Below are 143,845 nucleotides of genomic sequence, written 5' to 3'. Positions count from 1 at the left end.
TGTCTTTACCAAGCTGTGATCCTGTGTATTTCTCTGATTGATGTTCTGGTTTCTGATCCTTGCTCTGTGTTTTTGATCCTCCTGCCTGTTTGGCCCTTTTGTTACCTTTGTCTGCTGCTCTTAGTCTTCTCTGGTTTTTGACTCTCCCGTTTTTGTCTTGCCCTTTTGTGCTGCTGCCTGTCTACCCTTTGGGGTCGTCCCCTTTTGGGACTTCAGTTCATTGTTTTTCTATATTAAAATTCAACATCTTTACACCTGCTAATGGATCCTTCTCTACCCTCGGGTTCACCACCATTACAGCTAGTACCAGGTTGGACCCCATTTTGCATTCAGAACTGCCTTAATCCTTTGTGGCATAGATTCAACAAGGTACTGGAAACATTCCTCAGAGAGTCTGGTCCATGTTGACATGATAGCATCATGTGATTGCTACGCAGTTGCTGCAGATTTGTCGGCTGCACATCAATGATGCGAATCTCCCGTTCCACCACATCCCAAAGGTGCTCTATTGGATTGAGATCTGACTATGTAGGCCACTGGAGTACAGGGAACTCATTGTTGTGTTCAATAAATCTGTCTGAGATGAATCATGAATTATAACATGGCGAGTTATCCTGCTGGAAGTAGCCATCAGAAGAAGGGTACACTGTGATCATAAAGTCAAAGTCAAATTTATTTATATAGCACTTTTTACAACACATGTTGTCACAAAGCAGCTTTACAATCGTATGGCTCCAGATCCATAATGAGCAAGCCAAAGGCAACAGTGGCGAGGAAAAACCCACGATGATGGTGGGGATTAGGAAGTGAGGGAGAGACAGCCTCCCTCACATGCACCTGTTTTAATTAACTTTGTAATTTTATTTGTTGGCTGTAACTGTATTGCTGTTGTTGCATCTTGGCCAGGGCTCCCTTGAAAAAGAGGTTCTTAATGGGATTTTTCCCTGGTAAAATAAAGTTTAAATAAATAAATAAAAAATTAGGAAGAAAACCTTGGGAGGACCAAGACTGAAAAGGGAACCCATCCTCCATTGGGCAGCCTGTTGGCACAAGTCCGTATTTGTGGACAAAAGGTGGTTCTACATTTATGGTTCTAGTTCCCACAGTCCCTTCGGTGTAGATGTTGGGCCTCAGGTAGGAGCATCAGCACGTCCTTTTGTGGCAATGGCACATCCAACCCCGGCATCAGTACATCCACTGGCAAGTCAGACCATCTCCCAGGTGCTTGTAGGTGCTTGCATGCAATCGTCTTGGGTAGAAGCCTGCAAAAAGATAGACAATACAGACTGAATGTGTGGACATCAATTTAAACCACTATTGATTTAAACATACATAGCTCAAGTGTTGTAACGTGTGAGGAGGACTGGGTATGGATTTTGGTAGGTGAGTGTAGCAGTTGCGTGGCAGTGTTTTCCAAAAGAAACACATGATTTTCAGTTTTGAATGTTTGAATGTCTTATGTGAACAACTGTGTTTAATGTTTTGCAAAAAGTGTGTTTTAGAATTTCTAAATGAGTGTAAGGTAGAGAATGTGCTTAAGGTTTAGCACACCAGGTCAACAGATAGGCTACATGGGTTACATGCACAGGGTAACATAAGAGTGGTGGAAGATGCACACAGGTCGACTATATCCTCTATAGGAGACGAAACCTGAAAGAGGTTAGTGATTGCAAGGTGTTACCCGGGGAGAGCGTAGCTAAACAGCATAGGATGGTGATATGTAGGATGATGTTGGAGGTGAAGAAGAGGAAGAGAGTGAGAGCGGAACCTAAGATCAGGTGGTGGAAGTTAAAGGATGAGGACTGTGGTGTAAAATTCAGGGATGAGGTGAGGCAGGTACTGGGTAATGGTGGTGGTGTTCTGGATACCTGGGACGAAACTTCAAATGCAGTGAGGGATGTGGCTAGGAAGGTACTTGACCTCAGGACAGAGGAAGATAGACAAGGAGTCGTGGTGGTGGAATGAGGAAGTTCAGGAAAGTTTGAGAGGAAAGCGGTTGGCTAAAAAGAATTGGGATTTTCAGCGAGATGAAGAAAGTAGACAGAGGTACAAGGAGATGTGTCGCAAGGCAAAGAGAGCAGTGGCAGAAGCTAAAGAGAAGGCATATAGCAAGCTGTATGAGAAGTTGGACACTAAGGAAGGGGAAAAGGATCTGTACAGATTGGCCAGACAGAGAAACTGTGATGGGCAGGATGTGCAGCAGGTTAGGATGATAAAGGATAAAGATGGAAATGTGTTGTCTGGTGAGGAGAGTGTCTTGGGAAGGTGAAAGGAGTATTTTGAGGAGCTGATGAATCAAGAGAATGAAAGGGAAAGAAGGTTAGAAGAGGTAGAGGTTGTGAATCAGGAAGTGCCTCAGGTGAGCAAGGAGGAAGTAAGGGCTGCAATTCAGAGAATGAAGTGTGGTAAGGCAGTTGGACCTGATGATATTCCAGTGGAGGCATGGAAATGTTTGGGAGAGACAGCAGTGGAGTTCTTGACCTAAGAGGAGGTTTATGGATGCAGTGGTAGAGGATATCAGAGTGGCTGGGGTGTCAGTGGAGGACACTCAGGACAGGGCCAGATGGAGGAGTTTGATCCGCTGTGGTGACCCCTGAAAGAGAATAGCCGAAAGAAGAAGTGCATTAAATTAGATCATTCATCTAGTGTGATTATTATAAACTTACGATTGTCCAAGGTTTGTGCCAGCACTGTTCAGTTTCAGTACAGCTGTGCACAGGGGGAACAACTGGCACACTGAGCTGAGAAAAATGTGCAGTTTGAAAAAGCAAAGCCACTATACGTTTGCATAGGGCAGTGTCTGCGACATGTGAACAGCATGCGTGTCTCAGCACAACAGGAGTTGAATCAGAAAGTCCAATCTGTAAGAGGGTAAGCAAAATTAGTAATGACTTTGTTTAATTCAGGGGTTCCGTATACCAGTCCTGGGGATCCTATATCACACGTTGTGTTTTACCTTTTCTAAAACCTGATTGACCTATTTAGCAAATTAAGATCAATGTGGGTGGGGCCGAGTAAAAAAAGTGTTTTAAAATGGAGAAAAAAAATGTGCATGGCATAAGAACCCCAAGAATGGAACCTGGACCCGTTTGCTTATTTTATGACAATAGATTTTGCATACAGAACATGGATAGGCTATCACTGACATTAAAATAATGCTCAAGTTATACATAATCCTGAGACATGTATATCTGTCTAACCCAGGGATGTCAAAGTCAAATACACAGAGGGCCAAAAAACCAAATTTGCTACAAGCAGAGGGCCGGACTGGTTCAATGTTTATTAAAACATATTGAAATGATTGCACATAGCCTATTGAACCAAGACCTAACACAGTGTATATTATTTAATGCTTAAATGAATAAAGCAATATTTTCTTATGGATCTGTCAGTAATTTCAAGTGAAAACATTTTTCAGCAAGCAAACAGATAAAAACAAACTTCCTTCAAAGAAAACATGTCCTGTACATTAAATGAATAAAGTCAGGGGTGCAATTACTTACTTTCTGAGGTGTATGCAAACATACTATCGGAACGAACGAAAGTTGTTGACGGGGGGAGGGGGGGGGGGGGGGTGGCGAACGTAAGATGGACACAAATTAAGTATTATATCTCATCGATTTGGCGCCCCCTCTAGTGCAGCGCCCCTATGCGTCGCATACGCTGCATGCCCCCTTTTTGCGCCACTGAATAAAGTAATAAAGGTTTGAAAAGTGCTGGAATTTAGGCTAAGTACTTGAAAATGCTTGAAATTGTAACTACTTCGTTTCACAACAAATATCTGTCTGACTGAACAGGAGTGAGTTTCCCAAAACGTTCTTAGCACTAAGTACTTCTTAACCTCGTACATAAGAACGAGGTTACGAAGTACTTAGTGCTAAGAACGTTTTGGGAAACTCACCCCAGTTCTCTTGTATTGCGTTAACAAATACGAGCCTCTTGTAATTCCAGGACGAAACATGAGAGAACGTGAAGACGTTAAGATTGGGCGTTTTGAAAATAAACAACCATTAAATAATGTGAATAAAAAACGAATCATTTCGAATATATGTATAAATATTTAACTTAATTAAGTTTAATGTGCTGGTGCGCGCAAAGTTGCAAAATTCGAGAGGTGCACGACCTCACGAATCGACAGAGCGCACAGGTGAAGCCACTGCGATTACGTCATTTTCGCTGCGCGGACCCTCGCCGCTTGTGTGCGCTACAGTGACTTTGCGGGCTACCGTTGCATTGTGGGGAATGTAGTGTTTGTGCGTGCAAAACACCATCGGGTGGCTGTGTCTTGCGGGCCGGTTCTAATAGTAATTAAATATCATCCAGGGGGCCATAGATAATCAATTCACGGGCCGGATCTGGCCCGCGGGCCTTGACTTTGACATATGTGGTCTAACCTGTCAACAAACCCCTTAACTTTTGTTAGTCAAAAACAGTGAACATCTGAACTTAACGACAAACAGAGACTCCAACCCAGTCACTGAGACCCCATGTCATGCATATTTTAGTGCTTTTCCTCATTTATAATACCAGATTCAGCTCATTAACTAAGTAAAAAACTGTCATATTGGAGGAACACAAAAAAACTGCAAAGTATAGTGTTGACAGGACTGACTCTGGGGACTCTGTTTTGCCAATATATTCATTCCTAGAGCAGTGTCTCTTAATCCTACTTGTGGTAATTCACATAGCTCAACACACATAATCCACTTCACTAGTGACTTAATAAACCGTTTGTTTGATAAGCAGTTGGAGCTAGATCATGTACATTCAATACTTAGTGAGTTGAATCGTGGAATATTTAAAACTGTGTGGAGCAGTTAGGAACAGGACTGAGAAACACTGCCATAGAGTTTCAAGCTCAGCTCCAGGATACCAACAGCTCAATGTTATTCCAATTTTAGAACAATACAGTTGTATAAAATTAAAAATAATTTAATGCTAAACTGTGCAGTGTTGTGGACACAGGACTGAAATATGAAACCCCTGCTTTAGCCCTACACTTCCTCCTCCCTACTCGTAAACTGTGTGGTGACTCCTTCTTCATGGACCTGTAGCACAGGCTCTCACACTGACCTCCCCTGACAGACGGTGTTCTGTCGAGTTGTGCTCGTTTGCGGTTTTGCACATGCGCAGACCCACAGGCTTGTCATTTGTTTCTATTGTCATTTTGACCTATAAACATGTAAATGTTTTACATACTGGCTTTGCAAAGATGACATGAGGCAGGATTTCATGAGGCAAATTCGTGGTGGTGCCTCCACTTTTCTAGAATGTTCAGAATGGTCAGCGCAAAATTTAAGAGATTTCTTTCCATGCTCTCTACTTCACTGTAATCCATGCCTTAAAAACAAACAAAAGATAAGATATATAGCACATTATACTCAGTACTCTATATATAATAGAGATGTACTATGAAATGTACCATTTTACATCCAAATAAAATTATAAAAGTTATCCCATCTCTTCTCTCTCCCTATCCATATATAGCTATGGAGAACAGGTGGGATGAGGTATTCAACTTCCTCTCTCAGGGATCATACCCATCTGGGTATAATAACTCCCAAAAATTACATTTGAGGAGGTATGCTTCCAAATTTACTGAAAAGGGTGAGCATTTATTTGTTTAAATGTAGCCAGTGTCTTGGTAAGGTAGCTCTTTAATTATTATACGACTTTAATGAATGTTAATGAATATTCAATGCAGAAGGACAGCTTTTCTTTAAAAGTAGAAAAGCCATAAAATCCAAAGAAGAGGCAAGAAAGCTTTCAGGAATTTCACGCCTCTCCGATTGGAGGACATTCAGGCATCCTGAAAACTCGAGCTGCAGTGTGCTCCAGATTTTACTGGCTTGGCATGACCATTGATCTTGACAACTGGGTATGTGTTGAAGTGCGTTCTTGTGTGTTTTGAGCTGTTGATAAATCTGCATAAATATTAACAGTGACTTTCTTAAAGGTCTTGGAATGTGATCAGTGCCAGCGAACTGGAAAACCTTTGACTGGTGCCCAGCCATTGGAGTGTATAAAAGTAAATGTCCAGTGGTATCTCTATAATATACAACAGCTTTTAAGAAAAATGTTGAAATGTAAAATAAAACATGTATGTTTTAAATTTATAGGTATCTGCTGTCTGGGAGCTCATTGGCATTGATTGGACAGGACCGCTTCCAAAAACTGCCGATGGCTTCCAGTATATCCTGACAGCCACAGATTACTTTTCCAAATGGGTTGAAGCTTTCCCAATAAAGACAAAATCAACAGCTGAAGTGGGACGAAATATTTGCTCAATTTTATATAGACATGGTTGTCCAAATAGAATACTCTCTGATCAGGGAAGAGAATTTGTGAATGAAGTATGTCTAATTTTTTTTATAAATGAATGAATGTTTCAATTTATATAGTGCCTTTTCACGATACCCAAGGCGCTTTACAATTGTTAAGACAGCTACCTCTCAGACAACCAATCACACACCGGCGAGAAGCGGCAGCCAATTGCGCACAGCAACTTGTTTTTATTGAACAGAGAGAGACACAGACATACACTATGGGCATTTTTGCTGTTTAAGCATGGTTACATAAATGTGTCTCTAAACATACTTAATTATAGCATTTTACCCACATGTCTCATATCAAAATGTTCAGAACAATCTCAGCTCTCTTCCTAATGAGGTTACATTGACTTAGAGTATTGCATAAATAAATAATATGGTCCTAAACCTGGAAATATGAGGCATATTTTCAAAACTTTTCATATTTTATATGAAATTACACATTTACTAAAAGATCAATAATATTGTTGCTTGAAATATGTTTGCTCAAGGGTTTGCTTCACAAAAATAGTGAAACATGTAATATATATAGTAGTATACAAGTACAAAAATGTGTACACCAAACTACGAAACTCCCATCAAACTCCTGAACTACAGGCTAAATCAGCATAGCCAAAACCATATCCACTCATCTAGATTATTATATACTATACTTTCACATCTACAAAGCAAGCATATAGGCAAAAGACAAATACGAAATAATAAAAAAATAAGTAAAAATAATTTTATAAAGAATAAATTACGAATTTTGCACAGAAGCAGTTTCTAGCTAGCCAGCCAGCTAGCCAGGAGGCTAGCTAGACAGCTAGTAACACATCGCGAGCCGATCTGCGATCGTCCGCTATTATAGTGAGCAATATTGCCTTCGATCTGTTATACTTTTCATAAAACCCTTCAGGAAATCAACATAGGTTCATAACCGCTATGTAGTAGTAGTAAGGGCTAGTAGTAGTAGTAGTAAACTACTGAGCAAAACCGGTTTGTTTACCTCAGGCGTCAAAAAGCGGCCAAAACTTCCGCAAAGGGCGATATGTTTCCTGAGGTCGTAGGTCATCGGTCACGAGTCTCTCCTCAGGCCTACAATATGGGGGTCATCAGTAGACGCTAGCTAGCTAGATGCTACATAGAACTACAAACAGGACTACAGTACACCATCGCGAAATTCGCGACCCTATCTGTGATCGCCCGCTATTATAGTGATCGATATTGCATTTAGTCATCGATCGTTTATATTTTTCATAAACCCCTCAGGAAATCAACACAGGTTCATCAGTAGACGCTAGCTAGCCAGATGCTAGCTAGCTGCTAGCTAGCGAACTAACTACACGGGACCATCGCGAAATTCGCGACCCTATCTGTGATCGCCCGCTATTATAGTGATCAATATTGCAAAATAACATTCTATTAGTCATCGATCATCAACATACCTTCACCATCGCCATGTAGGTGAGTAGACGCTAGCTCGCTAGCTAGCGGCCGTCAAAGTGTATTTCCGTGTTTGTCCGAGGTGAAACGGATCTAATGCCGTCCTAAAACCCTCCTACATCCGTAAAGGGCGATGTGAGTGATGTCAGCGGTCATGTAATGACTGACACTTGAATCCGCCAGTCACAGCAGTCACAGGCAGGAGCAATACCCCCCCCCCCCCCCCCCCCCCCCCCCCCCTTGTGCAAGCCATAAAAGGATTAGCCATATACGGGCGTGCTTCAACTCGGTCATGTATTGCCATCTTGTGGCCAGTCTGCTCAAGCATGAATTAACATTTTTTTGAAAACAGTTTCCAGTTTTCAAACACGTTCTAACCGTGTGCCTGCGATGTTGTATCGCTGAGATATTAATAACATTAATGTATATACTCGCACGGTGGCCATCTTTGACGCATGGGTGCGTCAGTAGACCTGGGTGTCAACCACATCAAGCCATACAGAAGAAGCCAAAATGATGACAGGCAAGTCACCACTCAAGAATCTCACAAGATCCTCAAAGAGAATGAGACCAGCACATGTTCTGATGGCCCCAACTCTTTGACCATGGGAGGAGATTTGGAAAGACTAACTGAAGACATTTACCTGCCACAGAGACCATCAGTTATCCACTTTGCCCCTAAAAAACACACTCAAGTCTGTGATGCAACAACAGAGGTAAATTGAGGCCTACATAGGTCTTGAATATATTGTTTCTTGTTTAGTGTTTATTTGATCCATTCCTTATTATTCAATGAGTCTTTATACAGACATTTTTTTCAATTACACAATCATTAGAGTATGATGAGTTTGCCTTTCACAGCTTTCTGTATACCAGTCAACAGTGTATGTGACAATTACCACTGTTGACTGTTGAAGCATCCCCCAGGTTCATCAGCCATACAGGAAAGCATACAAGAAAGAGGTTGTTAATGAGTTCTGTGTTCAAGTTTGACCTGTTGGTCATTTGTTCAGCCTACCCTTGTTTATAGTTTGCATGAAAGGGATTTGGCCTGTTCAAACTATACATGTTGGCCCGTTGGCCATTTAGACCTGTTGGACGTTTGTCAGATGCACTATGTTGCCAAAAGTATGTGCATACCTCTTCTAATGAACTGATCTGGCCAGGCATGGTCATTGTATGGGAGGGAAATCTTAATTCTACATCATGCAATGGCATAGGGAATTGTGTATAGATGGCCCTGGGTTTGAAAGGCCCTGGCGTTAAACTAGGGCAAATGAGAATGGTGTTCATGTATTCACATGCTTTTGGCCATGTAACTGTAATAGTACAGGGATTAGAAAAAACAAATATCTATGCTTTGACATTCATGCTGTGCTTTCAGTTCGAATGTTGTGGGCTGCAGAAGACTGTGGTCGGGTGGAGGCAGTTGTTGGACCATATAAACTGTTTGATTCGTCTTTCCGTACACTGCATGGGACCGAGTGGCTGGCTGATGATGTAAGAGACCAAATCACTGTCAAAATGTATTACAAGAGGAAGTATAACAATCTTTAATGGTTGTTTATTTTACAATGCAGGTTATTGATGCGTACTTGCACACACTCATTGAAAAACAGCAGGTAAGTGGCAATTATATTTATGTAGCTGTGTTAGGTATTTCTTGCAACATAATTAAAATTTCAGTTGTTCTTAACAGAAAGCTGTTCATCAGCTCTGTGGCGTTATTGCAACATCGTTGTTTTCTGGACAATTCCAGAGGCTCAAAAAGGTACTTTCATCACTTTTACAGTCTAGCAGTAATGATTATCAGTAACAATAATGACAACTTTGTATTCAACACATTCTTTAGATGACGTTTCCACTGGAGGAAATCTGGATGTGCCCTGTAAACACTGGGGCTCACTGGGTTTTAGTGGTTTGTTTACCTTTCCTTATTTTTCAGAGCAGGTTTGTTTACACTACAAGTCAAATGTTTGGTCACACCTACTTTGTTTATTTTTATTATTTTTGACATAAAAAAACTGGAAAGATGCTAAAGCAATGAACGAATGCTGTGCTCTATTTATGCTCTAATAAACAAATATTAGATTCTTTGAAGTAACTGTCCTGTTCATGAAGCAGCACCTATGATGCTTTAACATCAGTCCTGAACACATTCTCACATGCAGAGACCTTGTAGAGAACTAAAGTTCTGAAATAAAGGGTGCATTTAAAATCAAGTATGTTGAGAATTAATTAATATATACAACAACCTTCCCAAATTGTCTTATAAACAAATTAAGGCATAATCCTTTAGATTAAAATGCCTTTTTTTGTGTTCAAACATTTGACTGGTAGTGTACATCAGTCATTATTTGCATGAATCGTACAGAGATATTCTAATTGTGCTATGATGCAGCAGAATGTTATAATATGACGAGAGAATAACATGAATGAACTCATTTCTTTTATATTGTCAACATGTCTGACAAGGTCCTTGTGTTGATCGATCCCCTGGCAAATGAAAGTGCACTCGAGCGCAAGCTGCTACGTAACTGGCGGTAATAACATTTTAACATTGCTATTTTACAGTGCTAATTTTGGAGCTTTTTTCTGAAAAGAACTGGTGTGATGTTAAACTGTGTTCTTCTATCATTTTTTTAAAACAATAATTAGGAACTTCTTAAGGATGACAGGACATGGAGACCAGGAGCCTAAATGGACAGTACAAACAATGCTGCACAACAAGCAGCAGGATTCCAGCAGTTGTGGGATTTTAGTGTTGAGGGTAAACCTTTTGAAAATAATGTGATGGGCATTTATAAGTAACTGATATTACTCTTACCATGTAAAATGCCACTTTGCAGTTTGCAGAAGATTATCTCCAGAGGAGAAACATCAGCGCTGTCCAGACATCCCCACAAGATGTTACCAAGGCACGACTTGAAGTAGCCTGTGCACTGCTGCAGTGTAAAGTTCAGTGGTATCAAACACTGCATGAAAGCAGTGCCATAAAGTTTTCTTTAGTCAAAACCCATATAAATCCATATTCCATCATCTGACTCAAAGGTAACAAAACTATCAATCTGTGTCCTGTACCATAAAGCTACTGCAGAGACTCTTTACTACATGATTATTTCTAGAGAATGAGTGCTACAGTTGTTACGGCCTGTCTAGGCGTGAGGACCGTAACAGTGGTGTATGTGAACAGCAGTGCGAATGTTAGTGATGATGGGACAACAGGAGTGGGTGGTTAAAGGTGTATTATACAGAAATTGTAATTTACAAGATATATACATACACGTAACTGGTCTCAGCTTCAGGAGTGGCCCAGGCCAACATAAACAGAACTGAACTATAAAATAAACCAAACACTAATTACTCTAACAGAAAACAAACATACAGTACTACCCTAACTCCCTAACAAAAAACCATACAAACAAACCCAAATCCCAAAACAAAATGGCAGCCACTCCCTACTTACCAGAACACCAACAACACATAGAATATTTACAAAATGTACAACCGGCAGACAATCCAACAGGGGCAAAGGCAAAAAGCATAAACAAGTTCAAAGCAGTCAAAAACCAGAGTTCTAAGATGAGGTACAAATGCAGAATACTAATAACTAACACCAACACCACCAAGGAGCAAAAATGTCTCGCTGGGAGGCACCGGGAAGGGCCTTATATAGTGCAGGGTGAAATGGAGTCTGGAGCGGAGTCTGGAGCGGAGTCTGGAGCGGAGTCTGGAGCGGAGTCTGGAGCGGAGTAGACAGCAAACACAATACAACACTATCATAGGACATAACACCCCCCCCCCCCATAAGTGTGAGACCTCCCACCAAATCACGGATAACCCAACACATTCCAATTAACACCTAGAGAGGGTATCTGCCACAACATTCTCAGAGCCCCGTTTGTGTTTAATACAAATGTTAAAACCTTGGATAATAAGGGACCAGCGCATAAGGCGTTGGTTCAGATTGGACATTCGATGCAAGAAAGTCAAAGGATTGTGATCCGTGAACACAAAAATAGGTTCAGAACTACTACCTAAGTAAACCTCAAAATGTTGTAAGGCCAAAAGGAGAGCTAATGCTTCCTTCTCTATGGTGCTATAGGCCAATTGGTGTCTAGCAAACTTCTTTGAGAAGTAACACACTGGGTGGTCTATTCCACATGAGTCCTCCTGTAGGAGCACTGCGCCGGCCCCGGTACAGCTGGCATCAACCTCTAGCTTAAATGGCTTAGCAAAATCTGGTGCAGCAAGCACAGGTGAACTACACAGTAGACTCTTTACAGACACAAAAGCAGACTGACAAGCAGAAGACCACAAAAACGGAACATTGTTACGCAAGAGAGAGGTAAGCGGCAGAACAACATCTGAAAAGTTTCTACAAAAACAACGGTAATAACCAGCCAGTCCGAGGAAACGCCTAAGCTCACGTTTAGACCGGGGAGGAGGGAAGGCGTTTATCGCTTGGACTTTGGCATCAAGGGGACGCACCTGACCACGTCCTACTAACTTGCCAAGGTAAGAAATTGTGCTTTTCCCAAAGTCGCACTTTTCCAGATTAAGCACCAATGATGCACCATGCAGTCTAGAAAACACCGTTTCTAAGGACTTCATGTGTTCCTCCCAAGTGTCAGAGTACACAACCAAATCATCCAGATAGGCCTCACAGTTCGACACACCTTTTAGCACAATGTTCATGAGCCGTTGAAATGTAGCAGGAGCATTTCGCAACCCAAAAGCCATCACTGTATATTGTAGGAAGTTGTCTGGCGTAGCGAAGGCAGAAATCTCAGCAGCACGAGCAGTCAGGGGAACTTGCCAATAACCTTTTAGAAGGTCTAGTTTGCTAACAAACTTTGCAGACCCCACACGGTCTACACAATCTTCCATTCGGGGAAGAGGAAACGAGTCTGGTATGGTGACTGCATTCACTTTTCTGTAGTCAGTACAGAAGCGATAAGTACCATCAGGCTTTGGTACTAAAAGACAGGGTGAGCACCATGAACTACTGCTAGGGATTGCAAGATTGTTATTAAGCATGTAATCCGTCTCTTTCATCAGAAGGGAGCGTTTGTGAGGGTTTACACGATAAGGATGTTGTTTAATAGGTGGGTGACCTTGGACATCAATGTCGTGTTCTAGTACGGAGGTACACGTAGGGACATCAACAAAAAGAGAAGGAAACCTAGCAATCAAAGATCTAAGATCAGACTGAGCAGCCAAAGGTAAATAAGACAGCTTCTCAGATAGGTGCTTTAATGCCTCAGAGTTAGCAAGTCTAGCACTCGGAACACAGCTCCTACCCAAGTGAAGGTCATCCTGTTCAGGGGCATACTCAAGTGATGCAGATGCTACTGGCACAGGGACTGACAACTGAGCAACAGCTGTAGCACTTACAGTTGTGGGGCGATCAACATATGGCTTGAGCATGTTAATATGACAAAGACGTGACTTACGCCGACGATCAGGGGTTGTCAACACATAGTTTGTTGAGGACAGTTTCTGCTGGACCACATAGGGTCCCGAAAAGCGAGTCTGTAGGGTAGAACCTGACATGGGTAACAGAACCAGGACCTTGTCACCAACATTAAATGAACGAGCAACAGCGTGTGTCAAATTTCTTCTTCATAGCTTGCTGAGCTACACACAAATTCTGCTTAGCTGTTTCACGAGCTACCTTAAGGTGTTCACGTAACTTACTGACATAGTGGTCTACAGTTTCAAAGGAACGAGTTGTAGGGGAAGCTAACCACTGCTCATAAAGCAATTTGAGTGGGCCACGGACTGAGCGTCCGAATACCAAGGCATTGGGACTGAAACCAGTGGACTCTTGCACTGTATCACGGATGGCAAACAACAGTAATGGGACACCTTCATCCCAATCGTTTCCTACTTCCAAGCAATATGATCGCAACATAGTCTTAAACGTCTGATGGAAGCGTTCGAGAGCTCCCTGGGACTCAGGATGATAAGCACTCGACACTTGGTGCTGTATATGCAGATCTGACATAACTTGAGCAAAGAGTTTTGACATGAAATTGGACCCTTGGTCCGATTGTACACATTTTGGCAAACCGAAGGTAGTACAAAATTTTACAAGGGCTTTTATTACAGATCTTGACTTCAACGAGCGTAATGGAATGGCCTCAGGAAACCTTGTAGCAGCACACATTATGGTCAGAAGGTAAGTATTTCCTGAACGAGACTTCGGTAAAGGTCCAACACAGTCTATCAACAACCGTTCAAATGGATCTCCTACCACAGGTATGGGACAGAGAGGAGCAGAAGGAATGGCCTGATTTGGCTTCCCAACAAGTTGACAGGTATGGCAAGACCGACAATGACTAACAACATCAGATTTCATTGCTGGCCAAAAGAAATGCTGCAATAGGCGCTGAACTGTTTTTCGAATGCCTAAATGACCCGACAAGGGGTGGTCATGGGCTAAGGACAAAACATGCGTTCTAAATGGTTGGGGAACTACTATTTGGTGCACATCATCCCACACACCACTGGCATTTGCTGGAGACCATTTTCTCATCAAGACTCCATCTGTATAAAAATATGTCACACGAGTGTCTAGTGAGAGAGGGTTTTCCGTAACTGCATTAAAGAAAGGGACCAGGCTTGGATCAGCCCTTTGTGCTCTGATTAATGCTGTTCTAGTAACAGGAGGAGGAACACTGGACTCCTCTACTTGTGATCCCAACTCACGTTTGCTAATATCCCTTGTCACATCAGGAACAGGGCTAGGGGGCACAACAGGGTTAGGATTCATAAATGTCTCTGCCAAATCTATGTCACCGAATTTACGTGCCTGTGCACGAGTCAACACACATGTAGGAAACACTGCATCAAGGTCTTTATCGAGTGAAACATCCACAGGTTCATCTACCACTTCTGGTAGAGTGAACAGTGTACCACCAGCAAGATCATTGCCCAGAATAAACGACACACCTGTGACAGGCAGTTTAGAACTGACCGCAACTTTAACATAGCCAGTAAGGGCCTCAGTACATAGATATACACGATGCAGAGGAACCCTAAGTACTCCAAGTTCTATTCCTTGGACAAGCACATCACTACCACAATAAGACTCTACAGAGAATGGCAACACACTCTCCAAAATAAATGACTGAGCAGCCCCAGTGTCCCGTAGGATGGATATGGGCTGTTTATGTGTACAATCCTCAGTTAGTGAGGTAGTCCCAGAAAACACAAATGGTTTAAACACAGGGTCTACTGTGGCTGAAACAGTGGCTCGACATCCTAGTGTCTCCTCTGTAGTGCTGGAACTAAAAGCATTGACTTTCTTCACAGTAGGGTTTTGACGATCATTTTTACGCTTCAAAGTAGGACATGCAGCAATGAGATGGCCTTGCATATGACAATAAAAACATTCCCGTTTGTCTGTGGCTGAAGTGTTTTCCCGAGACTCTGAAGAAGCAACAGGTCTGGACATAACAGGTCGACTAGGGTTTACACTTCGGGGAGTCAAATGAAATACAGTTTTGTGTGTCAGCACAAATTCGTCTGCCAATGTAGCAGCAGAAGACAAATTAACTACCTTCTGTTCATTAAGGTAGACCACCATTTTCTCAGGAAGGCAATTCTTAAACTCTTCTAGCAACACAAGCTCTTTGAGTTGATCAAGAGTTGTTACACTGCAGGCTGCACACCACTTATCAAATAGGAGAGATTTCTCTCTAGCAAACTCAACAAAGGTCTGGCTCTGGGTTTTAGCCAGACGCCGGAAGTTCTGTCGATAGGCTTCAGGTACTAACTCGTATGCTTTCAATATAGTGGATTTTACAATGTCATAATCCAAGCTCTGTTCAAGAGACAGAGAGGAACACACTTCCTGCGCTTTTCCTACAAGTTTACACTGTAGCAGCAGCGACCAAAGACTCTGTGGCCAACTAAGTGTGGTGGCTATGCGCTCAAAAATGGGGAAATAGGCATCTACCTCATTTTCCCTGAACACAGGAACTAGGCCAATATGTCTACTGACATCAAAAGCAGTACTCACGGTTGGGCTTGCTGGACTTGTAGATGTACGTGAGGAACGAGGCATAGGGACTGGTGAACTCACGTGAGAAAGGGGAGCTGGTGCTGGTGAGGTTACCTTCCGAGGATAAGGTATAGGTTTCTCCAAGCCCATACTCAACCTCTTCAGGGTAATCTCTTTGTCAGCCTCCACTTGCAACCCCCTGACTCTGAGTAGCTCTGCCTCGCGTTCCTGTATCTTAATTTCCAGCTCTAGCTCCTTCAGTTTCACTGCTAGCACAGGATCCACCTCATGAGAACGGTAAACACCAGGTTCCATGCTGGGCCTAGCCATGAAGTCGGTTACAGCCTCCGCTGCTTCCAGCCCCTGGGCCAAACTCGGTGCAACACCAGGCGATTTGTCTCGGTCTGGCAAGATCCCGTCCTTAACCAACTGTGCCTCCAAAATCCTCTTAATCTCTCTCTTGGGAGCCAAACGAGGCACATCCACACTAAAGAAATCAGCCACCAACAATAAGTCAACCTTGCAGCAATCATCAAACTGTTCAAGAGTCGGATAAACAGTGAACTGGGTAAGGTCAAAGTCCGGCATTTTACATACACACACACACCCCCACCCACAAAGAACAAAACCCACCAGCCAAAACCAAAAGAAGCAGCAAACAAAGAGCCAAAAGAAAGGAGGACGAGCCCCCAATTCTGTTACGGCCTGTCTAGGCGTGAGGACCGTAACAGTGGTGTATGTGAACAGCAGTGCGAATGTTAGTGATGATGGGACAACAGGAGTGGGTGGTTAAAGGTGTATTATACAGAAATTGTAATTTACAAGATATATACATACACGTAACTGGTCTCAGCTTCAGGAGTGGCCCAGGCCAACATAACAAACAGAACTGAACTATAAAATAAACCAAACACTAATTACTCTAACAGAAAACAAACATACAGTACTACCCTAACTCCCTAACAAAAAACCATACAAACAAACCCAAATCCCAAAACAAAATGGCAGCCACTCCCTACTTACCAGAACACCAACAACACATAGAATATTTACAAAATGTACAACCGGCAGACAATCCAACAGGGGCAAAGGCAAAAAGCATAAACAAGTTCGAAGCAGTCAAAAACCAGAGTTCTAAGATGAGGTACAAATGCAGAATACTAATAACTAACACCAACACCACCAAGGAGCAAAAATGTCTCGCTGGGAGGCACCGGGAAGGGCCTTATATAGTGCAGGGTGAAATGGAGTCTGGAGCGGAGTCTGGAGCGGAGTCTGGAGCGGAGTCTGGAGCGGAGTCTGGAGCGGAGTCTGGAGCGGAGTAGACAGCAAACACAATACAACACTATCATAGGACATAACACAGTTTAAAACCATACTAAAATCATTGTTTCTAGGGAATGCAGATGATTACTGTGTGGTGTGCTCCTTGCTGGAATCTGATGCAGACAAGAGCATGATTGAAATGGTAATGTATAACATAAGCATACTTTGTATTATTAGACAACTGGAGTAGTATTAGTACTAATATGTACCTAATGGCTTTTTTTGGGGGTAGGTGCAGTGTGATTTCTGCAGTAGGTGGGCACATGTTGAATGTGCCGAATACAACAAAGACACTAGTCTTACATATGTGTGCAAAAAATGTTACTGTTGTAAAAAGTTAGTGTTGTGCTTGGTTTATATACAAGTTCTAATAAAGAAGTTCTAATAAACTGCATATCCATGTTTCCCTTGTCCATACAGTGCACACAGAGTTAGTAGCGATGTAAAAAAAAAAACAAAGATGGGTGTGACGCTGGGCGCAGGGAGACAGACGAGGCATGAGTCCAATGGTCTTCCACAAATGTTATTTTATTTAATACAAAAATAGTCCAGACAGCGCACGTATAGCTTACACACATGAACGTATAAGACTGACATAAATGACTAACAAAGACGAGCACGGGACACTGCGCGAACGCACATTAAATAGACAAACCACATAAGCGCCGAGTGTTCACGAGATGAGCCACAGGTGAGACTGATGAACACACTCAGACACAACCACACCGACGGAGATCCTGTCTACGACTAGACGTAGACAACATAAACACACGGCTGAAAGCTGAAACACATGTACTGAAACACATGTACATAAACACATGTACTGAAAGCATGATTTGATAAGGAAAGCATTATTTGATGTAAGATATCAGCCTATCGAGATATGCTCACCATGTAAAATATTAATAAGGAAGCTAAAATAGATTTTAATCCACGCTTCCCTTGTCCATACAGTGCGCACAGAGTTAGTAGTGATGTAAAAAAAATATATGGGTCTGTACTGAAAGCATGATTTGATAAGGAAAGCATTATTTGATGTATGATATCAGCCTATCGAGATATGCTCACCATGTAAAATATTAATAAGGAAGCTATAATAGATTTTAATCCACGCTTCCCTTGTCCATACAGTGCGCACAGAGTTAGTAGTGATGTAAAAAAAAATATGGGTCTGTACTGAAAGCATGATTTGATAAGGAAAACATTATTTGATGTATGATATCAGCCTATCGAGATGTGCTCACCATGTAAAATATTAATAAGGAAGCTATAATAGATTTTAATCCACACTTCCCTTGTCCATACAGTGCGCACAGTTAGTAGTGATGTAAAAAAAAAATATGGGTCTGTACTGAAAGCATGATTTGATAAGGAAAGCATTATTTGATGTAAGATATCAGCCTATCGAGATATGCTCACCATGTAAAATATTAATAACAGGGTTCCCACACCTTGGTTAACATAAAATTCAAGGACCTTTCAATGACTTTCCAGGACCAACTTCCTCAAATTCAAGGACTGCACCTGCCAGCATTTACCTACTCTTACCCCTGAATATGTTATCAAAAAACGATGTTAATACAACGCAAATTCAAAAGACTGAATGTCATTTCAAGCCATGCATCCTGAAATTTTCTGTGCATGACTGGCAATTTAGCAATGCACATCTGAGATGACGACATTCACATAAAATGGCTATAGTTGTTGAAGGATCAACAACTACCTACAGGAAACACTTGCTTTCGGTGCTGAACAAACAAACAAATTTCTCTACAGGAGAATAACCAAACTTGGCAAGTAAAAGTCAGCATAGGCCCTGTAGAATCAATGTAATTTTAAATGAACTTGTGCTGGCAAAATAATGACACGTTGACAGTAGACAAATAATAATAATAATAACAATAATACACATATGCATATACACATACAGTACATACATAAAACAGAGGAGCAAAGCCATATAATGAGATTAGAACTATAGATTTCTAGAGAAATCTGGCGTGAGATGATTCTAGCATAGTTTTTAAATCTACTTAATAAAGAATAATATTCATTCATAAAGAGAACAGCCTTTTAACCACTCCACTTATGGTAGTGAATTTATGGAATCAGAGAAATTCGAACTGAAGTATAATGGTATCAAAAGAAAGAAGTTTGAGATTAATCCAGTTTCTAGTGTCCATGCAAAAACTTTGTAAAGATTGAGATGGAAAAACAAATGCTCCTGGGATTCATCTTCTGACTTAAAAAAGGTCCATTAATCCACATCAAGTTTAACTCTTCTTTCAAGAAACATGGCTACAGGATATATCTTATTTATTATTTTGAAATGAGTCTCTTTTACTTTAGAAGACATGAGCCATTTGACAAGCCTTTGTGGTTTTATAATTTGTATTAGGATGTTTCTTGAAAGAATATCTATTATATCTTTTGTCTCATACCATCAGTGATAATCTTGTTATTACAATTGAACTCAACAGTCATTCACTTTTAACATGGGCATCGAAACAGTCAACTCTGAATATAAAATGTTAAAGGAATCACTTTGCAGACTTTCTTTAAATCTTTATAACAACTCATATCAGATCATATTTTTTCAACAAAGGATGAGAAATTTAAAACATCATGGCAATCTTTTTCATAGCAATCTTTTGTAAATATTGACTTCCTTACCAACTGTGCCCTATTATTCTGTGACCGCGGTCTTCATCCATGTGAAATTTCAAACCCTCTAAAATATTCAAGGACCGTCAAGGACGGCTGTCTTTTATGCCTGTTTTCAAAAACTTTCCAGGGCCTTGAACTTATTTTTTCAGATTCACAAACTTTCAAGGATTTCAAGGACCCGTGGGAACCCTGTATATACTATACTTTCACATCTACAAAGCAAGCATATAGGCAAAAGACAAATACGAAATAATAAAAAAATAAATAAAAATAATTTTATAAAGAATAAATTACGAATTTTGCACAGAAGCAGTTTCTAGCTAGCCAGCCAGCTAGCCAGGAGGCTAGCTAGACAGCTAGTAACACATCGCGAGCCGATCTGCGATCGTCCGCTATTATAGTGAGCAATATTGCAAAATAACATTCATTTAGCCTTCGATCTGTTATACTTTTCATAAAACCCTTCAGGAAATCAACATAGGTTCATAACCGCTATGTAGTAGTAGTAAGGGCTAGTAGTAGTAGCAGTAAACTACTGAGCAAAACCGGTTTGTTTACCTCAGGCGTCAAAAAGCGGCCAAAACTTCCGCAAAGGGCGATATGTTTCCTGAGGTCGTAGGTCATCGGGTCATCGGTCACGAGTCTCTCCTCAGGCCTACAATATGGGGGTCATCAGTAGACGCTAGCTAGCTAGATGCTACATAGAACTACAAACAGGACTACAGTACACCATCGCGAAATTCGCGACCCTATCTGTGATCGCCCGCTAATATAGTGATCGATATTGCATTTAGTCATCGATCGTTTATATTTTTCATAAACCCCTCAGGAAATAAACACAGGTTCATCAGTAGACGCTAGCTAGCCAGATGCTAGCTAGCTGCTAGCTAGCGAACTAACTACACGGGACCATCGCGAAATTCGCGACCCTATCTGTGATCGCCCGCTATTATAGTGATCAATATTGCAAAATAACATTCTATTAGTCATCGATCATCAACATACCTTCACCATCGCCATGTAGTTAAGTAGACGCTAGCTCGCTAGCTAGCGGCCGTCAAAGTCTGTATTTCCGTGTTTGTCCGAGGTGAAACGGATCTAATGCCGTCCTAAAACCCTCCTACATCCGTAAAGGGCGATGTGAGTGATGTCAGCGGTCATGTAATGACTGACACTTGAATCCGCCAGTCACAGCAGTCACAGGCAGGAGCAATACCCCCCCCCCCCCCTTGTGCAAGCCATAAAAGGATTAGCCATATACGGGCGTGCTTCAACTCGGTCATGTATTGCCATCTTGTGGCCAGTCTGCTCAAGCATGAATTAACATTTTTTTGAAAACAGTTTCCAGTTTTCAAAAACATTCGAACCGTGTGTCTGCGATGTTGTATCGCTGAGATATTAATAACATTAATGTATATACTCGCACGGTGGCCATCTTTGACGCATGGGTGCGTCAGTAGACCTGGGTGTCAACCACATCAAGCCATACAGAAGAAGCCAAAATGATGACAGGCAAGTCACCACTCAAGAATCTCACAAGATCCTCAAAGAGAATGAGACCAGCACATGTTCTGATGGCCCCAACTCTTTGACCATGGGAGGAGATTTGGAAAGACTAACTGAAGACCTTTACCTGCCACAGAGACCATCAGTTATCCACTTTGCCCCTAAAAAACACACTCAAGTCTGTGATGCAACAACAGAGGTAAATTGAGGCCTACATACATCTTGAATATATTGTTTCTTGTTTAGTGTTTATTTGATCCATTCCTTATTATTCAATGAGTCTTTATACAGACATTTTTTCAATTACACAATCATTAGAGTATGATGAGTTTGCCTTTCACAGTTTTCTGTATACCAGTCAACAGTGTATGTGACAATTACCACTGTTGACTGTTGAAGCATCCCCCAGGTTCATCAGCCATACAGGAAAGCATACAAGAAAGAGGTTGTTAATGAGTTCTGTGTTCAAGTTTGACCTGTTGGTCATTTGTTCAGCCTACCCTTGTTTATAGTTTGCATGAAAGGGATTTGGCCTGTTCAAACTATACATGTTGGCCCGTTGGCCATTTTGACCTGTTGGACGTTTGTCAGATGCACTATGTTGCCAAAAGTATGTGCATACCTCTTCTAATGAACTGATCTGGCCAGGCATGGTCATTGTATGGGAGGGAAATCTTAATTCTACATCATGCAATGGCATAGGGAATTGTGTATAGATGGCCCTGGGTTTGAAAGGCCCTGGCGTTAAACTAGGGCAAATGAGAATGGTGTTCATGTATTCACATGCTTTTGGCCATGTAACTGTAATAGTACAGGGATTAGAAAAAACAAATATCTATGCTTTGACATTCATGCTGTGCTTTCAGTTCGAATGTTGTGGGCTGCAGAAGACTGTGGTCGGGTGGAGGCAGTTGTTGGACCATATAAACTGTTTGATTCGTCTTTCCGTACACTGCATGGGACCGAGTGGCTGGCTGATGATGTAAGAGACTAAATCACTGTCAAAATGTATTACAAGAGGAAGTATAACATTCTTTAATGGTTGTTTATTTTACAATGCAGGTTTTTGATGCGTACTTGCACACACTCATTGAAAAACATCAGGTAAGTGGCAATTATATTTATGTAGCTGTGTTAGGTATTTCTTGCAACATAATTAAAATTTCAGTTGTTCTTAACAGAAAGCTGTTCACCAGCTCTGTGCCGTTATTGCAACATCGTTGTTTTCTGGACAATTCCAGAGACTCAGAAAGGTACTTTCATCACATTTACAGTCTAGCAGTAATGATTATCAGTAACAATAATGACAACTTTGTATTCAACACATTCTTTAGATGACGTTTCCACTGGAGGAAATCTGGATGTGCCCTGTAAACACTGGGGCTCACTGGGTTTTAGTGGTTAGTTTACCTTTCCTTATTTTTCAGAGCAGGTTTGTTTACACTACAAGTCAAATGTTTGGTCAGACCTACTTTGTTTATTTTTATTATTTTTGACATAAAAAAACTGGAAAGATGCTAAAGCAATGAACGAATGCTGTGCTCTATTTATGCTCTAATAAACAAATATTAGATTCTTTGAAGTAACTGTCCTGTTCATGAAGCAGCACCTATGATGCTTTAACATCAGTCCTGAACACATTCTCACATGCAGAGACCTTGTAGAGAACTAAAGTTCTGAAATAAAGGGTGCATTTAAAATCAAGTATGTTGAGAATTAATTAATATATACAACAACCTTCCCAAATTGTCTTATAAACAAATTAAGGCATAATCCTTTAGATTAAAATGCCTTTTTTTGTGTTCAAACATTTGACTGGTAGTGTACATCAGTCATTATTTGCATGAATCGTACAGAGATATTCTAATTGTGCTATGATGCAGCAGAGTGTTATAATATGACTAGAGAATAACATGAATGAACTAATTTCTTTTAGATTGTCAACATGTCTGACAAGGTCCTTGTGTTGATCGATCCCCTGGCAAATGAAAGTGCACTCGAGCGCAAGCTGCTACGTAACTGGCGGTAATAACATTTTAACATTGCTATTTTACAGTGCTAATTTTGGAGCTTTTTTCTGAAAAGAACTGGTGTGATGTTAAACTGTGTTCTTCTATCATTTTTTAAAAACAATAATTAGGAACTTCTTAAGGATGACAGGCCATGGAGACCAGGAGCCTAAATGGACAGTACAAACAATACTGCACAACAAGCAGCAGGATTCCAGCAGTTGTGGGATTTTAGTGTTGAGGGTAAACCTTTTGAAAATAATGTGATGGGCATTTATAAGTAACTGATATTACTCTTACCATGTAAAATGCCACTTTGCAGTTTGCAGAAGATTATTTCCAGAGGAGAAACATCAGCGCTGTCCAGACATCCCCACAAGATGTTACCAAGGCACGACTTGAAGTAGCCTGTGCACTGCTGCAGTGTAAAGTTCAGTGGTATCAAACACTGCATGAAAGCAGTGCCATAAAGTTTTCTTTAGTCAAAACCCATATAAATCCATATTCCATCATCTGACTCAAAGGTAACGAAACTATCAATCTGTGTCCTGTACCATAAAGCTACTGCAGAGACTCTTTACTACATGATTATTTCTAGAGAATGAGTGCTACAGTTTAAAACCATACTAAAATCATTGTTTCTAGGGAATGCAGATGATTACTGTGTGGTGTGCTCCTTGCTGGAATCTGATGCAGACAAGAGCATGATTGAAATGGTAATGTATAACATAAGCATACTTTGTATTATTAGACAACTGGAGTAGTATTAGTACCTAATGGCTTTTTTTGGGGGGTAGGTGCAGTGTGATTTCTGCAGTAGGTGGGCACATGTTGAATGTGCCGAATACAACAAAGACACTAGTCTTACATATGTGTGCAAAAAATGTTACTGTTGTAAAAAGTTAGTGTTGTGCTTGGTTTATATACAAGTTCTAATAAAGAAGTTCTAATAAACTGCATATCCATGTTTCCCTTGTCCATACAGTGCACACAGAGTTAGTAGCGATGTAAAAAAAAACGTACGTCTAGACGTAGACAACATAAACACACGGCTGAAAGCTGAAACACATGTACTGAAACACATGTACATAAACACATGTACTGAAAGCATGATTTGATAAGGAAAGCATTATTTGATGTATGATATCAGCCTATCGAGATATGCTTACCATGTAAAATATTAATAAGGAAGCTATAATAGATTTTAATCCACGCTTCCCTTGTCCATACTGTCAGGGTTGGACCCAGGACCGTTCCTCCGGTCGCCACAAGGAGGAGCCCGCGAGCTAGACCTGGGGGCAATCAGGCACAATAGGCTGCAGGTGTTTGCAGCCTACTTACGGCGAGCAACTTCAGCAGTCCTTTGCTGAAGTTGTTAGTTGTATTCACGCTCGCAGCCTAATTAGTCCCTAAATGCACATGTAATGTAATGAAAACCAAAGGAATGATTGTTGAATGTTGGTTCAGGCCTAAAGAGCTTGTTCTTATCAAATTTAGATAACACTACACTAATCAATATTTTTTTTCCTTAGGTGACAATTCCACATCCTGTCAGTTGAGATCCAATAATTCAGAGACAGTTGACAAAATGTATTTCCCAACCTGGGAATAAGGGTAGTGCGCTGTCCACGCCAATCTGTGGTGGGGAGTTTGACATCTTCAATGGGACTGTGTGTCTACTGGAGAAGAAAAAGAAGACCAGGAGCAAGAAACGGCAGTTCTTTACCCAGATTTTCCGAGGCAGTTCGCTTAAAGCCTGGAAGAGAGAACGGACCAAGTTGTTTGCATCTGGTGATGGTCCAGATGGAGGTTTCTGTGGGTGCTGTTAAGAAGCAGAATGAGGAGGAAAGACAGGTTGCTGCTGAGCCCACAACCATCACTCTCAGTCCACTTTCAGTTACAAGCTGCACGTCAACATCCGTTACATGTGATGTGGTATCGGACCACTGCATTTGAGCCTGAAAGGCAGGATCAGCTGTTTGTACGTGTCTTTCTCCTTTGAGGGTCATGATATCAGCTACCCAGCCAAACCTTTCCTGCTGGAAAAAAATACAGGGGCCTTTTGGACAGGAACCCTAGAAAACGTTAACCGGGTGAGTGACAAGATGCTGCATATTAATAACAACCCAGATCATCAATGACCTCAAGAACAGGGTAGATAATTAATTTACATTTATGTTTTATAGTATGGTTCATTTATTTAGTATGTCAGGGTTAGTTTTTTATTTAGTAAAAAATAAATTAAATAAAAACAATACCACAACTTAGTCAAGGGATCCATTTGAGAGACCAAACTTCCCAATCAGTGTGGCCAAGGGACTCTGTAAACATTGTTCTGTAGGAGTGAATAGAGCTGGAAAAATTGCTGTATGTCTCATTATCCCATGAGCAACGCACACATGAATCATCTTACAGTTGTGATCAAATTTATTCAACCCCCAATGCTGCGAAGGGTTTTATGGAATTCAGTGCACATTTGTAATTGTGTTCATAATGAAATCTTACAAGGACTTGTTAAAGAACTAAATGCAACTAAGATAGCATCAATTTTTTTTGTCATAAAGTATTAAATGGCCTTTTTGTGATTTCTTCATTGACACAATTATTCAACCCCTTTACGACTACCACTCCTAAGAACAGAGGTTCATTCCAGTGTTTTCCATCAGGTATTGAAAACATCTGTGGATGTCAACGAGCAGCAATCAAGTATGATAAGCACCAATTAGGCAGATTTAAAAGGACTGTGATACTCAGCTCCTTCTAGACATCTACTGGTGTGTTTCCAAGCATGGTGAAGGCAAGAGAATGGTCCCAGAAGACAAGAGAAGAGGTTATTGCTCTTCACAAGAATGGCAATGGATATAAAAAGATTGCGAAGTTGTTAAATATTCCAAGAGACACTATCGGAAGTATCATTCGCAAGTTCAAGTTAAAGGGCACAGTGGAAACGTTACCTGGTCGTGGCAGAAAGAAGATCCTGACCGAGACTGCTGTGCGCTACCTGAAGCGTAATGTGGAGAAAAATCCCCGCGTGACTGCTAAGGAACTGAAAAAAGACCTGTCAGATGTGGGCACTGAAGTTTCAGCTCAGACAATAAGGCGCGCACTGCATAACGAAGACCTCCATGCCAGAACGCCCAGACGCATCCCCTTGCTGACTCCAAAGAACAAGAAAAGTCGACTGCAGTATGCCAAAAGTCATGTGGACAAGCCACAAAGGTTTTGGGACAGTGTACTGTGGTCAGATGAAACTAAATTAGAACTGTTTGGGACAATGGACCAGCGCTATGTTTGGAGAAGGAAGAACCAGGCTTATGAACAAAAGAACACCTTGCCTACTGTGAAGCATGGCGGGGGGTCAATTATGCTTTGGGGCTGTTTTGCTTCTAATGGTACAGGAAAGCTTCAACGTGTGCAGGGTACCATGAATTCCCTTCAGTACCAGGAGATCTTGGAGGAAAATGTGATGGAGTCAGTCACAAACCTGCGGCTTGGGAGACGTTGGACCTTCCAACAGGACAATGATCCGAAGCACACATCCAAGTCCACTAGAGCATGGTTGAACATGAAAGGCTGGAACATTCTAGAGTGGCCATCGCAATCACCAGACTTAAATCCAATTGAGAACCTCTGGTGGGACCTAAAGAAGGCAGTTGCAGTGCGCAAGCCTAAGAATGTGACTGAACTGGAGGCTTTTGCCCATGAAGAATGGGCTAAGATACCCATAGGTCGCTGCAAGACACTTGTGTCAAGCTATGCTTCACGCTTGAAAGCTGTCATAACTGGAAAAGGATGTTGTACTAAGTACTAAAAAATAATGTCACTAGGGGGTTGAATAAAACTGATAATGATGTGAGCACAGTAAAGACATTTGTGGTTATTCCATCATAAATATTATGTTATGTTTGTCTAATTTATAAGTGCCTCTTTGATATAATTGTAAATAAGATGACTGAAATGATCAAAATCAATGTCAAACTGGCCAAAACACTTTATTTCAGTGGGGGTTGAATAAATTTGATCACAACTGTAACTTTTATTTATATGATGCTTGCTTGTTCTAGGTATTTCCAGGTCTTAAAGGGAACGCCGGCTGATAACATATGTAAGCCTTAATATCGTGTAATTACTCTAAATTATTAAGACACGTTGTAAAAATTCACAAAAAGTAGCAGATTTATTAGATTTTCTGTAAAATCCCTCTGCACGTAGGTCTCCATTTTTATAACTGCTGACGGGCACAGCAGGTAGTGACGTCAAATGGTTGCAGTGACTGGCCGTCGCGCTTGAGCACAGCTAGCTACACCTGGCTACCCAAATTTTTCTCCTCTTTTTATCTTTGGGAAAACTGTGAAGACTAATATCAGTCTTCCACTGCCTTTCGACTGGAAATAACATCCAACGGCAACACAGTGTGGCATGGTTTTTTTTAAGGTAGCTCAGCTAACTAACATTAACTCTAGTGATGTGTCGGTCGCGAACGATCCGGCTCTAAGAGCCGGCGCTTTGAAGTGAACGATTGGAACCGGCTCCACAATGGGAGCCATTTTAGGATCCTATTTGGAAGCCGCTTTTTCCTTCAGTATTGCGCTTGTGCTCTGCAAGTGCCACAGTTTTTTTCCAACATCGTTTTTATTTGTCCTCCGGTGCCTCGCTGTCTCTCCCTCTCCTTGCACGTATTGCTCTGCTTCTGCCAGTGGTAGAGAGCGGAGAGTTTATTTCCTCAGTCGGTGCTTAAGCTAAGTTGATACCAGCGCGAGGGTCCGTGCGCCGTGCGTGAGGACCCCCGTGCGAAGTGAGGTCGTGCACCTCTTCAGCGCAATGAACAAAGTTATGTATGCCGGGTTCATACACCTTTACAAGGTGGAATTCAAGCACTTGTACGTCACTTTTCAATATTGAAAAAGGCCATTTTCAATATTTCCCAGCACCTTAAACTTAAATATTTATACATATACTCGAAATTATTCGAAATAATTTGCTTGTTTATCACATCGATTCAGTCAGACAGCTATTTGTTGTGAAACAAAATACAGTTACATTTTCAAGTACTTTAGCCTACTTTGGCACTTTTCAAACCTGGAACACAATGCAACATTAATTTTTGTCAGGTAAATGTTCCTTCCCCTGTTTTTAAAGGGTGTTTCTTTATACTACCACATATCGTTTCGGACAACACTGCAAAGAATGTCTCCACGGCCCGGATGTCAAGCGTGTGCTCCACACATCTGACCAATCACACGCAGCTTTCAGTTAATAATGTGGTGGTAAAACACTGAAAAAAAGTTAGCTCGACTTTTTTTGTGGAAACAGCAGGCAATTGGCCAAGCTGTATTGCGTTCTATTTTGGTGCTATTTTGTGATAATTTAATAATTGGTTATCATAAAAGTTTTATTTATAAAGCCTTGTTATGCAGCATTTTTACTCATCACAAGTGCTTAACAATGTCATTAATGAAACAAAATGTTATAAAATTAGGTTTAAGCTATTAATTAATAATGTAAAAAATATATATGGGGAGCCGTTTGGGAGCCGACAAGAGCCGGCTCTCCACAGTAAGAAGAACCATTAGAGCCGCATCTCAAAATAGAGCCGAAAATCCCATCACTAATTAACTCCTTCCAACCGCAGTCAAGTTTAGCGCGCTGCAACCATTTGACGTCATCTACCCAGCAGGCATTGCGCGTCAGAAAACATGGCTGCGCCCATATGTCAAATATTTCGAATAAAAGTGTTGATTTGTAAATAAATTTGCTGCTTTTGTGATTTTTTTTTTTTTTTTTTACAACATGTCTTAATAATTTAGATTAATTACATCATATTAAGGCTTACAAGTGTTACCAGCCGGGGTTCCCTTTAACATTCTTTAATGCAGTCCTGCGTTCCTTGTGCACAGCAAACAAACTGTACTGGCTCTGCTTGCTTCAGGGATGCTGTGTGGGAAGCGGCCGCATGCACCATTCTGGCCACTAGTGAGCTTCATCCCCTGAATACTGTTGGTCTCCATGGATACTCCTCTCATTCACCTGTGTTCCAACAGCCTCATCACCACACTATATAACACTTCCAGTGTCTCCCAGTACATGTGAAGTACTGCCATCACTTCCTGGTCTGCATATCAAGTCTATGTTACATTATGAAAACATTTTGTCTGACATGACATAAAAACGGAATAATATGACATTTATCAAAATGTATGATTATGTTCATTATGTTGTAGTCTCTACATGCAGACCACCTTATTATTTTGGAGACATACACCATCAGAATGGCACTTCCAGATGTGTGTACACCTGTGTGGAGAATTCCTTCATGGTGTGACGCATGTACAGAGGTGGCAGGAGGCAGAGGCTGCAAACTGAAAGCTTCATTATCCATGGTAAAAAGAAACACCAAGACTCAGGCCAAACGGCAGTAATAATGTAGATAGCAGCACTTTCATGAAAAGGAACATTTCAGACCTTAGTATTGCAAAAAGTATTTGTATTCACAATTATTGTATTAATGTTGAGGACATCTGATTAATATGAAAATATTGATTTCTTCAGAAATGCATTTTATGATCATATTCAGAGAGCTGCCACTGTGTACGTAATGGGGTTGAAGAAAAACATTGCCCAGATCTTGAAAAAATGACCAATAATTATAAAGAGCTAATGCTTGAAATGAGAAAATATGATTTTGTGATTGATAAAAATATCCTTAATGCTGTGATGTACACAGAGAAATGATACATTTAAGCAAAAAATTTGAAAATGTCAAAGTCCAATTTGAATCATTATAGTGGACCCATGTGGGTTGGAGTCCTGCCAAGCACTGAACGATTCGGTGAACAAATCTTTTGAACGAATATTTTTAGTGAACTGATTCTAATGATTCAGTTCATCTAAAAGAACTGCTGTGCCCATCACTAACAAATAATGTTACTCACGGTCAATGGACACACAATTAATTAGAAAAACAGCCACGTCGTGCCGCTGCCTCTATGTACTCCATATGTGCGAGCTATAAACTGGTGCATTACGGTTGCCACCTAACGGCAGAAATAAGAACTGCAGGCAATACGCTAATCTTCAAATAAAACGAACTTTAAGACTGACAAGTAAATAACATTCGTTTGTAGACAATTATCCGTCCAATGAGTAGAGATGTCACGTTTTGTGGTTAACTCTGACAAGCATACATTACTGCTAATTTAATTCATGTGGCAGAATATTTATTTGACAGCAGTTAAATAAAACGACAAGGTATTATGGGTCATTTAGTCCAATACTCCGCAAAAGGTAATTATTTTGCTAGCGTTTGCTTTCCCCCTTTTACGTTGCTAAGTGTTTCTGCATATCGGAGTCATGGAGAAAAACATGTTTTGATATGAAGGTAAATCGCCAAGGTGAAACTCCAAACAAAATATCTAAAATCCCTCAGTCGTTTACCGACCCCCAAAGAGACAAGACACTTTTGCATTTGCTGTGGAAAAAAATCAACAAATATCTACAAATTAATATCTTCAAACAATTAATATCTCAATTTAATATCTTCAACGTATTAATATATTGAATTAATATATTTACCGAATTAATATCTCGAATTAACATATTCAACGAGTTAATATCTCGAATTAATTTGTTTAACCTGTTTAAAATGTTGTTTTCCCTGCCTTTCACTGGGCTGCGACCAGTGCTCCTTTGTGCCACTGGAGTTTCGGCCGTTGTTTGGTCTTTTCTCGTTTACAGGCGGCGGGTCCGAGATCAACAGACGGAAGTCGAAGCTGCAGCTCATACCGACACCTGCGACGGTAAATTAGGGAGCTAGCGACGAACACACCCTTATATTCGCAAGCTGGTTTGCTACATTAAACTAGCTACTTATCACTATGTTACTTAGCCTAACTAAATTGGCTACCCTTTAACGACAAATTTAAACTAGGTTGCATCAAAGTTTTTAATATTTCAGTGTTTTTTTAAACATCTTCCTTAGGACATGATCGGGAGCCTTTTGCATTGGACGAAGGCATCTTTGAGACGCTCCATACCCCGATCCGAGAGGTAGTTGGCTATTATTGGTGAAATCTTTCTTAGCCAGCTTCATTCTGTTTAAATCAAATCAAATCAAATATATTTGTATAGCGCTTTTCACAACACGTTGTCACAACATGTACAGGATTTAGGGAAGTTTCTGTGCAGAACTGTAGCATGCATTGTTTATTTGCATGCTGGTCACAATAATTGTAAAATGCAGGTCTTGCACATACTTGTCTAGTCGCAAAGTAACACTTATTTGGTTTTCTCCATAGTTGAGGCTTATACAGACTCGCCAAGGATTGGACAGAGCACATAGGATGTTTGCCTTCACCTTCTCACGAATGGGTTCTTCAGCTACACAGGTTCCCTTAAGTTTTTAATGTGTATCACAGGCACAAAAATATTTTGTTACCTGAGGGTTTATAAGGGGTTTGTCCATTTCAGTGGTAAAGTTATTTTTCTGCTTGACTGCAGGTGGTGGAGGTGAAGCTCCAGCACAAGTCCATCTACAGTGGGCTGGAGAGTGAGCACTGGTGGGTGCTCAACAATGAATTCTACTGGATAGGTGCAGAGGTGAGTCATGGGAACAGGTTCACAATTTCAGTAAGAATGGACATGCTACTGTAAATGTCCCTTCAACCTAATCTTTTCCTTGTATTTGTAGCTTACCCTCCACCACTTTGCCAGCGCTAGTGCCGTGGCCTGCATCAAGGTAACAAAGAGTCTTGACTATAAGCATCTTTCACTAGCTTGTCCCATTCTGAATTACACTCATCAGCATGTCCTCTGTTAATTCAGCGGAGGGGATCCAGCATCACAGACGCCACCATCTACCTGCGCACCTGTTCAACAACAACGTCGGTGCAGAATATTTTTCTGGTTAGTGCTTCCTCCTTTCTGATTGCATTTAGAATTATTTGTGGTGAGGTTTTTAGAAAATGATATTTAAAGGCATTTTTATTGTGTGTTTTGTAGCAAACGGTGGTGTCCACTTGGTTTAAGGGTGTCTCCATTGGTTCGGATGACATTTTCAGGTCATCCGAATCTAGTCACACCCAGACCCTGGAGACACCGAACCCAGCTGTTTTTTCCAGCAGTCCATCCCCACCGAGAGCACCCCCTCAACGACCACCTCCAGGCTTTTAAACACCTACACATGAATTGAATTCTTATATAAATTCATAATTTCACTGTGTGGCATGCGTTTTATTTTTCTACGTAATTTAATATTTTTCCTTGCATGTGTGTTTTTCAGATGCTGAAGGTTTTCTCATAACCACATGAGGACTAGATGTTGGTCTTTTGGGACACAGAGGTAGAACATCACATGGACTGATCACCCACCTGGAGCATTTTACATCTGCCCCTTCTCTTTCCCCCAACACTCTGTTTCATCTTTTGAGGTTTGTGTAACCCTAACTCATCTTCCAGATTTCTCATGAAAACATAAAGCTGTGTGTAGTCTTTATTCTGCTTTTCTGTCTCTTTCGTTCTGTCCATCATGTGGGTCTCCTGTGCTTCTTCCTGGATTAGAGACTACCGACAGCTGTGCAACCTGAATTTCACGCAGGCTCCCAGGACAAGAGGACTACTGCAGTTTGTGGACCAGGACAGAATAATAAGCCTTGACAAGATGTGCATCAAGATAATGAGACTTTATGATCCACGCCAGAGAACAGAGACAAGACCAGAGGACTGAACGGCATCAAGAACCGATCGTCGGGATTATTAGAACAATCACCATCGTCAGTGTGCAAGGAACTGTGAGGAAAGCCCGAAAGAATCACCATTCGTGGACTATTCATCATCACCGTGGACAACCATCAGGATTACAGATTCGACCATTATGGGATTTTTGGTTATCAACAGCAGATTATCAGTGCTCCTGTCATCCTCATCAGACCTCTACAACTAACTCAGAATGCTGCAGCACGACTGGTCTTCAATCTCCCTAAGTTCTCACATGTGACTCCTCTGCTACGCTCTCTTCACTGGCTTCCAGTAGCGGCACGCATCAGATATAAAACATTGATGCTTGCTTACAAAGCCAAAAATGGACTGGCCCCTCCCTACATGATGTCCATGGTCAAAAGCCAATCCGTACAGCGAACACTCAGAAACTCAAGCTTGCCTCGACTCGAAACTCCATGCTTAAAGTCTCATGGAAGACAAAGCTCCAAACTATTCTCCGTCCTGGCTCCAAGATGGTGGAACGATCTTCCATTAGCTGCTAGGACTGCAGAGTCTATTGCTATCTTCAAGCGTAGACTGAAGACCCACCTGTTTGTTGAGTTCTTACCAGAGCACTCAGCTGATACCACTTGCCGTGGTTCTTTAAATGGTATGTCTGTCTGTGGTTATTTGTGCTTCTTGGCAAATGTCTAACTTGCAAAAACACTAGGTAATGACATTGACTCCTGTGGTTTAGTAGTAGTCTGACTCAATGGTATCTTGAATTCTGGCCTATTCGTACTATTTCCTAGGATGAATTCTGTGATTGAATGCAAAGCACTTTGTAAGTCGCTCTGGATAAGAGCGTCTGCTAAATGCCGTAAATGTAAATGATTTTGTAAATTGTTAGTGAAATATGTATTATTGTTTTATAAATATTTATCAGTAATGTGATTGTGTTTTAATTGCAAAGGAGTCATACTGTCTTGTATTTTACCTTTGGTGTTACTCATGTAATCATCAGTATGCTTAGTCTGATTGTGTGGTTTGTGTGTGACTTGTGTATTAGTCTGTATAATTCGATTTTGTGTTTTTGTGTGATTTGTGTATTTAACCAGGCCACCCGAAGGGGACTGGTCCCTGCTGGATACACGCACCTATCCGGATACAAGCACCTGCCTGTGGATGTACTGATGCCAGGGTTGGACGTGCCATTGCCACAAGAGGTCGTGCGGATGCTAGTTCCTATCAGAGGCTCACCATCTACACTGAAGGGACTGTGACTACTTGGCCGGGGAACGAGAACTGTGACTACTACTGTAGAACTGTAGAACCACCCTGCGCACCACGGACTTGTGCTAACGGGCCGCCCAATGGAGGATGGGTTCCCTTTTGAGTCTTGGTCCTCCCGAGGTTTCTTCCTATTCCCCTCCATCATAGGGAGTTTTTCCTCGCCACTGTCGCCATTGGCTTGCTCATTAGGGATTTGGACCCATAAGATTGTTAATCTTGTAAAGATTGTGAAAAGCACTATACAAATAAACTTGACTTGACTTAATCATTAGTGAGTTATAGGCTAATTATGTTTTAGGTTGAATGTATCCAGTTATGATATTTGAGTGATTCACTATTTTCCCAGCTAGCAACACTAACCATGCGATACCTGAATTTAGTAAACTATAGTGAGAGAGGAATATTACACTGGAAACACACAGCCTAAATTATTACAAATAAATAAAATGTAGCTTCAAGAGAGGGGAAACAAAAGAAAGTAGAAATTGTTTCTTATAGACAGTTTGCATTGGTGCTTACTAAAATTTCCCTGGTGGAAATTTTCATTTTTTAAAATAAACATTTTAAATGACTAGCTTTTAAATAGTACAAGTGTGCTACAAATGCACAACATAAAATAAAATATAAGTACAAATGTAACGCAGGCACCTCCTCAGCTAGGAGGCAGACAAACGCTGAGGAGAGCGAGATTTATTAGAAGGAATTCCATAATCATAGTCGTAACAACAGGCAGGGGTCGTAACAGGTGAGCCATCCAGGTTTGACAAGTTGATCGGCATAATCAGACACACAAAGAGAACGAACAGGGCAATGGGGAGAACACTAAAAGGAATGAACAATGGAACAGGAACAATACTCACGAAATCAAATAACAAGGATCGCGGAGCACATTGGCAAATACCGACGGAGCAAATGAACAGAACAACCGAAAACGGGCTAGGGAGACACAGGGATATAAATACACAGAACTAGACTAGACACAGGTGAAGACAATGACAACATGGGCATGGCAGACAGAGGGAAACTATGGTAACAGACAAGCAAGGTGGGATTAACAAGCAAGGAACAACAAAGACACGAAGAGCAGGACACCGGAGTGACAGCTAGGAGAGGGGGGAGTAGCCCTACGTGACAATAAAATGTAGCTGGGAAAATTATATTACTATATTACAAGTGTGCTGTAAATGCACATCAATGCATAATACATAAACTGTAGCTGGGTAAATTATAGTAGTGTGTCGTTAACAGTGGTGAACGGGATTCTTCAAGCCACCAGATTTAATCCGTCACCATATCCAGTCACGAAAATCCATGAGAAATTTGGTGGAGACACTACACATTACTGAATTGTTTACTAAAACTATTAAGGGAAGGAGAATTGCAGGTGTTCATACACATGTTGACTCGCTAGCCAGCAGATGTGTCAATTCCAGGTTCCGAAAGTAAAAGTCCTCACCAGGATTTTACTCAAGCTTGCTAGATTTTCTAATTAGTGCAATCCAGGTAAAATTAGTGGAATCAACACAATCCAGGAAGCCTGAGCAAAATCCTGTTGAGGACTTTTACTTTCTGAACCTGGAATTGACTCCTCTGCTAGCCAGGTAAAATGAAATGAAATGTGTGCTCATTTCACATTGCACATTTCATTTCATTTTAAAATACCTGGCTAGCTAGTCAAGGTGTGTATTGAGAACACCTGCAGTTTCCCTTCCCGCCTCCAGAACGCCACTCTGCAGTGTCTACTGAGTCTCTCCTGCTTCTGGAGCCCCATCAGAGCTCAGTGCTCCAGCTGGACAGATCCATCCAGCTGCCAGATGCTCAGGTAGCCAATCAGGAACAGAGGATTCACTTGTCTAAATGAACTGTGCAAATATGATGGCTTAGGGAGGTGTTGTGATGCTGAGAGAAATAAACCACTTTGGTCTCCCTGTTACCTTGCGTAGATGTTTTGCAGATTTGCAGCAAGGCAGGCTCACTAGTCGTAGCTCTTCACAGAAGAAGAAGCTCCTGAGAGCCCTGAATGCCTGTATTTCAGTCAGATGCCCTGCGTTTGGAGAGGACTACGAACAGGTTCAGCTAAACAACCCTCTGAGCCATTTAGAACACATCAGAACCACATGCAGTAGTCTGCAGGAACTGCACACAACCTTCTTTGTTTTCTCACTCTGTTGCTGCTGAAGTCCAGGAGTAATGCCCTTCTGATGTACTGTCTTCCACAGGATGCCTATGAGTTCCTGATGATGTGTTTGCTTCAGCTGAAGGAGGAGGGAGAGACACTCAGGGTTTCCTCCTTCTCTTACATCTGCCCTGTTGCAAATTTTGAGTTTCACCTCAAATCTGTGCGCACCTGCAGCAGGTAATTCTTTGCTATATCACCACATCTCCTTCTTGTAAATCAACTGCTCTTAACATGTGTTTCTTCAGAGTGTGCATTGTCACAAAGTATGCACACACTTGGTATGGGATAATGTGGGTTATTTCTGTGTGAATGTTGTAACCTCTCTGTTGATTTCTGTTGTTTGAAAGCTGTGGACTGCAGAGCTCCAGAGTGGAGGACTTCAACCACCTCTCTGTTAACCTGAGCTCTACCTTGACTGACAGCCTACACAATTACTTCAAGGTCTGTCACCACACACACCCCTACTGGACAACACTTTTTTGCCAGTTTGTTAAGTTAGGGAGCCATCCTAACCATTGTCACTCTCAATCAAAACTTTTTTTCAGTCAACGGTTTTGGAGTTCAAATGTGAATGTCAAGGTCAAGGTACCAAGGCATGTGAAGTGGTGGAGTTCTTCACACTCCCACGGTGAGTCTCGCATTATGTGAATTACCACAAACAATGAGTTTTAAAGCAGTCATCTCACACTCTTCCAGTTCTTACATAATTTTTCCTTTTGGAACAGAGTTCTGATCCACTCCCATCAGACCCTCCCATCAGACACTTCCATCAGACACTTCCTTACGTAACAGAAGTGGCTTTATCCAAGTTAGATGTCGTGCTGTTGACACCTGATTAAAAAATCTTCATCGTATAGAAATCTGGCAAATCTGTTTTGTGTGTGTGTGTGTGTGTGTGTGTGTGTGTGTGTGTGTGTGTGTGTGTGTGTGTGTGTGTGTGTGTGTGTTTTGTTTTTGCTTGTTTTTTGTTAATGACAATTGGATGGATTTTATTCCTCTCTCTACAGCTACAATTTGAATCTGAATTTTGTATATTTATTTAATGAAAATGCAGTTTTACTTTTTCTGTCAAGTTGTAATTTGATCAAATTAAATTTGTACTCCATGACTTGAATTTCTATGCATGTTTTGGAAACATATATCCTTTATAATGTTGTCAAACTACATTCAGTGTAAATGCAGGAAAGGCAATCTATAGATTCAGTCAGGCAATCAGCTGTGAAGAAACAATTTATAAGCAATCAGGAAATATTTTAGGACAACCTGAAATATTGTTGGACAGTTATAAATTAGAGGGGACTTTAAAATGCAAAAAGAGTAGCTGATACTGTACATGTGAAGTATAATTGAACCGCACTTTTCATAAAAGCTCAAAGCCCTGCAAGGTGCCAAAGCTGTGTGTGTAATTGTGCAGATTTCTTTCACTAATCAGTATCTTACATTCTAGTATGTGGATTTTTCTAGTATAATAATGTATAAGATGAATCACTAAACCTTAGCACTAAAGGGTGAAGGGATTTCATGATCCATGAACCATGACCATGAACTTGGTCGTCCCCTGCGGAGTATATTGCAGAGTCACTGAAAGGTTGCAAAGGAAAGATTGGGCAAACAAAAACAAAAAAACACACAAAACCCTCACAACATCGGGCATCATCATGACAGTCAAGAGATGATTTAGCCCCAAAACCTCATCTAGATGAGATTCTTAACCCAACTGTGGGCCGCGAACGCCACCTTGAGGGCCTCAAAAGAACAACAGTTTTAAACTTTGGGCCGCAGAGGGCCGCCGGACCGCATTGATTTTGAATAAAATGCAGTACACTTTCTCACCACTAGTAGCGGTAGTGCGTCACTTAGATATTTAAACAACGTATTTAATATAAGTTAAACTTATATAGCGCCTTTCTAGTACCCAAGGACACTTTACAAAAATCCTATGGGGAAAAAAAACAAATAACAATTAAATAAATAAATATAATTAATTAAACCATACTATGACTATGTGGAAGGGAGAAAATACTGAGAGAAAAGGTGAGTTTTAAGCTGAGTTTTGAAGGAGGAAAAGGATGAACAGAGGCGGAGATGTTGCGGGAGGCCATTCCACAGTTTTGGGGCCATTACACAGAATGAGCGCCCACCAGCAGTAACAAGCTTGTATTTTGGAATCACCAGAAGACCTGTGTCTGAGGACCTAAGTGTTTGGTTTTGGATTTAGGGTATAGAAGTTGTGCTAAATAGTCTGGAGCTTACAGCTTCACACTTAACGACAACAGAACGCAGCACTATTTACGTCATATAGCTACTGACGTTAACAACGAGGCCGTGACAGCGCTGCACAATAGAACCAGGTCAATATATCGCGAACATCACATTTAAAGTACCTGCAAACCCGACGCGACGACGTTTACATTAATTCTGTTAGGAAGGAGCGTATATCGGACAAATGGGTTGCATTTACTCGTGTATGAAGGTAGCTATCTAACGTTTTTATACGTTGTGGTCTAAAAAGGAGTAACCGGCATTTTTATACCGGTTATTCTCCGATTCTCCGATATTTTCTCCGATATTTTTTCGATTTAAGATGTGATGCTTTTTAGGGTGTACTGAGGTTTCCCATACCCATGATTTGACAAACCAATGCTTTCCTACAGAAAAAGAACAAAGAGGGTATGAATAGTGAAGTTAAAAAGAAGAAAAAGCAAAGATGGTGGAGACATATAGAGTCATCCTCCCTGACACAAGTAACTGACACTCAGTCCTTGAATGTCAGCTCCTCCTCCATCTCTTGCTCCTCTTCCTCTGAGGGACACTTAACCAGGTATGAAAACCGTCCCAGCCTTATGAATTGTGTAGTCACATGCACATGTGTAGTCACATGCACATTTGGTTATTATTTATTCTGTCTATGATTTTTCCCTGGAATTATTTGCCCCCAGGTCCAACAACAAACTCCCTACTGAACCCAAGAACACGGAAGGGATTGTTCCTGGTCAGAGCTCAGAATCTTTTATGATTTTGTCCCTTTGCATAGTATGTTTTAGTCAAAGACACTTACTCCAAGGTTTTGTTCTCTCCATAGGGGCTGCTGATAAAGATGTGTGCTCCGTGCCCATGGATAGGTGGGTACATTATTAAAGTCATCTTCATGGCACAGTAAAGTATGGACAATCTATAATGGTTATATATTGACATTGTGGCATAAATCAAGAGAAACTGAAAAATATTAAAAACAACATTTGTATGTATGTGAACATTTTGTGCACTACACAAACTCCATATTCATCTGTCACTTCTACTCTCTCTTTCAGATTTCCGGCTGTTGTGGTAGAGGGAGACTTTCGTGTGCAGAATTTGCAGCACCTGTTACCGCACATCGTCAGTAGTGAAAGGGTGACTGAGAGTGGCCAGGGTGAGGGCCAAGGACACGCCCCCACTGTTTCTGCTGGCAGAGACACAGAGATCCGACAGCTCGGGTAAAGACAGAACACGTTGTGTTTTAGCACACAACCATTACGTGATTTTGCAGTGTACACAGATGTAATGTACACAGTCTTTATCTCTGAACCAAAATAAAGGCACGTAGCAATTAAAGGAGCAATAAGTATTTTTGCAGTTCTTCTTCAAATTCTGAAATTACGTGACATTGACACCTAGTGGCCTGGAAGTTTTACTGATTATGTATTAAATCTATTCTAAACATTAATGTCCTGTTAGGTTTCCCAACATTGGGAATACATGTTATATGAACGCCACTCTGCAGTGTCTTCTGAGTCTCTCCTGCTTCTGGAGCCCCATCAGAGCTCAGTGCTCCAGCTGGACGGATCCATCCAGCTGCCAGATGCTCAGGTAGCCAATCAGGAACAGAGGATTCACATGTCTAAATGAACTGTTCAATTATGAGTGCTTAGAGAGGTGTTGTGATGCTGAGAGTTATAAACCACATTGGTCTCCCTGTTACTGTGCGTAGATGTTTTGCAGATCTACAGCAAGGCAGGCTCACTAGTCGTAGCTCTTCAAAGAAGAAGAAGCTCCTGAGAGCCCTGAATGCCTGTATTTCAGTCAGATGCCCTGCGTTTGGAGAGGACTACGAACAGGTTCGGCTAAACAACCCTCTGAGCCATTCAGAACACATCAGAACCACATGCAGTAGTCTGCAGGAACTGCACACAACCTTCTTTGTTTTCTCAACTCTGTTGCTGCTGAAGTCCAGGAGTAATGCCGTTCCGATGTACTGTCTTCCACAGGATGCTCATGAGTTCCTGATGATGTGTTTGCTTCAGCTGAAGGAGGAGGGAGAGACACTCAGGGTTTCCTCCTTCTCTTACATCTGCCCTGTGGCAAATTTTGAGTTTCACCTCAAATCTGTGCGCACCTGCAGCAGGTAATTCTGTGCTATATCACCACATCTCCTTCTTGTAAATCAACTGTTCTTAACATGTGTTTCTTCAGAGTGTGCATTGTCACAAAGTATGCACACACTTGGTATGGGATAATGTGGGTTATTTCTGTGTGAATGTTGTAACCTCTCAGTTGATTTCTGTTGTTTGAAAGCTGTGGACTGCAGAGCTCCAGAGTGGAGGACTTCAACCACCTCTCTGTTAACCTGAGCTCTACCTTGACTGACAGCCTACACAATTACTTCAAGGTCTGTCACCTCACACACCCCTACTAGACAACACTTTTTTGCCAGTTTGTTAAGTTAGGGAGCCATCCTAACCATTGTCACTCTCAATGAAAACTTTTTTTCAGTCAACGGTTTTGGAGTTCAAATGTGAATGTGGTCAAGGCACCGAGGCATGTGAAGTGGTGGAGTTCTTCACACTCCCACGGTGAGTCTCGTGTAACGTGTTCAACAATGGCAGTGGGGTTTCGTGCTGTATATTCTTTGGACCAGATCTAGGCTCGTGAAAGAGCTGGTAAGTCTTGGAGGATAAATTCAGTGACTCAGACCATGTAAATAAAGATTTAATTTGGGGATCTTACAAACCTGGAGATTATCAGCACATCAGGTGAATGGGTAGACAGAATAAAAAATAAATAAAAACATACATGTGTGTGTGTGTGTGTGTGTGCGTGCGTGTCTCAGTCCAGTTCCGTAGTATTCTCTTCTGCATGCAATTGCTTTATCTCTTTTTCAGGACTTGGCTCGCCACTCCTTACCGGAGAAATCAGAACTCAAGAAGGGCACCAAAGCTCGTTAAACACATGCAATGTCAAGATGGGGTTCCAGGAACTCGTCGATATGTCTCTCGTAACTTCAAATTATGTGGTAGGAGGGGCTTAAACCTGATTGGCTAGTAGCCTACTTCCTTAGTTCAAAGGAGTAAAATAAATATGCTTATATAATTTTATGTTTATTTAATTACTGCGAATAATTAATTATTTTATATTATTTTATTAAAATATAAAATACTGTATAATTATTTTATAATCAACTGAGCAATATTTATACCTGGGTTACACCCTCCCCCTCAAAATATATGCAAGTCCCATTGCATACAGGTAATTACACAACTTTAGAGTGATGCAACGATAGGTTAGGAAGAGTTTCTACAGTTTCAAAACTACTCATAGAATCAATAATGGCTGTGTTAAGACTTTGGAATAGGGAATGGACAACTGAAATAAGTGGGTTCCCTAATTGGGGATAATGGAACTTTTTAGGCTGTACAGGAATTCTATGGGAACGCCTCACAGAGGTTTCTGTGTCAACAGGTCCTGCAGGTTCGTTACTGGTGCTTGCTGTCATTTCGCTAAAATCAGGATCTTCAGACGCTCTGGGGACATCAATCATCGGACAAGGTAAGTAATTTTCTTTTGCTTCCACAGGACTTTCAGCAGATTCATCACTTGAGCTTGCTGTTACTTCGGCAGAAACTTCACATACCTTGGGAACATCGGTTGTCAGGTGAGGTAAGTCAGGTAGGTAATTTTTTTCCTTCTCAATAGGTTTTACAGCAGGTACGTCATAATCAGTTGTGGTTTCTCTAGACAATCCAAGGGGTTCATCACCAGGATCAAGAATGTAGTCAACAGGTAAGTTACTGATGGCACATTTTGCAGGCATGCTTGCATTTGATGTAGCTTGTGCTACTTCAGGTATTCTGGGAACATCCACAGCAGAAACCGCAGGTACCTTTTGATTGCTTTCTTCACTGTGCTTAGTATCACCTTTCATTTCCGCTCCCTCATTCTGAGTAGGAATGGGTTTCTTGGGATCATAGACACACAATTTGGTAAGTCTAGACTCTCCTGCCGGGAATGGTGCAGGGAGGAGGTTCAACTCATTATCCTCTGGTTCTGATTCTAGGCTATCATTCATCTCACTAACCGTTTGTCTTGATCTGGTTCTGGGTCTGCAAGTCTTAGTAGATGGCATGGTGTCTTTATTTGGTGTTGACAGAAATCCACAGGGCAACAGCAGGTCTCTGTGTAAGGTACGTTGGGGACCATCTTTATTTTCAGGTTGGACTGTGAATACAGGTAAATTTCCTGCACGACTGACAACTACATACACATCAGCCTCCCATTTGTCAGCAAGCTTGTGTTTTCCTCTAATGCGCACATTCCTAACCAGAACCTTGTCTCCAGCTTCCAATTTTGATTCAGTCACCAGTTTATCAAATCTGCTTTTATTTCTTCCAGCAGACTTCAAAGCATTTTGGGTGGCTATTCTGTAGCTCTCCTCAAGGTGAGATTTCAGAGCTTTGACGTACTGCGAATGTGATATATTTGGGGTTTCCTTGACTGGTAGGCCAAAAGCTATGTCTACTGGCAGTCTTGGTTGTCTGCCAAACATTAGTTCATATGGCGCAAAACCAGTGACCTCATTCTTCGTGCAATTATATGCATGAACCAAAGGTTTTACGAAGTCACGCCAATGAGATTTCTCTTGGGTTGTCAGAGTACCGAGCATATTAAGCAAGGTCCGGTTGAACCTTTCAACAGGATTGCTCCGGGGATGGTAAGAGCTGGTTCTTGTCTTTTGGATTCCTGCGAGATTGCAGAGTTCCTTTATGGTTTTGGACTCAAAGTCCGGGCCTTGGTCACTGTGCAAGCGCTCTGGGAAGCCGTAGTGCACAATAAAGTTTTCCCACAAACATTTAGCTACCGTGCGTGCTTTCTGATTAGGGGTTGGGACTGCAATAGCATATTTTGTGAAGTGATCTGTTATTACCAAAACATCCTTCGTACCACTTTGATCTGGCTCAATGCTCAAAAAGTCCATACAAACCAGTTCTAAAGGTCTGGAAACTGTGATATTGACTAAGGGTGCTGCCTTTTCAGGTAAAGCTTTCCGTCTCACACATCTATTGCAAGTTTTGACCTTATGCTCAACATCCAAGGCCATTCTGGGCCAGAAGAATCTGGAACGCACAAGATCTAATGTGCGTTCTATGCCCATGTGGCCCATATTATCATGTAGGTACTCTAGCACTAGGGGGCGCAGTTTATCTGGCAATACCAACTGATGCTGTGTTTGCTCTCCTTCTTGTCGCCGTCTGTACAGGATTCCATTATGTACTTCAAGACGGTTCCATTCTCTTAGTAATAATGGCAATTCAGGTAGTTCGGCTCGCACAGTTGGACATGGCCTTTCCCCCGTCTCTAACTGAAATATCACCTCACGAAGACATGAATCAGATCTTTGCTCTTCCCTCAAAGTAGTCATCGGAAAACTGAAAACAGACTCGGGTCCCTTTTCAAAAAGGTCTGGAATGGCATTTGCCTGAATGCACAGTGACTCCACAGCAGTGATGGGAGATCTGCAGTCACCATAATCACTCACAATGAAATGCTTCTCACACATGGCCATGATCACTTCCTGATTTATTTCGGATAGATCATAATCAGGTATGTGATGCTGGACAAACTGCTTCAGCCGTTCCTGTTCCTTTTGGGATAGAGAATCATTAATTAGTTCACCGTGAGGGCGTCTTGATAGGCCATCTGCATCTTGGTTTTTGTTCCCAGCACGATATTGAAGGTTGAATGTGAAGGTGGAAAGGGCTGATAGCCACCTGTAACCAGTAGCATCAAGTTTAGCAGAGGTTAATATGTACGTAAGGGGATTACTGTCAGTCACCACCGTAAATGAATTTCCATAAAGGTAATCTGAGAATTTTTCTGTTACTGCCCATTTGAGGGCGAGGAATTCGAGTTTGTGTGCTGGATACCTGGATTCGCTGCGCGAGAGCCCTCGGCTTGCAAAAGCAATTACTCTCATCTGGCCTTCTTGCTCCTGATATAAAGCAGCCCCAAGGCCGGTCGTGCTAGCATCTGTATGAAGAATGTAGGGCATTTTTGGGTCAGCAAACCCTAGAACCGGAGCAGAAGTGAGTTTCTCTATAATGGTTGTGAAGGCTTCTTCACAGTCAGGTGTCCATCTCTCAGTAAATGGCTCTTTTGGATCAAGGTATTTCCCACTTGTGTTGTGTGGCTTAGATCCTTTGCGTAATGGAGGGTAGCCGACAGTGAGATTCGTCAAAGGCTTAATGATCTTTGAATAATCTTTGATGAACCTTCTGTAATATCCAGAGAAACCAAGGAATGATCTGAGTTCTTTGAGGTTTCGAGGCTTTGGCCAGGTTTTAAGGGCTTCCAGCTTCTCAGGATCAGTTTCAACTCCATTCTGGGAGATCACATGTCCCAAGTAATGAACAGAGGACTGGAAAAACCTACATTTCTCTGGTGAGAGCTTCAATCCGTACTCTTTAAGCCGGTATAAGACTTTCAGGAGCCGTTGTTCGTGTTCCTCAAGCGTTTTTGAAAACACTATAATATCATCCAGGAAAACTAACACTTCTTTCAAATTTAGCTCTCCCATACACTTCTCCATCAACCTCTGGAATGTGCTTGGCGCATTAGTGATGCCTTGTGGCATTCTATTAAATTCCCAGAAGCCTAGCGGGCAGACAAATGCGGTCTTTTGCTTGTCACACTCCTCAACTTCAATCTGGTAATACCCAGATTTTAAATCGAGCACTGAGAACCACTTTGATCCATTCAGGGCTGAGAAGGACTCTTCCAGATTTGGTAAGGCATATGAGTCTTTGACAGTCTGTAAATTGAGCTTGCGATAGTCTATGCATAACCTCACAGTACCGTCTTTTTTTCGCACTACAACAATGGGAGAGGAAAAAGGAGACTCTGACTCTCTGATCACACCTGAATGTTGTAGGTCTTGAAGATGCTTTCTGACCGCCTCTATGTCTTGGGGGTGAATAGGTCTTGCACGCTGCTTGAAAGTAGTCTGATCATTAAGAGTAATGTGATGTTTCACATTGGATGTATGGCCGAAATCTAAGTCATGTCTGGCAAATACCTCAAGCACAGAGTTAAGCTTTTCAGAGATCCGTTCCTTCCATTCTGTAGACAGTGGTGAATTTCCAAAGTCAAAACCAATGCTGGTTTTAAGAGCTGAATCCACTGGAGTTGACCCGGAATCACCAACATTGTGCTCTTGGGTAACAATGTGCTGTACAGCATTTAACTCTGCAATGACTCTATTTGGAGGAATGATAACATCATGGTCCAATTCATTATGCAGAGTTACCTTGACTTTGTGTGTGTTTACAGATGGAAGGTGGATTAAAGAACTTGCAATGAAAATTCCACCTGGCAGTGATGTTGCTGATGGTGGTTCTAATACAGCGGACTTTTCCATGCTGAATTTGTTAATTCTCGCCTCTGCATTAACAGTGACTCTTTGCCTTGCAGGGATGAGTGTTGGTTCCCTCCCGCACAGTTTCACCAGGCCTAGGGGACCTTTTGTGCTTTGCCCATGTCTCAACTGAAGTGTTTTCAGCACAGCGCGATACCCATAGTAAGGTGAGTAGTGCTTAGGAAGTTGAGCTCCAAAGGATTCTTTGTACAGAGTATCTAATGTGTTTGTTCCTATGAGAACTTGTGATGAGCCCTCTGTGCAAAGATCTGGGACAATTAAGGCTAGTGTGGAGACTTCAAATTCAGAACCAGTGATTTCTTTTGGGAAGGTGACTGCTACTTCAACATAACCTTCATAGGGTACTAGTTGGCCATTTGCTCCCCTGACTTCAAGCAAATCAGTTAAAGGTTTAATGGGCTGTTCAGTCAGGTTAGCTTTATAGAAGGACCAAGGAATAGTTGTTACCTGGGAACCAGTGTCTAAAAGGCATTGATGTTCTTGTCCAGAAATTCTTACTTGTGCGGTACACTTGGCACCAATTAACCCTTTTGGTAGTGCGTTGGCACCACAAGTAGAATGATAATGATTTGTTGCATTGTGCTTTTGATGGTTAGTGGGACATCTTGATTCTCGTGTTCCTGTTTGTCCCTCAACAGGAACAGTTACTCGTTTAAAGTTGCAGACTGTACTTCCCATCGGTGTTGCTTTTCCCTCAGTTCTTTCTTCTTTTGCTCAACTAACTTGGCATTAGGGGCGTTGCTGCACACATTAGCAATGTGTCCATCCTGTCCACACCTAAAACAGTACCAGGCTCTGGGTTTACTCTTCTGGACACCGTCCACAGTCTCAAAATGCTCTCTACTGGCAGAAACAGGCAAAACCTTTGTAGAACTGCAGGTGCTTTGGGTTTCAGCTATGCTTTTGGGTGTTTTAACTTTTGCCCTCACCTCCTTTTTCTGCTGCATAGACACTACCTGCGCTTTTAGCTCTGCGATTTGTCTTCTCAGCTGCTCTGTTTCAGAAGGGACTTCCTTTGTGGACATGGAATAATCATACACTTGGCTCACATCTTGACCTGGGTATGCTATTTGAGCATTGACATGAGTTCTTTGCTTTGATAATCCGAGATGTTGTTTCATTCGTGTGGTTTTGACAGCATGCTTGTCTTCCTCAGTCCTAAGGGACAACAAAAGCTCTGAAAAGGTGGGTGGACTGTCTTTTCTTTGCTTTAATCGTAGCTCAGAAATCAAAACATCGTCCCAACATCCTCTACAAAATTGCTTAAGAAGGTGTTTGTTGGATTCTGACATGGGAATGCCACCTCTTCTTACAGCCATACTCAATGCCCTCTGCAGCCTATGTAAGTAACTGGATGGTCGCTCGCCTGCATTCTGAAAAGTGTTCATAAACTTCGCGAACAACTCATCTCCATCTTCCACAGTACCGAATGCAGAATCTAGAAGCTCAAGGTATGCACTTGGCGTGGCATGCGGGCCTAAATGTCTGATGATATCTGTGGCGGGTGGTGCAAGGCTCTCTATAATCTTTCTGGTTTGGTGCATCTCAGGAAGAGTAGGGTCTTCTAACATGAGTTCTACATTGTTGCGCCATGTTTCATAATCTGCTTCATTACTAGAGCATGGAATCCTTCCCGAAAATGTTCTGAGTCGGAGTGCATTATAATGCTGTGATGCAGCTCCTTCGCTCTTCACTATGTGTTCCACGATGACCCTTTGCACTTCAGTGGGGTTTAAGTCGCTAGTGCTTACCCTGTGTGATGACTTGGCAGCAAGTTTGGGTGTTGAGAGGGGTTGACTGTTACTGCTGACATGAGGTAACTGGGTTGTGCTCAGCTTACTTGGCTCAGGAGTATGGTGTGCGGGGAAGACTTCCTTCTCTTGATCAGTTTCAGAACAATCATCATCACCACTCTTTACAATTTCTTCATCAGCAAGACTGAGTGATCTGGACATGTGACACAGCTCCTCCTGTAACACAGCACTAAAAGGCTTTCCGCTACGTTTAGCAACGTCTTTTAGTATGTTCAGGTATTTTAATGTTGCACCTGCACTGTCTTCACTTGGATATACACTAGACAGGGTATTTACATGATAAATCACAGTAGGATTGACTTTGTTCTGGTGCGTGAAAGGCAGAATAGATTGCAATGACTCTACTGCTGTACTATAATTGTACTCAACTATAGCATGGTTGTGCAGTTCGGAATCTGGGTTTGTGATAGGGATTACCCTGCTAATTGACCCATAGGTCTTTAAAACATCCATTAGCTCTTCATCTGACTCAGATCCTGTGATCCCCTTTACTAACAGAGAATTATGCACTTCTATGTTCTCTGACTGGATAATCTCCATGGTTCCTTTCCAATGCAAAAAATGCAAAAACAGGGCTGAACAATGTGTTTAAACTATACGTGTAAGTTGGTCTCAGAAAAATCAGCTCTGAGTTACTTCAATTATTATTAGTTTTAACCAGCTCCTGGCTGGCTCGCCACTTTATGTAACGTGTTCAACAATGGCAGTGGGGTTTCGTGCTGTATATTCTTTGGACCAGATCTAGGCTCGTGAAAGAGCTGGTAAGTCTTGGAGGATAAATTCAGTGACTCAGACCATGTAAATAAAGATTTAATTTGGGGATCTTACAAACCTGGAGATTATCAGCACATCAGGTGAATGGGTAGACAGAATAAAAAATAAATAAAAACATACATGTGTGTGTGTGTGTGTGTGTGCGTGCGTGTCTCAGTCCAGTTCCGTAGTATTCTCTTCTGCATGCAATTGCTTTATCTCTTTTTCAGGACTTGGCTCGCCACTCCTTACCGGAGAAATCAGAACTCAAGAAGGGCACCAAAGCTCGTTAAACACATGCAATGTCAAGATGGGGTTCCAGGAACTCGTCGATATGTCTCTCGTAACTTCAAATTATGTGGTAGGAGGGGCTTAAACCTGATTGGCTAGTAGCCTACTTCCTTAGTTCAAAGGAGTAAAATAAATATGCTTATATAATTTTATGTTTATTTAATTACTGCGAATAATTAATTATTTTATATTATTTTATTAAAATATAAAATACTGTATAATTATTTTATAATCAACTGAGCAATATTTATACCTGGGTTACACCCGCATTATGTGAATTACCACAAACAATGAGTTTTAAAGCAGTCATCTCACACTCTTCCAATTCTTACATCATTTTTCCTTTTGGAACAGAGTTCTGATCCTCCACATTAAGAGGTTTGACATGCTGGGCAAGAAACTAACAAACCTAATGGACATCCCCTCAGAGCTGGACCTCTCTGTCCTCCCTGGAGTGGCTTCACTCGGGCAACCGTTAAGGTCAGCTTGTACAACGGCCTGAGCATACGCTCTCTCACCTCTGTCCACCCTTTCACAATTAGCAATGAGACGCTAACTGAATGGCTTTGTGATGTGTCCACAGTGGACCAGCATACACCCAGGACAAAGGACATGAGGAGGATAATCTGGAGAAAAGCTCTGTGCCAGAACAAGGTAAACATCAGCCATTTTCCTACAGTGATCAATTAAATTTTGGATTTACAACCTGTCTACGTTTATACGTACCTGCCATAATGATGTAGTTCTCTCAACCCATTAGTAGTAAATGAGAGCAGAGAAGGACAGGGAGAGAAAGTACAGCACGTCAGCCCACTGGTGAGGAAATAGAGAGAGAGATGAAAAAGAAGATTGAAAGATGCTGAGAGAGACTGAGAAAGACAGGCTGAGAGAGATAGATAGATATGAGAGAGACCCATATCAACGATCTAAGATGCATTCTTACTTAATCATATGAAAAAACAGATGTACTTGTTGTTTGCAGGAAACTGTTCACACAGACATCTACAGACTCCACGCTGTGGTGTCTCATTTGGGTGGCAGCATGGACAGTGGTGAGCAGTCTGATAATATCCACAAACATGCAGTAGAAACTATAAAGTGACTAATGACATCTTGCTTCCCTGACAGGGCACTACATCAGCGACGTAGCTGAGGAGAAAGGAGAGTGCTGGTTAAAATTCAACGATTCAAAGGTTTCAAAAAAGACAGAGCCAGCCGTCCTTAAGAGCAGGGCAAAAACAGCCTACCTGCTTTTCTACATGCAAAGGTAGTAGCTCACCTTCTAACTCAGGTACATCTGCTGAAACACATAGAGAACTGGCTGAATTCCAGCTGCTCCTGTTTTGCTGTTGTCTCCAGTGGGGCTGGAGAGAAGAACGTGGTCCCGTGGATGGTGGACCAGGGAGAAGCAGCAGTATCCCCCTAAACCCAACTCCATGCCATGACTAAGTCAGGATACACATGTAAGCACCTACATCCTCACTTAACAAGACAGACTACACATCTGCTCAGTTCAGTTCAGGTCTATTTCTGTCTGTTCCTGTCGTCCAATCGTAGGAGATAATTCATTAAGAACGGCTTCTGCCTTTCAGATTTAGGAACATAGATACCTCTGTCCATGGGGACAGATACAAATTCCATAAGATTTTACATGTTGGCAGAAACCTAACCTTTACCCTGCCCTTACAATCAAAATTATAAGGCTAGACACAATTAGAAACTTCCTTCCTAAATTACCGCTCACACTGGTATGTCTGGTATATTACATCTTTTTATATTACTGGTAAGTTTCAAGTGAGTTATTATTTGTTCAACATTAACACTCCTCCCCCCTTGTGTGATAAGGCTACAGACTACCATTTAAAAATGATTAATGCTTAGATGGTATTTTCATTACAATTAATTAGTTAAACATGATTCAGACCAGCAGACTACAGGCAACTGCTAAATAACAAGCTGTAAAGGTGATCATCACTTCAATGCTATATCCGTTATATCTGTTAATGGGTTGCGTTTCTATGGGAATTGTGTAAATAGCCCCTTGCTTTTCTTCCAAATCTTAGTAGATAAAAGGCTTTCTAATAAAAAATGACTATTCATGAATGACGTCACTTTAGACAGCATGTAGCCTAGATGACCTGTCAACGCTTGATTTTCTCCACCATTCATGTGTTAAAGGCCAGAAAAGGCGTGACACAGGCGGACACTGCTCCCGACTCTGGCAAGTACGCAACAAAGCGGAAAGACTTCCGTTGTTTGAAGGGTGAACCGAGTGAACCAAGCGGTGTCTGTTTTGTCCGACTGATCTGAGAAGTTGGGACGTGCCGGAGTAAATACAGCTGAGCTGCTGGTGAAAGCGAGAACGTGAGAGACTCTGCTGCTGGTGCTGTCTGTGCACGAGAAGCGCGCTGATAAAAAGCTAAGTGCAACCCCCTACCTTTTTAGAAGAATTTTAACCTTCTGCCATCCACCAGTCGTAGTTTTAGGGCAGTACATTTTAATTTTTCATTTTTGTTTTAGTTTGTTGGAGTCCGTTGCTATAAATAGCTAAGTTGCTTTCTATTAGGCTGGGTACTGCTATAGGTTTATTTCATTATTTGATTTTTGGTTGTGTGTAAGGGATTTGGATTTGTTTGGTTTGATTTATTTTGGGGTTTATAATTTGGAGGGTTTGCTGTGGTGTTAAGTAGTTTTTTTTTCCAGTGCTAGCCTATTAGGGAACATTTTGTTTGGCTAAAATATTCTATATTCTTTGGGCTCCATTTTTGTGTTGCGTCTTTGTGGGTTTGTGTGTTTCTTTGTTACAATTTCAGTTATTTTGAGTGGTGACTGCGTTTTGTTTTTGTTCTGTCCTTTGTCTGCAGCATTGCTATCCAGAACACTAAGTGGACTGTTGCGTGTCCCTCCTTGAACTGGCTGCCGAGGTTCTGGACTGGGACTGGGTGCACTTGGAGTTGATGGATTTATTTTTTTTTTTTTTATATATAAAATTCTTTTGTTGAATAAATATATTGTGCAAATTCCCATCTTCTCTCTGCATTTGTCAACTTGCGACTCCCCAAGGTGTAGTGGTTGGGATTGGGCTAAGGGAAATATAAAATTTTGCCCTTTGTCGGGAAAGGCCGTGACATTAGTAGTAAATAGTTCTTGGTTCTTTTCTCTGGCTGTTTGCCTAATGTCGCTCCTCAGTCATTTTGGACTCCTCAGTTTTTACATTGTATTTGATAATTGCCAGTGTTTGCTTTGAAAGTGAGCGTGCTGGTTGTGTTCTCCAGAGATCTGCACAATGCATTTATCACACTGTTCACGCTGCTCACCATGACTCACTGGTGTGTCCTGCTGTCAGAAGTACAAAGGGTTCCAGAGCTGGACAGCATCACCTGCAGCATTTACATTGTTCTGTGGATTTGTATTCGCTCCTTCATATTCCTGAACATTGTAATTGGCATTTTTGGTAGGTTACACTACAAGTCATTAGTTGTGCTGAATGAAATATGCAGATGGTAAAGTAGTGCAAGGGCAGAAGAATTCATTCATTGTCATTTAATGAACAATATTAATAAGCCAAATCCATGTTGCATACCCACACATGAAAATACATTCGGTTCTGTAAGGAGCGAACTCTCAAGTGCAACAACGAATTGAAATGCAGGTGAGTAGTTCTTTCATGCTGTAGTTTTTTTACTTAATTTGCTCAGACAATCTTTATGCATGCAAATAGACAAATTAATAGCCAAGTTTTGTTTGTTTTTTGTTCTGATTTTAGCAGATTAAGCCAGTCTCTAGTTAGTGGGTAAGTAATGGTCCCATGTAGATGGGAAGCAAAACCTGTAACATTTGTGACTGTAATATGTGCTGGAAAAACCACAAAAGGATCTAAATGCAGCGTAGTGCTTCTTTATCCTCCAGACACAATCTACTGTAGCTAGCAGCACAAGACACACACAAAACACACAGTACAAAAAGAAGCGAACACAGGGCAGCAGGGTCAGGGCAGCATGGTCCATACAGTCCAGAGTCCATTACAAATCCAGGGGTCGGGCTGAGAATGAGGTGTAAGGAAGAAGCAAAGGTCACAACAACGGTAGGCAAAAACGAGCAAGGAACGCTCACTATGCAACGTCAGAGGCAAAACTTCACAATGTAAAGTGGTAAGTGAGTAGTGTAAGAAAGGTGGAGGAGGGTGGGGACACACAGGGACAGGTGGAGGTCATTAGTATTCAGGAGATTGAACATGCATGTTTCGAGAATTTGAGACCCTGGCGCTGTGACTTCAGAAGAGCGGGAGGCTTGTGTAGCTTCACTCCTTCCTTACAGTCACTTGTGTAGAATAAGTGAAGGGTGTGTGCAGATGTGTGTGGGCGTCTCCCTTGGGCTACAGGGCTGGCATACCATGACAAGCCCTAGTCCAAAATACAATGTACAACTTTTTGGTTACTATATAGGTATTTTTTGGTTACTGCATTTTGCTCTTTGTCCAGACTTCCTACTACACTTGAGGAGGATGAGGAGTCTATTTCCACCCAGGAGACTCCACTGTATATGAAGAAGATATTTTAGACTGGGAGACGTATGTGGAGGAGAACATCAATCAATCAATCAAATTTTATTTATATAGCGCTTTTTACAACAGTTGTTGTCACAAAGCAGCTTTACAAGTGCCGAGTCCTAGCCCCCAGTGAGCAAGCCAAAGGCGACAGTGGCAAGGAAAAACTCCCTAGTTTTTTGCATGAGGAAGAAACCTTGAGAGGATCCAAGACTCAGGGGGGGAACCCATCCTCCTCTGGCCGACACCGGTCACCATGACAACAACAACAATTTAGATAGAAAGAAGAGAAAGAAAAGGAAAAATATGTAATAATGTCCATCATGATGTATGCATCCGGTTAGGCAGGAGGTGGCTGGCCCAGGATGGATCGCTGGTCTCCTCATCTCATTATTCCTCAAGCAGGCGGGCAGCCATGTGGAGAAATGAAACAGGGAAAATTAGCTCTGTATGAGGACATATACAGGACAGGTGAAATTATAAACATTTCCGGAGTGTGGCAGCATCTCCGGCATTTAGTTAAATTATTACAGCCTAGCTAAAAAGGCAGAACCAGAAGGTAACATAGGCTTGGGGGCATTCTGAGACAATGGCATCCGTCCACTGCACTGTCAACAAACTTGAGTGACCACGAGCAGTGACAGGACGACAGCACCAGCGCCCCAGTCTACCATAAAACCCTTCGCCTGTGAACCCCTGGATCTGTACCTTTATCTAAGGGGGGATATTAATTATCAAACGCTAAACTTAATAAGTGGGTTTTCAACCTAGACTTAAAGATTGTGACTGTGTCAGAGTCCCGGACGCATTTAGGAAGATTATTCCAAAGCTGGGGGGCCTTACAAGAAAAGGCTCTTCCCCCTGCTGTTACCTTATTAATTTTTGGAACTAATAAAAGACCAACACCCTGTGATCTTAGTGGGCGTGGGGGTTCGTAATAGGAAATAAGTTCCTGAAGGTACTCAGGAGCAAGCCCGTGAAATGCTTTATAAGTTAATAAAAGAATTTTAAAGTCAATACGGAATTTAACTGGGAGGCAATGCAGGGCTGATAGGACTGGACTGATATGCTGAAATTTTCTAGTTCTGGTCAGAACCCTGGCTGTGGCATTTTGAACTATTTGAAGTTTATTTAGATTCCTATTTGAACATCCTGACAGTAGTGCATTGCAGTAGTCTAATCTAGAGCTAACAAAGGCATGCACCAATTTTTCCGCATCATCCTGTGATAATGCATTTCTTAATTTAGCAATGTTACGGAGATGTAGAAAAGCTATCCTAGTAGTATTATCTATGTATTTATCAAATGATCGGTCAGAGTCGAGTATGACGCCTAGGTTTTTGGCTACTGTGCCAGGTGTAATGGGGTAGCCTGCGAGATTAAGCATTAGATCTGGAATTTTCTGTTTTGAGGCCTTAGGGCCCAGAAGGAGAACTTCTGTTTTGTCCTCATTAAGTTGGAGGAAGTTTAGAGACATCCAGCATTTAATATCTCTTACACAGGCCTCAATTTTTCTTAAACTGAGTTTGTCATCAGGTTTGGCTGATATGTAAAGTTGAGTGTCATCTGCATAGCAGTGAAAAGTGACACCATGTTTGTTTATAACTGTGCCCAGTGGTAGCATATATAATGTAAATAATAGTGGTCCTAGAATGGAGCCTTGCGGGACCCCATATTTAACTTTTGTACGTTTGGATGGAATATTATTGAGCTCTACAAACTGATAGCGATTTGTTAAGTAAGAATGAAACCATGAAAGGGCTGTGCCAGAGACTCCAACCCAGCGTTCTAACCTTTCTAGCAAGATCCTATGATCAATTGTGTCGAAAGCTGCACTAAGATCAAGAAGCACTAACAGCGATACATAACCTTGATCTGAAGCAAGGAGGAGGTCATTTGTTACTTTAACTAATGCTGTTTCAGTACTGTGATGGGGCCTAAAACCAGATTGGAACTTTTCAAATATGTGATGCCTATGCAGATATAGGCATAATTGCTGGGCAACAGCTTTTTCTATGATCTTAAATATAAATGATGTGTTTGAAATGGGTCTATAATTAGATAGTACAGTAGGATCAAGATTTGGTTTCTTAATCAGAGGTTTAATAACTGCTAATTTACATGATTTGGGCATGTGACCTATTGTAATGGATGAGTTAACTATAGTTAGAAGAGGTTCAGTTACCGCTGGTAATACCTCTTTTAATAACTTTGATGGAACCGAGTCTAGTGTGCAGGTAGCACAATTTAAGGAAGAAATTATTTTCTCTAATTCTGATTGTGGGAGTGGATGAAAAACATCAAGTTTTTCTCCCAGTATGCGAACATGCAGGTGATGCAGCTCCAGATGGAGGATGAGAAGGTGCTGTGGCCCAAGGAGCTTCTCCTACGTTACTTTGTGCTGATGAACAGACTCCAGGACATCCTGGATACCAGGATACATCTGCAGAACCTACCAGGTAAACCTATTAGGTGGTTTACAGCACTGAAGGTGAAAGCTAGTGTTTGAGTGAGTGAATGACCTTTTTGTCTCTTGTCTTCCAGCTCAGCTGTTGCTTAACCTCCAAGATTCCAGTTACACTCCAGAGTCACTCCAGTCTCCAGTTAAAGCAGAATGAATAAAATATGCTTACATTATGTTGCATTGTGTTATCTTACTGGTCCAGTATGGTGACAAACTCCATTTACACTTAATTCACTGTATGTGGTTTATGGACTGTGTGGTGAGGGTGGCATTCAGACCACCATATGATCTGACTTACACAAATGATAATTCATGAGGATTCCTAGAAGCTGACTGCAGCCAGCATCCAAGTTATTTCAAAGGCTGTTAATTGTACTAAAGATGGTCTGTTTGCCTGTTGAGTGGGCATGTGATTCTGACTTCATGTGCATCTGTCGGAATAAGTTAATTTAACATGGATTACAGAAATTAGAACCTCAAAAAAGAGCTTATGATGGCTCTAGCACTTGTATGAATACAGAAACAGACCACTGGAGAATTATCTAAAGTTTAAAAGAAAAAAAGATTTATTAGCATTGTGCTCCACACACCTTGTACCTTCTGAAGACATTTCCATGGTACCAGATCTAGACTTTTTTTAGCTTGATGGTTAAATTATTACAATAATTCATTTTTATTGTTAGATAATTAAAATAGATTTAAAATATGTAGAATTAAGTGATCATTTAGCCCTGCATGGCATCCATACTCCACCTAGTGGTAAATAACGGGATGGCCCCCAGTGAAACGTTACTGTCCTTGAGCTAAGGAAAATTAACAAAACATTTACAGTAGTTTTATTATTAGTGGTGGGAGTAGCATTAGTATTATGTTGAATGTATACCCATGATATTTTAAATAAATATAGCAGTTTTGGTCATAATTAAAATGTAAAAATAATAGGTATAAACCATTCATGTAATTCATTATCATTGTCGTGGAAATTTCTGAAATATACGAGGACTCAGGCGTGGTTAAAAGAGAAATTTATTAATAGACAAAATAAGCATGAAAGTTCAGTCTAGAACAGAAGCTGAGAGGAGAGAGAACCGTCCCCCTCCTTTATACCGTTTAGTAGGCGGGGTTCTTATCACATGTTTACACTACATTTGGGCACACTGAGAAACAAGGCAGAATGCACAGTAGACAGTTTTTGCCTTACATGTGCATTCTCTCCTGACAGTAGTTTTCATGTTTTAGCATAAGCAGCAGCTTATAGAAACAGCTGATGGGTCCGCGGGTCAAGGCAGATAAGAGTGTTTTCTACCTCTGCACATTCCTTTAACATAGGTCATAATACACACATACACATGAGCACATGATTTCATACTGAATCACACTTCACAATTCTCTTGTAATCAGTATAACACAATTTCCATCACAATCATATACACTATATAATATAGTATATATAGTATATAAACTCACCGGCCACGTTATTAGGCACACCTTGCTAGTGTCAGGAATGGCAATCACGCCCGTGACCGCCAGAGGGCGCCATCGCTGGAATATTGACCAGAACACCTGACTCTAATTTACTATTCACCACACCCTACTTAAGGACTCTGTTCACAAGTCGCCAGTGCGAAGTATTGCCTCTCTGAGTGTCTTTACCAAGCTGTGATCCTGTGTATTTCTCTGATTGATGTTCTGGTTTCTGATCCTTGCTCTGTGTTTTTGATCCTCCTGCCTGTTTGGCCCTTTTGTTACCTTTGTCTGCTGCTCTTAGTCTTCTCTGGTTTTTGACTCTCCCGTTTTTGTCTTGCCCTTTTGTGCTGCTGCCTGTCTACCCTTTGGGGTCGTCCCCTTTTGGGACTTCAGTTCATTGTTTTTCTATATTAAAATTCAACATCTTTACACCTGCTAATGGATCCTTCTCTACCCTCGGGTTCACCACCATTACAGCTAGTACCAGGTTGGACCCCATTTTGCATTCAGAACTGCCTTAATCCTTTGTGGCATAGATTCAACAAGGTACTGGAAACATTCCTCAGAGAGTCTGGTCCATGTTGACATGATAGCATCATGTGATTGCTACGCAGTTGCTGCAGATTTGTCGGCTGCACATCAATGATGCGAATCTCCCGTTCCACCACATCCCAAAGGTGCTCTATTGGATTGAGATCTGACTATGTAGGCCACTGGAGTACAGGGAACTCATTGTTGTGTTCAATAAATCTGTCTGAGATGATTCATGAATTATAACATGGCGAGTTATCCTGCTGGAAGTAGCCATCAGAAGAAGGGTACACTGTGGTCATAAAGTCAAAGTCAATTTTATTTATATAGCACTTTTTACAACACATGTTGTCACAAAGCAGCTTTACAATCGTATGGCTCCAGATCCATAATGAGCAAGCCAAAGGCAACAGTGGCGAGGAAAAACCCACGATGATGGTGGGGATTAGGAAGTGAGGGAGAGACAGCCTCCCTCACATGCACCTGTTTTAATTAACTTTGTAATTTTATTTGTTGGCTGTAACTGTATTGCTGTTGTTGCATCTTGGCCAGGGCTCCCTTGAAAAATAGGTTCTTAATGGGATTTTTCCCTGGTAAAATAAAGTTTAAATAAATAAATAAAAAATTAGGAAGAAAACCTTGGGAGGACCAAGACTGAAAAGGGAACCCATCCTCCATTGGGCAGCCTGTTGGCACAAGTCCGTATTTGTGGACAAAAGGTGGTTCTACATTTATGGTTCTAGTTCCCACAGTCCCTTCGGTGTAGATGTTGGGCCTCAGGTAGGAGCATCAGCACGTCCTTTTGTGGCAATGGCACATCCAACCCCGGCATCAGTACATCCACTGGCAAGTCAGACCATCTCCCAGGTGCTTGTAGGTGCTTGCATGCAATCGTCTTGGGTAGAAGCCTGCAAAAAGATAGACAATACAGACTGAGTGTGTGGACATCAATTTAAACCACTATTGATTTAAACATACATAGCTCAAGTGTTGTAACGTGTGAGGAGGACTGGGTATGGATTTTGGTAGGTGAGTGTAGCAGTTGCGTGGCAGTGTTTTCCAAAAGAAACACATGATTTTCAGTTTTGAATGTTTGAATGTCTTATGTGAACAACTGTGTTTAATGTTTTGCAAAAAGTGTGTTTTAGAATTTCTAAATGAGTGTAAGGCAGAGAATGTGCTTAAGGTTTAGCACACCAGGTCAACAGTTAGGCTACATGGGTTACATGCACAGGGTAACATAAGAGTGGTGGAAGATGCACACAGGTCGACTATATCCTCTGTAGGAGACGAAACCTGAAAGAGGTTAGTGATTGCAAGGTGTTACCCGGGGAGAGCGTAGCTAAACAGCATAGGATGGTGATATGTAGGATGATGTTGGAGGTGAAGAAGAGGAAGAGAGTGAGAGCGGAACCTAAGATCAGGTGGTGGAAGTTAAAGGATGAGGACTGTGGTGTAAAATTCAGGGATGAGGTGAGGCAGGTACTGGGTAATGGTGGTGGTGTTCTGGATACCTGGGATGAAACTTCAAATGCAGTGAGGGATGTGGCTAGGAAGGTACTTGACCTCAGGACAGAGGAAGATAGACAAGGAGTCGTGGTGGTGGAATGAGGAAGTTCAGGAAAGTTTGAGAGGAAAGCGGTTGGCTAAAAAGAATTGGGATTTTCAGCGAGATGAAGAAAGTAGACAGAGGTACAAGGAGATGTGTCGCAAGGCAAAGAGAGCAGTGGCAGAAGCTAAAGAGAAGGCATATAGCAAGCTGTATGAGAAGTTGGACACTAAGGAAGGGGAAAAGGATCTGTACAGATTGGCCAGACAGAGAAACTGTGATGGGCAGGATGTGCAGCAGGTTAGGATGATAAAGGATAAAGATGGAAATGTGTTGTCTGGTGAGGAGAGTGTCTTGGGAAGGTGAAAGGAGTATTTTGAGGAGCTGATGAATCAAGAGAATGAAAGGGAAAGAAGGTTAGAAGAGGTAGAGGTTGTGAATCAGGAAGTGCCTCAGGTGAGCAAGGAGGAAGTAAGGGCTGCAATTCAGAGAATGAAGTGTGGTAAGGCAGTTGGACCTGATGATATTCCAGTGGAGGCATGGAAATGTTTGGGAGAGACAGCAGTGTAGTTCTTGACCTAAGAGGAGGTTTATGGATGCAGTGGTAGAGGATATCAGAGTGGCTGGGGTGTCAGTGGAGGACATTCAGGACAGGGCCAGATGGAGGAGTTTGATCCGCTGTGGTGACCCCTGAAAGAGAATAGCCGAAAGAAGAAGTGCATTAAATTAGATCATTCATCTAGTGTGATTATTATAAACTTACGATTGTCCCAGGTTTGTGCCAGCACTGTTAAGTTTCATTTGTAACTGTAAATATTTTTTTCATAAACTTTTTTCATATTTCCAGGTTCTTTACATCAAAAACACATTGTGCTGTTTAAGAAAAACTCAAATACTGTTAAATAAGGGAACATTTGATTTAAAAAAGATTCTGTATAGAACATGTTAACATTTCAATGACAGATATTTTGTCATATATGTGTAGAAGTAAAATAAATCTGTCTTCTCACGAATTTGTCTCTGTACATCTGCATTCATATAAACACGCTCCACAAAAAAAACTCCTCCTTAGCCCACACCACAATCACACCAGTGAAGCCCGCTGATTAGTAACTGACATTTGAATCTGCCAGTAATACGCATGTCTTTTTTTAGTTTTGAACATCCGTACTCCATATACAGATACTTACAGTCAATGTAATTCTTCACATTAGGGCATTTAATCTCGACCAAGCCAAACTGGGGGTATTCAGTGGGGTCAAATACGACACCATCAGGGGCTGCACCAAGCCAGGGAGCATCTGGGTGGATGATGAGGCCACATGGTGTGTGATTTACATTGAGTATCCTGCAATACTCAGATGCTGCTCCGGACTCCATCTCTAGACCTCTCTTCATTTCAGCCGTCCGTCTGGTACCTCTGATGATGCGTTCAGCAAGGGACTCTGCAGAGCTATGCCCTCTGACATGGCACACCTCACGAAAACGTGACGCTGTTACTCTAGGCTTGTGCCAGAGTTGACATCTCAATTCTGTGAGCCATATCAAGTGACACCTCCAAAGACTTCAGGTGAAAGAGTTCCTGTTCAGTGCACACAAAAGCACAGGTGGGTGCATCAAGGTGGTGGTCTTTTAGAGGAAGAAGTGGGGTTGATGGCACATCAGGGTGGAGAGTGATGTGTCGTGATGGTAAAACAGGCTGCTGATATGACAGACCAATGCCTTCCTGCACCATACCAAATGCACACTGCACAGCTGGCTTGTGGGATGCCATGCCTACAGTGGTCACCATGCCCCTGTAGAGTCCACTCCTACAAATTCAAGTACAGACAATATCCCAAACTATAAGCATTTAGTTTAATATTAAATTAGAATATTTAAATTAAAGTTAATTGTAACTATACATTTGTGATAGAGCAGCTAAACTGCACAATTGCATGTCTAATTAGAAGTAATTAAGCATCATACCTAACTCCACCTTGAGATGTTCCATTTGGCACAGGTTTTGTGATCACCATGTTGTTGATTGCTCCTGGCTTTACACCCTAATAATATGGACAAAAGTTGCTGTAATTTAATTCAGGCAGTGCATTAAATTAGATAACCTAGCCACTAGGGTGCACACACCAGTGTATTTTAGTGCCGGTCCTAAGCCTGGATAAATAGGGAGGGTTGCGTCAGGAAGGGCATCCGGTGTAAAAACTGCGCCAAATCAAATGATGCGGATCAAAAACAGAAATTCCATACCGGGTCGGTCGAGGCAGGGCATTAGCGGAAATTGGACTACTGTTGGGACGAGGAGGAGAGGGGGGAAGAGGGTTCTGAAGCTGAAGGAGAGGAGGCAGAGCAGGAAAGTGGAGGTTAGAGTTGGTACGTTGAATGTGGGCTCTATGACAGGTCAAGGGAGAGAGCTAGCTGATGCGATGGACAGGAGGAAGATAGATATACTGTGTGTACGGGAGACCAAGTGGAAGGGGAGCAAGGCCAGGAGCATTGGTGGTGGCTTCAAACTCGTCTATCATGGTGTAGACAGGAAGAGAAATGGAGTAGGGTTAATCCTGAAGGATGAATTTAGTAAGAGTGTAGTGGAGGTAAAGCGAGTAAGTGACAGGGTGATCTGTGTAAAGTTGGAGATCGATGGGGTGATGATGAAGGTCATCAGTACTTATGCTCCTCAGGTAGGTTGTGATGTGGAGGAGAAAGAAGAATTCTGGAGAGAGTTAGATGAAGTTGTTTTGCAGGTTCCTAATGAAGAGAGTGGTTATTGGAGCAGATTCAAATAGACATGTTGGTGGAGGGAACAGTGATGATGAGGAGGTGTTGGGTAGATATGGTGTTAATGTAAGGAATATGGAAGGACAAATGGTGGTAGATTTTGCTAAAAGGATGGCTGTAGTTAACACTTACTTTAAGATAAAGGAAGAGCACAGGGTAACATAAGAGTGGTGGAAGATGCACACAGGTCGACTATATCCTCTGTAGGAGACGAAACCTGAAAGAGGTTAGTGATTGCAAGGTGTTACCCGGGGAGAGCGTAGCTAAACAGCATAGGATGGTGATATGTAGGATGATGTTGGAGGTGAAGAAGAGGAAGAGAGTGAGAGCGTGGTAGAGGATATCAGAGTGGCTGGGGTGTCAGTGGAGGACACTCAGGACAGGGCCAGATGGAGGAGTTTGATCCGCTGTGGTGACCCCTGAAAGAGAATAGCCGAAAGAAGAAGTGCATTAAATTAGATCATTCATCTAGTGTGATTATTATAAACTTACGATTGTCCAAGGTTTGTGCCAGCACTGTTCAGTTTCAGTACAGCTGTGCACAGGGGGAACAACTGGCACACTGAGCTGAGAAAAATGTGCAGTTTGAAAAAGCAAAGCCACTATACGTTTGCATAGGGCAGTGTCTGCGACATGTGAACATCATGCGTGTCTCAGCACAACAGGAGTTGAATCAGAAAGTCCAATCTGTAAGAGGGTAAGCAAAATTAGTAATGACTTTGTTTAATTCAGGGGTTCCGTATACCAGTCCTGGGGATCCTATATCACACGTTGTGTTTTACCTTTTCTAAAACCTGATTGACCTATTTAGCAAATTAAGATCAATGTGGGTGGGGCTGAGTAAAAAAAGTGTTTTAAAATGGAGAAAAAAAATGTGCATGGCATAAGAACCCCAAGAATGGAACCTGGACCCGTTTGCTTATTTTATGACAATAGATTTTGCATACAGAACATGGATAGGCTATCACTGACATTAAAATAATGCTCAAGTTATACATAATCCTGAGACATGTATCTGTCTAACCTGTCAACAAACCCCTTAACTTTTGTTAGTCAAAAACAGTGAACATCTGAACTTAACGACAAACAGAGACTCCAACCCAGTCACTGAGACCACATGTCATGCATATTTTAGTGCTTTTCCTCATTTATAATACCAGATTCAGTTCATTAACTAAGTGGTGGATAACACGGTTACGGACTCTGGAACGGACATGACTACGAGAAGTTGGTTGAGCATACAGGCAGGCAGGGTGGTAGGGGAAAAGGCGCTGCAGACTTGCGTGTGTGGGTGGCGCAAGGTCACGTCAGTGAGAGGGCTGAGGATTCACCAAGGGAAGATGAAATGTTTGAGTGAAGGAGTGCAGGGGCCCCGCATTGAACAATACCTTGCACAGAATTGTTCGAGTCAGTCGGCTGAAGTCCAGCAGCAGGTTAGTTACCACAGTCCGCAGGATATCAACACCCTTGTTACTATAGAGGCCAACTCAAGCACAGGAGGTGGAGAGGAGGATAGCGGTGATGGGCCAGGTGTTAGTGGAAAGCAAAAGGGAAGAGAGAAAGGGTTAGGGCACAGATCGAAGGTTAAATGGCCTGGGGCAGGTGATAAAATGTTGTGGAGGAGTGTTAATGAGGATTTGAAAAGGATGTTGGAAGGGTTGAAGGGAACAGCGGAAAGTAAGTTGAACAGGCTAGGTAAAGTTATCTATGATTATGGTGTTGCAAGATTTGGTGTTGTGCAGAAGAAAGGGATGAGTAAGGCGGTTTGTAAATCAAGGAGGCAGGTAGAAATAGGAAAACTTGTCAAGGAGTCAAGGTTATTGAGGAAGCAGTGGAAGCGGGGTGATGAGCAGGAAAGAGAGGGCATTGAGTTACTGCAAGACGAGTTGAAAAGTAAGTTAGGGAAATTACGGAGAACAGAAGCTATGAGGAAAAGAAGGAAGAAGAAAGAGCGCGCTAGAGAGGCATTCTTTAAGGATCCGTTTAGATTTGTTAAAACGTTGTTTAGTCAGGAGAAGTCAGGGAGCCTAAAGGTAGGAAAGAAGGAGCTTGAGGGGCATTTTCAGAAGGTGTACTCAAGGGAGGAAAGGACTAGTGAGTTGAAATTGCCAGCAGATATTCCGCCAGTAGGTGACCTACAGTGGAAGATGGATGTTAATCCCCTTAAGTGGAGTGAGGTACAGGATGTAGTGCGGTGTGCAAAAGCTGGTTCGGCACCAGGGCCTAATGGAGTTCCATATAGATTATATAAAAGTGCGCCAGATGTTTTAAAGTTGTTATGGAGGTTGATGATTATAGTGTGGAAGAAGGGGATTATCCCAAAGGACTGGCGAAGGGCAGGTGGTGTTCTTATTCCGAAAGAGAAGGATTCTGTAGCCATAGAGCAGTTTCGTCCCATAAGCTTGCTTAATGTGGAGGGTAAAATATTCTTTAGTGTAGTTGCACGTAGGTTGGCAGCGTTTCTGAAAAAGAATAAGTTAATTGATACATCGGTGCAAAAAGCAGGGATTACAGGTTTTTCAGGGTGTATAGAGCATAGTAGCATGATTTGGCACCAGATTCAAACAGCAAGAGCAGAGAGAAGAGACCTACATGTGGTATTCTTGGATCTGGCTAACGCTTTTGGTTCGGTACCACATGCTCTGTTGTGGAAAGCATTTGAATTTTTTCAGATTCCTGATGAGATTACGAGGTTAGTTAAAGCTTATTTTGGAGACATTCAGTTTTGTTTCAGCACAGAGGAGTTTGTTACATCTTGGCAACGTCTGGAAGTAGGTATAATGGCAGGGTGCACAATCTCACCATTGGCATTTACAATGGCAATGGAGGTGATTATTAGGGCTTCTAAGTGGGTTGTAGGTGGGGAGAGGCTGCATGATGGCACCCGGCTCCCACCGATTAGGGCATACATGGATGACATGACTACATTGACGACAACTGTTCCATGTGCTCGGCGGCTGTTGGAGAAGCTAGGTGATAATCTTAGGCTGGCTAGGATGAAGGTTAAACCCAGTAAGTCTAGGAGTGTTTCAATTGTGAAAGGGAAGTTGACACAAGAAAAGTATGTGATGGAGGGAGAAGTTATACCGTCTATTCTGGAGAAATCAGTTAAGAGTCTAGGTAGGTGGTACACCGCAGCACTGAACGACAAAGAGCAGGTTGGAGAGTTAAGGAAGGAATTGGGTGAGGCTATTAATAGTATCGATAAGTCCTTTTTGCCAGGTAAATTAAAGTTATGGTGTTTGCAGTTTGGATTGTTGCCTCGTCTAAGGTGGCCACTGACGGTGTATGATATTCCAATGACTGAAGTTGAGAGGCTAGAAAGAATTGTTAATAAGGCTGTAAGAAAATGGCTTGGGGTTCCACATTGTCTTAGTAGTGTGGCATGGTTCGGGAGAGGAGTACTAGAACTGCCACTAACAAGCTTAGTTGAGGAGTTTAAATGTGCCAAGGTAGGCAGAGAAATGTTGTTGATGGGGTCGAAAGATGCACTGATCAAAGCAGCGGCACCAGTGACACGTACAGGAAGAAAGTGGAATTCCCAAGAGGCAACTCAGGCAGCAAAGAAGGCATTGGAGCATAGAGATGTTGTAGGGCACGTGCAAAATGGTAGGGCAGGACTAGGGTCAGGTGATACATGGAGGGCATTCAGCAAGGCCACATCTCCTGAGAGAAGACGAATGGTGACTGGTTTTATTCGAGAGCAGGAGGAGGAAGTAAGACGGGCAAAAGCTGCAGGACAGAGTAAGCAGGGTCAGAGGAGAATCACTTGGCGAGAGTTGTGGGCATTGGATGCGAGTCGTATAAAGTTTCTGGTGGGAGCTACTTATGATGTGCTTCCAACTCCACAAAACCTTGGGCAGTGGTTAGGTGAGGATCCAACTTGTAAGCTATGTGCAGGAAGTGGTACATTGAAGCACATCCTGTCGGCATGCAAGGTGAGTTTGTCACAGGGACGTTATACATGGAGGCATAATCAGGTACTTAAATCACTGGCAGGTGCACTTGATAAGAAGCGGTTGGAAGTTAGTGGCATGCCAGTTGCTAGTTCCAATAGAGTAATTAGGTTTGTGTGTGAGGGGCAGCATAGCAAGGAGCCAGCACAGTTTTCAAAAGTTGGCGATAAGTGGGCTGATGCAAGAGATTGGAAACTGTTGGTTGATGTAGGCTGTAAATTGCAGGTTCCAGAGTGTATTGTTGTCACAAACTTGAGGCCAGATGTTGTGTTGTACTCTGAAAGTAAGCGAATAGTGTATTTCATAGAGCTAACTGTTCCGTTTGAGGACGAAGTTGATGCAGCATATGAAAGGAAAAGGTTGAAGTATGCAGATTTGGTGGCTGAGGTAAGAGAGCGGGGCTGGCAAGCATATATTAGACCTGTAGAGGTAGGGGCTAGGGGTTTCGTGGCGAAGTCTGCCACAAGACTACTGGCTGAGTTTGGATTTAGAGGCTGTGGGATGAGAGCAGTGGTAAAGGAGTTGTCAGAGGTAGCTTAGAGATCTAGTCAGTGGGTGTGGCTAAGAAGGGCTGAGGGTAGGTGGGGTAAGGATAGTACTTGAAGAGATAAATTGTTTGGTGGGTGTGATGTTGAGATATGGGTAGGATTGTCACTTGGCTTTTCCGATAGCCGTCGGGTAGCAGGGTTGTTGGTAATTTTGTGATGGGCTACATTGTGAGCTTGGAGGGGGGTGGGTCTGGGACGCCAGACTCCACTGATGAGCCTTCTGGAGGTGTTGGGGGCTCAATTCATCGAAACACCAACGAAGGGAGGTGCCTTCCTGATGACCCCAAGGAAAAGCTTGCAAGGTATTGTGTGTGTCCATGTCACTTTGTTTTGAAGGTCAGTCCAGGTTTGTTTGGTGGTCTGAGTACTTGGCAGTTGAGGCAATGGACCATGAACATAGTGCGCTGTGCTTCTGGATCCTTGTCGAGCCAGTATCAGATTGTAGCTGCTGCTGTGTTCTGTTCAAGCAACTAGTGTGTGCATAGGGTGTGTGAAATCTATCTTGTCTTCTTAGTAGTATTGTGTAGGTATTATTAGATCATGGTTGTTGGTTGGTTAATACATCCTAGCCAAGCCTGTTGCATGACTCTGGATGTTAGGTGCAGGATTTATCATCTTCCTGTTTTATGTTACTTAACTAAGTAAAAAACTGTCATATTGGAGGAACACAAAAAAACTGCAAAGTATAGTGTTGACAGGACTGACTCTGGGGACTCTGTTTTGCCAATATATTCATTCCTAGAGCAGTGCCTCTTAATCCTACTTGTGGTAATTCACATAGCTCAACACACATAATCCACTTCACTAGTGACTTAATAAACCGTTTGTTTGATAAGCAGTTGGAGCTAGATCATGTACATTCAATACTTAGTGTGTTGAATCGTGGAATATTTAAAACTGTGTGGAGCAGTTAGGAACAGGACTGAGAAACACTGCCATAGAGTTTCAAGCTCAGCTCCAGGATACCAACAGCTCAATGTTATTCCAATTTTAGAACAATACAGTTGTATAAAATTAAAAATAATTTAATGCTAAACTGTGCAGTGTTGTGGACACAGGACTGAAATATGAAACCCCTGCTTTAGCCCTACACTTCCTCCTCCCTACTCGTAAACTGTGTGGTGACTCCTTCTTCATGGACCTGTAGCACAGGCTCTCACACTGACCTCCCCTGACAGCCGGTGTTCTGTCGAGTTGTGCTTAGCATCGAGTTGTGCTCGTTTGCGGTTTTGCACATGCGCAGACCCACAGGCTTGTCATTTGTTTCTATTGTCATTTTGACCTATAAACATGTAAATGTTTTACATACTGGCTTTGCAAAGATGACATGAGGCAGGATTTCATGAGGCAAATTCGTGGTGGTGCCTCCACTTTTCTAGAATGTTCAGAATGGTCAGCGCAAAATTTAAGAGATTTCTTTCCATGCTCTCTACTTCACTGTAATCCATGCCTTAAAAACAAACAAAAGATAAGATATATAGCACATTATACTCAGTACTCTATATATAATAGAGATGTACTATGAAATGTACCATTTTACATCCAAATAAAATTATAAAAGTTATCCCATCTCTTCTCTCTCCCTATCCATATATAGCTATGGAGAACAGGTGGGATGAGGTATTCAACTTCCTCTCTCAGGGATCATACCCATCTGGGTATAATAACTCCCAAAAATTACATTTGAGGAGGTATGCTTCCAAATTTACTGAAAAGGGTGAGCATTTATTTGTTTAAATGTAGCCAGTGTCTTGGTAAGGTAGCTCTTTAATTATTATACGACTTTAATGAATGTTAATGAATATTCAATGCAGAAGGACAGCTTTTCTTTAAAAGTAGAAAAGCCATAAAATCCAAAGAAGAGGCAAGAAAGCTTTCAGGAATTTCACGCCTCTCCGATTGGAGGACATTCAGGCATCCTGAAAACTCGAGCTGCAGTGTGCTCCAGATTTTACTGGCTTGGCATGACCATTGATCTTGACAACTGGGTATGTGTTGAAGTGCGTTCTTGTGTGTTTTGAGCTGTTGATAAATCTGCATATCTGTTATAAATGAATGAATGAATGTTTCAATTTATATAGTGCCTTTTCACGATACCCAAGGCGCTTTACAATTGTTAAGACAGCTACCTCTCAGACAACCAATCACACACCGGCGAGAAGCGGCAGCCAATTGCGCACAGCAACTTGTTTTTATTGAACAGAGAGAGACACAGACACACACTATGGGCATTTTTGCTGTTTAAGCATGGTTACATAAATGTGTCTCTAAACATACTTAATTATAGCATTTTACCCACATGTCTCATATCAAAATGTTCAGAACAATCTCAGTTCTCTTCCTAATGAGGTTACATTGACTTAGAGTATTGCATAAATAAATAATATGGTCCTAAACCTGGAAATATGAGGCATATTTTACAAAAATTCTTTCATATTTTATATGAAATTACACATTTACTAAAAGATCAATAATATTGTTGCTTGAAATATGTTTGCTCAAGGGTTTGCTTCACAAAAATAGTGAAACATGTAATATATATAGTAGTATACAAGTATAAATTAGTGTACACCATGTGTACACCAAACTACGAAACTCCCATCAAACTCCTGAACTACAGGCTAAATCAGCTTAGCCAAAACCATATCCACTCATCTAGATTATTATATACAGGGTTCCCACACCTTGGTTAACATAAAATTCAAGGACCTTTCAATGACTTTCCAGGACCAACTTCCTCAAATTCAAGGACTGCACCTGCCAGCATTTACCTACTCTTACCCCTGAATATGTTATCAAAAAACGATGTTAATACAACGCAAATTCAAAAGACTGAATGTCATTTCAAGCCATGCATCCTGAAATTTTCTGTGCATGACTGGCAATTTAGCAATGCACATCTGAGATGACGACATTCACATAAAATGGCTATAGTTGTTGAAGGATCAACAACTACCTACAGGAAACACTTGCTTTCGGTGCTGAACAAACAAACAAATTTCTCTACAGGAGAATGACCAAACTTTGCCAAGTAAAAGTCAGCATAGGCCCTGTAGAATCAATGTAATTTTAAATGAACTTGTGCTGGCAAAATAATGACACGTTGACAGTAGACAAATAATAATAATAATAACAATAATACACATATGCATATACACATACAGTACATACATAAAACAGAGGAGCAAAGCCATATAATGAGATTAGAACTATAGATTTCTAGAGAAATCTGGCGTGAGATGATTCTAGCATAGTTTTTAAATCTACTTAATAAAGAATAATATTCATTCATAAAGAGAACAGCCTTTTAACCACTCCACTTATGGTAGTGAATTTATGGAATCAGAGAAATTCGAACTGAAGTATAATGGTATCAAAAGAAAGAAGTTTGAGATTAATCCAGTTTCTAGTGTCCATGCAAAAACTTTGTAAAGATTGAGATGGAAAAACAAATGCTCCTGGGATTCATCTTCTGACTTAAAAAAGGTCCATTAATCCACATCAAGTTTAACTCTTCTTTCAAGAAACATGGCTACAGGATATATCTTATTTATTATTTTGAAATGAGTCTCTTTTACTTTAGAAGACATGAGCCATTTGACAAGCCTTTGTGGTTTTATAATTTGTATTAGGATGTTTCTTGAAAGAATATCTATTATATCTTTTGTCTCATACCATCAGTGATAATCTTGTTATTACACTTGAACTCAACAGTCATTCACTTTTAACATGGGCATCGAAACAGTCAACTCTGAATATAAAATGTTAAAGGAATCACTTTGCAGACTTTCTTTAAATCTTTATAACAACTCATATCAGATCATATTTTTTCAACAAAGGATGAGAAATTTAAAACATCATGGCAATCTTTTTCATAGCAATCTTTTGTAAATATTGACTTCCTTACCAACTGTGCCCTATTATTCTGTGACCGCGGTCTTCATCCATGTGAAATTTCAAACCCTCTAAAATATTCAAGGACCGTCAAGGACGGCTGTCTTTTATGCCTGTTTTCAAAAACTTTCCAGGGCCTTGAACTTATTTTTTCAGATTCACAAACTTTCAAGGATTTCAAGGACCCGTGGGAACCCTGTATATACTATACTTTCACATCTACAAAGCAAGCATATAGGCAAAAGACAAATACGAAATAATAAAAAAATAAGTAAAAATAATTTTATAAAGAATAAATTACGAATTTTGCACAGAAGCAGTTTCTAGCTAGCCAGCCAGCTAGCCAGGAGGCTAGCTAGACAGCTAGTAACACATCGCGAGCCGATCTGCGATCGTCCGCTATTATAGTGAGCAATATTGCAAAATAACATTCATTTAGCCTTCGATCTGTTATACTTTTCATAAAACCCTTCAGGAAATCAACATAGGTTCATAACCGCTATGTAGTAGTAGTAAGGGCTAGTAGTAGTAGTAGTAAACTACTGAGCAAAACCGGTTTGTTTACCTCAGGCGTCAAAAAGCGGCCAAAACTTCCGCAAAGGGCGATATGTTTCCTGAGGTCGTAGGTCATCGGGTCATCGGTCACGAGTCTCTCCTCAGGCCTACAATATGGGGGTCATCAGTAGACGCTAGCTAGCTAGATGCTACATAGAACTACAAACAGGACTACAGTACACCATCGCGAAATTCGCGACCCTATCTGTGATCGCCCGCTATTATAGTGATCGATATTGCATTTAGTCATCGATCGTTTATATTTTTCATAAACCCCTCAGGAAATCAACACAGGTTCATCAGTAGACGCTAGCTAGCCAGATGCTAGCTAGCTGCTAGCTAGCGAACTAACTACACGGGACCATCGCGAAATTCGCGACCCTATCTGTGATCGCCCGCTATTATAGTGATCAATATTGCAAAATAACATTCATTTAGTCATCGATCATCAACATACCTTCACCATCGCCATGTAGTTAAGTAGACGCTAGCTCGCTAGCTAGCGGCCGTCAAAGTCTGTATTTCCGTGTTTGTCCGAGGTGAAACGGATCTAATGCCGTCCTAAAACCCTCCTACATCCGTAAAGGGCGATGTGAGTGATGTCAGCGGTCATGTAATGACTGACACTTGAATCCGCCAGTCACAGCAGTCACAGGCAGGAGCAATACCCCCCCCCCCCCCCCCCTTGTGCAAGCCATAAAAGGATTAGCCATATACGGGCGTGCTTCAACTCGGTCATGTATTGCCATCTTGTGGCCAGTCTGCTCAAGCATGAATTAACATTTTTTTGAAAACAGTTTCCAGTTTTCAAAAACATTCGAACCGTGTGTCTGCGATGTTGTATCGCTGAGATATTAATAACATTAATGTATATACTCGCACGGTGGCCATCTTTGACGCATGGGTGCGTCAGTAGACCTGGGTGTCAACCACATCAAGCCATACAGAAGAAGCCAAAATGATGACAGGCAAGTCACCACTCAAGAATCTCACAAGATCCTCAAAGAGAATGAGACCAGCACATGTTCTGATGGCCCCAACTCTTTGACCATGGGAGGAGATTTGGAAAGACTAACTGAAGACCTTTACCTGCCACAGAGACCATCAGTTATCCACTTTGCCCCTAAAAAACACACTCAAGTCTGTGATGCAACAACACAGGTAAATTGAGGCCTACATAGGTCTTGAATATATTGTTTCTTGTTTAGTGTTTATTTGATCCATTCCTTATTATTCAATGAGTCTTTATACAGACATTTTTTCAATTACACAATCATTAGAGTATGATGAGTTTGCCTTTCACAGTTTTCTGTATACCAGTCAACAGTGTATGTGACAATTACCACTGTTGACTGTTGAAGCATCCCCCAGGTTCATCAGCCATACAGGAAAGCATACAAGAAAGAGGTTGTTAATGAGTTCTGTGTTCAAGTTTGACCTGTTGGTCATTTGTTCAGCCTACCCTTGTTTATAGTTTGCATGAAAGGGATTTGGCCTGTTCAAACTATACATGTTGGCCCGTTGGCCATTTTGACCTGTTGGACGTTTGTCAGATGCACTATGTTGCCAAAAGTATGTGCATACCTCTTCTAATGAACTGATCTGGCCAGGCATGGTCATTGTATGGGAGGGAAATCTTAATTCTACATCATGCAATGGCATAGGGAATTGTGTATAGATGGCCCTGGGTTTGAAAGGCCCTGGCGTTAAACTAGGGCAAATGAGAATGGTGTTCATGTATTCACATGCTTTTGGCCATGTAACTGTAATAGTACAGGGATTAGAAAAAACAAATATCTATGCTTTGACATTCATGCTGTGCTTTCAGTTGGAATGTTGTGGGCTGCAGAAGACTGTGGTCGGGTGGAGGCAGTTGTTGGACCATATAAACTGTTTGATTCGTCTTTCCGTACACTGCATGGGACCGAGTGGCTGGCTGATGATGTAAGAGACTAAATCACTGTCAAAATGTATTACAAGAGGAAGTATAACATTCTTTAATGGTTGTTTATTTTACAATGCAGGTTTTTGATGCGTACTTGCACACACTCATTGAAAAACAGCAGGTAAGTGGCAATTATATTTATGTAGCTGTGTTAGGTATTTCTTGCAACATAATTAAAATTTCAGTTGTTCTTAACAGAAAGCTGTTCACCAGCTCTGTGCCGTTATTGCAACATCGTTGTTTTCTGGACAATTCCAGAGACTCAGAAAGGTACTTTCATCACATTTACAGTCTAGCAGTAATGATTATCAGTAACAATAATGACAACTTTGTATTCAACACATTCTTTAGATGACGTTTCCACTGGAGGAAATCTGGATGTGCCCTGTAAACACTGGGGCTCACTGGGTTTTAGTGGTTTGTTTACCTTTCCTTATTTTTCAGAGCAGGTTTGTTTACACTACAAGTCAAATGTTTGGTCAGACCTACTTTGTTTATTTTTATTATTTTTGACATAAAAAAACTGGAAAGATGCTAAAGCAATGAACGAATGCTGTGCTCTATTTATGCTCTAATAAACAAATATTAGATTCTTTGAAGTAACTGTCCTGTTCATGAAGCAGCACCTATGATGCTTTAACATCAGTCCTGAACACATTCTCACATGCAGAGACCTTGTAGAGAACTAAAGTTCTGAAATAAAGGGTGCATTTAAAATCAAGTATGTTGAGAATTAATTAATATATAACAACCTTCCCAAATTGTCTTATAAACAAATTAAGGCATAATCCTTTAGATTAAAATGCCTTTTTTTGTGTTCAAACATTTGACTGGTAGTGTACATCAGTCATTATTTGCATGAATCGTACAGAGATATTCTAATTGTGCTATGATGCAGCAGAGTGTTATAATATGACGAGAGAATAACATGAATGAACTAATTTCTTTTAGATTGTCAACATGTCTGACAAGGTCCTTGTGTTGATCGATCCCCTGGCAAATGAAAGTGCACTCGAGCGCAAGCTGCTACGTAACTGGCGGTAATAACATTTTAACATTGCTATTTTACAGTGCTAATTTTGGAGCTTTTTTCTGAAAAGAACTGGTGTGATGTTAAACTGTGTTCTTCTATCATTTTTTTAAAACAATAATTAGGAACTTCTTAAGGATGACAGGACATGGAGACCAGGAGCCTAAATGGACAGTACAAACAATACTGCACAACAAGCAGCAGGATTCCAGCAGTTGTGGGATTTTAGTGTTGAGGGTAAACCTTTTGAAAATAATGTGATGGGCATTTATAAGTAACTGATATTACTCTTACCATGTAAAATGCCACTTTGCAGTTTGCAGAAGATTATTTCCAGAGGAGAAATATCAGCGCTGTCCAGACATCCCCACAAGATGTTACCAAGGCACGACTTGAAGTAGCCTGTGCACTGCTGCAGTGTAAAGTTCAGTGGTATCAAACACTGCATGAAAGCAGTGCCATAAAGTTTTCTTTAGTCAAAACCCATATAAATCCATATTCCATCATCTGACTCAAAGGTAACGAAACTATCAATCTGTGTCCTGTACCATAAAGCTACTGCAGAGACTCTTTACTACATGATTATTTCTAGAGAATGAGTGCTACAGTTTAAAACCATACTAAAATCATTGTTTCTAGGGAATGCAGATGATTACTGTGTGGTGTGCTCCTTGCTGGAATCTGATGCAGACAAGAGCATGATTGAAATGGTAATGTATAACATAAGCATACTTTGTATTATTAGACAACTGGAGTAGTATTAGTACTAATATGTACCTAATGGCTTTTTTTGGGGGGTAGGTGTAGTGTGATTTCTGCAGTAGGTGGGCACATGTTGAATGTGCCGAATACAACAAAGACACTAGTCTTACATATGTGTGCAAAAAATGTTACTGTTGTAAAAAGTTAGTGTTGTGCTTGGTTTATATACAAGTTCTAATAAAGAAGTTCTAATAAACTGCATATCCATGTTTCCCTTGTCCATACAGTGCACACAGAGTTAGTAGCGATGTAAAAAAAAAAAAAAAAAAAAAAAAAGATGGGTGTGACGCTGGGCGCAGGGAGACGGACGAGGCACGAGTCCAATAGTCTTCCACAAATGTTATTTTATTTAATACAAAAATAGTCCAGACAGCGCACGTATAGCTTACACTAAGGCTGGGCGATATGGAGCAAAAATAATATCTCGATATTTTTAAGATGAATGGCGATATACGATATATATCTCGATATTTTTTCTTCCCAAAAGGTAATAACAAAGAGGCAGTAATAAGTCAAATCTAGTCCCAAATGATTTGAGCGAGGAAGAGAGGCGGGGCAGGGCGGAAGTTGTTAAAAAAGAAACTCAAGTAAATTCACTATTCATAGTGTTGTGCGTGAATGATGCGTTCATTGAACACGCACATTGTGTTCGTTGAACTGAACGCAACACATTTTTTAATAACTTGAACGTGAATTAGTTCACGTTGTGTCATGAACGGTAGACATCACTGTAAATCAGCGTTTCTCAAAGTGTGGGGCGCGCCATTTTGGTGGTGGGGCATAGAATTTCCCCATCTTCTGAGGTGGGGAATTATTGAAAAAGTTTGAGAACCACTGCTGTAAATGAACGTTGGAATTTGTTTTCCATTGAAAACTGAGTGACATCTGTTTTCTCTTTTGAAACGCAATGAGAGAAAGTTCATCCCTCGCTGGTGCCACTTAAATCATGTATCACCAGACAAATGGTTTTGACGTTGTGTGCGCAATGCATTGTGGGCAACGTAGTGTCCGGCTGAGAATAGTTAACATACTGGCTAGTTAATAACATACTGGCTTCCGCACGACGTTACCCGTGATGAATTGCAGCAGAGCGGGGTAGGCATAGCACGTATAGTACGTATAGTGATTTCTAGCTTGTAGTTGTCACGTCTGGCTCCGCCCCTTCTAGTCTCGTCGTTTTTATGTTTTCCTTGTTCTTGTCACGCCCCTCTGTTTCAGCTGTTCCGTGTTAGCTCGTCTTAGTTTTACAAATGTGTGTGTGTTTGTATTGCCTATGTAAAGACTATACCTTCGGGGATCATTGTCGTTTCTTTATCTCCTAGTTGGTGTGTATATATAGCCTATGTCCAGACTATACTAGTGATGGGCAAATGAAGCCTCTTGAAGCAATGAAGCTTTCCAACCCTTTGCTTTGCAAAAAGGTTCATTACTCGAGGCTTCATTCATCACTCACTAGTGACATCTGCTGGTGAAACTGTAACAGCCTCGTCATTCAGTTGGATCATACTTTCAAAAATGTGTAAATGCAATATTGTCACAAAGTTTCAATCAAACTCATGTTTAGTAACAGGAGAATCAATTAAATCATACTTAATTGTCATGTTTTAATTATTAAAATGATTTGTAGCCAATCTAATCCTTGACCATTAGTGGTTGTGTTGGGTTTTCTTGTATGTCATGAACGTATTTGACAATGAAGATATGTTGTACTTTACTATATTGGGAATTGAGTGGTTGTTGAGGCAGACTGAATATTTTGAGTTAGAAACTGATTAAAAAAAAAACACAATGTGTTTTAAATAATTGCTTCTTGGGGGTTCTAGATCTGGTTTGGTAGTCATGGCCTGGTGGTTAGGGAAGGGAAGTGGTTAGGGAACTGGTCTTGTAACCGGAGGGTCGTGGGTTCGATTCCCAGACCTGAGGCCATGACTGAGGTGCCCCTTAACCCTCAATTGTTCACTTATATAAAAATGAGATAAAATGTAAGTCGCTCTGGATAAGGGTGTCTGCCAAATGTAAAACGTTTTTAACATTACAAATAAGGTTTGCCTCTTCCAATGGTTTTTAGTCTGTTTTTGATGTGTGAATCTGATGTACATCCTGATCAAACAAAAAGAATTTACAACGTTCCAGATTTTAAATTTAACCACCTACTACAACCCACGAAGCAACAGGGTTCATAGCGCTTTTATTTTGAAAAACGATACGCAAAATGAAGCAATGACGTGGCCGATGTAATGCGAGGCCTCGTTTGTTGCTGATCACGTGATTTTGCTCAATCTAACACAAGCTCCGAAGCGGGGCTTCATCGGACACGCCCCTTTTTACTCGGTACACGCTTCGAAGCGTAGCTTCAGATGTCCCATCACTAGACTATACCTTCGGGGATCACTGTCGTTTCTTTATTTCCTAGTTGGATGTGCACGGCCGTATTCACGCCTTATCTGTGATTCGTGGTTTTGATTAGCTTCATGTTTGTGTGTGGTTAAAGTCTCTGTTCCATTTTCAGGTTCGTAGTGTTTTAGGTTTTCAGTTCATGTTTGGTCTCTGTGTTCTCTAACGTGGTATCGTGCCTGGCAATACATGTATGTTCTGTTAGTCTTCATGTTCATGTATGGCCGTTACTTGCTTCCCGTGTGTTTGTTCATGTCGGTGTATGTAACAATTAGTTGTACTCTTGTTTGGTCTAGTTTTGTGCCCTTGTCATTTCCGCTGCCTTTTAGTATATTAAGCGTTAGTTCTCTATTCATCATGCCACGTCATTCGCGGTCCACTCGCGTGTCGTCTGCAAATGTAAGATGTGAAATAAAATCGAATGAGATTGTACTCTCTACTTCGCATTTGTGTCCGCCCCTTGATTGCGCAACAGCCAAATCGTGAAAAAAAAGCATTTGAATATCTCACGAAAAAAGTAAAATGAACTGAACTTTGAACTATTTCATAATTAAAATTGTGAACTTTGAACGTGAACTGTTCACTTTGAGCATGTATGAACTGAACTTGAACTAGTTCAGAAAAGCTGTGAACTGGCACAACACTGACTATTCAGTATGGAAGTAAGCGGTTTCGTACGCAACCCATAACACGTGTAACTAACGCGACATAGACTATATCGATATAACGATATTGTCTCATCTTATACCTCGTATGAAAATATATCGATATTTCTCAAAATCTCGACATATCGCCCAGGCCTAGCTTACACACATGAACGTATAAGACTGACATAAATGACTAACAAAGACGAGCACGGGACACTGCGCGAACGCACATTAAATAGACAAACCACATAAGCGCCGAGTGTTCACGAGATGAGCCACAGGTGAGACTGATGAACACACTCAGACACAACCACACCGACGGAGATCCTGTCTACGACTAGACGTAGACAACATAAACACACGGCTGAAAGCTGAAACACATGTACTGAAACACATGTACATAAACACATGTACTGAAAGCATGATTTGATAAGGAAAGCATTATTTGATGTATGATATCAGCCTATCGAGATATGCTCACCATGTAAAATATTAATAAGGAAGCTATAATAGATTTTAATCCACGCTTCCCTTGTCCATACTGTCAAGGTTGGACCCAGGACCGTTCCTCCGGTCGCCACAAGGAGGAGCCCGCGAGCTAGACCTGGGGGCAATCAGGCACTATAGGCTGCAGGTGTTTGCAGCCTACTTAAGGCGAGCAACTTCAGCAGTCCTTTGCTGAAGTTGTTAGTTGTATTCACGCTCGCAGCCTAATTAGTCCCTAAATGCACATGTAATGTAATGAAAACCAAAGGAATGATTGTTGAATGTTGGTTCAGGCCTAAAGAGCTTGTTCTTATCAAATTTAGATAACACTACACTAATCAATATTTTTTTTCCTTAGGTGACAATTCCACATCCTGTCAGTTGAGATCCAATAATTCAGAGACAGTTGACAAAATGTATTTCCCAACCTGGGAATAAGGGTAGTGCGCTGTCCACACCAATCTGTGGTGGGGAGTTTGACATCTTCAATGGGACTGTGTGTCTACTGGAGAAGAAAAAGACCAGGAGCAAGAAACGGCAGTTCTTTACCCAGATTTTCCGAGGCAGTTCGCTTAAAGCCTGGAAGAGAGAACGGACCAAGATGTTTGCATCTGGTGATGGTCCTGATGGAGGTTCTGTGGGTGCTGTTAAGAAGCAGAATGAGGAGGAAAGACAGGTTGCTGCTGAGCCCACAACCATCACTCTGTAGTATCGCTACTGGATATTTCGCTTGAGAAAATGAGGAGCCGAGACAAAGATTCCAACTTCACTCCTTTACTTCTGACGCGCTTTTCATACACACTGCCGTACACTCTCACAGTACCGTAATCACTGTAGTAGACAGCCTCAACCGTAGTTATTCAAATACTCTGAACTACTACACACTCTCAGTCCACTTTCAGTTACAAGCTGCACGTCAACATCCGTTACATGTGATGTGGTATCGGACGAGTCCACCACTGCATTTGAGCCTGAAAGGCAGGATCAGCTGTTTGTACGTGTCTTTCTCCTTTGAGGGTCATGATATCAGCTACCCAGCCAAACCTTTCCTGCTGGAAAAAAATACAGGGGCCTTTTGGACAGGAACCCTAGAAAACGTTAACCGGGTGAGTGACAAGATGCTGCATATTAATAACAACCCAGATCATCAATGACCTCAAGAACAGGGTAGATAATTAATTTACATTTGTTTTATAGTATGGTTCATTTATTTAGTATGTCAGGGTTAGTTTTTTATTTAGTAAAAAATAAATGAAATAAAAACAATACCACAACTTAGTCAAGGGATCCATTTGAGAGACCAAACTTCCCAATCAGTGTGGCCAAGGGACTCTGTAAACATTGTTCTGTAGGAGTGAATAGAGCTGGAAAAATTGCTGTATGTCTCATTATCCCATGAGCAACGCACACATGAATCATCTTAACTTTTATTTATATGATGCTTGCTTGTTCTAGGTATTTCCAGGTCTTAAAGGGAACGCCGGCTGATAACATATGTAAGCCTTAATATCGTGTAATTACTCTAAATTATTAAGACACGTTGTAAAAATTCACAAAAAGTAGCAGATTTATTAGATTTTCTGTAAAATCCCGCTGCACGTAGGTCGCCATTTTTATAACTGCTGACGGGCGCAGCAGGTAGTGATGTCAAATGGTTGCAGTGACTGGCCGTCGCGCTTGAGCACAGCTAGCTAGACCTGGCTACTGTTCAGCCTTTTCAGCTTGAGCCAGAACGCAACATTTCTGACATCAGCGGCTACAACACCCACCAAGTGAGTGACAGAGAGAATCCAGCGCATGTTTACGTTCACGTTTCTTCGTGCGGTTCTCGCTCCACATTCTGGGGCTTTTGGACTTTCTGTGTGGGAAAACTGTGGGCACTGCATTGTGTTTTAGTCTATGTTTAAAACCAACAGCACCCGTCAACTCTCACCAGTCGGGCTCTACTGAATGACTCAAACGCATCGGGACTGAAGAGAGCAGAGCCGCGGGTCTTTTGGTAGCTGTGTTCGTCCACACGCTGCTTCCCAAATTTTTCTCCTCTTTTTATCTTTGGGAAAACTGTGAAGACTAATATCAGTCTTCCCACTGCCTTTCGACTGGAAATAACATCCAACGGCAACACAGTGTGGCATGGTTTTTTTTAAGGTAGCTCAGCTAACTAACATTAACTCTAGTGATGTCAATCAATCAATCAATCAATCAAATTTTATTTATATAGCGCTTTTTACAACAGTTGTTGTCACAAAGCAGCTTTACAAGTGCCGAGTCCTAGCCCCCAGTGAGCAAGCCAAAGGCGACAGTGGCAAGGAAAAACTCCCTAGTTTTTTGCATGAGGAAGAAACCTTGAGAGGAACCAAGACTCAGGGGGGGGAACCCATCCTCCTCTGGCCGACACCGGTCACCATGACAACAACAACAATATAGACAGAATGTAGACAGAATGTAAAAGATGCAATAATGTCCATTTAGACCGAAAAAGATGTAATAATGTCCATCATGGTGTAGGCATCCGGTTAGGCAGGAGGTGGCCGGCCAGGATGGATCGCTTGTCTCTCCTCATCTCATTATTCCTCAAGCAGGCAGGCAGCCATGTGGAGAAATGAAACAGGGAAAATTAGCTCTGTATGAGGACATATACGGGACAGGTAAAATTATAAACATTTCTGGAGTGTGGCAGCAACTCCGGCACTAAGTTAAATTATTACAGCCTAGCTAAAAAAAGGCAGAACCAGAAGGTAACATAGGCTTTGGGGCATTCTGAGACAATGGCATCCGTCCACTGCACTGTCAACAAACTTGAGTGACCACGAGCAGTGACAGGATGACAGCACCAGCACCCCAGTCTACCATAAAACCCTTTGTCTATGAACCCCTGGATCTGTACCTTTATCTAAGGGGGATATTAATTATCAAACGCTAGACTAAATAAGTGGGTTTTCAACCTAGATTTAAAGATTGTGACTGTGTCAGAGTCCCGGACACATTTAGGAAGATTATTCCAAAGCTGGGGGGCCTTATAAGAAAAGGCTCTTCCCCCTGCTGTTACCTTGTTAATTTGTGGAACTAATAACAGACCAGCACCCTGTGATCTTAGTTGACGTGGGGGTTCATAGTAGGAAATAAGTTCCTGGAGGTATTCAGGAGCAAGCCCGTGTAGTGCTTTGTATGCTAATAATAGAATTTTAAAATCAATACGAAATTTAACTGGGAGCCAATGCAGGGCTGATAGGACTGGTCTAATATGCTGAAATTTTCTAGTTCTGGTCAGAACTCTAGCTGCGGCATTTTGAACTACTTGAAGTTTATTTAGATTCTTATTTGAACATCCTGACAGTAGTGAATTGCAGTAGTCTAGTCTAGAGCTAACAAAGGCGTGCACCAATTTTTCTGCATCATCCTGTGATAATGCATTTCTTAATTTGGCAATGTTGCGGAGATGTAGAAAAGCTATCCTAGTAGTATTATCTATATATTTATCAAATGTTAGGTCGGAGTCGAGTATGACGCCTAGGTTTTTGGCTACTGTGCCAGGTGTAATGGGACAGTCTGCAAGATTAAGCATTAAATTAGGAATTTTCTGTCTTGCGGCCTTAGGGCCCACAAGGAGAACTTCTGTTTTGTCCTCATTTAATTGTAGGAAGTTTAGAGACATCCAGCATTTAATATCTCTTACACAGGCCTCAATTTTTCCTAAACTGAGTTTGTCATCGGGTTTGGCTGATATGTAAAGTTGAGTGTCATCCGCATAGCAGTGAAAATTGACACCATGTTTGTTTATAACTGTGCCCAATGGTAGCATATATAATGTAAATAATAGTGGTCCTAAGATGGAGCCTTGCGGGACCCCATATTTAACCATTGTACGTTTGGATGAAATATTATTGAGCTCTACAAACTGATAGCGATTTGTTAAGTAAGACTGAAACCATGAAAGGGCTGTGCCTGAGACTCCAACCCAGCGTTCTAACCTTTCTAGCAAGATCCTATGATCAATTGTGTCGAAAGCTGCACTAAGATCAAGAAGCACTAACAGTGATACATAGCCTTGATCTGATGCAAGGAGGAGATCATTTGTTACTTTAACTAATGCTGTTTCAGTACTGTGATGGGGCCTAAAACCAGATTGGAACTTTTCAAATGTGTTATTCCTATACAGATATAGGCATAATTGCTGGGCAACAGCTTTTTCTATGATCTTAGATATAAATGATGTGTTTGAAATGGGTCTATAATTAGACAGCACAGTCGGATCAAGATTTGGTTTCTTGATCAGAGGTTTGATAATTGCTAATTTACATGATTTGGGCATGTGACCTATTGTAATGGATGAGTTAACTATAGTTAGAAGAGGTTCAGTTACAGCTGGTAATACCTCTTTTAATAACTTTGAGGGAACTGAGTCTAATGTGCAGTCTAATGTCGGTCGCGAACGATCCGGCTCTAAGAGCCGGCGCTTTGAAGTGAACGATTGGAACCGGCTCCACAATGGGAGCCGTTTTAGGATCCTATTTGGGAGCCGCTTTTCCCTTCAGTATTGCGCTTGTGCTCTGCAAGTGCCACAGTTTTTTTCCCAACATCGTTTTTATTTGTCCTCCGGTGCCTCGCTGTCTCTCCCTCTCCTTGCACGTATTGCTCTGCTTCTGCCAGTGGTAGAGAGCGGAGAGTTTATTTCCTCAGTCGGTGCTTAAGCTAAGTTGATACCAGCGCGAGGGTCCGTGCGCCCTGCGTGAGGACCCCCGTGCGAAGTGAGGTCGTGCACCTCTTCAGCGCAATGAACAAAGTTATGTATGCCGGGTTCATACACCTTTACAAGGTGGAATTCAAGCACTTGTACGTCACTTTTCAATATTGAAAAAGGCCATTTTCAATATTTCCCAGCACCTTAAACTTAAATATTTATACATATACTCAAAATTATTCGAAATAATTTGCTTGTTTATCACATCGATTCAATCAGACAGCTATTTGTTGTGAAACAAAATACAGTTACATTTTCAAGTACTTTAGCACTTTTCAAACCTGGAACACAATGCAACATTAATTTTTGTCAGGTAAATGTTCCTTCCCCTGTTTTTAAAGGGTGTTTCTTTATACTACCACATATCGTTTCGGACAACACTGCAAAGAATGTCTCCACGGCCCGCATGTCAAGCGTGTGCTCCACACATCTGACCAATCACACGCAGCTTTCAGTTAAAAATGTGGTGGTAAAACACTGGAAAAAAGTTAGCTCCACTTTTTTTGTGGAAACGGCAGGCAATTGGCCAAGCTGTATTGCGTTCTATTTTGTGATAATTTAATAATTGGTTATAATAAAAGTTTTATTTATAAAGCATTGTTATGCAGCATTTTTACTCATCACAAGTGCTTAACAATGTCAATAATGAAACAAAATGTTATAAAATTAGGTTTAAGCTATTAATTAATAATGTAAAAAATATATATGGGGAGCCGACAAGAGCCGGCTCTCCACAGTAAGAAGAACCATTAGAGCCGCATCTCAAAATAGAGCCGAAAATCCCATCACTAATTAACTCCTTCCAACCGCAGTCAAGTTTAGCGCGCTGCAACCATTTGACGTCATCTACACAGCAGGCATTGCGCGTCAGAAAACATGGCTGCGCCCATATGTCAAATATTTCGAATAAAAGTGTTGATTTGTAAATAAATTTGCTGCTTTTGTGATTTTTTTTTACAACATGTAATTAATCTAAATTATTAAGACATCATATTAAGGCTTACAAGTGTTACCAGCCGGGGTTCCCTTTAACATTCTTTAATGCCCGTGTACTGCTGCAAAGTTTAGAATATACACTTATACCTCTTGAACTCTTAGGAGTTTAGTCTGTACACGCTTCAACCTCACACTGAACACCGTTAATTAACTAAATGTCAGTAGTTATGCTATAGCTATGATGATCCTGTGGAGGACCCATGCCACTGTGGAGATCTCGTCCCAACTCCTTTGATCTAATCATAGTACAGATCCTCGCCCATGCCCATCTCATGCATTCCCTCAAACACCTATTAGTCAGCAGTTGGCAAATATAGTGATACATTTTTAAAGACTTTGGTAAGCTTAGGTAATTAAAGCAGTTTTTAATAAATGATAATAAGGAAAGAAGGTAATGTTAATGTCTACCTTCTCCACCTGCAGTCCTGCGTTCCTTGTGCACAGCAAACAAACTGTACTGGCTCTGCTTGCTTCAGGGATGCTGTGTGGGAAGCGGCCGCATGCACCATTCTGGCCACTAGTGAGCTTCATCCCCTGAATACTGTTGGTCTCCATGGATACTCCTCTCATTCACCTGTGTTCCAACAGCCTCATCACCACACTATATAACACTTCCAGTGTCTCCCAGTACATGTGAAGTACTGCCATCACTTCCTGGTCTGCATATCAAGTCTATGTTACATTATGAAAACATTTTGTCTGACATGACATAAAAACGGAATAATATGACATTTATCAAAATGTATGATTATGTTCATTATGTTGTAGTCTCTACATGCAGACCACCTTATTATTTTGGAGACATACACCATCAGAATGGCACTTCCAGATGTGTGTACACCTGTGTGGAGAATTCCTTCATGGTGTGACGCATGTACAGAGGTGGCAGGAGGCAGAGGCTGCAAACTGAAAGCTTCATTATCCATGGTAAAAAGAAACACCAAGACTCAGGCCAAACGGCAGTAATAATGTAGATAGCAGCACTTTCATGAAAAGGAACATTTCAGACCTTAGTATTGCAAAAAGTACTTGTATTCACAATTATTGTATTAATGTTGAGGACATCTGATTAATATGAAAATATTGATTTCTTCAGAAATGCATTTTATGATCATATTCAGAGAGCTGCCACTGTGTACGTAATGGGGTTGAAGAAAAACATTGCCCAGATCTTGAAAAAATGACCAATAATTATAAAGAGCTAATGCTTGAGATGAGAAAATATGATTTTGTGATTGATAAAAATATCTTTAATGCTGTGATGTACACAGAGAAATGATACATTTAAGCAAAAAAATTGAAAATGTCAAAGTCCAATTTGAATCATTATAGTGGACCCATGTGGGTTGGAGTCCTGCCAAGCACTGAACGATTCGATGAACGAATCTTTTGAACGAATATTTTTAGTGAACTGATTCTAATGATTCAGTTCATCTAAAAGAACTGCTGTGCCCATCACTAACAAATAATGTTACTCACGATCAATGGACACACAATTACAGTTGTGATCAAATTTATTCAACCCCCACTGAAATAAAGTGTTTTGGCCAGTTTGACATTGATTTTGATCATTTCAGTCATCTTATTTACAATTATATCAAAGAGGCACTTATAAATTAGACAAACATAACATAATATTTATGATGGAATAACCACAAATATCTTTACTGTGCTCACATCATTATCAGTTTTATTCAACCCCCTAGTGACATTATTTTTTAGTACTTAGTACAACATCCTTTTCCAGTTATGACAGCTTTCAAGCGTGAAGCATAGCTTGACACAAGTGTCTTGCAGCGACCTATGGGTATCTTAGCCCATTCTTCATGGGCAAAAGCCTCCAGTTCAGTCACATTCTTAGGCTTGCGCACTGCAACTGCCTTCTTTAGGTCCCACCAGAGGTTCTCAATTGGATTTAAGTCTGGTGATTGCGATGGCCACTCTAGAATGTTCCAGCCTTTCATGTTCAACCATGCTCTAGTGGACTTGGATGTGTGCTTCGGATCATTGTCCTGTTGGAAGGTCCAACGTCTCCCAAGCCGCAGGTTTGTGACTGACTCCATCACATTTTCCTCCAAGATCTCCTGGTACTGAAGGGAATTCATGGTACCCTGCACACGTTGAAGCTTTCCTGTACCATTAGAAGCAAAACAGCCCCAAAGCATAATTGACCCCCCGCCATGCTTCACAGTAGGCAAGGTGTTCTTTTGTTCATAAGCCTGGTTCTTCCTTCTCCAAACATAGCGCTGGTCCATTGTCCCAAACAGTTCTAATTTAGTTTCATCTGACCACAGTACACTGTTCCAAAACCTTTGTGGCTTGTCCACATGACTTTTGGCATACTGCAGTCGACTTTTCTTGTTCTTTGGAGTCAGCAAGGGGGTGCGTCTGGGCGTTCTGGCATGGAGGTCTTCGTTATGCAGTGCGCGCCTTATTGTCTGAGCTGAAACTTCAGTGCCCACATCTGACAGGTCTTTTTTCAGTTCCTTAGCAGTCACGCGGGGATTTTTCTCCACATTACGCTTCAGGTAGCGCACAGCAGTCGCGGTCAGGATCTTCTTTCTGCCACGACCAGGTAACGTTTCCACTGTGCCCTTTAACTTGAACTTGCGAATGATACTTCCGATAGTGTCTCTTGGAATATTTAACAACTTCGCAATCTTTTTATATCCATTGCCATTCTTGTGAAGAGCAATAACCTCTTCTCTTGTCTTCTGGGACCATTCTCTTGCCTTCACCATGCTTGGAAACACACCAGTAGATGTCTAGAAGGAGCTGAGTATCACAGTCCTTTTAAATCTGCCTTATTGGTGCTTATCATGCTTGATTGCTGCTCGTTGACATCCACAGATGTTTTCAATACCTGATGGAAAACACTGGAATGAACCTCTGTTCTTAGGAGTGGTAGTCGTAAAGGGGTTGAATAATTGTGTCAATGAAGAAATCACAAAAAGGCCATTTAATACTTTATGACAAAAAAAATTGATGCTATCTTAGTTGCATTTAGTTCTTTAACAAGTCCTTGTAAGATTTCATTATGAACACAATTACAAATGTGCACTGAATTCCATAAAACCCTTCGCAGCATTGGGGGTTGAATAAATTTGATCACAACTGTAATTAGAAAAACAGCCACATCGTGCCGCTGCCTCTATGTACTCCATATGTGCGAGCTATAAACTGGTGCATTACGGTTGCCACCTAACGGCAGAAATAAGAACTGCAGGCAATACGCTAATCTTCAAATAAAACGAACTTTAAGACTGACAAGTAAATAACATTCGTTTGTAGACAATTATCCGTCCAATGAGTAGAGATGTCACGTTTTGTGGTTAACTCTGACAAGCATACATTACTGCTAATTTAATTCATGTGGCAGAATATTTATTTGACAGCAGTTAAATAAAACGACAAGGTATTATGGGTCATTTAGTCCAATACTCCGCAAAAGGTAATTATTTTGCTAGCGTTTGCTTTCCCCCTTTTACGTTGCTAAGTGTTTCTGCATATCGGAGTCATGGAGAAAAACATGTTTTGATATCAAGGTAAATCGCCAAGGTGAAACTCCAAACAAAATATCTAAAATCCCTCAGTCGTTTACCGACCCCCAAAGAGACAAGACACTTTTGCATTTGCTGTGGAAAAAAATCAACAAATATCTACAAATTAATATCTTAAAACAATTAATATCTCCATTTAATATCTTCAACGTATTAATATATTGAATTAATATATTTACCGAATTAATATCTCGAATTAACATATTCAACGAGTTAATATCTCGAATTAATTTGTTTAACCTGTTTAAAATGTTGTTTTCCCTGCCTTTCACTGGGCTGCGACCAGTGCTCCTTTGTGCCACTGGAGTTTCGGCCGTTGTTTGGTCTTTTCTCGTTTACAGGCGGCGGGTCCGAGATCAACAGACGGAAGTCGAAGCTGCAGCTCATACCGACACCTGCGACGGTAAATTAGGGAGCTAGCGACGAACACACCCTTATATTCGCAAGCTGGTTTGCTACATTAAACTAGCTACTTATCACTATGTTACTTAGCCTAACTAAATTGGCTACCCTTTAACGGCAAATTTAAACTAGGTTGCATCAAAGTTTTTAATATTTCAGTGTTTTTTTAAACATCTTCCTTAGGACATGATCGGGAGCCTTTTGCATTGGACGAAGGCATCTTTGAGACGCTCCATACCCCGATCCGAGAGGTAGTTGGCTATTATTGGTGAAATCTTTCTTAGCCAGCTTCATTCTGTTTAAATCAAATCAAATCAAATATATTTGTATAGCGCTTTTCACAACACGTTGTCACAACATGTACAGGATTTAGGGAAGTTTCTGTGCAGAACTGTAGCATGCATTGTTTATTTGCATGCTGGTCACAATAATTGTAAAATGCAGGTCTTGCACATACTTGTCTAGTCGCAAAGTAACACGTATTTGGTTTTCTCCATAGTTGAGGCTTATACAGACTCGCCAAGGATTGGACAGAGCACATAGGATGTTTGCCTTCACCTTCTCACGAATGGGTTCTTCAGCTACACAGGTTCCCTTAAGTTTTTAATGTGTATCACAGGCACAAAAATATTTTGTTACCTGAGGGTTTATAAGGGGTTTGTCCATTTCAGTGGTAAAGTTATTTTTCTGCTTGACTGCAGGTGGTGGAGGTGAAGCTCCAGCACAAGTCCATCTACAGTGGGCTGGAGAGTGAGCACTGGTGGGTGCTCAACAATGACTTTTACTGGATAGGTGCAGAGGTGAGTCATGGGAACAGGTTCACAATTTCAGTAAGAATGGACATGCTACTGTAAATGTCCCTTCAACCTAATCTTTTCCTTGTATTTGTAGCTTACCCTCCACCACTTTGCCAGCGCTAGTGCCGTGGCCTGCATCAAGGTAACAAAGAGTCTTGACTATAAGCATCTTTCACTAGCTTGTCCCATTCTGAATTACACTCATCAGCATGTCCTCTGTTAATTCAGCTGAGGGGATCCAGCATCACAGACGCCACCATCTACCTGCGCACCTGTTCAACAACAACGTCGGTGCAGAATATTTTTCTGGTTAGTGCTTCCTCCTTTCTGATTGCATTTAGAATTATTTGTGGTGAGGTTTTTAGAAAATGATATCTAAAGGCATTTTTATTGTGTGTGTTTTGTAGCAAACGGTGGTGTCCACTTGGTTTAAGGGTGTCTCCATTGGTTCGGATGACATTTTCAGGTCATCCGAATCTAGTCACACCCAGACCCTGGAGACACCGAACCCAGCTGTTTTTTCCAGCAGTCCATCCCCACCGAGAGCACCCCCTCAACGACCACCTCCAGGCTTTTAAACACCTACACATGAATTGAATTCTTATATAAATTCATAATTTCACTGTGTGGCATGCGTTTTATTTTTCTACGTAATTTAATATTTTTGCTTGCATGTGTGTTTTTCAGATGCTGAAGGTTTTCCCATAACCACATGAGGACTAGATGTTGGTCTTTTGGGACACAGAGGTAGAACATCACATGGACTGATCACCCACCTGGAGCGTTTTACATCTGCCCCTTCTCTTTCCCCCAACACTCTGTTTCATCTTTTGAGGTTTGTGTAACCCTAACTCATCTTCCAGATTTCTCATGAAAACATAAAGCTGTGTGTAGTCTTTATTCTGCTTTTCTGTCTCTTTCGTTCTGTCCATCATGTGGGTCTCCTGTGCTTCTTCCTGGATTAGAGACTACCGACAGCTGTGCAACCTGAATTTCACGCAGGCTCCCAGGACAAGAGGACTACTGCAGTTTGTGGACCAGGACAGAATAATAAGCCTTGACAAGATGTGCATCAGGATGATGAGAGACTTTATGATCCACGCCAGAGAACAGAGACAAGACCAGAGGACTGAACGGCATCAAGAACCGATCGTCGGGATTATTAGAACAATCACCATCATCAGTGTGCAAGGAACTGTGAGGAAAGCCCGAAAGAATCACCATTCGTGGACTATTCATCATCACCGTGGACAACCATCAGGATTACAGATTCGACCATTTTGGGATTTTTGGTTATCAACAGCAGATTATCAGTGCTCCTGTCATCCTCATCAGACCTCTACAACTAACTCAGAATGCTGCAGCACGACTGGTCTTCAATCTCCCTAAGTTCTCACATGTGACTCCTCTGCTACGCTCTCTTCACTGGCTTCCAGTAGCGGCACGCATCAGATATAAAACATTGATGCTTGCTTACAAAGCCAAAAATGGACTGGCCCCTCCCTACATGATGTCCATGGTCAAAAGCCAATCCGTACAGCGAACACTCAGAAACTCAAGCTTGGCTCGACTCGAAACTCCATGCTTAAAGTCTCATGGAAGACAAAGCTCCAAACTATTCTCCGTCCTGGCTCCAAGATGGTGGAACGATCTTCCATTAGCTGCTAGGACTGCAGAGTCTATTGCTATCTTCAAGCGTAGACTGAAGACCCACCTGTTTGTTGAGTTCTCACCAGAGCACTAACTCAGCTGATACCACTTGCCGTGGTTCTTTAAATGGTATGTTTGTCTGTGGTTATTTGTGCTTCTTGGCAAATGTCTAACTTGCAAAAACACTAGGTAATGACATTGACTCCTGTAGTTTAGTAGTAGTCTGACTCAATGGTATCTTGAATTCTGGCCTATTCGTACTATTTCCTAGGATGAATTCTGTGATTGAATGCAAAGCACTTTGTAAGTCGCTCTGGATAAGAGCGTCTGCTAAATGCCGTAAATGTAAATGATTTTGTAAATTGTTAGTGAAATAGTTATTATTGTTTTATAAATATTTATCAGTAATGTGATTGTGTTTTAATTGCAAAGGAGTCATACTGTCTTGTATTTTACCTTTGGTGTTACTCATGTAATCATCAGTATGCTTAGTCTGATTGTGTGGTTTGTGTGTGACTTGTGTATTAGTCTGTATAATTAGATTTTGTGTTTTTGTGTGATTTGTGTATTTAACCAGGCCACCCGAAGGGGACTGGTCCCTGCTGGATACACGCACCTATCCGGATACAAGCACCTGCCGGTGGATGTACTGATGCCAGGGTTGGACGTGCCATTGCCACAAGAGGTCGTGCGGATGCTAGTTCCTATCAGAGGCTCACCATCTACACTGAAGGGACTGTGACTACTTGGCCGGGGAACGAGAACTGTGACTACTACTGTAGAACTGTAGAACCACCCTGCGCACCATGGACTTGTGCTAACGGGCCGCCCAATGGAGGATGGGTTCCCTTTTGAGTCTTGGTCCTCCCGAGGTTTCTTCCTATTCCCCTCCATCATAGGGAGTTTTTCCTCGCCACTGTCGCCATTGGCTTGCTCATTAGGGATTTGGACCCATAAGATTGTTAATCTTGTAAAGATTGTGAAAAGCACTATACAAATAAACTTGACTTGACTTAATCATTAGTGAGTTATAGGCTAATTATGTTTTAGGTTGAATGTATCCAGTTATGATATTTGAGTGATTCACTATTTTCCCAGCTAGCAACACTAACCATGCGATACCTGAATTTACTAAACTATAGTGAGAGAGGAATATTACACTGGAAACACACAGCCTAAATTATTACAAATAAATAAAATGTATCTTCAAGAGAGGGGAAACAAAAGAAAGTAGAAATAGTTTCTTATAGACAGTTTGCATTGGTGCTTACTAAAATTTCCCTGGTAGAAATTTTCATTTTTTTAAATAAACATTTTAAATGACTAGCTTTTAAATAGTACAAGTGTGCTACAAATGCACAACATAAAATAAAATATAAGTACAAATGTAACGCAGGCACCTCCTCAGCTAGGAGGCAGACAAACGCTGAGGAGAGCGAGATTTATTAGAAGGAATTCCATAATCATAGTCGTAACAACAGGCAGGGGTCGTAACAGGTGAGCCATCCAGGTTTGACAAGTTGATCGGCATAATCAGACACACAAAGAGAACGAACGAACAGGGCAATGGGGAGAACACTAAAAGGAATGAACAATGGAACAGGAACAATACTCACGAAATCAAATAACAAGGAGCGCGGAGCACATTGGCAAATACCGACGGAGCAAATGAACAGAACAACCGAAAACGGGCTAGGGAGACACAGGGATATAAATACACAGAACTAGACTAGACACAGGTGAAGACAATGACAACATGGGCATGGCAGACAGAGGGAAACTATGGTAACAGACAAGCAAGGCGGGATTAACAAGCAAGGAACAACAAAGACACGAAGAGCAGGACACCGGAGTGACAGCTAGGAGAGGGGGGAGTAGCCCTACGTGACAATAAAATGTAGCTGGGAAAATTATATTACTATATTACAAGTGTGCTGTAAATGCACATCAATGCATAATACATAAACTGTAGCTGGGTAAATTATAGTAGTGTGTCGTTAACAGTGGTGAACGGGATTCTTCAAGCCACCAGATTTAATCCGTCACCATATCCAGTCACGAAAATCCATGAGAAATTTGGTGGAGACACTACACATTACTGAATTGTTTACTAAAACTATTAAGGGAAGGAGAATTGCAGGTGTTCATACACATGTTGACTCGCTAGCCAGCAGAGGTGTCAATTCCAGGTTCCGAAAGTAAAAGTCCTCACCAGGATTTTGCTCAAGCTTGCTAGATTTTCTAATTAGTGCAATCCAGGTAAAATTAGTGGAATCAACACAATCCAGGAAGCCTGAGCAAAATCCTGGTGAGGACTTTTACTTTCTGAACCTGGAATTGACTCCTCTGCTAGCCAGGTAAAATGAAATGAAATGTGTGCTCATTTCACATTGCACATTTCATTTCATTTTAAAATACCTGGCTAGCTAGTCAAGGTGTGTATTGAGAACACCTGCAGTTTCCCTTCCCGCCTCCAGAACGCCACTCTGCAGTGTCTACTGAGTCTCTCCTGCTTCTGGAGCCCCATCAGAGCTCAGTGCTCCAGCTGGACGGATCCATCCAGCTGCCAGATGCTCAGGTAGCCAATCAGGAACAGAGGATTCACTTGTCTAAATGAACTGTTCAAATATGATGGCTTAGGGAGGTGTTGTGATGCTGAGAGAAATAAACCACTTTGGTCTCCCTGTTACCTTGCGTAGATGTTTTGCAGATTTGCAGCAAAGCAGGCTCACTAGTCGTAGCTCTTCACAGAAGAAGAAGCTCCTGAGAGCCCTGAATGCCTGTATTTCAGTCAGATGCCCAGCGTTTGGAGAGGACTACGGACAGGTTCAGCTAAACAACCCTCTGAGCCATTCAGAACACATCAGAACCACATGCAGTAGCCTGCAGGAACTGCACACAACCTTCTTTGTTTTCTCACTCTGTTGCTGCTGAAGTCCAGGAGCATTGCCCTTCTGATGTACTGTCTTCCACAGGATGCTCATGAGTTCCTGATGATGTGTTTGCTTCAGCTGAAGGAGGAGGGAGAGACACTCAGGGTTTCCTCCTTCTCTTACATCTGCCCTGTGGCAAATTTTGAGTTTCACCTCAAATCTGTGCGCACCTGCAGCAGGTAATTCTTTGCTATATCACCACATCTCCTTCTTGTAAATCAACTGTTCTTAACATGTGTTTCTTCAGAGTGTGCATTGTCACAAAGTATGCACACACTTGGTATGGGATAATGTGGGTTATTTCTGTGTGAATGTTGTAACCTCTCTGTTGATTTCTGTTGTTTGAAAGCTGTGGACTGCAGAGCTCCAGAGTGGAGGACTTCAACCACCTCTCTGTTAACCTGAGCTCTACCTTGACTGACAGCCTACACAATTACTTCAAGGTCTGTCACCTCACACACCCCTACTGGACAACACTTTTTTGCCAGTTTGTTAAGTTAGGGAGCCATCCTAACCATTGTCACTCTCAATGAAAACTTTTTTTCAGTCAACGGTTTTGGAGTTCAAATGTGAATGTCAAGGTCAAGGTACCAAGGCATGTGAAGTGGTGGAGTTCTTCACACTCCCACGGTGAGTCTCGCATTATGTGAATTACCACAAACAATGAGTTTTAAAGCAGTCATCTCACACTCTTCCAGTTCTTACATAATTTTTCCTTTTGGAACAGAGTTCTGATCCACTCCCATCAGACCCTCCCATCAGACACTTCCATCAGACACTTCCTTACGTAACAGAAGTGGCTTTATCCAAGTTAGATGTCGTGCTGTTGACACCTGATTAAAAAATCTTCATCGTATAGAAATCTGGCAAATCTGTTTTGTGTGTGTGTGTGTGTGTGTGTGTGTGTGTGTGTTTGTGTGTGTGTGTGTGTTTTGTTTTTACTTGTTTTTTGTTAATGACAATTGGATGGATTTTATTCCTCTCTCTACAGCTACAATTTGAATCTGAATTTTGTATATTTATTTAATGAAAATGCAGTTTTACTTTTTCTGTCAAGTTGTAATTTGATCAAATTAAATTTGTACTCCATGACTTGAATTTCTATGCATGTTTTGGAAACATATATCCTTTATAATGTTGTCAAACTACATTCAGTGTAAATGCAGGAAAGGCAATCTATAGATTCAGTCAGGCAATCAGCTGTGAAGAAACAATTTATAAGCAATCAGGAAATATTTTAGGACAACCTGAAATATTGTTGGACAGTTATAAATTAGAGGGGACTTTAAAATGCAAAAAGAGTAGCTGATACTGTACATGTGAAGTATAATTGAACCGCACTTTTCATAAAAGCTCAAAGCCCTGCAAGGTGCCAAAGCTGTGTGTGTAATTGTGCAGATTTCTTTCACTAATCAGTATCTTACATTCTAGTATGTGGATTTTTCTAGTATAATAATGTATAAGATGAATCACTAAACCTTAGCACTAAAGGGTGAAGGGATTTCATGATCCATGAACCATGACCATGAACTTGGTCGTCCCCTGCGGAGTATATTGCAGAGTCACTGAAAGGTTGCAAAGGAAAGATTGGGCAAACAAAAACAAAAAAACACACAAAACCCTCACAACATCGGGCATCATCATGACAGTCAAGAGATGATTTAGCCCCAAAACCTCATCTAGATGAGATTCTTAACCCAACTGTGGGCCGCGAACGCCACCTTGAGGGCCTCAAAAGAACAACAGTTTTAAACTTTGGGCCGCAGAGGGCCGCCGGACCGCATTGATTTTGAATAAAATGCAGTACACTTTCTCACCACTAGTAGCGGTAGTGCGTCACTTAGATATTTAAACAACGTATTTAATATAAGTTAAACTTATATAGCGCCTTTCTAGTACCCAAGGACACTTTACAAAAATCCTATGGGGAAAAAAAACAAATAAAAATTAAATAAATAAATATAATTAATTAAACCATACTATGACTATGTGGAAGGGAGAAAATACTGAGAGAAAAGGTGAGTTTTAAGCTGAGTTTTGAAGGAGGAAAAGGATGAACAGAGGCGGAGATGTTGCGGGAGGCCATTCCACAGTTTTGGGGCCATTACACAGAATGAGCGCCCACCAGCAGTAACAAGCTTGTATTTTGGAATCACCAGAAGACCTGTGTCTGAGGACCTAAGTGTTTGGTTTTGGATTTAGGGTATAGAAGTTGTGCTAAATAGTCTGGAGCTTACAGCTTCACACTTAACGACAACAGAACGCAGCACTATTTACGTCATATAGCTACTGACGTTAACAACGAGGCCGTGACAGCGCTGCACAATAGAACCAGGTCAATATATCGCGAACATCACATTTAAAGTACCTGCAAACCCGACGCGACGACGTTTACATTAATTCTGTTAGGAAGGAGCGTATATCGGACAAATGGGTTGCATTTACTCGTGTATGAAGGTAGCTATCTAACGTTTTTATACGTTGTGGTCTAAAAAGGAGTAACCGGCATTTTTATACCGGTTATTCTCCGATTCTCCGATATTTTCTCCGATATTTTTTCGATTTAAGATGTGATGCTTTTTAGGGTGTACTGAGGTTTCCCATACCCATGATTTGACAAACCAATGCTTTCCTACAGAAAAAGAACAAAGAGGGTGTGAATAGTGAAGTTAAAAAGAAGAAAAAGCAAAGATGGTGGAGACATATAGAGTCATCCTCCCTGACACAAGTAACTGACACTCAGTCCTTGAATGTCAGCTCCTCCTCCATCTCTTGCTCCTCTTCCTCTGAGGGACACTTAACCAGGTATGAAAACCGTCCCAGCCTTATGAATTGTGTAGTCACATGCACATGTGTAGTCACATGCACATTTGGTTATTATTTATTCTGTCTATGATTTTTCCCTGGAATTATTTGCCCCCAGGTCCAACAACAAACTCCCTACTGAACCCAAGAACACGGAAGGGATTGTTCCTGGTCAGAGCTCAGAATCTTTTATGATTTTGTACCTTTGCATAGTATGTTTTAGTCAAAGACACTTACTCCAAGGTTTTGTTCTCTCCATAGGGGCTGCTGATAAAGATGTGTGCTCTGTGCCCATGGATAGGTGGGTACATTATTAAAGTCATCTTCATGGCACAGTAAAGTATGGACAATCTATAATGGTTATATATTGACATTGTGGCATAAATCAAGAGAAACTGAAAAATATTAAAAACAACATTTGTATGTATGTGAACATTTTGTGCACTACACAAACTCCATATTCATCTGTCACTTTACTCTCTCTTTCAGATTGCCGGCTGTTGTGGTAGAGGGAGACTTTCGTGTGCAGAATTTGCAGCACCTGTTACCGCACATCGTCAGTAGTGAAAGGGTGACTGAGAGTGGCCAGGGTGAGGGCCAAGGACACGCCCCCACTGTTTCTGCTGGCAGAGACACAGAGATCCAACAGCTCGGGTAAAGACAGAACACGTTGTGTTTTAGCACACAACCATTACGTGATTTTGCAGTGTACACAGATGTAATGTACACAGTCTTTATCTCTGAACCAAAATAAAGGCACGTAGCAATTAAAGGAGCAATAAGTATTTTTGCAGTTCTTCTTCAAATTCTGAAATTATGTGACATTGACACCTAGTGGCCTGGAAGTTTTACTGATTATGTATTAAATCTATTCTAAACATTAATGTCCTGTTAGGTTTCCCAACATTGGGAATACATGTTATATGAACGCCACTCTGCAGTGTCTTCTGAGTCTCTCCTGCTTCTGGAGCCCCATCAGAGCTCAGTGCTCCAGCTGGACGGATCCATCCAGCTGCCAGATGCTCAGGTAGCCAATCAGGAACAGAGGATTCACATGTCTAAATGAACTGTTCAATTATGAGTGCTTAGAGAGGTGTTGTGATGCTGAGAGTTATAAACCACATTGGTCTCCCTGTTACTGTGCGTAGATGTTTTGCAGATCTACAGCAAGGCAGGCTCACTAGTCGTAGCTCTTCAAAGAAGAAGAAGCTCCTGAGAGCCCTGAATGCCTGTATTTCAGTCAGATGCCCTGCGTTTGGAGAGGACTACGAACAGGTTCGGCTAAACAACCCTCTGAGCCATTCAGAACACATCAGAACCACATGCAGTAGTCTGCAGGAACTGCACACAACCTTCTTTGTTTTCTCAACTCTGTTGCTGCTGAAGTCCAGGAGTAATGCCGTTCCGATGTACTGTCTTCCGCAGGATGCTCATGAGTTCCTGATGATGTGTTTGCTTCAGCTGAAGGAGGAGGGAGAGACACTCAGGGTTTCCTCCTTCTCTTACACCTGCCCTGTGGCAAATTTTGAGTTTCACCTCAAATCTGTGCGCACCTGCAGCAGGTAATTCTGTGCTATATCACCACGTCTCCTTCTTGTAAATCAACTGCTCTTAACATGTGTTTCTTCAGAGTGTGCATTGTCACAAAGTATGCACACACTTGGTATGGGATAATGTGGGTTATTTCTGTGTGAATGTTGTAACCTCTCTGTTGATTTCTGTTGTTTGAAAGCTGTGGACTGCAGAGCTCCAGAGTGGAGGACTTCAACCACCTCTCTGTTAACCTGAGCTCTACCTTGACTGACAGCCTACACAATTACTTCAAGGTCTGTCACCTCACACACCCCTACTGGACAACACTTTTTTTGCCAGTTTGTTAAGTTAGGGAGCCATCCTAACCATTGTCACTCTCAATGAAAACTTTTTTTCAGTCAACGGTTTTGGAGTTCAAATGTGAATGTGGTCAAGGCACCGAGGCATGTGAAGTGGTGGAGTTCTTCACACTCCCACGGTGAGTCTCGCATTATGTGAATTACCACAAACAATGAGTTTTAAAGCAGTCATCTCACACTCTTCCAGTTCTTACATCATTTTTCCTTTTGGAACAGAGTTCTGATCCTCCACATTAAGAGGTTTGACATGCTGGGCAAGAAACTAACAAACCTAATGGACATCCCCTCAGAGCTGGACCTCTCTGTCCTCCCTGGAGTGGCTTCACTCGGGCAACCGTTAAGGTCAGCTTGTACAACGGCCTGAGCATACGCTCTCTCACCTCTGTCCACCCTTTCACAATTAGCAATGAGACGCTAACTGAATGGCTTTGTGATGTGTCCACAGTGGACCAGCATACACCCAGGACAAAGGACATGAGGAGGATAATCTGGAGAAAAGCTCTGTGCCAGAACAAGGTAAACATCAGCCATTTTCCTACAGTGATCAATTAAATTTTGGATTTACAACCTGTCTACGTTTATACGTACCTGCCATAATGATGTAGTTCTCTCAACCCATTAGTAGTAAATGAGAGCAGAGAAGGACAGGGAGAGAAAGTACAGCACGTCAGCCCACTGGTGAGGAAATAGAGAGAGAGATGAAAAAGAAGATTGAAAGATGCTGAGAGAGACTGAGAAAGACAGGCTGAGAGAGATAGATAGATATGAGAGAGACCCATATCAACGATCTAAGATGCATTCTTACTTAATCATATGAAAAAACAGATGTACTTGTTGTTTGCAGGAAACTGTTCACACAGACATCTACAGACTCCACGCTGTGGTGTCTCATTTGCATTTGGGTGGCAGCATGGACAGTGGTGAGCAGTCTGATAATATCCACAAACATGCAGTAGAAACTATAAAGTGACTAATGACATCTTGCTTCCCTGACAGGGCACTACATCAGCGACGTAGCTGAGGAGAAAGGAGAGTGCTGGTTAAAATTCAACGATTCAAAGGTTTCAAAAAAGACAGAGCCAGCCGTCCTTAAGAGCAGGGCAAAAACAGCCTACCTGCTTTTCTACATGCAAAGGTAGTAGCTCACCTTCTAACTCAGGTACATCTGCTGAAACACATAGAGAACTGGCTGAATTCCAGCTGCTCCTGTTTTGCTGTTGTCTCCAGTGGGGCTGGAGAGAAGAACGTGGTCCCGTGGATGGTGGACCAGGGAGAAGCAGCAGTATCCCCCTAAACCCAACTCCATGCCATGACTAAGTCAGGATACACATGTAAGCACCTACATCCTCACTTAACAAGACAGGCTACACATCTGCTCAGTTCAGTTCAGGTCTATTTCTGTCTGTTCCTGTCGTCCAATCGTAGGAGATCATTCATTAAGAACGGCTTCTGCCTTTCAGATTTGGGAACATAAATACCTCGGTCCATGGGGACAGATACAAATTCCATAAGATTTTACATGTTGGCAGAAACCTAACCTTTACCCTGCCCTTACAATCAAAATTATAAGGCTAGACACAATTAGAAACTTCCTTCCTAAATTACCGCTCACACTGGTATGTCTGGTATATTACATCTTTTTATATTACTGGTAAGTTTCAAGTGAGTTATTATTTGTTCAACATTAACACTCCTCCCCCCTTGTGTGATAAGGCTACAGACTACCATTTTAAAATGATTAATGCTTAGATGGTATTTTCATTACAATTAATTAGTTAAACATGATTCAGACCAGCAGACTACAGGCAACTGCTAAATAACAAGCTGTAAAGGTGATCATCACTTCAATGCTATATCCGTTATATCTGTTAATGGGTTGCGTTTCTATGGGAATTGTGTAAATAGCCCCTTGCTTTTCTTCCAAATCTTAGTAGATAAAAGGCTTTCTAATAAAAAATGACTATTCATGAATGACGTCACTTTAGACAGCATGTAGCCTAGATGACCTGTCAACGCTTGATTTTCTCCACCATTCATGTGTTAAAGGCCAGAAAAGGCGTGACACAGGCGGACACTGCTCCCGACTCTGGCAAGTACGCAACAAAGCGGAAAGACTTCCGTTGTTTGAAGGGTGAACCGAGTGAACCAAGCGGTGTCTGTTTTGTCCGACTGATCTGAGAAGTTGGAACGTGCCGGAGTAAATACAGCTGAGCTGCTGGTGAAAGCGAGAACGTGAGAGACTCTGCTGCTGGTGCTGTCTGTGCACGAGAAGCGCGCTGATAAAAAGCTAAGTGCAACCCCCTACCTTTTTAGAAGAATTTTAACCTTCTGCCATCCACCAGTCGTAGTTTTAGGGCAGTACATTTTAATTTTTCATTTTTGTTTTAGTTTGTTGGAGTCCGTTGCTATAAATAGCTAAGTTGCTTTCTATTAGGCTGGGTACTGCTATAGGTTTATTTCATTATTTGATTTTTGGTTGTGTGTAAGGGATTTGGATTTGTTTGGTTTGATTTATTTTGGGGTTTATAATTTGGAGGGTTTGCTGTGGTGTTAAGTAGTTTTTTTTTCCAGTGCTAGCCTATTAGGGAACATTTTGTTTGGCTAAAATATTCTATATTCTTTGGGCTCCATTTTTGTGTTGCGTCTTTGTGGGTTTGTGTGTTTCTTTGTTACAATTTCAGTTATTTTGAGTGGTGACTGCGTTTTGTTTTTGTTCTGTCCTTTGTCTGCAGCATTGCTATCCAGAACACTAAGTGGACTGTTGCGTGTCCCTCCTTGAACTGGCTGCCGAGGTTCTGGACTGGGACTGGGTGCACTTGGAGTTGATGGATTTTTTTTTTTTTTTTTTTTATATAAAATTCTTTTGTTGAATAAATATATTGTGCAAATTCCCATCTTCTCTCTGCATTTGTCAACTTGCGACTCCCCAAGGTGTAGTGGTTGGGATTGGGCTAAGGGAAATATAAAATTTTGCCCTTTGTCGGGAAAGGCCGTGACATTAGTAGTAAATAGTTCTTGGTTCTTTTCTCTGGCTGTTTGCCTAATGTCGCTCCTCAGTCATTTTGGACTCCTCAGTTTTTACATTGTATTTGATAATTGCCAGTGTTTGCTTTGAAAGTGAGCGTGCTGGTTGTGTTCTCCAGAGATCTGCACAATGCATTTATCACACTGTTCACGCTGCTCACCATGACTCACTGGTGTGTCCTGCTGTCAGAAGTACAAAGGGTTCCAGAGCTGGACAGCATCACCTGCAGCATTTACATCGTTCTGTGGATTTGTATTCGCTCCTTCATATTCCTGAACATTGTAATTGGCATTTTTGGTAGGTTACACTACAAGTCATTAGTTGTGCTGAATGAAATATGCAGATGGTAAAGTTGTGCAAGGGCAGAAGAATTCATTCATTGTCATTTAATGAACAATATTAATCAGGGTTCCCACGGGTCCTTGAAATCCTTGAAAGTTTGTGAATCTGAAAAAATAAGTTCAAGGCCCTGGAAAGTTTTTGAAAACAGGCATAAAAGACAGCCGTCCTTGACGGTCCTTGAATATTTTAGAGGGTTTGAAATTTCACATGGATGAAGACCGCGGTCACAGAATAATAGGGCACAGTTGGTAAGGAAGTCAATATTTACAAAAGATTGCTATGAAAAAGATTGCCATGATGTTTTAAATTTCTCATCCTTTGTTGAAAAAATATGATCTGATATGAGTTGTTATAAAGATTTAAAGAAAGTCTGCAAAGTGATTCCTTTAACATTTTATATTCAGAGTTGACTGTTTCGATGCCCATGTTAAAAGTGAATGACTGTTGAGTTCAAGTGTAATAACAAGATTATCACTGATGGTATGAGACAAAAGATATAATAGATATTCTTTCAAGAAACATCCTAATACAAATTATAAAACCACAAAGGCTTGTCAAATGGCTCATGTCTTCTAAAGTAAAAGAGACTCATTTCAAAATAATAAATAAGATATATCCTGTAGCCATGTTTCTTGAAAGAAGAGTTAAACTTGATGTGGATTAATGGACCTTTTTTAAGTCAGAAGATGAATCCCAGGAGCATTTGTTTTTCCATCTCAATCTTTACAAAGTTTTTGCATGGACACTAGAAACTGGATTAATCTCAAACTTCTTTCTTTTGATACCATTATACTTCAGTTCGAATTTCTCTGATTCCATAAATTCACTACCATAAGTGGAGTGGTTAAAAGGCTGTTCTCTTTATGAATGAATATTATTCTTTATTAAGTAGATTTAAAAACTATGCTAGAATCATCTCACGCCAGATTTCTCTAGAAATCTATAGTTCTAATCTCATTATATGGCTTTGCTCCTCTGTTTTATGTATGTACTGTATGTGTATATGCATATGTGTATTATTGTTATTATTATTATTATTTGTCTAATGTCAACGTGTCATTATTTTGCCAGCACAAGTTCATTTAAAATTACATTGATTCTACAGGGCCTATGCTGACTTTTACTTGGCAAAGTTTGGTCATTCTCCTGTAGAGAAATTTGTTTGTTTGTTCAGCACCGAAAGCAAGTGTTTCCTGTAGGTAGTTGTTGATCCTTCAACAACTATAGCCATTTTATGTGAATGTCGTCATCTCAGATGTGCATTGCTAAATTGCCAGTCATGCACAGAAAATTTCAGGATGCATGGCTTGAAATGACATTCAGTCTTTTGAATTTGCGTTGTATTAACATCGTTTTTTGATAACATATTCAGGGGTAAGAGTAGGTAAATGCTGGCAGGTGCAGTTCTTGAATTTGAGGAAGTTGGTCCTGGAAAGTCATTGAAAGGTCCTTGAATTTTATGTTAACCAAGGTGTGGGAACCCTGCTGTCAGGATATACTGGAAGCCATCGGCAGTTTTTGGAAGCGGTCCTGTCCAATCAATGCCAATGAGCTCCCAGACAGCAGATACCTATAAATTTAAAACATACATGTTTTATTTTACATTTCAACATTTTTCTTAAAAGCTGTTGTATATTATAGAGATACCACTGGACATTTACTTTTATACACTCCAATGGCTGGGCACCAGTCAAAGGTTTTCCAGTTCGCTGGCACTGATCACATTCCAAGACCTTTAAGAAAGTCACTGTTAATATTTATGCAGATTTATCAACAGCTCAAAACACACAAGAACGCACTTCAACACATACCCAGTTGTCAAGATCAATGGTCATGCCAAGCCAGTAAAATCTGGAGCACACTGCAGCTCGAGTTTTCAGGATGCCTGAATGTCCTCCAATCGGAGAGGCGTGAAATTCCTGAAAGCTTTCTTGCCTCTTCTTTGGATTTTATGGCTTTTCTACTTTTAAAGAAAAGCTGTCCTTCTGCATTGAATATTCATTAACATTCATTAAAGTCGTATAATAATTAAAGAGCTACCTTACCAAGACACTGGCTACATTTAAACAAATAAATGCTCACCCTTTTCAGTAAATTTGGAAGCATACCTCCTCAAATGTAATTTTTGGGAGTTATTATACCCAGATGGGTATGATCCCTGAGAGAGGAAGTTGAATACCTCATCCCACCTGTTCTCCATAGCTATATATGGATAGGGAGAGAGAAGAGATGGGATAACTTTTATAATTTTATTTGGATGTAAAATGGTACATTTCATAGTACATCTCTATTATATATAGAGTACTGAGTATAATGTGCTATATATCTTATCTTTTGTTTGTTTTTAAGGCATGGATTACAGTGAAGTAGAGAGCATGGAAAGAAATCTCTTAAATTTTGCGCTGACCATTCTGAACATTCTAGAAAAGTGGAGGCACCACCACGAATTTGCCTCATGAAATCCTGCCTCATGTCATCTTTGCAAAGCCAGTATGTAAAACATTTACATGTTTATAGGTCAAAATGACAATAGAAACAAATGACAAGCCTGTGGGTCTGCGCATGTGCAAAACCGCAAACGAGCACAACTCGACAGAACACCGTCTGTCAGGGGAGGTCAGTGTGAGAGCCTGTGCTACAGGTCCATGAAGAAGGAGTCACCACACAGTTTACGAGTAGGGAGGAGGAAGTGTAGGGCTAAAGCAGGGGTTTCATATTTCAGTCCTGTGTCCACAACACTGCACAGTTTAGCATTAAATTATTTTTAATTTTATACAACTGTATTGTTCTAAAATTGGAATAACATTGAGCTGTTGGTATCCTGGAGCTGAGCTTGAAACTCTATGGCAGTGTTTCTCAGTCCTGTTCCTAACTGCTCCACACAGTTTTAAATATTCCACGATTCAACACACTAAGTATTGAATGTACATGATCTAGCTCCAACTGCTTATCAAACAAACGGTTTATTAAGTCACTAGTGAAGTGGATTATGTGTGTTGAGCTATGTGAATTACCACAAGTAGGATTAAGAGACACTGCTCTAGGAATGAATATATTGGCAAAACAGAGTCCCCAGAGTCAGTCCTGTCAACACTATACTTTGCAGTTTTTTTGTGTTCCTCCAATATGACAGTTTTTTACTTAGTTAATGAGCTGAATCTGGTATTATAAATGAGGAAAAGCACTAAAATATGCATGACATGGGGTCTCAGTGACTGGGTTGGAGTCTCTGTTTGTCGTTAAGTTCAGATGTTCACTGTTTTTGACTAACAAAAGTTAAGGGGTTTGTTGACAGGTTAGACCACATATGTCAAAGTCAAGGCCCGCGGGCCAGATCCGGCCCGTGAATTGATTATCTATGGCCCCCTGGATGATATTTAATTACTATTAGAACCGGCCCGCAAGACACAGCCACCCGATGGTGTTTTGCACGCACAAACACTACATTCCCCACAATGCAACGGTAGCCCGCAAAGTCACTGTAGCGCACACAAGCGGCGAGGGTCCGCGCAGCGAAAATGACGTAATCGCAGTGGCTTCACCTGTGCGCTCTGTCGATTCGTGAGGTCGTGCACCTCTCGAATTTTGCAACTTTGCGCGCACCAGCACATTAAACTTAATTAAGTTAAATATTTATACATATATTCGAAATGATTCGTTTTTTATTCACATTATTTAATGGTTGTTTATTTTCAAAACGCCCAATCTTAACGTCTTCACGTTCTCTCATGTTTCGTCCTGGAATTACAAGAGGCTCGTATTTGTTAACGCAATACAAGAGAACTGGGGTGAGTTTCCCAAAACGTTCTTAGCACTAAGTACTTCGTAACCTCGTTCTTATGTACGAGGTTAAGAAGTACTTAGTGCTAAGAACGTTTTGGGAAACTCACTCCTGTTCAGTCAGACAGATATTTGTTGTGAAACGAAGTAGTTACAATTTCAAGCATTTTCAAGTACTTAGCCTAAATTCCAGCACTTTTCAAACCTTTATTACTTTATTCAGTGGCGCAAAAAGGGGGCATGCAGCGTATGCGACGCATAGGGGCGCTGCACTAGAGGGGGCGCCAAATCGATGAGATATAATACTTAATTTGTGTCCATCTTACGTTCGCCACCCCCCCCTCCCCCCGTCAACAACTTTCGTTCGTTCCGATAGTATGTTTGCATACACCTCAGAAAGTAAGTAATTGCACCCCTGACTTTATTCATTTAATGTACAGGACATGTTTTCTTTGAAGGAAGTTTGTTTTTATCTGTTTGCTTGCTGAAAAATGTTTTCACTTGAAATTACTGACAGATCCATAAGAAAATATTGCTTTATTCATTTAAGCATTAAATAATATACACTGTGTTAGGTCTTGGTTCAATAGGCTATGTGCAATCATTTCAATATGTTTTAATAAACATTGAACCAGTCCGGCCCTCTGCTTGTAGCAAATTTGGTTTTTTGGCCCTCTGTGTATTTGACTTTGACATCCCTGGGTTAGACAGATATACATGTCTCAGGATTATGTATAACTTGAGCATTATTTTAATGTCAGTGATAGCCTATCCATGTTCTGTATGCAAAATCTATTGTCATAAAATAAGCAAACGGGTCCAGGTTCCATTCTTGGTGTTCTTATGCCATGCACATTTTTTTTCTCCATTTTAAAACACTTTTTTTACTCGGCCCCACCCACATTGATCTTAATTTGCTAAATAGGTCAATCAGGTTTTAGAAAAGGTAAAACACAACGTGTGATATAGGATCCCCAGGACTGGTATACGGAACCCCTGAATTAAACAAAGTCATTACTAATTTTGCTTACCCTCTTACAGATTGGACTTTCTGATTCAACTCCTGTTGTGCTGAGACACGCATGCTGTTCACATGTCGCAGACACTGCCCTATGCAAACGTATAGTGGCTTTGCTTTTTCAAACTGCACATTTTTCTCAGCTCAGTGTGCCAGTTGTTCCCCCTGTGCACAGCTGTACTGAAACTGAACAGTGCTGGCACAAACCTTGGACAATCGTAAGTTTATAATAATCACACTAGATGAATGATCTAATTTAATGCACTTCTTCTTTCGGCTATTCTCTTTCAGGGGTCACCACAGCGGATCAAACTCCTCCATCTGGCCCTGTCCTGAGTGTCCTCCACTGACACCCCAGCCACTCTGATATCCTCTACCACTGCATCCATAAACCTCCTCTTAGGTCAAGAACTCCACTGCTGTCTCTCCCAAACATTTCCATGCCTCCACTGGAATATCATCAGGTCCAACTGCCTTACCACACTTCATTCTCTGAATTGCAGCCCTTACTTCCTCCTTGCTCACCTGAGGCACTTCCTGATTCACAACCTCTACCTCTTCTAACCTTCTTTCCCTTTCATTCTCTTGATTCATCAGCTCCTCAAAATACTCCTTTCACCTTCCCAAGACACTCTCCTCACCAGACAACACATTTCCATCTTTATCCTTTATCATCCTAACCTGCTGCACATCCTGCCCATCACAGTTTCTCTGTCTGGCCAATCTGTACAGATCCTTTTCCCCTTCCTTAGTGTCCAACTTCTCATACAGCTTGCTATATGCCTTCTCTTTAGCTTCTGCCACTGCTCTCTTTGCCTTGCGACACATCTCCTTGTACCTCTGTCTACTTTCTTCATCTCGCTGAAAATCCCAATTCTTTTTAGCCAACCGCTTTCCTCTCAAACTTTCCTGAACTTCCTCATTCCACCACCACGACTCCTTGTCTATCTTCCTCTGTCCTGAGGTCAAGTACCTTCCTAGCCACATCCCTCACTGCATTTGAAGTTTCATCCCAGGTATCCAGAACACCACCACCATTACCCAGTACCTGCCTCACCTCATCCCTGAATTTTACACCACAGTCCTCATCCTTTAACTTCCACCACCTGATCTTAGGTTCCGCTCTCACTCTCTTCCTCTTCTTCACCTCCAACATCCTCCTACATATCACCATCCTATGCTGTTTAGCTACGCTCTCCCCGGGTAACACCTTGCAATCACTAACCTCTTTCAGGTTTCGTCTCCTACAGAGGATATAGTCGACCTGTGTGCATCTTCCACCACTCTTATGTTACCCTGTGCATGTAACCCATGTAGCCTATCTGTTGACCTGGTGTGCTAAACCTTAAGCACATTCTCTGCCTTACACTCATTTAGAAATTCTAAAACACACTTTTTGCAAAACATTAAACACAGTTGTTCACATAAGACATTCAAACATTCAAAACTGAAAATCATGTGTTTCTTTTGGAAAACACTGCCACGCAACTGCTACACTCACCTACCAAAATCCATACCCAGTCCTCCTCACACGTTACAACACTTGAGCTATGTATGTTTAAATCAATAGTGGTTTAAATTGATGTCCACACATTCAGTCTGTATTGTCTATCTTTTTGCAGGCTTCTACCCAAGACGATTGCATGCAAGCACCTACAAGCACCTGGGAGATGGTCTGACTTGCCAGTGGATGTACTGATGCCGGGGTTGGATGTGCCATTGCCACAAAAGGACGTGCTGATGCTCCTACCTGAGGCCCAACATCTACACCGAAGGGACTGTGGGAACTATAACCATAAATGTAGAACCACCTTTTGTCCACAAATACGGACTTGTGCCAACAGGCTGCCCAATGGAGGATGGGTTCCCTTTTCAGTCTTGGTCCTCCCAAGGTTTTCTTCCTAATTTTTTATTTATTTATTTAAACTTTATTTTACCAGGGAAAAATCCCATTAAGAACCTCTTTTTCAAGGGAGCCCTGGCCAAGATGCAACAACAGCAATACAGTTACAGCCAACAAATAAAATTACAAAGTTAATTAAAACAGGTGCATGTGAGGGAGGCTGTCTCTCCCTCACTTCCTAATCCCCACCATCATCGTGGGTTTTTCCTCGCCACTGTTGCCTTTGGCTTGCTCATTATGGATCTGGAGCCATACGATTGTAAAGCTGCTTTGTGACAACGTGTTGTAAAAAGTGCTATATAAATAAATTTGACTTTGACTTTATGATCACAGTGTACCCTTCTTCTGATGGCTACTTCCAGCAGGATAACTCGCCATGTTATAATTCATGATTCATCTCAGACAGATTTATTGAACACAACAATGAGTTCCCTGTACTCCAGTGGCCTACATAGTCAGATCTCAATCCAATAGAGCACCTTTGGGATGTGGTGGAACGGGAGATTCGCATCATTGATGTGCAGCCGACAAATCTGCAGCAACTGCGTAGCAATCACATGATGCTATCATGTCAACATGGACCAGACTCTCTGAGGAATGTTTCCAGTACCTTGTTGAATCTATGCCACAAAGGATTAAGGCAGTTCTGAATGCAAAATGGGGTCCAACCTGGTACTAGCTGTAATGGTGGTGAACCCGAGGGTAGAGAAGGATCCATTAGCAGGTGTAAAGATGTTGAATTTTAATATAGAAAAACAATGAACTGAAGTCCCAAAAGGGGACGACCCCAAAGGGTAGACAGGCAGCAGCACAAAAGGGCAAGACAAAAACGGGAGAGTCAAAAACCAGAGAAGACTAAGAGCAGCAGACAAAGGTAACAAAAGGGCCAAACAGGCAGGAGGATCAAAAACACAGAGCAAGGATCAGAAACCAGAACATCAATCAGAGAAATACACAGGATCACAGCTTGGTAAAGACACTCAGAGAGGCAATACTTCGCACTGGCGACTTGTGAACAGAGTCCTTAAGTAGGGTGTGGTGAATAGTAAATTAGAGTCAGGTGTTCTGGTCAATATTCCAGCGATGGCGCCCTCTGGCGGTCACGGGCGTGATTGCCATTCCTGACACTAGCAAGGTGTGCCTAATAACGTGGCCGGTGAGTGTATATACTATATATACTACAGTGGGGAACCGTCAGGGCCCTCTACGCCCTCTCAGAGGGCCTAAAATATTCTTAAAGCATTATATATATAATTATCCAATTTTATTTTATCTACTTACAGTTTGACATTCGACATCTAAACAATTACAAAAATATAAGCAAATAAAATATTCACCCGTGTCTATTCAATCTGTGTTGGAAGGTGAGGGGTTGAGTGGAAGCCTGTGAGCCTGTGTCTCCCCCTATCAGGACTGTGATGCCCGCTGTTCGTTTACAGAGGGCCTGGCAGTTATAATTCAGCGCAATACCAGTTTCAAATGACAGCAAAATTGACCAATCATATCTTCTCTCTTAGTGGGCGGGCTTAACTGTATGATAATTTCCGCCCGCTGTGGCGACGCTAGCTGTCGTTAGCACCATCGCTAGCTAGTTTCGATTCATCCCTTTGACGTCCTCGTGCGCGTTGTTTACATATTCCGCTTCCGAGAACCACGGAGCTGTGAACCTTATTTTGTTTGGAAACTTATTTTGCTTAAGATGTTATCTAGTACAGATATTATTGTTTATTGCGTTTTTAAAGCTGTACTGTCGTCTCAGTTTTTCTTTATTTAGTTTATTAAGAAAGGAAAAAAATAATTTCGGGGGGGAGGGGGGGGGGTAGCGGGCCCAGGTTTAAAGGTCACGGTTCGCTACTGATATACTATATTATATAGTGTATATGATTGTGATGGAAATTGTGTTATACTGATTACAAGAGAATTGTGAAGTGTGATTCAGTATGAAATCATGTGCTCATGTGTATGTGTGTATTATGACCTATGTTAAAGGAATGTGCAGAGGTAGAAAACACTCTTATCTGCCTTGACCCGCGGACCCATCAGCTGTTTCTATAAGCTGCTGCTTATGCTAAAACATGAAAACTACTGTCAGGAGAGAATGCACATGTAAGGCAAAAACTGTCTACTGTGCATTCTGCCTTGTTTCTCAGTGTGCCCAAATGTACTGTAAACATGTGATAAGAACCCCGCCTACTAAACGGTATAAAGGAGGGGGACGGTTCTCTCTCCTCTCAGCTTCTGTTCTAGACTGAACTTTCATGCTTATTTTGTCTATTAATAAATTTCTCTTTTAACCACGCCTGAGTCCTCGTATATTTCAGAAATTTCCACGACAATGATAATGAATTACATGAATGGTTTATACCTATTATTTTTACATTTTAATTATGACCAAAACTGCTATATTTATTTAAAATATCATGGGTATACATTCAACATAATACTAATGCTACTCCCACCACTAATAATAAAACTACTGTAAATGTTTTGTTAATTTTCCTTAGCTCAAGGACAGTAACGTTTCACTGGGGGCCATCCCGTTATTTACCACTAGGTGGAGTATGGATGCCATGCAGGGCTAAATGATCACTTAATTCTACATATTTTAAATCTATTTTAATTATCTAACAATAAAAATGAATTATTGTAATAATTTAACCATCAAGCTAAAAAAAGTCTAGATCTGGTACCATGGAAATGTCTTCAGAAGGTACAAGGTGTGTGGAGCACAATGCTAATAAATCTTTTTTTCTTTTAAACTTTAGATAATTCTCCAGTGGTCTGTTTCTGTATTCATACAAGTGCTAGAGCCATCATAAGCTCTTTTTTGAGGTTCTAATTTCTGTAATCCATGTTAAATTAACTTATTCCGACAGATGCACATGAAGTCAGAATCACATGCCCACTCAACAGGCAAACAGACCATCTTTAGTAGAATTAACAGCCTTTAAAATAACTTGGATGGTGGCTGCAGTCAGCTTCTAGGAATCCTCATGAATTATCATTTGTGTAAGTCAGATCATATGGTGGTCTGAATGCCACCCTCACCACACAGTCCATAAACCACATACAGTGAATTAAGTGTAAATGGAGTTTGTCACCATACTGGACCAGTAAGATAACACAATGCAACATAATGTAAGCATATTTTATTCATTCTGCTTTAACTGGAGACTGGAGTGACTCTGGAGTGTAACTGGAATCTTGGAGGTTAAGCAACAGCTGAGCTGGAAGACAAGAGACAAAAAGGTCATTCACTCACTCAAACACTAGCTTTCACCTTCAGTGCTGTAAACCACCTAATAGGTTTACCTGGTAGGTTCTGCAGATGCATCCTGGTATCCAGGATGTCCTGGAGTCTGTTCATCAGCACAAAGTAACGTAGGAGAAGCTCCTTGGGCCACAGCACCTTCTCATCCTCCATCTGGAGCTGCATCACCTGCATGTTCGCATACTGGGAGAAAAACTTGATGTTTTTCATCCACTCCCACAATCAGAATTAGAGAAAATAATTTCTTCCTTAAATTGTGCTACCTGCACACTAGACTCGGTTCCATCAAAGTTATTAAAAGAGGTATTACCAGCGGTAACTGAACCTCTTCTAACTATAGTTAACTCATCCATTACAATAGGTCACATGCCCAAATCATGTAAATTAGCAGTTATTAAACCTCTGATTAAGAAACCAAATCTTGATCCTACTGTACTATCTAATTATAGACCCATTTCAAACACATCATTTATATCTAAGATCATAGAAAAAGCTGTTGCCCAGCAATTATGCCTATATCTGCATAGGCATCACATATTTGAAAAGTTCCAATCTGGTTTTAGGCCCCATCACAGTACTGAAACAGCATTAGTTAAAGTAACAAATGACCTCCTCCTTGCTTCAGATCAAGGTTATGTATCGCTGTTAGTGCTTCTTGATCTTAGAGCAGCTTTCGACACAATTGATCATAGGATCTTGCTAGAAAGGTTAGAACGCTGGGTTGGAGTCTCTGGCACAGCCCTTTCATGGTTTCATTCTTACTTAACAAATCGCTATCAGTTTGTAGAGCTCAATAATATTCCATCCAAACGTACAAAAGTTAAATATGGGGTCCCGCAAGGCTCCATTCTAGGACCACTATTATTTACATTATATATGCTACCACTGGGCACAGTTATAAACAAACATGGTGTCACTTTTCACTGCTATGCAGATGACACTCAACTTTACATATCAGCCAAACCTGATGACAAACTCAGTTTAAGAAAAATTGAGGCCTGTGTAAGAGATATTAAATGCTGGATGTCTCTAAACTTCCTCCAACTTAATGAGGACAAAACAGAAGTTCTCCTTCTGGGCCCTAAGGCCTCAAAACAGAAAATTCCAGATCTAATGCTTAATCTCGCAGGCTACCCCATTACACCTGGCACAGTAGCCAAAAACCTAGGCGTCATACTCGACTCTGACCGATCATTTGATAAATACATAGATAATACTACTAGGATAGCTTTTCTACATCTCCGTAACATTGCTAAATTAAGAAATGCATTATCACAGGATGATGCGGAAAAATTGGTGCATGCCTTTGTTAGCTCTAGATTAGACTACTGCAATGCACTACTGTCAGGATGTTCAAATAGGAATCTAAATAAACTTCAAATAGTTCAAAATGCCACAGCCAGGGTTCTGACCAGAACTAGAAAATTTCAGCATATCAGTCCAGTCCTATCAGCCCTGCATTGCCTCCCAGTTAAATTCCGTATTGACTTTAAAATTCTTTTATTAACTTATAAAGCATTTCACGGGCTTGCTCCTGAGTACCTTCAGGAACTTATTTCCTATTACGAACCCCCACGCCCACTAAGATCACAGGGTGCTGGTCTTTTATTAGTTCCAAAAATTAATAAGGTAACAGCAGGGGGAAGAGCCTTTTCTTGTAAGGCCCCCCAGCTTTGGAATAATCTTCCTAAATGCGTCCGGGACTCTGACACAGTCACAATCTTTAAGTCTAGGTTGAAAACCCACTTATTAAGTTTAGCGTTTGATAATTAATATCCCCCCTTAGATAAAGGTACAGATCCAGGGGTTCACAGGCGAAGGGTTTTATGGTAGACTGGGGCGCTGGTGCTGTCGTCCTGTCACTGCTCGTGGTCACTCAAGTTTGTTGACAGTGCAGTGGACGGATGCCATTGTCTCAGAATGCCCCCAAGCCTATGTTACCTTCTGGTTCTGCCTTTTTAGCTAGGCTGTAATAATTTAACTAAATGCCGGAGATGCTGCCACACTCCGGAAATGTTTATAATTTCACCTGTCCTGTATATGTCCTCATACAGAGCTAATTTTCCCTGTTTCATTTCTCCACATGGCTGCCCGCCTGCTTGAGGAATAATGAGATGAGGAGACCAGCGATCCATCCTGGGCCAGCCACCTCCTGCCTAACCGGATGCATACATCATGATGGACATTATTACATATTTTTCCTTTTCTTTCTCTTCTTTCTATCTAAATTGTTGTTGTTGTCATGGTGACCGGTGTCGGCCAGAGGAGGATGGGTTCCCCCCCTGAGTCTTGGATCCTCTCAAGGTTTCTTCCTCATGCAAAAAACTAGGGAGTTTTTCCTTGCCACTGTCGCCTTTGGCTTGCTCACTGGGGGCTAGGACTCGGCACTTGTAAAGCTGCTTTGTGACAACAACTGTTGTAAAAAGCGCTATATAAATAAAATTTGATTGATTGATTGATGTTCTCCTCCACATACGTCTCCCAGTCTAAAATATCTTCTTCATATACAGTGGAGTCTCCTGGGTGGAAATAGACTCCTCATCCTCCTCAAGTGTAGTAGGAAGTCTGGACAAAGAGCAAAATGCAGTAACCAAAAAATACCTATATAGTAACCAAAAAGTTGTACATTGTATTTTGGACTAGGGCTTGTCATGGTATGCCAGCCCTGTAGCTCAAGGGAGACGCCCACACACATCTGCACACACCCTTCACTTATTCTACACAAGTGACTGTAAGGAAGGAGTGAAGCTACACAAGCCTCCCGCTCTTCTGAAGTCACAGCGCCAGGGTCTCAACTTCTCGAAACATGCATGTTCAATCTCCTGAATACTAATGACCTCCACCTGCCCCTGTGTGTCCCCACCCTCCTCCACCTTTCTTACACTACTCACTTACCACTTTACATTGTGAAGTTTTGCCTCTGAGGTTGCATAGTGAGCGTTCCTTGCTCGTTTTTGCCTACCGTTGTTGTGACCTTTGCTTCTTCCTTACACCTCATTCTCAGCCCGACCCCTGGATTTGTAATGGACTCTGGACTGTATGGACCATGCTGCCCTGACCCTGCTGCCCTGTGTTCGCTTCTTTTTGTACTGTGTGTTTTGTGTGTGTCTTGTGCTGCTAGCTACAGTAGATTGTGTCTGGAGGATAAAGAAGCACTACGCTGCATTTAGATCCTTTTGTGGTTTTTCCAGCACATATTACAGTCACAAATGTTACAGGTTTTGCTTCCCATCTACATGGGACCATTACTTACCCACTAACTAGAGACTGGCTTAATCTGCTAAAATCAGAACAAAAAACAAACAAAACTTGGCTATTAATTTGTCTATTTGCATGCATAAAGATTGTCTGAGCAAATTAAGTAAAAAAACTACAGCATGAAAGAACTACTCACCTGCATTTCAATTCGTTGTTGCACTTGAGAGTTCGCTCCTTACAGAACCGAATGTATTTTCATGTGTGGGTATGCAACATGGATTTGGCTTATTAATCAGGGTTCCCACACCTTGGTTAACATAAAATTCAAGGACCTTTCAATGACTTTCCAGGACCAACTTCCTCAAATTCAAGGACTGCACCTGCCAGCATTTACCTACTCTTACCCCTGAATATGTTATCAAAAAACGATGTTAATACAACGCAAATTCAAAAGACTGAATGTCATTTCAAGCCATGCATCCTGAAATTTTCTGTGCATGACTGGCAATTTAGCAATGCACATCTGAGATGACGACATTCACATAAAATGGCTATAGTTGTTGAAGGATCAACAACTACCTACAGGAAACACTTGCTTTCGGTGCTGAACAAACAAACAAATTTCTCTACAGGAGAATGACCAAACTTTGCCAAGTAAAAGTCAGCATAGGCCCTGTAGAATCAATGTAATTTTAAATGAACTTGTGCTGGCAAAATAATGACACGTTGACATTAGACAAATAATAATAATAATAACAATAATACACATATGCATATACACATACAGTACATACATAAAACAGAGGAGCAAAGCCATATAATGAGATTAGAACTATAGATTTCTAGAGAAATCTGGCGTGAGATGATTCTAGCATAGTTTTTAAATCTACTTAATAAAGAATAATATTCATTCATAAAGAGAACAGCCTTTTAACCACTCCACTTATGGTAGTGAATTTATGGAATCAGAGAAATTCGAACTGAAGTATAATGGTATCAAAAGAAAGAAGTTTGAGATTAATCCAGTTTCTAGTGTCCATGCAAAAACTTTGTAAAGATTGAGATGGAAAAACAAATGCTCCTGGGATTCATCTTCTGACTTAAAAAAGGTCCATTAATCCACATCAAGTTTAACTCTTCTTTCAAGAAACATGGCTACAGGATATATCTTATTTATTATTTTGAAATGAGTCTCTTTTACTTTAGAAGACATGAGCCATTTGACAAGCCTTTGTGGTTTTATAATTTGTATTAGGATGTTTCTTGAAAGAATATCTATTATATCTTTTGTCTCATACCATCAGTGATAATCTTGTTATTACACTTGAACTCAACAGTCATTCACTTTTAACATGGGCATCGAAACAGTCAACTCTGAATATAAAATGTTAAAGGAATCACTTTGCAGACTTTCTTTAAATCTTTATAACAACTCATATCAGATCATATTTTTTCAACAAAGGATGAGAAATTTAAAACATCATGGCAATCTTTTTCATAGCAATCTTTTGTAAATATTGACTTCCTTACCAACTGTGCCCTATTATTCTGTGACCGCGGTCTTCATCCATGTGAAATTTCAAACCCTCTAAAATATTCAAGGACCGTCAAGGACGGCTGTCTTTTATGCCTGTTTTCAAAAACTTTCCAGGGCCTTGAACTTATTTTTTCAGATTCACAAACTTTCAAGGATTTCAAGGACCCGTGGGAACCCTGTATATACTATACTTTCACATCTACAAAGCAAGCATATAGGCAAAAGACAAATACGAAATAATAAAAAAATAAGTAAAAATAATTTTATAAAGAATAAATTACGAATTTTGCACAGAAGCAGTTTCTAGCTAGACAGCCAGCTAGCCAGGAGGCTAGCTAGACAGCTAGTAACACATCGCGAGCCGATCTGCGATCGTCCGCTATTATAGTGAGCAATATTGCAAAATAACATTCATTTAGCCTTCGATCTGTTATACTTTTCATAAAACCCTTCAGGAAATCAACATAGGTTCATAACCGCTATGTAGTAGTAGTAAGGGCTAGTAGTAGTAGTAGTAAACTACTGAGCAAAACCGGTTTGTTTACCTCAGGCGTCAAAAAGCGGCCAAAACTTCCGCAAAGGGCGATATGTTTCCTGAGGTCGTAGGTCATCGGGTCATCGGTCACGAGTCTCTCCTCAGGCCTACAATATGGGGGTCATCAGTAGACGCTAGCTAGCTAGATGCTACATAGAACTACAAACAGGACTACAGTACACCATCGCGAAATTCGCGACCCTATCTGTGATCGCCCGCTATTATAGTGATCGATATTGCATTTAGTCATCGATCGTTTATATTTTTCATAAACCCCTCAGGAAATCAACACAGGTTCATCAGTAGACGCTAGCTAGCCAGATGCTAGCTAGCTGCTAGCTAGCGAACTAACTACACGGGACCATCGCGAAATTCGCGACCCTATCTGTGATCGCCCGCTATTATAGTGATCAATATTGCAAAATAACATTCTATTAGTCATCGATCATCAACATACCTTCACCATCGCCATGTAGTTAAGTAGACGCTAGCTCGCTAGCTAGCGGCCGTCAAAGTCTGTATTTCCGTGTTTGTCCGAGGTGAAACGGATCTAATGCCGTCCTAAAACCCTCCTACATCCGTAAAGGGCGATGTGAGTGATGTCAGCGGTCATGTAATGACTGACACTTGAATCCGCCAGTCACAGCAGTCACAGGCAGGAGCAATACCCCCCCCCCCCCCCTTGTGCAAGCCATAAAAGGATTAGCCATATACGGGCGTGCTTCAACTCGGTCATGTATTGCCATCTTGTGGCCAGTCTGCTCAAGCATGAATTAACATTTTTTTGAAAACAGTTTCCAGTTTTCAAACACGTTCTAACCGTGTGCCTGCGATGTTGTATCGCTGAGATATTAATAACATTAATGTATATACTCGCACGGTGGCCATCTTTGACGCATGGGTGCGTCAGTAGACCTGGGTGTCAACCACATCAAGCCATACAGAAGAAGCCAAAATGATGACAGGCAAGTCACCACTCAAGAATCTCACAAGATCCTCAAAGAGAATGAGACCAGCACATGTTCTGATGGCCCCAACTCTTTGACCATGGGAGGAGATTTGGAAAGACTAACTGAAGACATTTACCTGCCACAGAGACCATCAGTTATCCACTTTGCCCCTAAAAAACACACTCAAGTCTGTGATGCAACAACAGAGGTAAATTGAGGCCTACATAGGTCTTGAATATATTGTTTCTTGTTTAGTGTTTATTTGATCCATTCCTTATTATTCAATGAGTCTTTATACAGACATTTTTTCAATTACACAATCATTAGAGTATGATGAGTTTGCCTTTCACAGCTTTCTGTATACCAGTCAACAGTGTATGTGACAATTACCACTGTTGACTGTTGAAGCATCCCCCAGGTTCATCAGCCATACAGGAAAGCATACAAGAAAGAGGTTGTTAATGAGTTCTGTGTTCAAGTTTGACCTGTTGGTCATTTGTTCAGCCTACCCTTGTTTATAGTTTGCATGAAAGGGATTTGGCCTGTTCAAACTATACATGTTGGCCCGTTGGCCATTTAGACCTGTTGGACGTTTGTCAGATGCACTATGTTGCCAAAAGTATGTGCATACCTCTTCTAATGAACTGATCTGGCCAGGCATGGTCATTGTATGGGAGGGAAATCTTAATTCTACATCATGCAATGGCATAGGGAATTGTGTATAGATGGCCCTGGGTTTGAAAGGCCCTGGCGTTAAACTAGGGCAAATGAGAATGGTGTTCATGTATTCACATGCTTTTGGCCATGTAACTGTAATAGTACAGGGATTAGAAAAAACAAATATCTATGCTTTGACATTCATGCTGTGCTTTCAGTTCGAATGTTGTGGGCTGCAGAAGACTGTGGTCGGGTGGAGGCAGTTGTTGGACCATATAAACTGTTTGATTCGTCTTTCCGTACACTGCATGGGACCGAGTGGCTGGCTGATGATGTAAGAGACCAAATCACTGTCAAAATGTATTACAAGAGGAAGTATAACAATCTTTAATGGTTGTTTATTTTACAATGCAGGTTATTGATGCGTACTTGCACACACTCATTGAAAAACAGCAGGTAAGTGGCAATTATATTTATGTAGCTGTGTTAGGTATTTCTTGCAACATAATTAAAATTTCAGTTGTTCTTAACAGAAAGCTGTTCACCAGCTCTGTGGCGTTATTGCAACATCGTTGTTTTCTGGACAATTCCAGAGGCTCAAAAAGGTACTTTCATCACTTTTACAGTCTAGCAGTAATGATTATCAGTAACAATAATGACAACTTTGTATTCAACACATTCTTTAGATGACGTTTCCACTGGAGGAAATCTGGATGTGCCCTGTAAACACTGGGGCTCACTGGGTTTTAGTGGTTTGTTTACCTTTCCTTATTTTTCAGAGCAGGTTTGTTTACACTACAAGTCAAATGTTTGGTCACACCTACTTTGTTTATTTTTATTATTTTTGACATAAAAAAACTGGAAAGATGCTAAAGCAATGAACGAATGCTGTGCTCTATTTATGCTCTAATAAACAAATATTAGATTCTTTGAAGTAACTGTCCTGTTCATGAAGCAGCACCTATGATGCTTTAACATCAGTCCTGAACACATTCTCACATGCAGAGACCTTGTAGAGAACTAAAGTTCTGAAATAAAGGGTGCATTTAAAATCAAGTATGTTGAGAATTAATTAATATATACAACAACCTTCCCAAATTGTCTTATAAACAAATTAAGGCATAATCCTTTAGATTAAAATGCCTTTTTTTGTGTTCAAACATTTGACTGGTAGTGTACATCAGTCATTATTTGCATGAATCGTACAGAGATATTCTAATTGTGCTATGATGCAGCAGAATGTTATATGACGAGAGAATAACATGAATGAACTCATTTCTTTTATATTGTCAACATGTCTGACAAGGTCCTTGTGTTGATCGATCCCCTGGCAAATGAAAGTGCACTCGAGCGCAAGCTGCTACGTAACTGGCGGTAATAACATTTTAACATTGCTATTTTACAGTGCTAATTTTGGAGCTTTTTTCTGAAAAGAACTGGTGTGATGTTAAACTGTGTTCTTCTATCATTTTTTTAAAACAATAATTAGGAACTTCTTAAGGATGACAGGACATGGAGACCAGGAGCCTAAATGGACAGTACAAACAATGCTGCACAACAAGCACCAGGATTCCAGCAGTTGTGGGATTTTAGTGTTGAGGGTAAACCTTTTGAAAATAATGTGATGGGCATTTATAAGTAACTGATATTACTCTTACCATGTAAAATGCCACTTTGCAGTTTGCAGAAGATTATCTCCAGAGGAGAAACATCAGCGCTGTCCAGACATCCCCACAAGATGTTACCAAGGCACGACTTGAAGTAGCCTGTGCACTGCTGCAGTGTAAAGTTCAGTGGTATCAAACACTGCATGAAAGCAGTGCCATAAAGTTTTCTTTAGTCAAAACCCATATAAATCCATATTCCATCATCTGACTCAAAGGTAACAAAACTATCAATCTGTGTCCTGTACCATAAAGCTACTGCAGAGACTCTTTACTACATGATTATTTCTAGAGAATGAGTGCTACAGTTGTTACGGCCTGTCTAGGCGTGAGGACCGTAACAGTGGTGTATGTGAACAGCAGTGCGAATGTTAGTGATGATGGGACAACAGGAGTGGGTGGTTAAAGGTGTATTATACAGAAATTGTAATTTACAAGATGTATACATACACGTAACTGGTCTCAGCTTCAGGAGTGGCCCAGGCCAACATAACAAACAGAACTGAACTATAAAATAAACCAAACACTAATTACTCTAACAGAAAACAAACATACAGTACTACCCTAACTCCCTAACAAAAAACCATACAAACAAACCCAAATCCCAAAACAAAATGGCAGCCACTCCCTACTTACCAGAACACCAACAACACATAGAATATTTACAAAATGTACAACCGGCAGACAATCCAACAGGGGCAAAGGCAAAAAGCATAAACAAGTTCAAAGCAGTCAAAAACCAGAGTTCTAAGATGAGGTACAAATGCAGAATACTAATAACTAACACCAACACCACCAAGGAGCAAAAATGTCTCGCTGGGAGGCACCGGGAAGGGCCTTATATAGTGCAGGGTGAAATGGAGTCTGGAGCGGAGTAGACAGCAAACACAATACAACACTATCATAGGACATAACACCCCCCCCCATAAGTGTGAGACCTCCCACCAAATCACGGATAACCCAACACATTCCAATTAACACCTAGAGAGGGTATCTGCCACAACATTCTCAGAGCCCCGTTTGTGTTTAATACAAATGTTAAAACCTTGGATAATAAGGGACCAGCGCATAAGGCGTTGGTTCAGATTGGACATTCGATGCAAGAAAGTCAAAGGATTGTGATCCGTGAACACAAAAATAGGTTCAGAACTACTACCTAAGTAAACCTCAAAATGTTGTAAGGCCAAAAGGAGAGCTAATGCTTCCTTCTCTATGGTGCTATAGGCCAATTGGTGTCTAGCAAACTTCTTTGAGAAGTAACACACTGGGTGGTCTATTCCACATGAGTCCTCCTGTAGGAGCACTGCGCCGGCCCCGGTACAGCTGGCATCAACCTCTAGCTTAAATGGCTTAGCAAAATCTGGTGCAGCAAGCACAGGTGAACTACACAGTAGACTCTTTACAGACACAAAAGCAGACTGACAAGCAGAAGACCACAAAAACGGAACATTGTTACGCAAGAGAGAGGTAAGCGGCAGAACAACATCTGAAAAGTTTCTACAAAAACAACGGTAATAACCAGCCAGTCCGAAGAAACGCCTAAGCTCACGTTTAGACCGGGGAGGAGGGAAGGCGTTTATCGCTTGGACTTTGGCATCAAGGGGACGCACCTGACCACGTCCTACTAACTTGCCAAGGTAAGAAATTGTGCTTTTCCCAAAGTCGCACTTTTCCAGATTAAGCACCAATGATGCACCATGCAGTCTAGAAAACACCGTTTCTAAGGACTTCATGTGTTCCTCCCAAGTGTCAGAGTACACAACCAAATCATCCAGATAGGCCTCACAGTTCGACACACCTTTTAGCACAATGTTCATGAGCCGTTGAAATGTAGCAGGAGCATTTCGCAACCCAAAAGCCATCACTGTATATTGTAGGAAGTTGTCTGGCGTAGCGAAGGCAGAAATCTCAGCAGCACGAGCAGTCAGGGGAACTTGCCAATAACCTTTTAGAAGGTCTAGTTTGCTAACAAACTTTGCAGACCCCACACGGTCTACACAATCTTCCATTCGGGGAAGAGGAAACGAGTCTGGTATGGTGACTGCATTCACTTTTCTGTAGTCAGTACAGAAGCGATAAGTACCATCAGGCTTTGGTACTAAAAGACAGGGTGAGCACCATGAACTACTGCTAGGGATTGCAAGATTGTTATTAAGCATGTAATCCGTCTCTTTCATCAGAAGGGAGCGTTTGTGAGGGTTTACACGATAAGGATGTTGTTTAATAGGTGGGTGACCTTGGACATCAATGTCGTGTTCTAGTACGGAGGTACACGTAGGGACATCAACAAAAAGAGAAGGAAACCTAGCAATCAAAGATCTAAGATCAGACTGAGCAGCCAAAGGTAAATAAGACAGCTTCTCAGATAGGTGCTTTAATGCCTCAGAGTTAGCAAGTCTAGCACTCGGAACACAGCTCCTACCCAAGTGAAGGTCATCCTGTTCAGGGGCATACTCAAGTGATGCAGATGCTACTGGCACAGGGACTGACAACTGAGCAACAGCTGTAGCACTTACAGTTGTGGGGCGATCAACATATGGCTTGAGCATGTTAATATGACAAAGACGTGACTTACGCCGACGATCAGGGGTTGTCAACACATAGTTTGTTGAGGACAGTTTCTGCTGGACCACATAGGGTCCCGAAAAGCGAGTCTGTAGGGTAGAACCTGACATGGGTAACAGAACCAGGACCTTGTCACCAACATTAAATGAACGAGCAACAGCGTGTGTCAAATTTCTTCTTCATAGCTTGCTGAGCTACACACAAATTCTGCTTAGCTGTTTCACGAGCTACCTTAAGGTGTTCACGTAACTTACTGACATAGTGGTCTACAGTTTCAAAGGAACGAGTTGTAGGGGAAGCTAACCACTGCTCATAAAGCAATTTGAGTGGGCCACGGACTGAGCGTCCGAATACCAAGGCATTGGGACTGAAACCAGTGGACTCTTGCACTGTATCACGGATGGCAAACAACAGTAATGGGACACCTTCATCCCAATCGTTTCCTACTTCCAAGCAATATGATCGCAACATAGTCTTAAACGTCTGATGGAAGCGTTCGAGAGCTCCCTGGGACTCAGGATGATAAGCACTCGACACTTGGTGCTGTATATGCAGATCTGACATAACTTGAGCAAAGAGTTTTGACATGAAATTGGACCCTTGGTCCGATTGTACACATTTTGGCAAACCGAAGGTAGTACAAAATTTTACAAGGGCTTTTATTACAGATCTTGACTTCAACGAGCGTAATGGAATGGCCTCAGGAAACCTTGTAGCAGCACACATTATGGTCAGAAGGTAAGTATTTCCTGAACGAGACTTCGGTAAAGGTCCAACACAGTCTATCAACAACCGTTCAAATGGATCTCCTACCACAGGTATGGGACAGAGAGGAGCAGAAGGAATGGCCTGATTTGGCTTCCCAACAAGTTGACAGGTATGGCAAGACCGACAATGACTAACATCAGATTTCATTGCTGGCCAAAAGAAATGCTGCAATAGGCGCTGAACTGTTTTTCGAATGCCTAAATGACCCGACAAGGGGTGGTCATGGGCTAAGGACAAAACATGCGTTCTAAATGGTTGGGGAACTACTATTTGGTGCACATCATCCCACACACCACTGGCATTTGCTGGAGACCATTTTCTCATCAAGACTCCATCTGTATAAAAATATGTCACACGAGTGTCTAGTGAGAGAGGGTTTTCCGTAACTGCATTAAAGAAAGGGACCAGGCTTGGATCAGCCCTTTGTGCTCTGATTAATGCTGTTCTAGTAACAGGAGGAGGAACACTGGACTCCTCTACTTGTGATCCCAACTCACGTTTGCTAATATCCCTTGTCACATCAGGAACAGGGCTAGGGGGCACAACAGGGTTAGGATTCATAAATGTCTCTGCCAAATCTATGTCACCGAATTTACGTGCCTGTGCACGAGTCAACACACATGTAGGAAACACTGCATCAAGGTCTTTATCGAGTGAAACATCCACAGGTTCATCTACCACTTCTGGTAGAGTGAACAGTGTACCACCAGCAAGATCATTGCCCAGAATAAACGACACACCTGTGACAGGCAGTTTAGAACTGACCGCAACTTTAACATAGCCAGTAAGGGCCTCAGTACATAGATATACACGATGCAGAGGAACCCTAAGTACTCCAAGTTCTATTCCTTGGACAAGCACATCACTACCACAATAAGACTCTACAGAGAATGGCAACACACTCTCCAAAATAAATGACTGAGCAGCCCCAGTGTCCCGTAGGATGGATATGGGCTGTTTATGTGTACAATCCTCAGTTAGTGAGGTAGTCCCAGAAAACACAAATGGTTTAAACACAGGGTCTACTGTGGCTGAAACAGTGGCTCGACATCCTAGTGTCTCCTCTGTAGTGCTGGAACTAAAAGCATTGACTTTCTTCACAGTAGGGTTTTGACGATCATTTTTACGCTTCAAAGTAGGACATGCAGCAATGAGATGGCCTTGCATATGACAATAAAAACATTCCCGTTTGTCTGTGGCTGAAGTGTTTTCCCGAGACTCTGAAGAAGCAACAGGTCTGGACATAACAGGTCGACTAGGGTTTACACTTCGGGGAGTCAAATGAAATACAGTTTTGTGTGTCAGCACAAATTCGTCTGCCAATGTAGCAGCAGAAGACAAATTAACTACCTTCTGTTCATTAAGGTAGACCACCATTTTCTCAGGAAGGCAATTCTTAAACTCTTCTAGCAACACAAGCTCTTTGAGTTGATCAAGAGTTGTTACACTGCAGGCTGCACACCACTTATCAAATAGGAGAGATTTCTCTCTAGCAAACTCAACAAAGGTCTGGCTCTGGGTTTTAGCCAGACGCCGGAAGTTCTGTCGATAGGCTTCAGGTACTAACTCGTATGCTTTCAATATAGTGGATTTTACAATGTCATAATCCAAGCTCTGTTCAAGAGACAGAGAGGAACACACTTCCTGCGCTTTTCCTACAAGTTTACACTGTAGCAGCAGCGACCAAAGACTCTGTGGCCAACTAAGTGTGGTGGCTATGCGCTCAAAAATGGGGAAATAGGCATCTACCTCATTTTCCCTGAACACAGGAACTAGGCCAATATGTCTACTGACATCAAAAGCAGTACTCACGGTTGGGCTTGCTGGACTTGTAGATGTACGTGAGGAACGAGGCATAGGGACTGGTGAACTCACGTGAGAAAGGGGAGCTGGTGCTGGTGAGGTTACCTTCCGAGGATAAGGTATAGGTTTCTCCAAGCCCATACTCAACCTCTTCAGGGTAATCTCTTTGTCAGCCTCCACTTGCAACCCCCTGACTCTGAGTAGCTCTGCCTCGCGTTCCTGTATCTTAATTTCCAGCTCTAGCTCCTTCAGTTTCACTGCTAGCACAGGATCCACCTCATGAGAACGGTAAACACCAGGTTCCATGCTGGGCCTAGCCATGAAGTCGGTTACAGCCTCCGCTGCTTCCAGCCCCTGGGCCAAACTCGGTGCAACACCAGGCGATTTGTCTCGGTCTGGCAAGATCCCGTCCTTAACCAACTGTGCCTCCAAAATCCTCTTAATCTCTCTCTTGGGAGCCAAACGAGGCACATCCACACTAAAGAAATCAGCCACCAACAATAAGTCAACCTTGCGGCAATCATCAAACTGTTCAAGAGTCGGATAAACAGTGAACTGGGTAAGGTCAAAGTCCGGCATTTTACATACACACACACACCCCCACCCACAAAGAACAAAACCCACCAGCCAAAACCAAAAGAAGCAGCAAACAAAGAGCCAAAAGAAAGGAGGACGAGCCCCCAATTCTGTTACGGCCTGTCTAGGCGTGAGGACCGTAACAGTGGTGTATGTGAACAGCAGTGCGAATGTTAGTGATGATGGGACAACAGGAGTGGGTGGTTAAAGGTGTATTATACAGAAATTGTAATTTACAAGATATATACATACACGTAACTGGTCTCAGCTTCAGGAGTGGCCCAGGCCAACATAACAAACAGAACTGAACTATAAAATAAACCAAACACTAATTACTCTAACAGAAAACAAACATACAGTACTACCCTAACTCCCTAACAAAAAACCATACAAACAAACCCAAATCCCAAAACAAAATGGCAGCCACTCCCTACTTACCAGAACACCAACAACACATAGAATATTTACAAAATGTACAACCGGCAGACAATCCAACAGGGGCAAAGGCAAAAAGCATAAACAAGTTCGAAGCAGTCAAAAACCAGAGTTCTAAGATGAGGTACAAATGCAGAATACTAATAACTAACACCAACACCACCAAGGAGCAAAAATGTCTCACTGGGAGGCACCGGGAAGGGCCTTATATAGTGCAGGGTGAAATGGAGTCTGGAGCGGAGTCTGGAGCGGAGTCTGGAGCGGAGTCTGGAGCGGAGTCTGGAGCGGAGTCTGGAGCGGAGTCTGGAACGGAGTCTGGAGCGGAGTCTGGAGCGGAGTCTGGAGCGGAGTCTGGAGCGGAGTCTGGAGCGGAGTAGACAGCAAACACAATACAACACTATCATAGGACATAACACAGTTTAAAACCATACTAAAATCATTGTTTCTAGGGAATGCAGATGATTACTGTGTGGTGTGCTCCTTGCTGGAATCTGATGCAGACAAGAGCATGATTGAAATGATAATGTATAACATAAGCATACTTTGTATTATTAGACAACTGGAGTAGTATTAGTACTAATATGTACCTAATGGCTTTTTTTGGGGGTAGGTGCAGTGTGATTTCTGCAGTAGGTGGGCACATGTTGAATGTGCCGAATACAACAAAGACACTAGTCTTACATATGTGTGCAAAAAATGTTACTGTTGTAAAAAGTTAGTGTTGTGCTTGGTTTATATACAAGTTCTAATAAAGAAGTTCTAATAAACTGCATATCCATGTTTCCCTTGTCCATACAGTGCACACAGAGTTAGTAGCGATGTAAAAAAAAAACAAAGATGGGTGTGACGCTGGGCGCAGGGAGACAGACGAGGCATGAGTCCAATGGTCTTCCACAAATGTTATTTTATTTAATACAAAAATAGTCCAGACAGCGCACGTATAGCTTACACACATGAACGTATAAGACTGACATAAATGACTAACAAAGACGAGCACGGGACACTGCGCGAACGCACATTAAATAGACAAACCACATAAGCGCCGAGTGTTCACGAGATGAGCCACAGGTGAGACTGATGAACACACTCAGACACAACCACACCGACGGAGATCCTGTCTACGACTAGACGTAGACAACATAAACACACGGCTGAAAGCTGAAACACATGTACTGAAACACATGTACATAAACACATGTACTGAAAGCATGATTTGATAAGGAAAGCATTATTTGTGTTGGAAAAAAGAAAATTAAAGGCTAATAACTTGATGTGTCAATTTAGTGTTTTCCAGGAAGACTGTGGGAAAGCAGGAGTAAGGAGGCCTCAGTGGCCTTGAGGAGAACAGAAGGGGCCTATTCAGTGCAGGATGTGTAGCAAGCAGTTTTTAGATAACCAGACACACAGGCTGGGAGAAGAGGAGCAGGTGAATTTCCATGGAGAGCAGCCAGGATTGGGGAGTTATCGAAACTTAACAATTCGAAACTTGTGGACAGAGAGTATGAAAGAAAGGACATCGCCCAGCACGAGGGGCTTTTCGCTTGGACACTGCTGAGATCCACTTGGGTTAGGTAGATTCCTAGGAAACTAGCACCAGTGCACTGAAGAGTTTGTACCACGAATACTTCTATTATATTGCATTCATTAATATTCTATATAAATCATTTTAAAAGAACTTTTGTTGTCGAGACTTTGCTTGGACCACTCAGTCAAAAACCAGTCGGTTCATCGGGGCGGTGTTGGGGCCCGTCTGGGTCGGAGAAGAAAATTCCCAACAAATTGGTAGCAGAGGATGGTTTTTGGCTGGAGTCGAATTCTGCAATTAGGACAAGAGAGGAGGTCAATCCGTCCGTGAGGTGACTGAACTAAACCGCGCGGTCTGAAAAAAGGTAAGGAGCCATTCTCTCCTATTGGCTGATGTTACTACGTCATAGGCTAAATTAAAGTTCAGTCACTAAATGGTCGAGGCGAAATACTCTCTGTAAATTTAGTATTGAAATTGTATACGTGTTACAAACTCGATATATAGACAGGAGGATTGCCCTACGACTCATAAAGTCGGGAGGAGGACGCCCTGTAAACTGCAGTAAACGGTTGAAGAGTAGGCAGCCCACGTTCTAAAAAGAACCTTGGTTCTAAAAGAGAACGGTGGAGGACGTGCCCAGAGAAAGAGCAGGTAGCCCACGTTCTTAAAAAGAACTTTGGTTCTAAAAAAGAACGGTGGAGGACGCGCTCAGGTGACGAGTAGGTAGCCCACGTTCAAAAAAAAAAAGGGGAACTATTGTTCTAAAAAAAAAAAAAAAGAGAACGGTGGAGGACGCGCTCGGTCACGGTTAAATGAATGAGTAGAATGAGTAGGTAGCCTGGGATTCCAAGAATAATATATATTCAAAGAAATTCCGGAGGACGCGCTCAGCCGGTTTTGGGGGGCCCCCGTGTGTTTTGTTGAAATTGCGTGCGTGATTGGTGAAATTACAGCTGTATCTGTGTATGCGTGTTTGCAAAATTGCAGTGTTGGGTTGGTTTTCATGTACCGTGTGGTTTTATGTTGAATAAAGACCTGTATAAATTGTTTGAGCATACGTGCTATAATAAAACTTGAGAGCCTTTCATTGGGGGACTTACAAACCCACGCCCATAAATCCATGAGCCTCTTATGAGAGGACATTTGAACCCCTGAGTAAATTGCATGAGCCCCCAAGAAAGACGTTCATCATTGTGTACACAAGCACAAGAGAAACATTTCATAAGAGGTTAAAGTGTAAAACAAAAATTATCATATATCTTCATGCATGAAATTATAATTTGGTTTATGACGCTCCGTAAACGTACGATTTAAGTGCTGGAAGTGAAACTCGCGCGAGCTGTGTTGAGCTGGAGTTGTTTGGAGTGTGGAGATATTAACTTGTGTCTGTCTGCCCTTGGGGTGCGCGCTGGCGAATCAAAGCGCTTGCGAACACGACGATAAAGTGATAAAGTTTACTGAATTAATTTGGGGGTATTAAAGTGCTAGTGAGTACAACGAAAAAGTTTTAAAATTTACTGAATCGAAGCAAAAGTAATTTGGAAGTAGTTTAAAAACCGGAGTTATATCATGGATAATATTAAGGGTTTGGAGGATTATTTGGTTGATACTATGGAGAAACGTGCTGTGCCGAAAATGAGGTCAGACACAGTGATGTATGTGAAAAAATGTTTTGAGAAGATGCGATCCGAAGGGTTGTGGCCAGACCCGGACGATCGCGGTGTGTCTCAGGTTGATTGGGAGCAGATCGAGAAGCATTGGGTCACACGGGTTAATAAAAAGAAAAAAAGATTAGAGGCTAGCGGAGCCCTAACTAAGCAAAAGCGCAAAAACCAGCTGGAAGAAGCTGAAACTTATTTGTCGTATGTGAGAACATTTCGAAAAATTTGTCAAAATATTAATGATAAAGAACGAGTTGAAACCAAAAAGACAGAACCCCCTGTGCCCCCTCCCTATGCAGAAAAAGCGTGTGAACCCGGTGCTCCTCAACGTCCGCGTGCAGCGCTGATGGCGCCAGTGTCCGTGAGTGAAATGAGTGACGTTGGTGTGGACGGGGCTTCTGCACGTCCAAAATCAGTGAGAGAGCGTGAATGTGATGAGGGGAGACAAGTGGTAATGGAGGTTGTCAGTGATGTGGCTATGGATAAAATAGAGAGTAGACTAGCGAGGCTCGAAGACCGTGATCGCGAGAAAGCTGGAGAAACAGAGATAAATAATGCATTGCAAAGAATTGAACAGCGAATGGATGAGAGTTTGAGTCTGAGTGCCCCCACCCGGTTCGAACAGACGTTGAACAGAGCAGAGAAAGTGGTCTGTGACGTGGAGAAAGCCATCAGGCAGGAAGAGGCTAAGTTGGAAAAAGAGCGTGCGAGACAGCAAAAGAAATGCGCTGCGGATGATAAAAGGAGAAATAGAGGCGCACCTGACTGTAGAGATACATTGATTGTGACTGGTGAAAATTTAGAATGGGAAGCGGAGAATGACGAGGGTGGGGCGAACAGACGAGTGAAAACTCCCTCTTCAGAGGAGAGCGAGGTGGGAGATGAATGTATTAACCTGTCTGAATCCGAGGAATGGGTGAGAGTGCCCGCCTACTATGACAGGCACGGTGTAGTCACGCGATCAAAAGCCAAGAACATGTCGACCCCTGGTGGTCATTATCCGATAATGGCAGTACCAGGGAGCAGTTACGCACACACATACGCTCCGTGGACACACAGAGATTTGCACACTATGATAGATAAATTACCCAATCCTAAAAAGGGCATTCAGTATTTCTTGTCTAAATTTGAACAGTACACGGCTGGGGACATGTTGGGTTTGGGAGACATAAGAACATTGTTTAAAGCCATGGGAGTTTTAAGTATGTTGTCTACAGCCGAGAAGGCGGCTGGAACAGAGCATCTGGCCAATGAGGCTCCGTTCGGTAGAATAAGAAGTGCTTTGTGGGGACAGCTGAGATTGCAGAATCAGGACACGTTTGACACGGCAGCCTTATCAGGGGTTAAACCTAAAGAAGATGAAGACCCGATGTCGTACTTAGATAGGTGCAAAGAAATCTGGCAAGCTAAAACTGGCGTTAGGCATGATAAATCAATCCCAGTGCGGGCTATGTACAGAGCAGCGGTCGTGGCGAGTTTATCTGAGGGAGTGCAAACGAAACTAAAAGATGTGGTCGCGCTGGATCAAAAGGAAGACAGTGAATGGGAAGCTGCAATTACACACCATATGAAGCGTGAGGCAGAGAAGGGCGGAAACACCGATAAGTTGATGAAAGATGCATTACTTAAATTGTTAAGGGAAAGGGACAATTCAAAGCCTAAAAAGCAATTAGTGTCAAAGGAAGACACTTCTGTACAGGTAGTGGCCGTAGAGCCGCCCGCGCAACCAGTGATGCAACCCATACAACCCATGATGCAACCTTATGTTATGCCACAACAGATCAACAGCTGGGCGGTGCCACAACAGCCCGGTTACTACGCCCAGGCAGGCCCATACCGAGGCAGAGGCAGAGCCAAAGGTAGGTTCAGGGGAGGCAGAGTAGGGAACTTCCAAACCACACAAAGCAACGGCTGTTTTGGTTGTGGCCAGATGGGCCACTGGGCAAGAGATTGTCCGATGACGCAGCAGCAGCAGCCAATGCTGTACCAGCAGCCGATGCAGCAACAGCCAGCATACCAGCAACCAATGCAGTATCAGCAGCAACAACCAGTACAGTATCAACAGCCAATACAGTACCAGCAACCCCAAAATGTAAATTACCAGCAGAAACCCGCACTCACACAAGGACAACAGGTTGTGCCTCCTGGCATGCAATACATGCCAGCGCCACCTGGTGGCCAATGAAGCTGCCCGATGTCCAGTTCCCCCACATGCAGTGAACCAGTTGTATGTCTATTGGTGGAGGGGGAGCCAGTGGAGTTCTTAGTCGACACGGGAGCCACCACGTCAGTCTTAACAGACAGGAAGTGGAAAGGCTACTTGTCGAAGATGTCACTATCCACTACTGGATTTCTGGGAAAAACTACACTGCAGCCACTGACTGTGCCCTTAAAGGTGTCAGTGGGCTCAGGCCCACAGGTCGAGCACACATTTTTGTTTTCAGAACAGTGCCCAATTAATTTGTTAGGTAGAGATTTGTTGTGTCAATTTTCAGCCATTATTGAATGCACACCGAGTGAAGGTAAATTAGCTGTCTCTGTCACCAACCACGATGAGCGCCTCAGAATACTTAATCAACAAGCAGCAGACGGCCCAGCTCACATTTACTGGGCCACATTACAACATCCTGAGGAACAAGCAACTGCAAAAAATTTGCTTTACACGTTTAATTTATGGAAACCATGGTTCATGTCACTTCAGAGTATGACCCCACCAATAGACAGCACACACTGCACTTTTAATTACATCAGAGGGGAGGATGGGGTTTATGGACAGCTGTGGAATAACATTGAAGGTCAATTACAAAATATAATTTGTGAATCAATGATTTTTGGACCTGAAGGTGTGGCTGCACTAGTTGTGTTAACAGGAGAACAGATGACGTACTGGAGAAACCCGGACCAGCAGGATTCACTACCACATGTCTCGCTGTTGGTCTCGGCTGGACACGAACCTCGTGAGCTGGGCCCCATGCTGGCCACTGCCATGAAGGAACAGTTTCGCCCAACCTGTCTGCCAGGGGTAGAGGGTACGTCGGATGGTAAGTACTGGAGAGTCGCATGTGACACCAGTGACTTGGCGTACTTCTGTAACCAGCCCCTGACAGCCACACACGGCAGAGCACTGTTGGATCACCCCCAGGCCAAAGAACAACTAGAGACGGTCCCAGCCAACTTGTGGACCACGACAAAGGTAGATGTAGGATGTGCATCACACCACATGGCTCCTATTAGGTTAAAGCCAGGAGAAACAGTCGTTCATCAGCCACAGTACCGAATCAAGCCAGAAGCCATGGCAGGTATTACAGACACCATTGCAGATTTAATCAAAGTTGGAGTTCTGAAACCCACGACGTCACCGTGGAACACGCCCATACTACCTGTTAAAAAACCTGGAAAAGATGAGTATCGTATGGTGCATGATTTGAGGCGCATTAATGATGTCACTGTAACTGAGAACATACCAGTACCTGACCCCTATCGATCTTTGCAGAACCTAACGACTGAACACTGCAGCTTTTCATGCATAGATTTAGCTAATGCTTTCTTTTCTATACCAATTGATGAGAATGTGAAAGACATTTTTGCGTTTACCTTTAAAGGTCAACAGTACACATACAACAGGCTACCTCAAGGCTACAAAGACTCACCAGGCATCTTCAATCAATGTCTGTTGAAAGATCTGTCTAGATTAACTGACAATGATTTGATTGACTCTAACACCGTACTAATACAGTTCGTGGACGATTTGTTAATAGCTAGTACTTCACCCGATAAGTGCCTTAGAGACACCATAACCATTCTAACCTTGTTAGCTGAATTAGGTTACAAAGTGAACAAGTCAAAACTCCAGGTGGCCAGGCCGATGGTCACCTTTCTGGGGAGAAACATCTCACACAAAGGTCACACCCTGACTCCAAATCAGAGACAGTCAATACTGTCATTTCCAAAGCCCACTACAGTGTCCCAAATGATGTCATTTTTAGGCCTGACAGGCTACTGCCGCAACTACATACCTAACTACAGTGATTTAGCTCACAGCCTCCGAAAACTCGCAGTGTCAAAAGGTTTGAGTAACGGGAAGGTGGAGCTTGACTGGACGGTTGAGGCAGAGAGGGATTTTATAACTCTAAAACAAGCACTTGCTAGCGCTACTGAATTAGCAGCACCAGACTACACACAACCTTTTCATTTAAACGTTTCTGTAAGAGACAATCATGTTCATGCTTGTCTCTTTCAGAAGGGGGAGAGTGAAGGAAGGAACATTTTATTTTTTCACAGTTCCAAATTAGATCAACCAGTGATAGGAACAGGACCATGCACAACATACATGGCAGGACTCACCACAGCGATAGAGAAGACAGCACACTTGGTAATGTGTCACCCACTAATAGTCAGCACCAATCACGGAGTAATGGCGTTCATAAACTCACAAGCCTTTTCTTTGTCAAGAGCACGACAGAACAAGATAAAAGCCATACTCACACAGCCACACATCACGTACAACACTGCGTCAAAACTTGTGAATCTGACTGATAACATTGAAGTAGCCGAAGATGCGACACCACACGACTGCGCTGACGCCACAGAAAGATACATTCAGCTCAGACCAGAACTGCACAAGGTCAGAATTACTAAACCAGGAGCATGGGAACTCTGTTCAGATGGGAGTTGTTGGAGACAAGGTAACGAACTGAAGGCCTCTTACGCTGTGGTACAAGCATGTGGGGAAGAGTGGGAGGAGGTGGAATCAGGAGTGGTTCCACAACCAGCTTCAGCTCAGCTGGCAGAAATGGTCGCACTCACTAGAGCACTGGAACACGCGTCAGGTCAGATTGTGAACATTTACACAGATTCAGCATACGTGCACGGGGTCATCCACCATGAACTAGTCAGGTGGATGGATAATGGGTACACTAACGCCACAGGACAGCCAATCAAACATTTGAGAGCAGTACATGAGTTGAGTGAAGCTATCATGTTACCCAAAGAAGTGGCAGTGATAAAGGTAAGAGGACATCAGGGTAATGACAGTTTTGTTTCTAGAGGTAATGAAGCTGCTGACAGAGCAGCCAAAGCTGCTGGAGGGTACAACCCACAGAGCTTGTTGTTGCTGGAAACTCATAACATGCCTGAGTTGACGGAGAGCCACCTGGCACAGATCCAAGAACAAGCCACGGTCTATGAGAAGCAATTGTGGATAGACCGGGGAGCCACAGTCACTAAAGGACTCTGGAGGAGTCCAGAAGGGAGAGTAGTTTTGCCCTTAGAGAAGATGAAATTGATACTATGCGAAGCACATGGGCCTACTCACTCCGGAGTGTCGGCCATGGTGACCAAATTAGAATGTTTATGGTGGCATCCATACCTCAGAGACCACGTGAAGCAATACGTGAGCGAATGCGATATCTGTCAGTCATACAATGTGAAGAAACCATACCGGGTGAGAATTGGAGGATACCCAGTGCCCACGGGGCCATTTGAGGAGATTGTGATCGATTACACAGACATGGGGCCAGACAACAGGGTAAGGGGGTACAGGTACCTGCTGGTCATGGTAGACAGATTCACCAAGTGGGTAGAAGCTATACCCACCAAAAAGGAAGATTCAAAATCAGTCATAAAATGGTTGCAAAATGAGTTGATTCCCAGGTACGGCCTACCAAAAGTGATTAGGAGTGACAATGGGTCCCACTTTGATAACAAACACTTGGCAGAAGTAGAACAAAAGCTGGGCCTAACCCACAAGTTTGGCACTGTCTACCACCCACAGTCACAGGGGTTGGTGGAAAGAGCCAACCAGACCATTAAGACTAAACTGGCCAAGGTGTGCGCAGCAGGAGACATGGACTGGGTTCAGGCGCTGCCACTAGTGTTGATGTCCATGAGAGCGACCCCCACGGGAGAATACAATCTCTCACCACACCAGCTCATGACAGGACGACCCATGCCAGGGTGCCCTCGACCAAGGATTGAGGGACCAGCTTTGGAAATCCAGGAACAGGAGATGTCAGAGTACATGAGAGAATTAACCAAGTTGCTTTGTGAAATCAATAAGTCTGTTCAACAGGAAAAAGGAGAAGAAGACCTGGAATCACCCAAGGTGAAGGTGAAGCCAGGGGATTGGGTAAGGATCAAGGTGCACAAGAGGAAGTGGAACGAGCCACGGTGGACAGGCCCGTGGGAGGTCGAAGGTGCCAACGAGCACTCAGTGAAAGTGAGGAAAGACAAAGGTAAGACTTGGTACCACATTTCACACTGTGTTGCAGCAAAAGAACCAACAAGAACCACAGGAGAGATCAAGACACACCTGGAGGAGACAGGAGAAGCCCCAGGGAAGGAGTTGGTGGTGAGTACCGACCCCAGTGTAGCTTTTTACAGAGAATACATCACAGCCGAGGACTGGTGGGAGGAAGGTGAAGGAGACCTGTTGGAGACTGACTGTGAGGCTATAGCACACTGTGTGAGCGCGGACCTGAACCTGGGAGCTGGAGTGGCTCTGCAGATCAGACAAGCGTTTGGCACTACAGGTATAGCCAAGGTGCCCATAGGCAAGTGTGCCACACAAACCACACAGACACACATTATATTCCATTTAGTGACCAAAAGATACTACAGGGAGAAGCCAGAATTAGGAGATCTGATTTCAAGCATACAACACCTGGCCACATTGTTAATATCATTGAACATTAACACTCTAGCCATACCGAAGCTGGGTTGTGGACTAGACGGATTAGACTGGAGGACTGTGAAACCAATCATTAAAACTTTACTTAAACCAACCGGTACCAAGGTGGTGGTGCACCATCTTCCATCCTAGGATGGAATTGTGGGAAATAAGAGACATGTTGTCGGGATGTGTGGGACGTCCAGATGAGGCTCAGTACCAACAATATGTTAGAGTAGGGAGATTAACTTTGAGAACATGGACTTGGCTATGGGGGGGAACATTTCTAGCCGCGGTGATAATAGGAGCGGTGGTGATATTTAGTGTAGGAAATCAGAAACAACCCAATAACGTGAACGTAACTTTGTGTCGGTGGGACGACAATCACACTGCCTGCAAAGAGGTGAGGCCCGATGAGATCCACAGCCCTAACCCGCTAGTAAACGCGACCAAACCAGAGAAAATAGACTTTAAAGTAAGAAAACCAAGAGGAGCTGGAACCAGGCCAGTAGGACAGTCCAAGGACCGGTGTGTACGGACATACGGAGGTGTGGAATTGAGTTATAGAGATGGTACAGCCTCGAGCTGGACTTTTGACTTATGTGAGGTAGTGGACTGCGGGGGAGCCAATGCCTCATACAGAGGATGTGATTTGTACATATGTTGGACCAATCAAGTTAATGCGGGCTGTCAAGGAAGGGGGAGTTTCTATAGTGCAGACTGGTGTCCTGGTTGGGGGTCAGTGATAAAGTACTCGGGGAGATGGAAACCGACATTAGGAGATAAGAAAGGTAACCCTTCCACGACCTCTTTGAGCAAATGGTGGGTCGATGTGTCGTTTCAGCGAGATTATCACGTGTCCCAAAATCCAGTGACTTTTTCTGTCAAATGGAATGGGCAGATATGGGGTAATAACAGACCGTTGTACTTCACCCTGGGGGTGGAACAATCAGGACGTGACATATGGGGAATAATTAAACTCAGCTATTTAGCCAAACCCAAGCCACTCAGCCCAGCAAAACCTGAGGCAAAAATAAAAGAGGTGGAGGATTCAGCAGATAAGTTCACTCTAACCACAGATTTCACTAAATTATCGTCCCAGCAGTTAATAGAATTAGCAACCGGTTACAGCGGCTCGAATTTGTGGTTGTCATGGCTAGAACAAAACAGTAGAGAAAATGGGTTAGAAGGTTGTGTGGCCTGTGCAGCGGCCCGACCCGCGTTAATGACCTCACCAGCCCCACTGAATCCTGAAACAGATCCAGTAGGATATCAGTGTATGTTGAATTTAACTAAGGTGAAAAGTATTACGACCTCAAATTGTTCCAGCCTGGACAGTATTTTTCCGTACGTCAAAAATTTGGAAGGAGGTAACGCTCCTTTCGTGCCAGTAAAACTTACAGGGCAATACCAATGTTTTAACTTGACCGAGAAAGACGCAATCATGAGTGTGGGAGAAATTGAACCAGATTGGTGCAACGCCACAACGAAGGTCCCGGGGATAGGGAGAGTAGCCCGGGCAGGGATCTGGTGGTACTGCGGAGGACACACTCTGTTGGCATTAATACCAGGAAGAGCTAAAGCAATCTGTGCTATGGTTAGACTAATCACACCAATAACAATGATAGGGCTGAGGGAAATCACACCGCAGCCTGCTATAGCCCAAGGGAGAAAGAAGCGTGATGCCTTTGATTTGTCCATAGGGTCACCAACATACATTGACTCCATAGGAGTGCCTCGGGGGGTTCCCAATGAATACAAGCTAGTTGATCAAATAGCTACGGGCTTTGAGAACATTCCAATTATATCAGCCTTGTTTCCAGTAACACCGAACAAGAATGTAGATAGGATCAACTTTGTCCATTACAATGTGCTGAGATTAACCAACCTAACGAGAGACGCAATAGAGGGGCTGAGCGAACAACTGAGAGCTACCTCACTGATGGCCGTACAAAACAGAATGGCTCTAGATATGCTCCTGGCGGAAAAAGGGGGTGTATGTTTCATGTTTGGCGACAACTGTTGTACCTTCATTCCCAATAACACCGCACCGGACGGGTCGGTGACCAGAGCTCTGGACGGACTGAAGGCTTTATCTAAGGAGATGCAGGAGGCCTCAGGTATCAGTAACCCCATGGAGGAGTGGTTCACGAAGGTGTTTGGGAAATGGAAGGCACTGATTATGTCCTTGTTTATGTCAGTAGCAGTGTTCATTGCAATTGTTGTTATTTGTGGATGTTGTTGTATACCATGTATCAGATCTCTCACCCAAAGGTTGATCACAGCCGCGATTGAGAAGGGGGACGCAAAGAACCCACCACCATACACCATGCCACTGATGGCGGAGGATGATGATGACATATCATCTGAAGAAGACGATTCTGTGTGAAAAACTTGTTGTTTTTGATTAATTATGCTTGCTTTGTAGGTATTGGCAGCGACAGCGACTGATGAAGAATGAAGACGCACCACACATTAGAGCACAACCAACAGCACATGAAAGCTGATTCACTAGCTTAAAAGTAATATGCATGACACATGGGCACATTAATAGAACGGGTCGAGGTGATCTCCCACCAGGCGGGACCTGGGTCTCGGGGACAACGTCAAGTCACGAGACCGTGGGAGATGAAGGGGGGCATCTCCAAATAGTCTGAAAGGTCTCGGCCCACGACTGGGGAGTGATCCAGAACCCACCAATCACATAAAAGAACACATAGACGTTGTACTAACTGACATAGTCACACTATGAATGTATACACATTTAGGAATTTTTATGATTGTCTTTCTTTTAATAAGTGCACTGGGCTAGATAGATTTTAGTATTAGACTAGAGTTAGACCAATGTTTTGGTCTAAAAGGGGGAATGTTGGAAAAAAGAAAATTAAAGGCTAATAACTTGATGTGTCAATTTAGTGTTTTCCAGGAAGACTGTGGGAAAGCAGGAGTAAGGAGGCCTCAGTGGCCTTGAGGAGAACAGAAGGGGCCTATTCAGTGCAGGATGTGTAGCAAGCAGTTTTTAGATAACCAGACACACAGGCTGGGAGAAGAGGAGCAGGTGAATTTCCATGGAGAGCAGCCAGGATTGGGGAGTTATCGAAACTTAACAATTCGAAACTTGTGGACAGAGAGTATGAAAGAAAGGACATCGCCCAGCACGAGGGGCTTTTCGCTTGGACACTGCTGAGATCCACTTGGGTTAGGTAGATTCCTAGGAAACTAGCACCAGTGCACTGAAGAGTTTGTACCACGAATACTTCTATTATATTGCATTCATTAATATTCTATATAAATCATTTTAAAAGAACTTTTGTTGTCGAGACTTTGCTTGGACCACTCAGTCAAAAACCAGTCGGTTCATCGGGGCGGTGTTGGGGCCCGTCTGGGTCGGAGAAGAAAATTCCCAACATTTGATGTAAGATATCAGCCTATCGAGATATGCTCACCATGTAAAATATTAATAAGGAAGCTATAATAGATTTTAATCCACGCTTCCCTTGTCCATACAGTGCGCACAGAGTTAGTAGTGATGTAAAAAAAATATATGGGTCTGTACTGAAAGCATGATTTGATAAGGAAAGCATTATTTGATGTATGATATCAGCCTATCGAGATATGCTCACCATGTAAAATATTAATAAGGAAGCTATAATAGATTTTAATCCACGCTTCCCTTGTCCATACAGTGCGCACAGAGTTAGTAGTGATGTAAAAAAAAATATGGGTCTGTACTGAAAGCATGATTTGATAAGGAAAACATTATTTGATGTATGATATCAGCCTATCGAGATGTGCTCACCATGTAAAATATTAATAAGGAAGCTATAATAGATTTTAATCCACACTTCCCTTGTCCATACAGTGCGCACAGTTAGTAGTGATGTAAAAAAAATATATGGGTCTGTACTGAAAGCATGATTTGATAAGGAAAGCATTATTTGATGTAAGATATCAGCCTATCGAGATATGCTCACCATGTAAAATATTAATAACAGGGTTCCCACACCTTGGTTAACATAAAATTCAAGGACCTTTCAATGACTTTCCAGGACCAACTTCCTCAAATTCAAGGACTGCACCTGCCAGCATTTACCTACTCTTACCCCTGAATATGTTATCAAAAAACGATGTTAATACAACGCAAATTCAAAAGACTGAATGTCATTTCAAGCCATGCATCCTGAAATTTTCTGTGCATGACTGGCAATTTAGCAATGCACATCTGAGATGACGACATTCACATAAAATGGCTATAGTTGTTGAAGGATCAACAACTACCTACAGGAAACACTTGCTTTCGGTGCTGAACAAACAAACAAATTTCTCTACAGGAGAATGACCAAACTTTGCCAAGTAAAAGTCAGCATAGGCCCTGTAGAATCAATGTAATTTTAAATGAACTTGTGCTGGCAAAATAATGACACGTTGACAGTAGACAAATAATAATAATAATAACAATAATACACATATGCATATACACATACAGTACATACATAAAACAGAGGAGCAAAGCCATATAATGAGATTAGAACTATAGATTTCTAGAGAAATCTGGCGTGAGATGATTCTAGCATAGTTTTTAAATCTACTTAATAAAGAATAATATTCATTCATAAAGAGAACAGCCTTTTAACCACTCCACTTATGGTAGTGAATTTATGGAATCAGAGAAATTCGAACTGAAGTATAATGGTATCAAAAGAAAGAAGTTTGAGATTAATCCAGTTTCTAGTGTCCATGCAAAAACTTTGTAAAGATTGAGATGGAAAAACAAATGCTCCTGGGATTCATCTTCTGACTTAAAAAAGGTCCATTAATCCACATCAAGTTTAACTCTTCTTTCAAGAAACATGGCTACAGGATATATCTTATTTATTATTTTGAAATGAGTCTCTTTTACTTTAGAAGACATGAGCCATTTGACAAGCCTTTGTGGTTTTATAATTTGTATTAGGATGTTTCTTGAAAGAATATCTATTATATCTTTTGTCTCATACCATCAGTGATAATCTTGTTATTACAATTGAACTCAACAGTCATTCACTTTTAACATGGGCATCGAAACAGTCAACTCTGAATATAAAATGTTAAAGGAATCACTTTGCAGACTTTCTTTAAATCTTTATAACAACTCATATCAGATCATATTTTTTCAACAAAGGATGAGAAATTTAAAACATCATGGCAATCTTTTTCATAGCAATCTTTTGTAAATATTGACTTCCTTACCAACTGTGCCCTATTATTCTGTGACCGCGGTCTTCATCCATGTGAAATTTCAAACCCTCTAAAATATTCAAGGACCGTCAAGGACGGCTGTCTTTTATGCCTGTTTTCAAAAACTTTCCAGGGCCTTGAACTTATTTTTTCAGATTCACAAACTTTCAAGGATTTCAAGGACCCGTGGGAACCCTGTAATAAGGAAGCTATAATAGATTTTAATCCATACTTCCCTTGTCCATACAGTGCGCACAGAGTTAGTAGTGATGTAACAAAAATATGGGTCTGTACTGAAAGGATGATTTGATAAGGAAAACATTATTTGATGTATGATATCAGCCTATCGAGATGTGCTCACCATGTAAAATATTAATAAGGAAGCTATAATAGATTTTAATCCACACTTCCCTTGTCCATACAGTGCGCACAGTTAGTAGTGATGTAAAAAAAAAATATGGGTCTGTACTGAAAGCATGATTTGATAAGGAAAGCATTATTTGATGTATGATATCAGCCTATCGAGATATGCTCACCATGTAAAATATAAATAAGGAAGCTATAATAGATTTTAATCCATGCTTCCCTTGTCCATACAGTGCGCACAGAGTTAGTAGTGATGTAAAAAAATATGGGTCTGTACTGAAAGCATGATTTGATAAGGAAAGCATTATTTGATGTATGATATCAGCCTATCGAGATATGCTCACCATGTAAAATATTAATAAGGAAGCTATAATAGATTTTAATCCACACTTCCCTTGTCCATACAGTGCGCACAGAGTTAGTATTGATGTAAAAAATATATGGGTCTGTACTGAAAGCATGATTTGATAAGGAAAGCATTATTTGATGTAAGATATCAGCCTATCAAGATATGCTCACCATGTAAAATATTAATAAGGAAGCTATAATAGATTTTAATCCACACTTCCCTTGTCCATACAGTGCGCACAGAAAAAAAAATATGGGTATGTACTGAAAGCATGATTTGATAAGGAAAGCATTATTTGATGTATGATATCAGCCTATCGAGATATGCTCACCATGTAAAATATTAATAAGCAGCACAACTCGACAGAACACCGGTCCCTATTCGACACTGAATAAAAAATAACATTTAAAACAACTGCACAGATAGCACATTAGACAGCTACATATCTAACCCTAGATAGTAGACTGTAGACACATTAGCAATATTTTCATGCTGTTGAGCTGTGTTAGCAATTCTGACCATTATAACAGGGTGAAGATATCAAGCGTTATTTTAATGCAATGCATGCCTAGAAGTTAAGATCATTGAACAACAGCCAAGTTGCAGCTTCAACATACGAATCCACTTGTCAACAGGACAAACTAGCACAGCTAACACTAATGTAGTTATCCTTGCTAGCATTAACTAACTAGATTATTTCATGGGCCAACCTAAAATATGAGATAAAATTTCCTTACCTTCGTATTTGTGTATGTATGACGAGGCATACATTTTTTGCTTTAGATCCAGGTTCTGAACCGATCGCAAATACAGGCCATCTAATGTGTATTTTTCCTATACTGAAACAAACTGCGTGCGCTACATAAGCAATGTCTTTGGTTTCATTCATGCTTTTCTCCCCCCCAGAGTTGTAAGGAAAATGCTTTATTGAGTTTGGTTTGGTTTAAAATGTTGTCATTGAGTCCAAGTGCGAATATGGGAGCGGGATAGTATCACCCCGCTTTGTGCAGTATGGTGGGGAAAAAGCCAAGTTGACAAACTGCAAACGTTTGTGACGGACGAGCAGAGTAAACGTGGCGAACTCGCACAGACTCGATGAACGAGAAGTAACGGAGGCGCGTAACGGCAGAGTGCATCGCTTTAAAAAGTAGGTGAGTTGAAGGAGGCAGCACGGTGGTGTAGTGGTTAGCACTTTCGCCTCACAACAAGGCGGTCTGGGTTCGATTCTCGGTCTGGGCTGCTCTGTGTGGATTTTGCATAAATGTAAATTTGTGAAAGATTTAGTGTCCTGTGTTCAAGGGATGTGAGTGTGTAAGCGCGTAAGCATGAAGTTGAAAGGAAAGCAATTAGTATAAAATAAAAGGATGGTTTTGCAGTAGGTCTGGACCACGGCTTTTTTCAACTGCCGACGTTGGCACTGGAGTAACTTATTACGCTTATACTTTACCTGGCGGTCCGGCGTGTACACGGCAGCGTCCCCCCACTGAGTGGGCAATCGGTTCGTAGCGCAACATGCAATCCACTGACCTACGGGAAAACCTCTTCTTACTTAAAAAAAAAAAAAGTTATCTTTGAAAAAAAATATATTGATAATAAAATGAAATAATAAATACCACAATAAGATTACTTTTTAATTTATACCATTAGTTTAATAAAGAATCAAATTTCGCCGTTTTGAAAGAAAAGATCATATATCAAACATTTGAAGATACAAGACGGAAGTT

General features: G+C 41.7%; 6 protein-coding genes and 5 long non-coding RNA genes across 27 annotated transcripts; 7 read left to right on the top strand and 4 right to left on the bottom strand.

Moving 5' to 3' along the window:
- Nucleotides 1-655: 655 nt before the first annotated feature.
- On the bottom strand, nt 656-7,962 carry LOC143485556 (uncharacterized). Of its 2 annotated transcripts, none has more exons than XR_013122923.1 (2): nt 7,757-7,962; nt 656-2,861 (listed from the first exon to the last, which is right to left on the bottom strand). It is a non-coding gene; the product is annotated as an uncharacterized LOC143485556 (long non-coding RNA). The 2 variants fall into 2 exon arrangements; XR_013122921.1 differs by having other exon boundaries at nt 656-2,593.
- A 5,378-nt stretch (nt 7,963-13,340) lies between these two features.
- On the bottom strand, nt 13,341-20,971 carry LOC143485555 (uncharacterized). Its single transcript, XM_076985008.1, has 3 exons — nt 20,764-20,971; nt 20,317-20,413; nt 13,341-17,076 (listed from the first exon to the last, which is right to left on the bottom strand). Exon 3 carries the CDS (start codon nt 16,351-16,353, stop codon nt 13,342-13,344), a length of 3,012 nt encoding a protein of 1,003 aa, XP_076841123.1. The 5' UTR covers nt 16,354-17,076; nt 20,317-20,413; nt 20,764-20,971; the 3' UTR covers nt 13,341.
- Nucleotides 20,972-23,264: 2,293 nt separating this feature from the next.
- LOC143485676 (uncharacterized) lies at nt 23,265-29,488 on the top strand. Its single transcript, XR_013122980.1, has 4 exons — nt 23,265-23,989; nt 24,510-24,595; nt 24,806-25,366; nt 29,150-29,488. It is a non-coding gene; the product is annotated as an uncharacterized LOC143485676 (long non-coding RNA).
- A 1,205-nt stretch (nt 29,489-30,693) lies between these two features.
- LOC143485675 (uncharacterized) lies at nt 30,694-34,524 on the top strand. Its single transcript, XM_076985190.1, has 9 exons — nt 30,694-31,069; nt 31,252-31,319; nt 31,568-31,657; nt 31,770-31,868; nt 31,960-32,007; nt 32,094-32,174; nt 32,271-32,698; nt 32,829-33,636; nt 34,085-34,524. The coding sequence occupies exons 1-7, from the start codon at nt 30,916-30,918 to the stop codon at nt 32,439-32,441; spliced, it is 711 nt and encodes a 236-aa protein (XP_076841305.1). The 5' UTR covers nt 30,694-30,915; the 3' UTR covers nt 32,442-32,698; nt 32,829-33,636; nt 34,085-34,524.
- A 3,768-nt stretch (nt 34,525-38,292) lies between these two features.
- On the top strand, nt 38,293-51,940 carry LOC143485687 (uncharacterized). Of its 12 annotated transcripts, none has more exons than XM_076985207.1 (18): nt 38,479-38,911; nt 39,093-39,259; nt 39,378-39,560; nt 39,750-39,914; nt 40,156-40,287; nt 40,409-40,535; nt 40,686-40,822; nt 40,993-41,086; nt 41,191-41,270; nt 41,580-41,710; nt 42,157-42,243; nt 48,924-49,051; nt 49,413-49,464; nt 49,568-49,638; nt 49,967-50,036; nt 50,113-50,251; nt 50,344-50,447; nt 51,163-51,940. In XM_076985207.1, the coding sequence occupies exons 1-13, from the start codon at nt 38,885-38,887 to the stop codon at nt 49,461-49,463; spliced, it is 1,509 nt and encodes a 502-aa protein (XP_076841322.1). In that variant the 5' UTR covers nt 38,479-38,884; the 3' UTR covers nt 49,464; nt 49,568-49,638; nt 49,967-50,036; nt 50,113-50,251; nt 50,344-50,447; nt 51,163-51,940. The 12 variants fall into 12 exon arrangements, with proteins under 12 accessions (XP_076841328.1, XP_076841322.1, XP_076841321.1 ...); XM_076985206.1 differs by having other exon boundaries at nt 49,745-50,036; XM_076985209.1 differs by having other exon boundaries at nt 49,568-50,036; nt 51,163-51,205; nt 51,299-51,940.
- Nucleotides 51,941-58,293: 6,353 nt separating this feature from the next.
- LOC143485600 (uncharacterized) lies at nt 58,294-71,934 on the bottom strand. 5 transcript variants are annotated; one of them, XR_013122950.1, is made up of 5 exons: nt 71,727-71,934; nt 71,280-71,376; nt 61,669-62,735; nt 61,510-61,586; nt 58,294-61,352 (listed from the first exon to the last, which is right to left on the bottom strand). XR_013122950.1 is itself a non-coding variant. In XM_076985090.1 (4 exons), exons 2-4 carry the CDS (start codon nt 71,343-71,345, stop codon nt 61,043-61,045), a joined length of 453 nt encoding a protein of 150 aa, XP_076841205.1. In that variant the 5' UTR covers nt 71,346-71,376; nt 71,727-71,912; the 3' UTR covers nt 58,294-61,042. The 5 variants fall into 5 exon arrangements, 1 of the variants encoding a protein (XP_076841205.1); XR_013122951.1 differs by having other exon boundaries at nt 62,449-62,735; XR_013122948.1 differs by lacking the exon at nt 61,669-62,735 and having other exon boundaries at nt 58,294-58,900; nt 60,120-61,352; nt 71,727-71,912.
- A 3,422-nt stretch (nt 71,935-75,356) lies between these two features.
- LOC143485602 (uncharacterized) lies at nt 75,357-85,032 on the top strand. Its single transcript, XR_013122952.1, has 3 exons — nt 75,357-76,101; nt 78,892-79,639; nt 84,694-85,032. It is a non-coding gene; the product is annotated as an uncharacterized LOC143485602 (long non-coding RNA).
- A 2,384-nt stretch (nt 85,033-87,416) lies between these two features.
- LOC143485601 (uncharacterized) lies at nt 87,417-91,696 on the top strand. The gene is made up of 10 exons (XM_076985092.1): nt 87,417-87,815; nt 88,172-88,233; nt 88,416-88,483; nt 88,732-88,821; nt 88,934-89,032; nt 89,124-89,171; nt 89,258-89,338; nt 89,437-89,864; nt 89,995-90,808; nt 91,257-91,696. The coding sequence occupies exons 1-8, from the start codon at nt 87,691-87,693 to the stop codon at nt 89,605-89,607; spliced, it is 744 nt and encodes a 247-aa protein (XP_076841207.1). The 5' UTR covers nt 87,417-87,690; the 3' UTR covers nt 89,608-89,864; nt 89,995-90,808; nt 91,257-91,696.
- A 3,940-nt stretch (nt 91,697-95,636) lies between these two features.
- LOC143485740 (ubiquitin carboxyl-terminal hydrolase 37-like) lies at nt 95,637-97,814 on the top strand. The gene is made up of 8 exons (XM_076985271.1): nt 95,637-96,069; nt 96,251-96,417; nt 96,536-96,588; nt 96,679-96,718; nt 96,907-97,071; nt 97,313-97,444; nt 97,566-97,692; nt 97,809-97,814. The coding sequence occupies exons 1-8, from the start codon at nt 96,043-96,045 to the stop codon at nt 97,812-97,814; spliced, it is 717 nt and encodes a 238-aa protein (XP_076841386.1). The 5' UTR covers nt 95,637-96,042.
- A 690-nt stretch (nt 97,815-98,504) lies between these two features.
- On the top strand, nt 98,505-101,170 carry LOC143485644 (uncharacterized). Its single transcript, XR_013122967.1, has 5 exons — nt 98,505-98,651; nt 98,755-99,229; nt 99,306-99,444; nt 99,537-99,640; nt 100,356-101,170. It is a non-coding gene; the product is annotated as an uncharacterized LOC143485644 (long non-coding RNA).
- Nucleotides 101,171-111,530: 10,360 nt separating this feature from the next.
- LOC143485739 (uncharacterized) lies at nt 111,531-117,583 on the bottom strand. Its single transcript, XR_013123022.1, has 4 exons — nt 117,376-117,583; nt 116,929-117,025; nt 111,690-111,831; nt 111,531-111,604 (listed from the first exon to the last, which is right to left on the bottom strand). It is a non-coding gene; the product is annotated as an uncharacterized LOC143485739 (long non-coding RNA).
- Between the last annotated feature and the right edge of the window lie 26,262 nt (nt 117,584-143,845).

Source organism: Brachyhypopomus gauderio, unplaced genomic scaffold, assembly GCF_052324685.1.
Source record: "Brachyhypopomus gauderio isolate BG-103 unplaced genomic scaffold, BGAUD_0.2 sc37, whole genome shotgun sequence".
Classification (NCBI taxonomy): Eukaryota; Metazoa; Chordata; class Actinopteri; order Gymnotiformes; family Hypopomidae; genus Brachyhypopomus; species Brachyhypopomus gauderio.
Note: the sequence above shows the minus strand (reverse complement) of the source record. Positions and strands in the feature narration are given on the sequence as shown.

Excerpts from the sequence above, each read along its gene's own strand:
- LOC143485555 (XM_076985008.1), bottom strand. The coding sequence starts at position 16,353 with ATGCCGGACTTTGACCTTACCCAGTTCACTGTTTATCCGACTCTTGAA.
- LOC143485675 (XM_076985190.1), top strand. The coding sequence starts at position 30,916 with ATGTTGTTTTCCCTGCCTTTCACTGGGCTGCGACCAGTGCTCCTTTGT. Across the intron at positions 31,070-31,251 it reads TCATACCGACACCTGCGACG|GACATGATCGGGAGCCTTTT; the intron begins GTAAATTAGGGA and ends CATCTTCCTTAG. Across the intron at positions 31,869-31,959 it reads TCTACTGGATAGGTGCAGAG|CTTACCCTCCACCACTTTGC; the intron begins GTGAGTCATGGG and ends TTGTATTTGTAG.
- LOC143485687 (XM_076985207.1), top strand. The coding sequence starts at position 38,885 with ATGGGTTGCATTTACTCGTGTATGAAG. Across the intron at positions 40,536-40,685 it reads TTGGAGAGGACTACGAACAG|GATGCTCATGAGTTCCTGAT; the intron begins GTTCGGCTAAAC and ends TGTCTTCCACAG. Across the intron at positions 41,087-41,190 it reads GCCTACACAATTACTTCAAG|TCAACGGTTTTGGAGTTCAA; the intron begins GTCTGTCACCTC and ends ACTTTTTTTCAG.
- LOC143485600 (XM_076985090.1), bottom strand. The coding sequence starts at position 71,345 with ATGACCTACGACCTCAGGAAACATATCGCCCTTTGCGGAAGTTTTGGC. Across the intron at positions 61,587-71,279 it reads GCCGCTTTTTGACGCCTGAG|GGTGTAAAGCCAGGAGCAAT; the intron begins GTAAACAAACCG and ends CCATATTATTAG. Across the intron at positions 61,353-61,509 it reads ACATCTCAAGGTGGAGTTAG|GAGTGGACTCTACAGGGGCA; the intron begins GTATGATGCTTA and ends TTGAATTTGTAG.
- LOC143485601 (XM_076985092.1), top strand. The coding sequence starts at position 87,691 with ATGGGTCATTTAGTCCAATACTCCGCAAAAGGTAATTATTTTGCTAGC. Across the intron at positions 87,816-88,171 it reads AAACATGTTTTGATATCAAG|GCGGCGGGTCCGAGATCAAC; the intron begins GTAAATCGCCAA and ends TCTCGTTTACAG. Across the intron at positions 88,822-88,933 it reads TGGGTTCTTCAGCTACACAG|GTGGTGGAGGTGAAGCTCCA; the intron begins GTTCCCTTAAGT and ends GCTTGACTGCAG.
- LOC143485740 (XM_076985271.1), top strand. The coding sequence starts at position 96,043 with ATGGGTTGCATTTACTCGTGTATGAAG. Across the intron at positions 96,070-96,250 it reads GCATTTACTCGTGTATGAAG|AAAAAGAACAAAGAGGGTGT; the intron begins GTAGCTATCTAA and ends GCTTTCCTACAG. Across the intron at positions 96,589-96,678 it reads CACGGAAGGGATTGTTCCTG|GGGCTGCTGATAAAGATGTG; the intron begins GTCAGAGCTCAG and ends TTCTCTCCATAG.